This window comes from Haemorhous mexicanus, chromosome 1 (assembly GCF_027477595.1).
Source record: "Haemorhous mexicanus isolate bHaeMex1 chromosome 1, bHaeMex1.pri, whole genome shotgun sequence".
Classification (NCBI taxonomy): Eukaryota; Metazoa; Chordata; class Aves; order Passeriformes; family Fringillidae; genus Haemorhous; species Haemorhous mexicanus.
In genome coordinates, this window is record NC_082341.1 from 96,092,956 (window position 1) to 96,223,229 (window position 130,274).

A 130,274-nucleotide genomic window follows, 5' to 3' on the forward strand; every position below is an offset into this window, starting at 1 on the left:
GAACTGAATCCATGTTTTAAGGAAACCTTTCTCTCACTGTCATGCTCATATTTGCCTAATTTTTAAGCAGGAAAACATTTCTTTTGAAAAAAATGAAATTTGTCGTAGTCCCAACCTCTCCAAATTTGTCCTAGAGGAACAGCTACATGCACCCTGATACAGGAGATCAGCAGCCAATAATTGTGGAGTGAAAGTGTCTTTTCACTGCCTCATCTTGAAAGGTCTTGGGGACACATGGATTTGCAACTCTAAGGAGTCTCTCCAATCTTAGCCATTTATGAGGGACTTTAGGTATCTCCATTTTAGTACCTCTGCCCTCAAATTAAATCATGTGTATTGAGCAGCCTAACACAAGTAGCAGAGCTCTGCATGGTGTGCTGACTCTTTTTCTAAACCAGAGCCTTTGGCATGTGAGGTCTCATTCAGCCAACAACACAGCAGAGGTCAATGATTCAAAAGTGTCCTCTCTAAAACAAGAAGGACCCATTTTACTGGCAAATCACCAGCAGCAAGAGATTAAGCTAAGACTGCAAATAATGAAATCATGACAAAAGCATGGGTTTTCTCCCCTTGATCCCGTTATTATGTTTCCTGGTATAAAAACTATAACCTGCCTCCTTCCAGCATTATCCTTATTTTTAGAAGAGCTAGAGTTCTGCCCTGAATTTTGAGAGGATGACTTTGCAGTAAAGAGCCAAGAGGTTTATGCAGACCTCTTGTGGCTCACTGGAAAGGTCAGGAGGAGAGGTCTGCGTAAACCCATGAAGCTCAGGGTGGTATGCCAGCAAGCTGGAGCTGAGAAGTACATGCTGAGGTAGTCCTGTAAACATACCCGTAAAGCAAAACAAAACAGGAGCAGAGGGAGAGTCACTTTGTTGAAAGAAGTGTAAGTGAAAATATTTTGCCAAACTGTGTGGGACTGCCAAACCCACAAATGATTTGACAGTCCCTCCCACTGTAGGGCTTGGAAAATGTATTCTGAGTTAAGAGCTACATGTGCTCCTAGAAGCCCATAGTTTAGCCTAAAAATCAGTCTGATTAATCCACACACAGGCTAGGTGGGAGCAACAGAATAGAGATGGGAAAAAAAAGAAACTAATTAAGGCAAAATACACTTGGGACTTCTGTGGTGGTGGAGATACTGGGCGCTATTAACAGTCAGCGAGATTGATACTGGGGGCGCCTTTAGAAAAGTCAGCAGATAATAAGAAACAGCATTAAGAACAAATTGAGGTGGATAAAATTTACTGCTGTCTCCACTGAGACTGTAAATGGAAAACTTGGAGAGAGCTGGTGAAAATGCTAAAAGAGGCCAAACAAACAAATTCCACTAGCACCAGCAGAGTGGTTTTAAATCATGTCCTTTAATAATCTACCATTCGCATTACTGTAACATGTCATTGCATTATTCTGGTCTGCAAACAATTGTTGAGTTCCCAACTTCTGCTGCTGGAAAAAATGATGACCTGGGGGAAGGAATTTTTGTAGTAAATACCTCAGCATGAATAATAAGATGAGGTTATTTAAGCGACTGCTCCTTGAAAAATTAGCCTAACTTCCTAATAACTGTACTACATAGCTTAAAGAAATCTAATTTTATCTCTGCCTCCCACACAGTAAATCTCCCTATCACATTCTTTCCTTGCTTCATTGCTATTTCTTTGCTTAATAATCACCTACATAAAAGACTGGGGATAATATTAATAATGGGCAAATTAGATACACAGAAAAACAATGTTTTCTGTACTTTCAGAGATCCCCAGCATGACTGTCATTAAAACAAAGCCAAGGCTTGAGGAGGGAGCACTGAATTGTAGGCAGGCAGCAGTGGAACAGGGCAAGGACTCTGGCTAACTTAGTGTTGAGCAGACAACATTAGTCAGCGTTGCAATGCTGAAATATTTAACAACGGGAGCGGCACTCCCCTTCAGCATTTTTCTCCCATAAACTAATTAGGCTATAATATTATGAGCACTTCCTTTGAGGCTAGGCTTTCCTCTTAGCATGACTCTTGGCAGGCTGGGCAAAGCTGGGTTATCGCTGTGATGAAAAAACCGGCACTACATTTTGCCTCAGTCTCCTTTATTATTTTTTTCAAAGTTCTATACAAAGCCACTCACATGCCCAATGGCTCAATCTCACTTCCAATTAAGTCAATGATAAAACTCACATTGACTTAAATGGAAGCAGGTTTGCATCCCAAAGGCTAACAGTCAAGGCTTTTAACAGTCAGACTACTAATGGGGAAAGTAGAAAGAGTTAGAAAATGTCATCATCTCTTTTCTTAGGAGCAGTAATTCAAAGTGAATAGAGTAGGCATGTTCGATTCGAAATTATTTTCAGGGAGAAAAAATACGTGGTGAGTCTATTTATAATGCAGTGATTCAGCTCTTCTTATAATACTTGGGGATGGTTCTGTGGCAGAGAAGAAGGCAGCACATAAGAATTATTGACTCTCCCTTGAAATAGTTTGCAAGGACTTTCTTAGCCCTTACTATATTCAGCCCTTACTATATCACCTAGCCTGTGGACTGCTAATAAAAGGTTTTGGCCAATTAACTTGGTTATATTGGAGTTCACTGTTGAAAAAAGAGCAAAAGACCTGGAGCGCCTCAAATGCTTCTTCAGCACTGGCTTCTGCTATGGACAGAAACCATATGAGGCCAGGGAAAACAATAATTTTGCTTTTCTTTTTATAACACTGGCAAAATTAAGCAAAAGGAAGATATTAGATTAACAATGGCTACATTAATGTCAATTTTCTTGCTTGAACAAACATTTTTTTGGAGCAGGAAAGGTAATCCATAAGTAAAAAAGCCTTTGAAGACAGCCAGGCAGAGACATCCAGCATTTAAATTTCCCACGAATCTTTCAAAGGCAGATAATTCCACTCAACTTCCCCAGCCTCAGTGTGATTCCCAATCCTCACAGAGGGCACAGGCACCCACACAGAAGTAGGGTGATACCAATTTCTCATGCCTTCTCCCTTCTCCCTATCCTGCAGAGGACGAGGGATGCAGGGGTCTGAGCGACTAAGCTGCAGTCCCCAGCACACAGGGGCTTCTGCTGGCAGGGAGTGACAAGGGAGGACATTGCCACCAGGTCAGTGTGCTGCAGTGAGTCAGTCCCCGATGGAGACTCAGCTCAATTCCAGCATGCATGCAGCTGGACAGCTGCCACAGGAACCCTGCAGCTCCCTGCCTGGCACTGCCCCAGTACACACAATGGAGGCATTCTGGGGAGGATGACACCATGGAAAGTTTGGAACCTTCTGCCAGCTGGATTTGGTGTTTCTTTAGGACACCCATGACAGCCAGCTGTATCTGCACACTGTGTGTTAGAACAGGGAAGCCTGGCCTGGCCTGCCCTGCCACAGTGTTGAAAGTATTTTCTCATTATTCTGGGTATTGTTTGTTTGTCAGCTGCTGGATGTGTTCCACCTGTAGTTATGTCTTTCATCTCAGTGCCTCTTCTACTCCTTGCTTTTCCCCTGCCAGCAAAGTAGAAGGAAATGTGTTTGCCTTTTGCAATGTTTGTTATCAAATTCAAACAGAAAACACTGAACTGTAGCACTGCCTGAATAACCTGGTGTGATACACCCACGCAGGGGGGAGAGGTAAAGAGAACAGCGTTTGTGAATGACATTCAGGTTCAGCTTGCAGGTTTGCAACTCTTCTGAAAAACTGAAATGACTCCTGCAGCAAAGACAGTGAGCAAAGTTTCATGACCCATTCCTTTACAGGGAAACCAGGTGGCTCAGCAGAATTTGATGGAGTTGCTCTGGAGGAACACAAGGGAAACATACCTCTCTGACATCGGCTCCCAAACATTTGCACCTCTTCTCTCCTCAGCCCATGATCTGGAGAGTACACCTGCACACACCCACACATACTCTGTTTTTGTCTCCTTTTCTGCACCACTCTCCATTTCAAACCTTTCTTCATTGTCATGGCTTCAAAATTCAAAATAGTCCCAGCCTCCTTCTGCAAATAAAGCAGAGATTGTGGCTTTGCATTTCCATGCCAAATGTTGAAGGCCAATGGCATTCCAAACATCCATAAAGTTGAGATAGTAGGTCAGTACAAGTACACTCTGCAAAATCTGGCAGAGGAGGAAGTGCGGTCCTGCAGGATGAGGGTTTGGATCTCCTCCTCTTCCTATGTCCCTCCCTCAGCCCCTGACTCTTTCTCCTTCCCTCCCAGCCCCCTTAGAGCAGAATGACTGACACGGTGGCCTTTGCCCACTCACATGCTGCCTAATAGGATACCCTAATTCCAGCCTGATTCCATTCTGCTCCAGCTACACCACACAGCCTACAGACCCCCTCTGGGTCCATACAGCTCAGAGCTCTTCCCAGCACAGTGATGGTGAGGAAAATGTACCAATGGTATTGTGTAGAAAATCCCAATTCTCTCTTCTGCTGCTGGCTCCACCAGCATTTTCTTTCTCTTTGGAGAGCAGAATCAAGGGAGAAAAGCATCAAAAGTGCAGTGAGGCCAGACAGGAGCCTGTGCTTGAGGTGAGAGCACCCAGTAATTGGCACAGCCTGGTACTAAGTGCATGAAGATCAGCAATGCTGCTACAGTGCCACTGTGCCAGCCAGGAGGAGGATGTATGAGGGTTCAGGACATGGCTTGTACTGCCACAAAAGCCACTCTGCTTTAAAAAGTTAGGCAACTTGGAAGAATGTCCTCTCAGAGCTAACTGGCTTTGCCGGCCAGGGTGAAGAGGGAAAAAAACCACCCTCCTCGTTTTCCTGCGGCCACAGGCACCAGTCACTCATCCCATCACTCCCACTGGGATTCTGTCAGCCCTCTGTTGGATTTACAGGTTTGCTCTGGCAGATCTTGCCTTGCTGCCTTCCTTTGCCTGCAGGGAGGAGGCACGTACCCGCAAGTGGCCTGCCTTGCCTGGCCTGGCCCCATTCAAGGAGCACCACATGATTGCCATGCATTTTTGGCAAGGCTTAATTTACAGGGACAATCTCTTTTCTGACTACTGCAAGCTCACCCAAGGCTCTTAATGGATGTTTCCCTGAATCATGACTACTGGTAAACATTCTTCATTAAAGTACAAAATTAATCTCCGCTGAATATATGCGATGCAGCCTGAAGCCCACCTCAATCTCCATTAGCTGCGTCGTTCTTGCAGCAGAGAGAAATAAGATTTATTTTAGTCAGTAAAGTGAACAAACACCACCTGTGAACCACTCAGGAAGCTGACCTGAGCTAGAAGGTGACATTTTTACTGTTCCTTTTTGACTATAACGAAGGCTAATGGTGCATGGATTATTATGTTTCCAGCAAAGCCACCTTTTTCAGTTGAAAATGAGGTTTTTGTCAATTAAATTCTCAGTGCATCAAAGACACATAGACCATACATATGATAATGCAATTGAAAAACACTGAAAGGACCTTTAAAGAATGGCACTGTAAATGACAGATAATATTTTTCTGTGGTTTGAGTAATTGCCACTTTTGTTCTCACGCTCTATATAGTGATCACAGACTGATTCAGCCTGCAAATATAAACAGGTTCCTTTGCTTTCCAGGAAAGTCACTGGTTGAAGTAACTTATACAGTGCCACTTCTTTACAGATAAACAGGCTAAGTCGGTTCCTTATCCTGTCAGTATGGAGCTCTGACAATCACTAAGTTCCATGTTTTGAAGACAGCTGGAGAAACTCTTTCAGTGAACTGCATGGGACTTTTAAAGCATAAGTAGAGCTCAAATGAAGACAAGGGTGGCTCTTTATTGCACGTCTTTTTCACAGTAAATGCAACTCTTTCAAAGTCCAGAGCCTGTAAGAGCACAGGCCTTTTCCATGTTTGTTGCCAAACAGGTTTCTGCCAGCGAAGTCAAACACGTATGTGCCAAGGAGACAATGCCTTCCCCCTTTGTCCTTCAGGATATACTGTGCTGGATTTCCTGCACACGGATGACAGTTAAAAATATAGTCTAAAATTTTGTACTAGACCTTGCATTCTGCTCTTCCCTCTGTCCTGGGACTGTCTGAGGGTGTCTGAGCCTTAAGAGAGCTTAATGACTTCAGCACTCATTAAATCAGAATATTCTGAGAGTATTCAGAGAAGGAGGAAGAGGAGAACAGGAAGCAGAGAACAGATGAAATCACAAAAGGTTCAGGCATGGATAGGATAGGATAGGATAGGATAGGATAGGATAGGATAGGATAGGATAGGATAGGATAGGATAGGATAGGATAGGATAGGATAAAATAAACCTTTAGATTTTATGTTCCTCACTCGGTCTCCTTCTCTCTCACTGCCTAAGAACAGAAGATGAAATCAGAGGCATATGGGGAGAACTGGGATGATCCTGTTGATTTGTGCTGATCTGTGCAAGAATTCAGACCAGATAGAAATCAAGTGCAGAGATTCAAAACCCAAAAGATGAGAGGAGAGGAGAGGAGAGGAGAGGAGAGGAGAGGAGAGGAGAGGAGAGGAGAGGAGAGGAGAGGAGAGGAGAGGAGAGGAGAGGAGAGGAGAGGAGAGGAGAGGAGAGGAGAGGAGAGGAGAGGAGAGGAGAGGAGAGGAGAGGAGAGGAGAGGAGAGGAGAGGAGAGGAGAGGAGAGGAGAGGAGAGGAGAGGAGAGGAGAGGAGAGGAGAGGAGAGGAGAGGAGAGGAGAGGAGAGGAGAGGAGAGGAGAGGAGAGGAGAGGAGAGGAGAGGAGAGGAGAGGAGAGGAGAGGAGAGGAGAGGAGAGGAGAGGAGAGGAGAGGAGAGGAGAGGAGAGGAGAGGAGAGGAGAGGAGAGGAGAGGAGAGGAGAGGAGAGGAGAGGAGAGGAGAGGAGAGGAGAGGAGAGGAGAGGAGAGGAGAGGAGAGGAGAGGCTTTTAAAAGAGGCTCTTTAGGTCTGTGCAGGACTAACAAATCTTGTGAAGCAGATAAATTACAGACAGTAAGATTAATGCTGTAGTGATTATTGCAGTCAAAGGCACCTAACTCCTTCAGATTCCCCGGAAAATCCCTGCACTGCTGCATGTTTCACTAATGGAACTGAATATGGGCTCTGACTAGTACAGGAAGAAATAGCTCCCACCATTTTCATGCTTTATCCATGGTTTCCATAGCAGATTTGGCAACACCTCAAAGCTTCCTCAGCCCTATACCTATTATCAGTTACGTTATGTTACAGTGCTGCATTTTAATTGCTGGTTTTTCTGAGACAGAGGGAGCTGAATCTAAATATATCTCAAGCGCCAGCAGTGATATTTAGCACAGCTACTGTAATCAAGCATTCAGCCACCGCCAACAAATAAAACTTCTCACTTGAGCAAATAGGTTCTCTGAAAAACACCTGAATGTTAGACAAAATTTCTTTTTCTGTTATTTTAATATCATTAGGAGGCTTCAGTTTTCTTGACTGGCAGGGTGTGCATGTAAACTGCCAAGAAATAACCCATTTTTGATCACAGCTCTTTTCCTTTTCTGAATGCAGACACTGACAGCTCTAACAAAGATGCTCAGCTAGGAAGCTTTTTCTGCAGTAAAAGAAATGAAATATTGCTGAGTTAAACCCACTAATTACATTTTATAATAACAATACTTCCTGGGGGAAAAAAATTAAACTATACTTAACTGCTGGGTTTTTTCTTTAAACTAGGGGTTTGGCTACAATCTGATGGCTAACTACTTGTAAAACTCTACTCAGCTGGTACAGTCTAGCTGGCAGACTCCAGAGCAAAAAACTACACCTCTCCCACAGTATAGGCATATTTTTCTGTCAAACCATTTGCTTTGTAATTCAAGTGCAAAACATAATGTATGCAATAGGAAGCAATGTATTTGAATAAAGATCACCGAAAAAAACCTGAAGTACATCCTTCATTTTGAGTATTTTAAGAAGCTCTTGGAATTTTTGCAAGCCCATTTGGGATATTTTAGAAAGGAAAAAAAAAACACTAGGTAAAGTGCTGAGGCTGTAGTAAACTTTGCAATTGCAGAAATTTACACCCAGAGTTCTGTTCTTCTATCCCAGTGCATGAGTTCCTGCTCTCTCCTGAAGTGTTGACACCTCCAAGGCCTTCCACTGGGACTGGAAAGTTTTTCTCACCCCTTTTACCCTCAGAAGTTTTCCAAACAGGACTTGCATTTGAGAATACTGAAAGATGGAGCTCCTCTACCAAAATTTTTCAATTTTATCAGGTTTTATCCTTCAGGACTGAAAGAAGTGCTGGAGACAGAGACACCCATACACCGAGATGCAGCAACTGGGCTTTTCAATGCAGTGGGAATCAGTGGGATAATAGATGGCATTGGACTATCAGTCTCTTGTGGGCTATTTTGCTAATTTATTCTGCTGACTTGCACCAAAGGTCAGGAGATCATATAGACGGCATTGAAAAGTCAGACAGTGACTCAGGAGGCTACTTTCTTAATGAAAGCACTGTCTCTTGTTTAAATCATAACAACACAAACTGTGCAGGAAGCACTGAGCCTGATCAGAGACATGGAGATGACAATATTTATTTACACTTCTAAAAAGTACCTTTTTTTTTCCCCTGGGAAATAGTAATCCAAAATGGAAAACAAAAATAGAGTATTTGCCTGGTAAGGCAGTCTTCAAAAACTCTATCTTGTGATGACCCAAGATTTACCTCCTGTTATGCTTAACTCCTTGATCAGAGCTTTGTTTTGTGTGTCTTGCCACTAAAATCAGTCAACAGAGAATGGGGCAAAGTCTGAGTGATCAGAGACAGTCTGGAAATATATTCTAAATTATTCAGCTTTTACACCAAAATCTAAATGTGTCTATTGACACATGAGGAGATATGTCTTTGCAGCTTCCTAAAAGATGTCAAAATGGAAGGACTGGAACACGAATATTTTCAATCACCCTTATTATGTTATTTTAATAACTCAAAATACAAATCCATAATCTTCTTCTGAGTATTTCAGTATTTCAATATATTTTTAATCCATATATTTAAAACATTATATCCCAGTGTGTCCAATATAATGCAGCTTTAAAAAGGAAGATTTCAGTTGAGTACACTTTATTGCATGGGACAAAAGGGCATGCAATGTTTTAACAAGTGGCAAAGGTAAGCCAAAACAAAGAAATTGTGTTGCAGCTCCTACCCAAAATGAGGCACACTCTGAAGTCAGCTGCTGAAAAAAGTGAAAAATTTGTCTTAGTGAGAAACAAAAAAGTTCAGTGCTAATCATAGGCATGCACTCTGCTTAAAATATGTGAGAATACTTATTCTAGCTCTACTTCTACGGAAAGCTCATACCTACAACAGCTGAAGTACAGAAGCAAAACAGCTGAGTTTCAAAAGGACATATCATGAGATAATTGCAAACTGTTTAGTGTTAGTCAAATTTGCAGAAAAAGCCTCCCAAAAAATAGCAATGTCAGTGGCATTGCAAGTACAGTAACTTTTACTACCTGATTCAGAACTTTCAATCTGCATTCAAGATCAGAGAGAAATCTGACATCTCCTCTGGATCTAGGAGAAAGCTTCAAAGGTTAATGCCAAGGATAACATTCCTGTGTCTGCTTCTTTAGATGCTCAGTGAAGTCCCACGCCTGTACCCGTCTCTCACTTTCTCTTTACATCTCTTTCACGTTGGTTTCTTCTCCTTATCTCAGACTCTGCTGAAAAGATGTGCCCCTCTGGCTGCAACACAAGACACGAGGGTTCAGAAAAGCTCCCATGTCCTGTGTTGTAGCCGGAGGTCTCACAATAGTTTAGAGCAAACCCTCTGGTGTGCAGGTTCCTTTCGCAGCCAAAGCTCTTTTCCTGCACTTTTGAATTCAACCTATGTGTCAATCTGTGAAAGAAAAGTGGAGAAGAATGGAAATCAGGTGCACAGATAACACCGTGTGCTGTTGGTACTGTTAACACAGCAAATGGAAAAGCACCCGAGCAGCTGCCAACCTGAGGCAGAAAAGCCAAGTTCTGACCTGAAATCTAAAGCTGCCATTTAGTTGACCTCAGCAAAGACACACCAGCTCACAGCAGTTGGAAACAGCCCTAATGACTTTGCAGCACGATCTTCAGATCTTGATGGCTGAAAGTATTTCTGTGGCAACTTTGCCAGCACCTGTTCTTTCAACAGCAGATAAAGCTAAGCAAATAATTAGCAACTAATCATGTAGAAACAAATGCTGCCTTTTGTTTCTTGTTTGCAAATTGCCCTTACACAGATCACAACATTTCCAAATTTGTTATGCAGAATTATTTATGAATGCCTTCATAATTAATAATTCCAGGTCCGCAGATCACTCATAAGGAGTTGTGAACATTTGTAAATCACACTGCATTTCTAAATTATATAAGCCATGTAAACCTTATTCCTGATGAGGTTAGTTGTCTAATTAACTAACTGACATTGTGGATATGCAGCTCAAGAAACCACTTTTGGTGAATATTCAAACTTATGAATTTAAAGGGTAGGCATTTCTGAAAGCAGTTTCTGCTAATAAAGTTCAGTACCAAATATCCACAGAAAACAGCCCCTTGAAATGGTTCTAAGAGTTAAATTGAAATTCACTTGTGAATCCAAGTGGATATTCACAGGACAGCATATTTTTTTACTGTTTGCTCAACTCAAGTCATAAATTAATGCTAACGAAAATATTCAGAGCTGTTGTTGAATTTGTTATGAGCACAGTATTTATTTCTATGCGTTCTTTTCCCCGTGGACTTACATTTTGTTCCCAACTGAAATGGTTTGAAAAGTAGAGCTTAAAAATCCCTTCACATACTTATGAATATATCTATATCTATCTATATCTTTATCTATATATCTATATCTATCTATCTATCTATATATATATATATATATATAGTGTCAATCCAGTACAATGTTTTGCTATGCATTCCAATAAAGATCAGCCCTTTGAAGCCAGGTGCACAAGACAACATTATTGCTATCTCAGTTCAAAAAACCTTTGGCAGATTTATTGCTTTTTTGTGTCTGACTCTCCACATATTACTTTTATGCTGTTGCTACTTTAATTGGTACTTTTGCTTCTCCAGACAAACTCGAAGTAGCGGGCGAGGAAATGAAGTGTACTTGGCTGCTATTTTTATGAAGATGACCGACTGTATGCCTGTTCAGGCACTCTGTTGATAAGTACTCACATTAACAGAATTAAGCAAATTACATAAGCTGTTTGCTCTAAAATGTCAAACTTCAGTTTGAAAGATTTTATTTTTTTTTTAAGCTTTCCTATCTACTTCAAATAAAAGTATAAAAGTCACAGCTATCAGTTTGTTCATTCCCAGATTTATCTGGCATGGAATAAAGTACAGTTCAACTGGTCAGACCTCAGATTAGGCAAAGGACAAAGATATGAATTAAAAGGTCTTTCCCTAGGAGGGCATGAAAAGGAATGCCACCAGTATTTTTGACAGTAACATGACTCTTAATGTTGCCTAATGATGAGTGCAACAGTTTTTAGCTATTAGTCTGCAACTTGAAGAATCCCCAAATCTTTTCATGCATGCATTCTAAGATTTTTTGCTACAAATGATATAGTTTATCTAGAAATTAGTTATTTCCAGCCATTTGCCTTTCATATCTCAGCTGCATAGTAAAAAAATACCCAACCACTTTTACATTCAGTGTGAAAAAAAAAATCATGTTAACCAAGCTCCATCTGTCTTACCAATTCCCTAAACTGTGCCTATATAGGCACTAAAAGGAAATCAAAACACAGAGTACTAGAAACTTGGGACCCAGAATTAATCTGCTTTTTACAGAAAAAGTATGTTCAGATAAAACTAAATGATTCACGCTATTCCATTTCTACAGCAAGGAAATTCAAGGTTAGAGCTGAAATTGCATCCTTAAAGATTTGCTGATGCCCTGTGGAAAAAGTCTGAAAATATTCTGAGTTAGAGAAGATTCCGCTTAATTATTCTGCACTTCCTCCTTTTGTGTTTCCTTGCTTTTGTTCACTGAAGGCATTTCTGAGAGAAGTTGGTCTGAGCCCACAAGGCTCTGTGGAAGGATCTCATTGTCTGCTTCATGTGACACCTCAGACAGGAAGCAGGATGTATTAGCAAGCAACCTGCTGTACACAGAGCATCCTATTACCTGTTTTATACCGCCAACAAGGGTAAGTTGATTTATGGATAAACGGGAAATCTGCTCATTCCTCAGGGTCCATTTCCCTAGTCTGACAGGGCAATCATCTTTCACTCCACGGCTATAAACTTTGAGTCATGATGAATACTGACGGAATGGAGGCAGAGATTTGCAAATCACCTCTTGCCTGGTGTTTCACTCCCCTCTTCCCCAGTGTGAGAGGAAGTTGGAAGCTGCAGTGAATGATCATTGAAATCTGGCCTCTCAGCTAAGCTGGCCAGTGCAATCCTCATAGTAAGTCATTCTAGAGCCATCGCTGGCAGATATCATTAGCCAGACAGTCATTACTTCTGTGGTTTGCATAAGGAGCAAGAAGATAATGTGTTCATATGACCCCAGAGGTGCCCAAGGGGTTCTTTCCCCAGGATGAGGAGATGCCACTCCATACCTGGTCATCAAATCAAACCCCTAAACTGGAGGTCTGAGAGGAATTCTGACTTCCACCACCATGTCCATACATAAAATTTGGTGGTGTGGCTGGACCCAAAGCGAGAAGAGAATTATTTTCCACTTTCAGAAACACATTACAGGAATACTGAAGCCACAGAATACGAATTTGAACTCAAGCCAGGGTGATTTTTCCTCATCTTCAAGCCATTAAATATAAACCAGCACTTTCCTTTGGATCTGATACTTTCTTCTCTGCCCATTTCTATCATCAGTTAAGAGAGAAATGTCTTGCCACTGTTTAAATATTTTTTTTTTCCAGCCTCCATGCTTTGTAACAATTTTTGAGTTTGTGACAAATACCCTTTAGTTCTAATTAAATTTCACATCTCTTTCACACCAATTCACGCTTTTCTTTGGAGAGGACATTTTTGCTGGGGCACACTAAAAATTTTGGTAATTTTATAGCAAAACAGATGTGAGTATGTGTTACAATTTATCTAACCACTGTGAATTAATTTGCTGTTTAAAGTGACACTGTGCTAATTACATATCAGCACATTAATGTAGCTGCAGGCTGTAATCATTTCCCTTTGAATGAACAGTACATGCTTCCAGCAAAGTCCTCAAGAACTGTTTTGGAATTCAAGAAAGCAATAAGCAATTCTCTTATGCTGCTTCTTCAGTATAAAGCAAAGAACTGGCTAACTTTTTTTTTTAAGTAGATCAATCTCTATTTATTAGCAGTAAAACGATTTGGACAAGCTCTGTCCTTTCATTAACACAAACCCTTGTGCTACTCAATAGGTACACGTCACCTCAGGCAGAATTTGGCCCTCGGTGATCTTAAGTGCTCCATTAGCCTCATCTTCTTCTGATCTGTATCCACAGGGGGTTTCCCCTCATTCCTGACTCCAAAGTCTATAAGCATGCAGCTTGGGACAAGGCCTCTGTGGGTCATGCAGCAGTTCTGAGTTGACATCATCATACAGAAGCATTTATCAGTGATGACTGTTAAACTTAAACTAGCATAATTTGAGAGAGTAAAAGAAAGGAATTTTCTTTTAAATGTGGAAAGCTTTATATGATATTTTCTGAATTAAAGACCACAATTTAAAATAATCCTGTAAACTGAAAATCCATATCTGATGTGGCTGAAGAGGGACTTCAAAACCTAACTGTCTTAAATATAGATTTTAAATCAATATGAGTAGTTTTGGAGCATTACTGTTCAAGGATTTTGTGCCACTGCTGTTAAAGTATTATTAATTCATGCTCTTATCTTTTTCATTTCATAAAGTGTAGGAGGGGTTTTTTTCCTGCAAGTCTATTAATGTAGGAACTATAATCCATCTTTTTCTATTTTGCCTTGGTATTGTCTCCCCAGATCAAAGTTAGATTATAACACAGAGTGAATTCCATAAATTATTTTGAATTATTTTAGAGAAAAAGAACGAAAGGGGGAAAAAAAAACCAGGTTAAAGTCAGAAACACATCACATATAACACAATTTACCAAGAAGCAGTCAAGGCTGCTTGAGATAATCTGCTAAAACTCAGCAATAAAAAGTTTGTTTAATTTCTAAAGATGGCAGATGACATAAAAAAATAGGCTGATGCAAAAATAAAGCCTCCAGAGTCTGGCAGCTCTGTTTGGATGTCAATAAAAGATAATGTAACCTGTCAAATTTGCAAGCATGTTTTATCCAACCATCATATTCTACCCTCACCACTCAAGTATTAACTTCCAAGAAACATCCGCATCTGCCTGATTATCCTAAAGTAATTCTGATGAAGAGAGCAGGCTGCAAATTAAAAGTGTCTTCCTCTGACTAGTTTTCTCTATCTCCCCTCTCCTTACTTTTTAATCCTTCATTTTTTACAGCTCAGCTAATTTTTTCTTGAAAGGTTAAGGAGTTAGCAATTATTTCAATGGCTCTTGCAGCTTTAAGCCAAGTGTCTCATCTGGCCTTTATTTTAAGGAGCTTCCCTTCCTTCTTCATACTCAATGTCTCTCAGTAAGCATTGAGATTACTCCAGAGTTGTGTAACTTAGAGCTACTCTGCCTGTTCCTATCAGAGCATACAAACTGTGGTGTGGAGATAGCCTGTTGTGCTTCACACTCCATTGAGCTGGGGTTGCACCACCAGGCAAAATTTGAAGGGCTTGTTCTTGTTTTATGCTGATTTAGACTTATTCTCTCTTGAGATTTTTGGTTTTTTATCCCTATATCTGCTATGAATTGTCCAAACATTTTAATTTGTCTACTATTAGCCAGCCTTGACTTTCTTTTACCATCAGTTCATACATTGTGACTTTGCAAAGTTTCAGAGCTGCTTAACTTTTTCCACTATACATGTTCAGTTCTAGAAGGAGGCTGAAAAAAAGGCACAATCTCAACAAATCAAGGATTTATTTTGAGACTTCTGCTTCCAGTCCTCATCACTGAACTGACAAAGTTCATATCATATCCCCACGATATCTCCTCATGTTGTTATGCTTGATAGATTCAATCAGCCTGACCACTGTGTTTCTGGAGAATCTGTCCAAATTCTGCATCAATCCCCAAAGAAAGCCTGCAAGTCTAAAGCTCTGTTGCTTGTTTTCCAGCTGCACAGCAAACATGCATAAAATATATGAATCAATTACGATCACAGCTATTTCAAGAGCTCAGAAGGATGGAGCACTGGGTCAAGATGAAAATGTTTCACCTTGAATCATGTGCCATGATTCTCTGGCATCAGCTCTTAGCAAACCCACCCCAGTGCAAGCATTACCTCCTTAGGCAGAGCTAGTTTATGCTGTGAGGGGGCTGCAGTTCATTCTCTAGAAGCTTGGGGAGCACAGAGAAAACTCATCTCCACAGACAAAACCAAAATGGAGTCAGGCATTAATTCCTAAAGAAAAAGTCTGTTTTTCCCAAATCAAGGAAGAGAGAGTGAAGCTGGCCCAGCACTTCCACTCAACGCAGAAGAAAACCCACTTTCACCCCAGGATTGGCATCAGTTTGGGAGGAAGGCCATTGGAACAAGCTCTGTCTTGTCAGGCAGAGCTGTCCTCCCACAGCCTGCACAGCCATGCTCTCCGTACTGGATATCCACTGGCACGTGCTGCACACCCTGCAGTAGGGATGCTGGGGCTTGCACAGTTCAGGCTCCTTTGCCTCCCTGTCCCTGTGGGGTAAGGATGTACAAGGAGACCGTCAGGGTCATTATGACAGGCCATAATTTTTTTTCCACTTCTTATTCAGCTGTGATTTGAGCTGTCCTTTTCCCATAGAAATGAGCTTGTGTAACAGCATTTGTGTCCTGCTTGTGAGTACTTAACATCATCTTTTCACTGCTTTTCAGGCACCAATTTACAGCGCAAAGTCAGGCAGTTATTAGAACAGACCTAATTAATTTAATGGAATAGCACCAAGGGAAGGCATGTGGACTGATACAAAAGTTTCATCTAGTGGGACCCTTCACAGATACAGTGACTCTCAGGCCATTGTCTCCATGGGCTGGAAACAGTGCCACTGAATATTGCCTCCTGGAGAACTGAGCAGCTATTGCAGGTATTTTACATCTGGAAGCTCTGCCACTCCCTCTGGAAGCTCTGCCACTCCCTGGCTTATTTGCAGCTATATGGAAAGTGTGGGCCAGAATTAACAGTGAAAACAAGATTTTAAAGGTGGAACTGAATGGGCACCTGCTGATATATGTAAAACACCTTGGCAGGTTTAGAGCTGGTGTCCAGAGGGCACCAGAAAATGGGGTTGGACAAAGTGTGACTGGCGTGTCACACTGACACAGAAACGAGCCTCCCAGACACCACCAGGCACGCACAGCACTTGCCACATAGCTCCTCCCAGCCAGCCCACGGAACGCCTGTAACTTAAACCTTGCAGAAACTGATTTCCATATTTACTGTTTAAGCCACCATCAGTGTTGTCTGAGGTATGTAAAAAAACATGCCAGAGAATGGAGCTGATGATGGATTCAGAGATGATCTAAATTTGCCAGTCTGTAGGTGGTTTTGTCCACTGCTACTTCCTTCCAGTACCAAGAAGTGACTATTGCTTCCAGAATTAAACACTCTATACGAAGAAATTTTTCCCACAGCACAACTGACAGAAATTTGAAATGAAATTATAATAATGTACAGTCCACTTGCTGTCTAACGTGTGTGTGGGATTGAATAGTACTTTGCAATACATTCCCTTCTTACTGAATTACTCTAACTTCAAACTGAATTAAAGCACTTAGCTGTCACTTAGTTGTCACTACATCATTGAACTTTGATAGCTGGATGCATTCCAAAAGCTGTGACTGCAGTTGCTTTTCTTGCAGAAATTCACAAATAAGGGGAAAAGAAAAGATTTATTAAAAGAGAAAAAAAAAAAAAAAAGCTTATTCCTCTGCTTCATTCACCAGTCTGGAAAGTACAACTAGGATGTGAAGCATGTATCAGGTGGAAACACCCCACCCAGGCGAGGGTCTACAGTGGATGCGTTCCCAGTCTCTTCCCCTGCAGTAGCAGAGCTACAGCTCTGGCTGAAGCTGTGTGTTTAGCTGTGCAGCAATCGATACACTCAAGGACAACATCCCCACTGGTAACTTCTGCAAAACCATGTGGATACTTGCTACTGAATTCAGTGCAACAGCTTCTCACACTCCCAGCTTGTGTCCCTCTCCCATTAGTACCAGTTATGCTGAATTGTGTGGGAACACACCAAACTATGGATTATAAATATTTATACTAAATTATTGCACTATACAAATATTGCACCCAGAATCCTACTTCCAGGGCACTTGTTAGTACCAGCTTAGCTGCTGCTTAGGCAACATAGGTTGTAGCTGTGCTGGTACTGAGTCATGCACTCAGGCACAACCATTTACTTAAGTATCTCCACTCCAGTATTTGCTTTTGAATGGGTCCCACTGTACCACATTGGTGAAGGAGCAAACTCAGTAAGAAACTGCACTGGGCAGGTCTGGTGCCTTGTCTGCACAGCACAGACTTCCTGCTCTTGTTGCATTTGCCTGGTGGTGAAAGAGGTAGGCAGACAGACTGCCTGATGAAACTGGCTACCAGGGAATCATCCTGGCTGTTCTTTCCACGCCTTTGATTACTCTTTAATTCAGGGAAAATTTTGTGTAAAATCCTTCTGACTCTGAACAAGCATATGTATGTCCATTCCAGTTCTTACAAACATGAAAGACTATAAAAGATTATGTTACCATCCTGTCCACAAATGCCCTTCTGCTACCCAGCCTCCACAGAGAACAAATGCTTTCACTTACGGAAGGAATAACACACAAGGCATTTTTTGAAGTTCAGACTACTGAAGTACAGTTTTTGAGCATTTCATATACTTCAATGACTATTCTTGCAGCTAACTGGAAAAGAAAAAGGACAGACGCCCAAAAATAGTAAGTAACTAGTCTGAGGTCAAACACACTGTGACTACAGTGTCTGGCAAGGGTAGGATCAAAGCTTAAATATTCTCAAAACACAACGTGTCTGCTGTACAAGGGTGAGCCTGAAAGCACATCAGCTGCTACAGCTGAGGAACACCCTCCAGAGCATGTGCCCTGGCAAGACCAGCACATCGGTGCCTGGCTTTCACAGCCTGCTCACACACATCCTCCACTGCCTGCCTCCAGGGCAGCTGCTGCAAGGACGTGAGGGAGGAGGCAAAGCACTTCACCCTTGCACCTGCTCTGGACACAACTCCTTCAAAGGGCTCTACATTTATCCAAGACAATGGACTTGAATATGATTTAATGCTTTCTCTGTTTCCTCGGGGGCAAAGGTGCTTTAGGAAAATCGCAAATTTTGGGCGACTTCAGAGCCTCACATTAAACACTGGAAATGAAATGAAGAGATAATAGAACAGAAGGTTCCCAGAGATAGCTGTGGGGGTAAAAATGGGAGGAGGGAAACAGAAAACAAAAGAATCAAGCGTCTATAAATTAATTACAGGAGTAATTTGGTAGTATAGCCTTTGGTTACTCCAGATGCCAATAGCCCTTCTGCAATGTTGTTCATGAAAAGCAGCATACAAAAAGTACTTTGGCTGGATTTTGTATTTAATTAAAATGGCTTAGATTGATCAGTAAAACACATTTACACAGAGTGCATGTGCCATCTGGGTAAAGTGTCTCTAAGTAAATCTAGATTAGAGTTTGTGGTCTGATTTTAATTCAAGTGAATCATCTATAAATTAATTTAAATACAATAAATGGTGACTAGAGCATGCTAAAGATACTTGGTCCAGTGTGAGTTGAGCTTCAGAAAAGATGTGTCCAGTGATAGCAAACACAGCTGAGATGAATGCCAAGGGACATCAGGGAAGTTTTTGGTGGGACACGACATAAACTTGGAATGCTGAACAGTTTCTAAGGTCAGTCGGGTGAGAGGAGAGAGCTGAAGAAGGTCCAAAGGCATGCACATATGACAGACAGTGAGAGTCACTGGCAGTTTTCAGTGAGATGTTTGCAGCAGTCTGGACTCTCTGTGTGTGGGAAGCAGCACGAGAAGACCAGAGCAGGTTGAGGTACATATGGTACAGGAGGGGAATGTGGTGCTGAGTGCTGATCCTTGTGATGGAGCTGGTGGGGACCTAAGCTGCCTTCATTTTTGCCAGCACTCCAGTGCTAAAATCCACTGAGCACCAGCCCCCTGTCAGCTTCAGCAAAAGAATAAGTGCTTCAACAATGTATCAAATGGTATTACTGCTGTCATCTGTCAATCCACCCAGAGAATTCTTCATCTTCAGCTTGGAAAACGCTGATTAACAGAGGTAGGAGAAGGTGGAGGTCTGGGAAATTTGTAAAAGAATATATTTGTATATGCAAAAAAAAAAAAAAAAAAAGGAATACTAGTATTCAGTAAATTAATTTTCTGAGATTCTTAAGGAGAAGTTTATTTCTCCTTAAGAGGACACAGACAGATAGAATACAGACAGATTACCTTTGTAGTCCTGCATAAAAGAATTCAGGTAAAGGAAAAAATAACTATTGAATAAAAACCTTTTCGGGTGTTCAAATGTTCAAAAAATTCTCATCTGGTAAACACTGTTTTTGTAGCTCAACTCTAGGTCAAAAAAAAAAAAAAAAGAAAGAAAAGCAATCTCTATCACTCCAAATTATGCTCATTTACAAAACATATACAGAGAACATGCTCTACAACAAATCTCTGAGTCTTGTTATAAGCTAGGAGGCATCAAAATCCATAGTAACAGCATTTATAAGAGAAAGATCAATATGGCATCTGGTATTTCAAAGGCAGAAAATGATTCTATTAAATTTCTACTGGTAGAAAATGCACTAACAAAATATCTAAAACCCACGGTGGGTTTTAGCCTCTCACACCTGGATAAATCATAGGAAAACCATCAAAAATTCTTTGTAAAAGATAGAGTAGGACCTGCTTTACCTGCTTCAGATTGAAACAGCAGCTCTCCAAGACAATATTGTGGCTCAAGACATCACTGACATCCTCCAATATGCATCTTATCAGAGCATCACTGTTTTTACTGGGATGTGAGGGTAAAGCTTAAGATTTGGGGGGTTTTGCCTTGGGTGCCACTGTTGTAATATTGTCTCTCTGTGTGTAACTAATTCAGTTGTGCTGCTGGAAAAACAATATAAATAGTGACAAAGAGTGAAATACTCTGATTTTGATTCCCATTTTAGATACATAAAAGCAAAACCTAAGAAAGACTACAGGGGGTTAGACCAAAGGTCTGTCCACTCCAGCAGAGTATCCTGTTTTTACAGAACTGACATTAAGAGGTGTCTGAGCACAGTTTTCGCTCCTGGGACTGTTGACAATGTCTTGTTCTGGTGTTTCAATTAAAAAAACTGCACAAAGTATGGCCATAAGTGGATGGTAATGGAATCATAAGAACAGGACAACCATATGTTAAAACTTCCTAATAATCTCTCTGCCTTTAATGATTTTAGCTCGGGACCTTATTTCTCTGAATGTGGGCTTCAAGTATTTTGCAATGTGGATTTATTTTCATGAGCTTCAGTCATCCCTTGTAAATTTTTAGAATCTACCATGTCCTTTGGTGAGGACTGTCACAAGTGATCTACCTGTCATGGGAAGATGGGAACGAGAGAGCCCTAGCCAGTGGGAAGTTTCAGTGTCAGCCCACTGGCTGTCAGTGTTGTCATGTGCTCTGCTGGGGACTCACAAATGGATCTACAGAGCAAAATAGTTCTGAAGTGTGATGATGAAGTAGATGTTGATGGATATCTGCAGGGGGGAGTCCCTCAGCATGAGAGACATCAGAGGAGAAAGCATGAGGGGGGCTGCTTGGGTGGCGTGTAGGAAGGACCAACCTAATGGGTTGCCTGGGGGAAACGGTGCTCACGGCAGCCTCAGATTTTGCTGTGAACATAGTACTGAAGAAGAGCTCAGAAGAGCAATATAGAGTCACACTCTATTTAAAATGCAACACAAGACAGATACCAATAGGCCGGGAAGAAGTCTAGAAAGTTGTATCTTTGCTCCTTAACCTTTATATAAGTGATCAATCATGCAGTTCATTCATTCTCCATGTGGAATGACTGCATTCCGAGAGGAGGTTAGACTAAAGCACCTGCTCCCCTCTTCCCTTTGGAACCTGTGTGATGGCCCATTTTGCTGCAATCACTGACCCTTTTTTCAGTCAAACACAAGTACGACTATTCACGAGACCTGGAAATAGCTTCAGCTTAGAGTAACACTCAGTGCTGAAGACAGTGACAATTAAATCAAGCTAGAGACTGGATTTTTAGATGCATCTGAGATAAAAGCATAGCAACTGGTACAGGGCCTTAGGAATTTTTACATTGGTAGTAATTAATACCAGTCATTAACCTGGGAGCTACAAGGGCTGGTGGTGTCTGAAGGCCTCCAGTGGTTGCTAATAAATCTAGGCTTTTATAAAAGGAACAGAGCAGTTATGGATAAAAGCAGTAGGATGGATGTGACAACCAGCAATTTTAACTTATCACCTTGTAGCTTTATTTTTGAAAGCTTTTACTTCCCACTGATTGCAGGCTTCCAATTTTGTGTTGTCATGTAATAAATTACAAAAATTATCTTTTTTTTTTTTTTTTTGGAATAGTTCTTCATAGACAAAGTGTAGAAAAAGCTTCTTTTCCCAACAAAATGAGTTAAGTATTGCTGCCATGGTGATTATAAGAAAAAATCAGCACCAAAAAGTAGCCGAGAAATCTAGATACAAATTTAAAATTCTCAGAAGCCAGGGTGTTTTGGTTTAGTCTTTTCTAACAGGAAGATTTTGCTGTGTGCATGAGGGGAATGGGGGTCATTTTGAAAAGCAGATCTTTAACCCTTTTCCTGAAAGCAGAGGACTGTCTAACTTAATGCTATGTCTGTAGGAGACCTGAAGAATATCATAGCAGGGAAATGAACATCCACCTCTCATCAGGGGTGTGAAGGAGAAGGTATCATCATCCCTGAGGTGGTTGTAAGGGTGGCACCACTGTGCTGATCACTTAAAAGCTGTCCTGTTTGATCAGGAACTGCCTTATTTAGCACTAGGGTAGTCTTGACTCTAACATTTATTAACATTCACTGCCGCATTTACTGCTCACTGAATTCAAATTCTAAATATGTATTCTAGACCAAAAGGTCTACTTGTCTCCTTTGTTGACAGTTCATATGCTGTGATCATAACCAACACAAAATGTCAGTAATGGATGCAAAGAGAAATTGTGAAGCTAGTAAATATGTTTTCAATATTTAAGTAATTATCTCCTATGTATTACCCACAAGAAGAGGACAAAGGTGTTGTTGGTTAATTAGAGACCTAAGAGAACAAAGAAATAAAAAAATACTTTACTCAAACCTGCAATTTTTTGAGAGCAGAGGTAAAACCAAAAATAGGCTGTAAGCACCTGACTAAAAGGTAAAGTCTTTGTATCAGAAAAGGGTACTGAAATCAAAGATGCAAAGGTTTTGCCATTGATGTCCCCCTATGGCTGGCCTGCGAAGGGAGTAGAGGGACAGCTCAGAGATCTCTTCCAGGGACACAGAGCTGGTCAATTCCAACAGCTCTGTTCCCTATCAGGTGCGGCATTTGAGATAGGTCACATTTTACAGTCAGTGACATTAAACCATTTCACAGTGATCCATACGCTATAAGTTATATTACTCAGAATATTTTAATCACCTAAAGTTCCGGGTCCTCAAAGCACATATTAATTAATGCCTTTTTTAATTAGTTCTGCCTCAGAGAGAGGAAGAAGACAAAACTGTGCAGTCTTATTAGCACTACACTCCAGATCTGTAATTAAATCCAGAGCACACAAAATAATAAGCATAAGGACTTAAAGCAGTGGAATATTGGTCACCACCAATATTCCAGCAGCCTTCCACTGTTATAATTTTTTTTTCCTTAACATTACACTGCTTTCTTCCAGTTTCCACAGGGGAAAAGGCCCATTGCTCCTCATGGGCCAAACTCAGCTCTCTTCTTGCAGTAACAACATCATCTTTTGTGGAATTATTCTATATTCCATTGTACCCGGAAGAATAAACTATTATTATGAGGAATTTTTTTTTTGGCTATCAGCCACTGTGTATCTGTCTGCAGGCACAGAAACCTCTGTTTTGCTGCCTTCAAGCATTTTGCCTCTTTCACTGTCCAAGAATTGCTGAAGATGCTTTATTTTAAATTTCACAGCTGCTGGATTCTGAAAGGGAAAAAATGGGTTCTTCTTATTTTCTGTCTCTTCACGATAAATTAACTGAGGGCTGAATGGGCAAGTCAGTGTTCAAAGGTCATGCAGCCAATCAGTGGAAAAGCATCAATACAACACCCAGCACTACCAATCTCTAGCCTCCTAGCCTTGCCAAATGACCAAGCTAGGAAATTCCAATTACTGCTATTCAAGCATCTTCTTATGTGCATTAAAGACACTAAAGACAAATAAAACTCCAATAAACTGACATTCTAAGTCTCTCAAAGTCAGTAATGGTATTCCTGTTGACTCCAAGTCTTTTAGGATAAGACCTTCAGAGCCTAATTACAATACTGGGGGGGAAAAAATCTAGCTCTGTACTGGTACTATCATATAGCATTAGTTTCCAACTTTGTTTTGCTTGCAGCTCCTTAAAATTCACCCAATAGGCTTGATTTTGTTAGCAAAGTTCTACAGACACCCTAAGAGTGGTTCTCACACTCTCAGATAGGTATGGGTCATGCATTGGAAACATCTACTAAGGGGAAGCAAATGACATTCATGTAAAAAATCCCCAAACCTTACCAGTAACTAAATAGAAGAAAGTTTTGTTTTCTTTTTCTTATTTCGTAGTAATTAATAATATTTTTTTACTTTAAATTGCAATAAATCCCTTCAATTTCACTCCTCCTGCTTCATTCCATGGAATTTCTCCAAAGAAATAATGAAGTCGAATGGATACGCTTGCAGAAATTGCTATTACTTTATCAATGCCTGAGCCAACAAAAGAATTTTTCATGCACCCGCACAAAAGAGAAGGAACTGAACAGCTTTCAAGAAATGTGCTATATTTCAATACGTCCTGGTGACAGGCAGAAGTATATCTACAATTCTGAAAGGAGTAGAGATGGAAGAATGGGTGGAGAGGGAAATTTTTACATTCATGCTTCTTTGTAATGAATTCACCAATATTAGAACAAATAATGCTGCCTTGCTCCAGGAATAATTCTTGGCCAATAAATTTTGCATCTAATTCTAAAATATCATTTTACTAATTTTTTAAATGCAAACCAATGTTAATGTTTCAGTATATTTTACACTTAAATGTAATATTTCACTTTATTATTTCCTTATTCACATTAGTTCTTATTTTGATTTACTCTATTCTAATTTATTTTGCAATTTTAAGCAATTTTTGGATATATTTAGTGTTTCATGGATATTTAGTGTTTCATTTAGTGTTTCATGTTGTTTGGTTTCATTTAGTGTTTCAATTCTGATGGTTTTGTTAACTGAACACGACAGCATATTAAGTGGATTGTAGCAGGTTTCCATCTACTCCTCAGCATAAAACTGTAGAGACATTAATGTATGCCCAAATTAGACCAAAGCAGCAAGTGAGTTTAGACTGGTTTAACCTTCCCCAAAGTTTTAGAGGAGCTCATTAATGTTGCTCTGCACAGCATCTATAGTCTTATACTGAAGACATGATGCAATATTGCTTTGATACTTTCTCGCCAAGCTCCCAACACCTTGCAAGCAATTGACTTTTTATGCCCTGTTATTCTTACAGTTACCAGGTTTTTTCATCACAATTCTTAACTTTGATTCCACCTGTAAAGGCTCCTGAAGTCCCCCTTATATTCTGCAGGTTTATTAGAAGGACCAAGAAGGAAGGGGGAAACAAAAGGCCAGGGTGTCATTACCCTTATTCATCCCTATGAATAATGCTTTGCTCCATAAATAATGCACTGAACTCACAGCATATGGTACAGGTGTTTGTTTGCCAGAGTTTATAATATATTCATAATATATTCATGAATATTTGGGAACTGGGAGAAGACTTGCTTTTCATTTGAAGATGAACATAACAAAAGTCAACCAACATTTTATGAAAACTGTTTACAATGAAAAAATACGCAGTTACATTAGTGCTTCAGTAGCTCCAGCCTCAGGACTCAGCTTGAGACAAAATCTCATCTCAGAATGCCTTGAATTTGGACAGATGCAAAACTTAACAGGTTCATGGAGACATCTTTAAATAGAGCATAACAGAGTGTTCAGTTTACTGGGGGCAAATGTTACAGACAAATTTCATTGAAAATCTACTTCCTTTTTTTGCCCAGCTTCTGCTTTCTTGTTAATGCATATCCATGAATAATTTGTGAAAGCCTAACGAAGATTTTAAAGAGAGAATCAAAGAGAAAACAAAACAAAACAAACAGGATCAATTCCCTCTGCAGAGCATTTGCAGAAAGACATCAGACTAGATACTTTTCAGTTAGAGAAGAGTAGGGGAATGGACACAAAGACTGGCTTTCCACATAAAGCTGACAGTTGTTTTGGAAATATAGAAAAAAAAAAGAAGTAATTATTTTTCCTCTCTGCCTCACTTTCTTTCTTCTTTTTATTCCTTAAGGAATTTACATTTTTTTTTAACCATGAACTCAAGTGCATTTGGGTAACTTCAATAAATTAAGCAACAGCTGTTCCTTTTAGAATTCCAGTTGCAAAAATTTATTAATTAACTACTAAATATTTCATCAATAAATTTACTTCCTGAATGTGCGCCTGCTGGAATGCAAAATGCTGGACCCACTTTTTTAGTTTTCTACACTCAGATGTTAGAGCCAGAAATGGAAAACAAATGAAACATGGCAGATGGGTAGTCTGCTGCTGCAAAGAAGTCTCTGGAGCTGTAAAAGGTAATTCAGTCCAGCTTCTGTAAACTATACTTCAGTCAAGATGACTAATAGGAATAATCATGAAATCAGAAATATAAAAGAAAATATAACTTCCTGCAATAAAATGAGAAAGGCATTCAAAGATAGAGACAAACTGGGAGGTTGACTTTGCAACACCTTGTGGTAATGAGCAGTGATCAAGATTACAAAGAGATTTGTGCCTGAAAGCTGGTCTGCTCCTTTCAAGCATAGCAGTTGATCTAATAAAAGATAGTATCTCCTCTAAAACCTTGCCTCTCTTAGATTTTTGATCAATTCTTATTAGAAAAAAATAGTGCTATTTCATTTTTCATTGGGGATTTTAAAGAGCTTTACAAAGAGGTTTATAGGTATCACTGGGATTCTTGATGCATGAAGTACAATGGACTACATCCTCAGTGGCATCCTTAGTGCTTTGACACTCCATATCCTGACTTAGACACTGATGTGCCGTTAGATGGGGCAGCCAGGTGCCTCAGCACAGAACACCTGGAAGGCTGACCTGATGAAGCTGGTTGAGTGATGCAGCTGAAGATGGAGGTGCCCTTCCTTCCCCCCCCCCCGCCCCAACACAGGTGCTAGCCTGAGCTGGGACTTGCACAATTCACCATTATGTACCGCCTCCTAAAGACGGATACTTGAGCCATCCCTTACTCACAAAATACAGACAACATCCTCTCCAAATATAATGGAGCTCCCACTTGGAATATCAAGTTCCAGTTTCAAACACTTTAAACATCTGAAAATGTTTGGCCCCTTCTCCTCTCTCTCTTGGTACAGTTCATTCATTCTCCTCCTGCCATCCCCCAATCCAATGAACATTTAATAACCCAATTGAAATTGGAACAGCTTGAAACAAGGGAAGGACAGTCCTGACTACCTGTCCCATGACCCTTTCTCAAAGCTTACTCTGAGTTTGTTGTTTAAGGTGCTTCCCCAAAGAGGCAGAAAATGCAAATTCATATCTACTTAGGCAGAGGTGGGACTTGAAGTGGGAAGAAGTGGGATCTCCCAGTTCAGATGAATGCCACTAGACCAGAACTGAGTGTGCCAGCACCATAACACAGAATCTTGCATCCATTTCTAAGTTTGAAATCCTGACAGGTCTAAGGTGCAAGACATGCCGAAGTGCTCAGCAGTCTCCAGGCTGGAGACACACTGGGCGTGTCAAGGATATAAGACACATCAGGAACACCTTAACATTAGATGTTTACCCGATAGCCAGAGACAAGTGGTTCTGCCTATATGTGGTCCCAAGCCCTCTGTATTTTCTTTCCTTGGAAATAAATACCTTTGCACTTCAGGAATGCCCAAGCACCACCACCTTCCAAACCTAAAACACAGAGCAGCAGACTATGAACAGAAGAGATATCTAGTACAATAATTCCAGCTTTTTTAATTAATAGCTGATCTGCTCAATGAGAGCTTGGACACTGTAGAAAGGGAGTGAAACCTGCTGATGGCATGAAGGTGTGCTAGGACCAAGAAAATGTGGACAAAGCTCTCCATACCTGGGGTCAAACTTTCTAAGCTGTCTCAGTTAAATTCTGTTTTTTTCATATGGCAGTTTCACATGTGCACATTATCTGTGCAGCTAAGCACAGCTGGGAATGACTTCATTTGAATCCATTCCCATTCAAACTGCAGGCACAAACCCTGTGAAGACCATGAATTACACCCCAGACTTCACACAAATTTCTCTGTGTGAGTAATCTTACATTGATACAAAAGCAGGCTTTTAATGTCCTTTGCCAGACAGCTACTGAAATTTCATGGGTGTATGAGACGGACACATTTCGTGACCCTTTTACTAATTATTGTGCCATTACAACCCTCGGTGCTTTCTACATTTGCTGACCTCAGACTAAACTTACATAGCTCTCTTCACATGATTTCAGACTGAGTATGACTTTGTCTCATATCCATTTTCACTTAACTCTGATCTGTCCCTTTTATGAAATTCTGAGTTGGTTTTCATAGAAGTCTTATCTGAAATCAAAGCTCTGTTTCTATGTAATGCTTTGGGATACAGCCTTATCTCAAGCCATTATTAAAAACAGAAAGCTCTTTTATTGAGGTATATTTTTGACCTCTGCTCTTCTCTATTTGGAACAAAACATTGAGCCTCATGGCCAAGAATAGAAGCAGCATCATTCAGTTCTCAATTCTATACCTTAACTTCTAGATGATACTTCCTGTGAGTATATAAAATTACATGTAAATGAAAAATCTCATTATGTTTGCTTACACTAACGATGTGTTATTATTATTTTTTATATCCTGCCTTTTCTTGACCTCCCTAGTCCTCTAGGGCTTAGCAGATTTTCAAGATCCATTACAACAGTGGAAGAAGGTTTATGTGACTACTTGTCACTCAGCCTCTACGTTAAAGGTTCCCATAAAACAGCTGGGGACATTTATTACACCATAGTCAGCACTGTTTGAGCAAAGCACTCCATGACTCTGTGTGAACAAAATTTCTGACAATGCAGATATTTTAGGAAACAAGCAGAAAAATTTTGAGGATATTTACCACCAGCCAGGCACTTGTATTATCCAAGAGTTCAGCACTTTCAATAAGTGATGAAATATCCAAAAGTACTTTTTTTGCAACCACATGTATAGAATGAGATGCATTCCAATTAAACAGAGGACACTATATTTGTATAAAAATAGTGTTAGGACAGCCTCAATCCCAGCCCATCATAATTACAGTAAAAGAAAAACAACATGCAGTTCTGTAGATAAAGTTACCAGGTAACAGGATAAAGAGGTATTGTTAGTATATAGTGCTCTGCCAAGAAATTATGACTAACAAGAAATTAAGAAACAAGTAGGATTTCATAAAATTTTCAATAAAAGTGGCTATATTGCACATCAATCAATTGCAAAAGCTTTTAATAGTAAAAACAATGACTTTTTTGTGACTCTGGCTTATTATGTAGGTTGTGAGATGTTTTCTACCTTCCTTCTTGCAGAATGAAGGTAGAAAAAACTTTCTATGCTCTACAAAGCTTGGGTTCTATTTAAAATATTTTTCAACCAGAAATGGAGTATCTGAGGAAGAGCAATTGTAATAAGTCTCATTATCTTCTGAAAAACTGAGGCATCACAGACAATGTATTTGTCCAACAATATGTTGGACAAATATGTTCATGTTCTTTTGATCAGCAGTAATATTAGTCAGCTAAGCTCCAAATTTGAACAGCACTTTAGTACCCAGCTTTTCACTGAGTTGGCAAACAGTCACAGCGAATGAAGTACTCACTGCACTGAGAGATGGTCAAAATTGGAATTTCTGTTCTGCAGAAAACTCTGACCCTTCAAAATATGATGATGCTCTAAATCAGAAAGAATGTCACTACTTCAGAATTTCCCATTAAACAACTGGCTTGAAGAAAAGAGATTCCGGAATCCAAAACAAAAGCATTTTGGTAATGACAAAAGAATTTCTTTTGATATGATTAATGGTTTTAGTTTGATATGGTAAAAAGCTTTGCATCAATTGTATCTAAATGCCGTCTAAACCATTTGGATTACATTTGACGTCATCAAAGTAACATGGTTAACATTAATACACAATGTAGAAGGACAAAATAAAAAGCTGAAATTAGTAAACCTGAAGATTTTTATGGAACTGAAATAATTATTTCTGACAGTTCTCCATGGATATCTTCACTGTATCTGTTATAAAATCTTAACATATGACTACCCTTCATTCACCATTAATAAACAGAACAATCCTCCCTTTTCTTGCCCCAAAAAAACTCGATTAAAAAATATTATTAGATATGGCCTTTCTGAAGCGAGTGGGAGTTCTGGCACTGACATCAATTAAGTCAAAACTTTTTTCACTGATTTCAGAAGGACTACTTGTGTACTTGAAAACATGTGAACATAAATCCTGTATTGATCTGGAACCTTAACAACAAAACTTCAAAGGAAATGATCCCATCTAAATCCCAGCTGAGAGCATAGGGCAAGACTCTTAAATATAGTGCATAGACTCTCAAAAAAGCAAAAGCATTGTCTAGCCAGATTCTGAGACCATTTTCCATTAATTTACATCATGTGGAACAACAGCAAAAATAGATTATTTCAAAATCAGTATGACCAGTCCACCAATTTTAAAGTGTCTTCAACCACAGGAAAAGACTGGCACTATTTTTATCATACACTTAGAAAAAAAAATCATTACTGTTACTGCATTATTAAAATCTGCATACTTATAAATAAGGTAGTGATTTCCAACATGAAGAAGACACTGTTCTCAACAGTCAATATAATAAAACTAAATCATGTGGTAAGACAAACAAGAGATTTCACCAAATGTGGGCAAATATGCCTCAGGCACCATCTATTATGTGCACATCTGCCCACAGAGCAGATTGCTATCATCTAGCGTTATCAAAAGGCTCCATGTATTTCTCAGGAAACAAGCACAAACACTCTCAATAAATCATGGTGCTAAATACATGTTCCTCTGTCAGTAAGACATTGTCTTCCACCTCGGTTGTGCCTGAGAGAAAATGTTTCTTTTTTTGTGTGTGAATTCAGATAAAAAGAAGAGTGAGTCTCTTCTTCCCTCCTGCCTAATCGCTTGAGCATGTGCTTTACTGCAGACTTGAAAGGCCTTGTGGGGCCCTTTTGTCACGGTACAGGCAGGACCTCATTGCCAAGCCCATCTACTTTGCCTGCCCCTTTTCTGATGGTACCTAGGAGACAAATTTCTTTGGATGTCCGCTAGCCTGGATATAAACATGAAGCAAAGATCCTTACATATCCTTGTAAAGATCCTTACATAATTTTTGACCAGTATAGTCTAAAGAATATCCCCACTGCTGCAGCTGGTGAAAGACTAACAACCATCTTCATCTACCCCCAAAATCAGCTGGTGCAAAGTAAAAGGTGTCTTAATTTCCAACAATAGAGAAGCATATTTAAGGGAAAGTAGAAAACAATATTTCAAGCAGAAATCATGCAACAAAAGTGATTGCCAAATGGCATTGAAAATTTCAGAATGATCACTTAAAAGTCTCTTTGTTTTCTTTAAATGAATGTTTATTTTTGGTACATTAACTCAGTATTTTTGGTATCAGTAGGTGGAATGCATACTTTAATGTAAACTTCATAAGAATATTAGCCAGAGCTTTGCAACTTCATTCATCTAAACAGATGACTGTATTTAATAGTGCAGTATAACCTCGCTCAGTTTTCAAAATAAATATGCAAAGGGAGTGGACTACTCTGAGAATAATCAATGTGATAGGGAGGGGTCTTGATGTCATTATTTGAAACTAACTAAACCAAATTTGTTACATTAAGTAACCTGGGAAACCAAATGGAATTTGAACCCTTCTTCCAGGTACAGCAATATAGTTGGAAACAAAGATGCGCCACGAAGCAGATTACCCAAAGAAAGTAGTTCTGTCAACCCTATTAAAGCCGGCCAGAGCGACTGAACTGTGTTCCCAGACCAAATGCACCACAGAGATGGAAAAGGAGCAGTGATCTCCCAAGTACCAATGTCTTTAGTACAAGTCCCAATCATTACTATGGAAGAACATACGTGGATCCCATTGCAAGCAGTCATTAGAACTATGGCAGCCAGAAACAAGACAAAACAGAGATGGGGAGCAAGTGGGCATCCACTGAAACCTGAGGCTAAGGACCACCTCTCTGGGTTGACAGATGTGATATGCACCATTTTGACAATGCAATTCCACTGATTCTCTAATCCCCATTTAAGTATTTTTGGATATTGTTAGCGAGTTTTCCATGTTTCAAATGATCAAGGAATGCTCAAGCACCTTGCTCTATCAATGCAAACTTTGACCCATGTTTATTAATTATGTCTATCAACAGCAAAAGCATGTAAGGTGTTTAACAAAGAGGAGAAATAATGGCTTGGTAGAATGTGCAAAAGGTTCACTAGAAACCCGTGGCTAATGGCCAGAAGTCAACTTTACCACAAGCATTAAACTAAAGTTAGTGCAAGAATGATTCCAGGCCAATTAAGGTTCAGTAAAAATTCAGCATCTGTGGGTTCCTAATGGTTTTTATTAAACTAGAATGAAAGCTTTATGCACATAATTCTGTACCATTTTTTTCCTTTATGCTTAAAATAAGAAGCTTCTCCCTACAGGTCTCCCAAGGTCTGAATCTTTCACTACATTTATAAAATAAGAAGCTTCTCCCTAAAGGTCTCCCAAGGTCTGAATCTTTCACTACATTTAATCACTTTTGTTATCTTTCCTTCTTCTTGGCAGCAATTTTGCCTTAGTACTCCTGGGACTGGTGTTGCATTACAGATTCATCAATGATTTGCTGCTTACTCTACATTATCTCACAAGTGCTGAGGCAAACAGTTCCTTGCCAGGATCAAATGATCCTCTATATTTGCCTGCAGTTTAAAATCTTGTTAATGTTGACACTCCTGACGAAAGCTCCACATTGACACTGGAATGTGTGAAACCTGCAGGCTTCGGTGACTGCCACATAAACAGGTAGCCAGGGCACAAAGTTTTTTCTAGGTCCTCTATTTGCCCACAGGGACATAATCAACTTAAGCAACATCCTCACCAGAAACAACATCAAATAGAACAACTAACACAGCCTGTCTGTCTGGAGGTGATGCTGCTGATGGGTGACAGAGAGACTGCTTGCTAAACCAGCGTGTCTGAGGATTTTGCTGTAAAGTCAATTAACTTTAATGGTGAGACTCCAAATTGCTTCAATGATCTTTGGACCAAGCTCAATAAGAACTAATTAGGTCTCCATTCCAAAGGTTAGCTGTCAGAATTATTAATGGATTTTTGTTTATTTGTTTTTGTATTGGACAAGAGGGTCTTTTTAAGTTATTTAGAGGAACTGACATGATTCAGAAAGTCTTAAATTAAAATACAGTATTTAAAAAACTAATTATTAAAAAAATAATTTCATGTAAACAGACAAGTAAAAAAAATTTACACCCTGCGCAAATGTGGCCCACTTCATAGGGACAAAGGAAACACAAACTACATTTAGTGACACCTGTAATTTAGTTCTGTGGTATTTACTAGACTCCACAGCCTTACCAAACTTTCCATGTGTTTAACATGAGTACTGCTAGGTTTACTGTCTATAGCTTCCAGTTCTGACAACAAAGTCTAGGACCAGGGCTGGACTTTTCAGAACTTATCTCACTCCCTCTATGGAAAACTCTTGACACAGGAGAAGATTGTATGTCTGAAAAACTTACCACAGGAGAGAACATACTTGAAGAAAGACTGTGATGAAGGTTCCTCATGTGGGAGTGATACCACAGCAAATGCCTGTGCAGTCTTGGCACTTTCTATGATTTATTTATTCTGTCAGCAGATCATCACCTGCAAATCAAATTAAGAAATACTCAAAATCTGAAAGTCACAAATTAGACGAAAGTCATTTATGTCATGATTTTCCTCCTACTTTTCCTTCCTTTCTTTTCCTGGAAACTGCAAGAAATACTTGAAGTTCAAAGTACAATAAATATAATTTAATTAAATTGCATTTATAGCATACAAGACAAGAAACAGAGATGTAGTTCTTCAGTATGAATTGGTCAGAAAACAAAATGATTTTACTTGAAATGCAGCGCTCAAAAAAAGACCTAAATTCAGTCTTTGGATACTGGAGTCCAATTCTCTCTGGCACTAACAAAATGTCATGTCATTTTCTGGAAGAACAAGGTCTGCACTTTTGCTGCTGAGCTCTGAAAACCTGATTATAGCAGGAGAGCAGAGTCTGTCTTCGTGGTATGGTGGAGGGGATGACAGAAAAGTCATAGTTCACCCCCTCACATGGTGCATACAAAAGCAGAGACCCAAAAAACTCTTCCTGGAGACAGGGACTGCCCTTCATTTTCCTGAGAGGGACTAACCTCCCTGAAATACAAGGGAGTAAAGGAGGAGGGTTGCTCCCCTCTCCTCCATCTCCCATCCACCTTGCAGTCACAAAAGGAATACGTTCAAATGAATTCTGGCACCAAGGTTTTCCACAGGCTTCCCCACCTGCCCTTTGCCAGAGGCCTTGTCAGCTGAAGCGTGTGCCTGCTCTGGACCTGCTCCAAGTCAAGGTCACTCACTGTCTTAAAGCAGATGAGACACCAGGATACAATTATGATGTGCTGAAGGTTACTGGATGGAAGTCAGGGTGGGCACAGGAATATGCACATACATCACTTGTTCTGTGCTTGGACACAAACCCTTGGCAACCAGGTTTGGTCTGATGGGATGGGCTGAGGGCTGGGCTGCAGTTCACAGCCTCTTGCAGAGATTTAGGCTGACTGCGTAGCTCTGGTGTTTAGAAGCAGTGACACTTGACTTGAGCTGAAGGCAATGAAGATGTGGGTAAACAGCTTTTCTGAAAATCAGTTTCTCAACAGTCACAGAGTCATAGAACCACAGAATGGTTTGGGTTGGAAGGGACCTTAAAAATCATCAAGTTTCAATCCCTCTGACATGGGCAGAGACATCTTCCAATAGACTAGGCTTCTCTAAGGCCCCATCTAACCTGGCTTTGAACTTTTCCAGGAATGGGGCATTCAAAACTTCTCTGGGCAAGGTCTTGTAATAGCACAGAGTAACAGTTACTCAGATTTCGAATTACCAGACAGACAATAAAAATATTTTGGATTAATATGAAGAAAAACTGGAAGAGCTTAGATGCACTATATCTCTGTGCCAAGTCCAGACTAAAGTCTCAATTAGGATGTGTAAGCATCTTTGCAACCTGTGTGAAAAATAACAACAAAACTGGCATTAAACTATGCCCAGTCAATCAGAATGATCCATAATGTAGAAGTTTTTAACAAGCTGCTGCCCAACATTTTTGACATGTTTCAAAACAAGCCATCCTGATCAGCCCTGTAGAGGCGAGTGCTTCTAAACCTAATGATTCTCCAAAGAGGAGAAGGCATAAAGATTTAGCAACTGAGTGGACATGAGTTGCTAAATTCATGTTTAGCAACTCATGTGTACTGCCATGAGCTGATGCCAGCTTGGAAATGACAAATTATTTGTCAATAGAGAAGCTTTCTTTTTGTATTCTTTTTTGCCAATGAAGTGAAAACAGAGCATTGATTAAGCAATCCAAGCTGAGAAAACACCATCCAAATTGGATGAGAGCTTTCAGACCAGCAGCTTCAGACCAGGTTTCAAGGCTTTGAAATACAACTTCTGCTTGTTGCTTGATGCTTAAAGATACCTATCCTGGAGCCACAGACAGTAATTGATGTCAAGCTGACACTGTAGTTCACAGATGAATTTCAGTTGTATGGGCCATGCCACATGCACAACGCTTGTGTGAAAAAATGCTTTCTGTCTCAAATGCTATGAACTGAGAGAGAGGATTAATAGAGACATCAACAAAAAAGTTCTCTGCACAAATAGAGTATGGCTGAAGAATACCAATAGCCCAGCATGCTCCTGACTCAAAATCACCCTTCTCTTCCACCTGACAGATGAAATCATTTGTACAAAAATTCAGACTGAGCCTTTCACTCACAGTATTAAGTTTCTGCACAGCTAAAATTCTAAACTTATATCCTGTGGAATAATTTTACCAAAGTCACCATATGTATTCAACAGTAAATAAAAACTAGCTGTCTAGAGGCAATTAAAAATATTTTCAGTTCTTTTCCTCTTGTAGAGAAGAATTCAATTTTCTAGGGGAGCTTTAAATACAAGCTTTGGCACTCACAGATATTAAAGTTTGAGTGACTCATATTCTCATTCCCTTGGGTAGCTACATTACTAGACTGTATTTCCCTCAATTCATCACAGAATAGGCTATGTCCACAGCCATAAAGCAAAGATAGAGGCATGTCATGGAGCACTAAGTCCAAACAGGAAAACAGGCCCCTAAGTAGAACAGGAGCAATAAGTATCTAAATTGTCATACTCAGAAGGCACTGTGGAGACTTATTTAAATTAAAATATGTAATAAATGTTTAAGTTGACTGTTTGGTGTCTGGGGAGGAGGGGTTATTAAAATAAACCTGCAAAAAAATGTCTTTTCACTAAAAATATTCTAACATAGCCATAGAAAACTGCTGCAATGAAAAATTTTCACCTTAATCAGGTCAGTTTTTCTGGACAACTGCTGGGTAAATAGCTATGCCATTCTATTTGTATTGCAGCTCATGCTCCAGAGCTCGGAAAAATCAACATAGGCATATAAGCCAACTCAAAAATGTGTTTTATTTTTAACAGACGAACATTGAAAGAAATGATATGAGGTTTTTTTCTCAACTAGCGATCTGTATATTTTACACATCCAAAAATTAAACCAGCTATTTTTGTGTCTCTGGATTTTAAATCAACACCCATCATTTTACAGCCTGTTAACAAATGGATTGTCCCTGATATAGCAGAATTACTTTCCCGAAAAGTTCATGCAGGACTACAAATCCTAAGGCTAAGATCCTTTTTTTCTGAAAATATTGTTCAGAAAACAAGCACAGATACAGGAAGGAGCAAATTTCCCTTTCCATGAATTATCAGCCCTATTTAACCTATTATTTCCACATTCTTGATTGAAAAGTTTCCAATTGTTTGAATACCTTCTTCTTCCCTGAAAAACAAAACAAAAAAAAACCCCAAAACAAAACAAAAACCCCAAAACAAAACAAAAAACAAACCTCAAAACACTAAGAATTAGAGAACAAAGATTTGTGTTGATGGTTTTAGAAAAGTAACTGAGGAGAAAACATTATCAGTGATAAAATCATTTGTATTTTTTTGTTGCTGTTGAAATGAATCACTGAGCACAAGATTTGTTGGGTGAGTAACTGCAACACTGGTGCTAGGAGAGACCTTCTTGTAGGACTTTTTGCAACACTGTGGTGATACCTGAAATTCTATTGTCTGAGTACCATCTTGATCAGATTTTCCTTGAAATTCCTTAATATAACATTATGCAAGCACTTCTACGGGATTTGTTGTGCTTCTTTTTGTAAATCATAGAATCATAGAATGAATCATAGAATGGTCTGTGTTGGAAGGGATCTTAAAGATCATCTAGTCCCAACCCCCCCTTGCCCTGGACAGGAACACCTCTCACTAGACAAGGCTACTGAACACTGCCATGTTTGTAGTGCCCTGCCCTGTTCCAGTGTCTCACCACCCTGACAGTAAGGAATTTCTTCATAATTACAGTTATGCAAAAAACTATTTCTTTCTAAATAGATTACATAGTTTCACTGCCTGAGAGGGAAGTAATAGTCCTGTATATACATGAAATGACACACTTCAAAGCAGAATTCTGCTTCCATTTTTTTCTGTGACCCAGGATCCTGCTTTGATGAGAAGATGATATATCACGTAAGTACTGCAACACATTCAGATTCCTCACTAACCTCTCCTGAATCTTTCTGACACACACTCACAAGGGACATTCCAGCTGACTTTTATCGGTCAAACTTAGATTCACTGATGCTGCTGAAGTAAATGGATGTAGTTACATATGAAAAGGATTTGAAGAAGGTTTTTTTTTTAAATTCTCACAGCAAAAAGTTACACTACTCAAAGTAGTTGTGTCCATTAAAAAAACCCTCTTTTTTTTCATTAACTCATTATTTTAAATATATTTAATAATTTATTTGTAGTGGAAAAAGGATTTATAAGTAGGAATCACAGGAGAGTCATAATTCAGGTCACATTTGTGCAGCTCACCAGCTAATCTGAAAATCTAAATCTTCTGAGACTTTCTGATATCTTCTCAGAACTGTGTATCATATTACTTATGAATAGACTCAATGCAAAAGAAAGCTTTTAAAATACCAAAAAATATTTTCTGCATTGTCATCTACTTCTTTGTTCAGCCTGTTCATCTCTTTTGTTCAATATTTGCAAATTAACAGACAAATTGGGTTTTTGACCCATCCACTACCTCCTCCCTGTAACAGATTAATGGCTAATGCATAATCCCTCTGGATTGGCTACAAAATGCAATGGCTGCAGTGGAGAACATACCACACTTTCTACTTTTACCAATTGCTTTGTGTATGGCAACAGATTATTAAAGTGAAACAGCAGGATGATAAATGAAATTTTGTCTCCTTTTATTCTCAGTATCCTACTGAAATTTCCTACTCCTACTAACAGCTGTAGTAGATGAAAATAGGAAAAACTATTCCTGCAGCTGAGAGATTGAGAAATCAAATGGACTGGGTGCAGCTACTGGTTGTGCCCCAGATGAGTGACACTGGCTTCTTTGCCACCTTTCACAGTAACCATGAAAATGATGCTTGCTTCCTTTGGTGCTGAATGTATTTTACATATTTCAGTTGCAAGCTCTTTGGGGCACAGTCAGCTGCTAAATATGCTTTTCTACTGTTAGTGCAACACAGCCATGACACATCTTGAGACTTAAAAAAAATCCAAGCAATAAGTAGTTACCAAAGATTTTTTTCATGCAACAATTTAGTTCTGTGAAAGACCATTTTCCCAAGCTCTCAGAACAGTACTTGCACATTTGCAAATCACCAGCATGCCGAAAGAAAATCTAATAATACTTAAAAGACAGAAATAGCACATCAGTTGATTGGCAAAAAGGCTATTAGAGAGATACTGGGCACCTGAACAAATCCCTGCATTCTTCAGTTTCCAAGTAGTTTCATCTTCCAAAACATTTTGCATTCCTTTTGATACTGCATGTGTATCTCTTAAACAGCTTTTACAGCACAGCTAAAAAAGCCACCGCTGTGAAAAAATGCTGTACCTGGTGAAAGTATTTCAAGGAATGTAGACCCTAATCTGCAACCCCTTTCTCTCACAAATAACATTCATAGCTTTGATTCTGACATGAGTAGGATTATTCATATAAGAGAGAAGAAAGGTAGGCATGGGAACTTAAGAATTGCACTAACATAGTAAAGCATTGTAAGATGACAATAAAAATGGCATTTAACCTCTCTCGAGTTATGCCTATTCTGTAGTACAGAAATAAGACAGCAAATTGAACAAGTAGCTTTTACAAAACTGCAGCCAGAAACCAAAAAAAAAAAAAAAAGGAGGTACTGGAAACAAGCAGAGTTCACACAATGCCAAAAGTACTGTCCACAAGCTAGAAACTTCTGAGAAATCAGGAAGTACAAAGATAAAGTCTGAACTCCCGTGAACTTAACTGACTTCTGTCCTGCAAAGAATATTAAAGAACATAGTAAAAGGCTCTTTGGTAGTATAAATAGGGGAAAAAAAACCCACAAGGAAAAATGCTGTGCCACTGGGGAGGAAGGATGGAGAAGAGATTAAAGACAACACAAGGAAGGCCTCAACTAAGTATATTCCCCCAGTTTTCAATCAGAACTTTTTAGGTTAAATTTACAGACAAAGATAAGGTGAATAATAATAATGTGGATATGCAAATAAAAACTACCACAACTAGCAAAAAATTCAATTCAAATAGTTAAATGCTTGAAGTCTGATTAATCACCATCTCACACTTCTAAAAATTCCTCTCATATGTAATGCTGGTCCAGTGACAAATATTTTTAATAGCACCATCTAGTTGGGATTGAAACTGAAAAATAGTAGATACGATTTCCTTACTTACAAAAATTCTGTGAAAAAAATAAGAGGAGATGGCAGTTGGGAAATAACAAGCTATTTCATTTGACCTCATTAGTATGAAAGGCTTTAAAATACATTTTGAGAGAGACAATATATAAAGACATGGAGGTAAATGAAAAATGGGATAAAGTGCAACAGCAATTTAGCAAGAGGACACCATACAAATTATCCATATAGTTTTCTTAGATGAGGTAAAAGATTTTGTGAAAAAATTAAGTGTAATAGGTCTCATCTTTCAGGACTTTAGTAATACATTTGACATCATGTTATATGCTATTAAGGAATCTGAGGACTACGACGTTTTGCATACTTAAAAAACAGCTAAAGGAGAAGTAACAGCAAGTAGGGGCCATTAAGAAGGGATGTATTGAATCAATTAAGATTAGCAGTGGGTCTTCAGGATCCATTCTGGAGCTACTGTTGTCCTTCCATAGCTCTTGACTACTGTGACCAAGGTAGAAGAGCACCAGCACATTCTAATGCCAGTAGAGTAGTGAAGCGATACAAGTGGAGTAGCTTGAAGATGTGAGCCAAAGAAACAGGGTAGGCAACAAGGCCCTGGGCAGAAAATGAAAATCTAACCTGGGAGATGACCCAGTAAGGACAAATGAGGACTGGAGCTGTCAATGAGAGAGTGAGAAAACAGGTAACCTGATGAAAAAGTCAAGTGAGGCCAAATAACATGAGAATGGGGATTTCCAGTAGAACCTGGGAGACAAGGAGATTTCCCATCCAAAGACACTAACAGAGCTGAGCTGTTTAGCACAGCAAGAGAAGAGCTAACTAAGCACATAACTGCTCCCTAGAAATGCCTTGAGGAAGATACTTCCAAGTAGAAGGTAGTATTATCTAATTAAAGGAGCAACAAGAGCAATGCAAGGGAAGGCAGTGTGCATGCCACACACTCGTCTAGGCTGTACAGAATGGAAGCAGCTATGAGTTTCTCAAACAAACTTCCAAATAGGAGAGTGGGGGCAAAATTACAGCCTTGGAGTTAGAGGTTAATACACAGCTGGAAGTACCACATGCTGTAACACCCTCTACAACTGCCTGGACCCACTGCTTGCATCCTCCAGTCACAGAGTGTCCTTTAACTCTTCCATCATTAGTGTGGCACTGATATTATCACTGCTTTTATGTTACTGGTTTCATTTTTGGGGATATATCCAACATACCATTCCTTTTTTCACATATACTTTTCATTAAAAAATCCATGTAAAACTAATTAAACAGATAAAGGCTTTTGCGATAATGCAGGCTACTTGCAAGTGAAAATAAATAGAAGAAGGTAGACCCCAAGATTATTTGAATAGCTAGGGCCCACACAAAAATGATGTTAATAATAATTAAGTATTTTGTTAAATAATTAATAAGAATTATTTTGTGAAATAATTCAGGGCAAACTGCAGAATTGTTTTTAAATTATTATCTGCTTAGAAAAACATGTCAGATGGGTGTTCTAAAGAGAAATTTAACAGAAATTGTATTTTTAGAACTTGTGCAGAGATGCATTTCTCCTGAAGAGAGTGAAAATTTGGCACTTCGTATCAGCAGAGATGATCTGGCCCAAACATTCTTGTTTGCAGATGATGACTACTATATTATTCACTTTGTCTTGGCACAGTCAGTCAATTGAGGGAGTGCAGCAGAATAAAAAGGCCTTTTCTCTATTTTCTGATAACATTTTTAGCACATTTAAGGAGAAATCTGAAGAATCATAGTGATTTCTACACCCTAGAAAATGTGTTGAGCAGAGAGAAAAGGACAGCGAGGACATCAGTAGTTTCAAAATACAAAACAAAACACAGAAAAATGTCTCCAAAAAGGGAATGTGAAGTAATAACCCTTAAAATACATTATAAAAATGTATTTGAAATAACCTTTCCAGGAAATAGCATCTGTTTATACCCATTAAGTTTACACTTACTTGAAAACAAATCAGTGGATACTATACTAGGGATGAATCTAATCCTTGTATCCAAAATAATAAATTCAAGGGATTAGCCAGGACAACAGCATTTTTATCTAACAGAATTCATTTGTATCCATCCTCACATTACCAGAAAAGTAGCTCTCTCCTAATTAGCAGATCTTGAACATTAACCTTTTGTCTTGACTGCAATCACTTCGATTAGTGGTAATGTTCAGCCTCCTCAAAACTTCTTCTTTCATAAATTGACTATTCCCATGGTAACAGCTGCTACTTTCATTCTACAAACACCAAGAAAATGTGATTTCCCTTATATCTGTTGGCCAGGCTGGGGGTGCAACTTTGGCCTTTGTCAATGCTTTTTTCAGATAAAACTGTTTATTCCAGAAGAAGAGGAAACAGGTGCAAGCACAATTCAGGAAACCGTTGTTGACTAATCCACGAAGCAGGTTTGGCAATGCTTTGAAAGGAAGCTGTCAGACAGCCTACCTGCAATGCCAATATGTTCTGTGGCTGCATGAGGGAAGGACAAGCACATTCAACAGCAGACACCAAACTTAAATCAATATTTTCCATGGGCTGTTGTTTGGATGGCATTTTTTTTTCCTTTTTGCTTGTTTCTTTGGTGGCTCCACAAACAGTAGCAAGATATCAGCCTAATACCCCCGCATGAATAGCTGAGAAATGTAAATCAAGGATTTTCATTCAAAGAACATTGAACTTTAGCCAAAAAGAACATCAATTCATTGCTGAGACGCTGACACAGCTTTGATGTTTGGTGTCTTCATCTTTACTGCTCACACGGGTCTATAAACAAAGTCCTAATCTCAGCTGAAGTGAGTTCCCAAAGAAGCATCAACTTCGGTGGGACCAGCAAACATTCACAATAAAGGTACTTTTTCCCCAGCAAGTAATGAGAAATTTTTCTGAAAGTTTATCAAATCTGAGGCTTTTTCCAGAAAACCCATCTGTTGCATATGAACTCATCTGATACCTTTACCTTCTTTGAAACTGATGGTTTCCAAGTCAATCTGTCAGGGTGAGAATGGATAAAATGAGATTCACATGTACTTCTCCAGCAATTCACTGAAATAAACAAGTTTTCCCTTAGTCACAAATGTAAGATTCTGTCAGAAAATAGAACTGCAATTTTCCAAACTTAGAACTGCATGTTCAGTTTCTTAAATTGGTCTATAAAATGCATTTTTAATTTTTTAATGAAATTTTTAGCATTCACATAAAGGACTGGCAGACAGCAAAGAGACTGAAAAATTAAACACAACTCTAGAAGCCTTTATTTTTTCCTTCTCCTTAATTCTTCATTAACACTCTCAGCACCAGACCAGGTGATTGCTTTCCTAGCCTTACATACTTTTCATTCCAGGCATAACCAACCCCTGTTGTTAGACACTTTGAAAATCTCAACACCTTTTGGCATCAGGTCTACTTTTTTAGCCAAAACTATCAAATGTTTGAGGACAGAAAAATCATGGATCTGCTTTTATGAAAGTGAACAGTGGCTGAAATTGTGCAACCCACATAAACTCTGCTCATTCCAGCAGGTGTTAAGATTGCTTGGAAATGGGCTAATTTCTCACCCTCATGTCTGAGCATTTATCAGGCTTCTACATCTGCAGGTTTTGTTGCCATCAGAAGGTACCAAACCCAATTCCAACGGTAAAGGCCACAGCTTCTCCCACTGTAGCCAAAAAGGAAAATGTCACTAGGAATGAATAGGAGGCTGTAAACATATTACAAGCACTAAGCCGCTGTATTTATATTTACACGAGTATTACACTGCAAGCCATTCAGACTAAAAACCTCACTCTGACACAGGATCATAATCTAAAAGTGGCCAAATTAAATCTCTCATTTCTGGGCACACACAGGGGAAGTCTGCATTTGAGCTGGTACCCAGCATGTCAAGCTCATGTTTATTTTCACTCCAGCTCCAAAAAAATATTGGTGAATAATCCAGAGCTGCTCATCCAGGAAAGATTCCAAAGGCTTGCCAAGTTCCAGACTACAGTCCATGGAAAAAACCAAGTGCACAGATTTGTTGGCAAGAGATGTCTCTATCCATGGTCAATTTGCATGTGTTCTAGAGTGGTTCTCAAAAATGGAACAACCTTGGGAAAAGAAGTACGAAGGAATTAATTGAAACCGAACTATGAACGCTACAAATACCCCTCAACTTTAATGCAAAGGAACACCAAAAAATAACTCAAGGTAAGCAAAGAGACCAAAAGTATTTAAAGTAACCAAAAAAGTAACCAAAAAATTACTGCAGATCAATGCGAAGGAGGAAACGGTTGGCAGGAAGGGTTGCCTGTAGGACTGGCAATATCATGGTAACAAAATCATTTTAGAGGGCAACTCGTGTTCTGATGCCACAGCCCAGCTCTGCAGTCGTGCTACAGGCTCCAGGATTTTTAAGGTATTACACCTACATCCCACAATACTAGTCCACACAATGTTTGGTGCCTTCCTCTGCAGTCTGGCCCATCTTCCTCCAGGGAGAGGGAGGTGACTGTACCTGCATTGGCCCTGGAGTCTGGAGAGGCAGAGGAAGCAAGCAGTGCTCATTTTCCATTTTCCTCAAGGTTTGTTCTTTCTCTGCAGCAAAGCACCAGAGCAGAGCAGCTGGACCTGTATGCTTTACAAGGATTTGTGGATCGTAGGGAGTTCAAGGACTGGATAGCCCCAAGCTGGAAAGTCCCATACTACAGAAAGATAGATAGGAGGGGATCCCGGCTACAGGGCTTTCCAAACTAAATCCTTAGAGGGTAAGTCCTGGCTTCTCTCCCACCACCCCTGCAACAACATCAGCTCAGATCTCACAGGACGCAGGCTAGGGAGGCAACCACTGTCCTGACCCACAAATCCTATAAAACTCACTCACTCTTTGGCTCAGGAATATTAATACAATTGCCATATTTGTTGTCTTTACTTAAAAAAAATAAATCAGTAATATGGGGGATTCAGTATGTTGGTTTGTCTTCCCACTTCTTTTAAGTGTCTCCAGCTCCTGCAAAGCAGTGCATCACAGGCCCTTCTGACCTCATGCCAGGGAAAGATAAAGAGCATCCCTGCATCGCTCTTTGAGTTTTGAGGTTTTTTGCATGCTTTCACCATCTATTAATGAAACTTGTCCCACACCAATTGGTGAGCTAATTGCTGTCGAAGCAGATGGTAAGACACGCCTGAAAAAAAAAATATTTGGCAATTTTATTTCATGTGAGGGGAATGTAAGAGGAAAATTATGTATTTTCCATTTCCTGACAGCTGAAACAAAAGTTAAAGCAAGCTTTTATGATCAGCAGAATTTGAGAACAATTACCCAGCTCCAGTGGATGCATACCTTGCATCTAGCTCCATCTAATTCCCTCTTCTGTGGTTTATTTGCCTCGTGGGCATGCCACGTGCTGGGGGCTCATTGACTGACAGCATGATATCGAATCTGCTCCAGGCACCGGTGCTCAGAGAGCAGCATTGTGAAGTAATTCAAGATACCAAAACCAGGAGCAAAGTCACAAGGTACTCATGATAAGGAGGTAACATTTTTTTCTATATTCCCCGCAGTTATCTTGGAGGGATGCTGAGTAACATCCTCAGCGGGAAACTGCTCCTCAGTGCTGACTTCCCAGTGTTGGCCACCTTATATATTCAAACAGAGATATAAATAGCACAGCATTATAAAAATTATCAACAGCACCAGAGGTCTGTGTGAGGATCAGACCTCAAAACCTGACACCATGGAAGAGATGCTGCATTGGAGCTATTTAGGCAGAAGGCTCTGCGCATTTGGAGAAGGGAAAAGAGCTTGCCAGTTGGCATTCCAGCAGTTAGTTGCTGGCCAAGATTTTCAAGGTTGAACTTTATACCCGTAGCTTCACAAAGGTCACACTTAGCAAACTGTTGGGGCTTAACAGAGCAAGGATGCTTTTGGCTCTTATTCCAAGGGCCTTTCCTTGATATTAATATTGATGACAGTGGAACAAACATCTCAATTGCTGCACAGAAAGGCCAATGCACAAATGTGCTATACTCAACATATGGAAGAAGTCTGAAGCCTTTCAAACCACTTAATGAGAAAGCTGTGGATATCAACAGCAGAAGGAAAAATCTAAAATGGGAGGAAGAAGCCTGTATCCTACCATGCTAATTTATATTGTTAGAGAGGAAAGTACGCGACAATATTAACTATGCTGAGGATTTTCAAAAGTTGCATTTATTCCTGGTTTTATTTCTAAAATAGTGTTTCAATGAATATGCATCATGCTGGGTTTGCGGCACTGGTAGTGTGCTGATCACCATGGCACCTGAGCACTCAAGCCAATGATTAACCAGCGGAGCAAATGAAACAGAAGCTGAGAGCCAAAATGCACAGTGACAAGCTCTTCACAGACCTTATGTATGCCACAGCATCTCTGTCTAGAATTCCTTTACGCTTTCCACTATCTTCCCGGCTCTTATGATAACGAGATCTTTTTTCTAAACAGTGCTAAGGGATATAGAGATCTCAGACTGGCTCAGGAGAAAGGAAGAGATTAAAAAACCCAACAAACAAACCAGAAAAACCAATACATAAATATTTTCATCAGGAAAACATTACTTAATCACACAGTAAGGAAAAAAATAATTTTCATTTCTATAAATTGACTATGAATTGACAAACTTTGTTATGTCTGCCCAGCTATCAACCTAGTCTTTAAAACTACTGTCCTGAAGAAGGAAAACAAGCCTTTGCTCGCTCAGGAAATGACCTTTGATGGGACCGATGCAGATTATACTTGAACACCACTGTTAGCTTCATCTAATAATAATGAAAAGAATACATAAAAACATAAGGCTATGTGCCTTCTTGAAAAACACCAGAGATTGCATCAGCCCCTCTCCACACTCCAAATAAGCAACAAGTTAACACAACTCTGATGATGTTTGTTTAACATATGTGTCTACAACTAGTGTGAGCTTTTTATGGCTTGGGATGTTTAAGCAGAGGCCTCTGGATTGAAAAAAAAGAAATCTTCTGCTGAATTACCTACCCCTTGCTGTTTTGTTTTCTGCACAAAGTCTCTGAGGGGCACAGGAAAGCCAAGGGCCTTGCATGCAGGCCAACTTGACAAAGGTTAAATCCTTTCACTACTGCAGAATTGTGCAGCTATAATACAACCCTCACTGAAGAAGTTTCCTGTTTTCCATCACTAATCAAGGCAATGATACTGCATTCTAATTAAATTGATGTCACGTGGAGTTTTTCCTCTTTACTGTAGCTGCTTCACACTTAGGAGGTAGTTACATCCAGTTTATCCTTTAAAAGAGGAGTAGGTTTTGGGGACAAGGCCCCATTACCAGCAATGAAAACCCAAGTGCTCACTTCCTAGTGCAGTTACAATATGTTGTGCCTCGGCAGCACCAGCAGCAGTTTTGAAGCAGATACGAACGAAGCACTGCACCATCCACCAATATTTGACTGTGAAACTCTGGATTAAAGCTCACTCTAAGCATCAGCCTGATTCTTTTACCCCTCCTGTGTCTAAATCATATCCATCACTGTCATCTCTAAAGATTCAGATCCTCTGTGCACTTCATCAGGCATTATAATCGAAGCTAATGAAAGACGTGTTTGTTTAGCTGTTGTAAATGGCTTTGAAGATCTTGGTTTCAGCCAGGGTGATGAATTAAGGATGTCAGCTGGGCAAACAGTATAATTTGGAATGAATTTAGCTAAAATGGATTACTGAAAAAACAATATGGATTTTTTAAATTAATATTATTTCACATAGTTTAGCAGTAAATATTTAACTCCTTCTTACCATCTGAGTCACCAGGCATAGAACTGGAAGAATCAGCAATGACACCAGCCTCTCAAACCCAAGACCAACTTAGGACACTATAAACAGGTGTGAAAAGCCACTTTTCAGCTGCAGCAGGGAGTACAGCCCTCAGTTTATCCCTCAGCTGACTACATTTCTGCCTAATAGCAATTCTGCAAAGCAGCCTGAACACGGTAATTAAAGCATTTTACAACAAAACTCAGAAAGCAACAACTGCAAAGAACTATTCCATAACACCATTATTTATTAGAAGTACCTGGATTTTATTTTCCCTGGTGCATTTTCAAATGAATAAAAATAATAATTTAAGGGGAAAGAAAATTATCTCTAAATAGTAGTGGGGTTTTTTTCCCTCTCCCAGGTAATTTGGAGTCAGAAGGAATCCAAAATAACAGCATGATTGTTGAAAATTACAGGGTAAGGTTGGAAACCTCTAGAGGTCATCTAGTCCAGCCTCACGCTCAAACTAGTGCCACCTTAGAACAGATCATTCAGACTTAGAAGGGAAAGGAAATAATTTAAAGCAAAAAAGAAAGGAAAAATTAAGTCTTCCTCTACCCCCTTTTGCACCAGAAGGAAAAAAAAAAAAAATGCAAGGAAATATTGTCTTGAAACATGTAGTTCTTCTGAGTTGTTTGTAAGTATGACCAACCTGGAAAATAGATTAAAGCTGCCACCTTTGGTTGACCTAGTTCCCTTTCTGCCTCGATGCAGGGAACATTTAGCACAACGTGTGGCAAGCTCCGACTCAGTTGCCAGCACTGCTCTGCCACACTGCTGGCCAGAAAAGGCTGGGAACGCTGCATGTTCAGCTCCAGCGACAGGGAAAATGCTCCATATCGTTCATTAGCAGTCTGCTCCAAGTTAATTAAGGAATGGAGCTGACAGCTGCTGAAGCAGGTTACACCCCATCTTCTCCTGAGAAAGGAAGGCCTCCAGGGCAGGGCCTGGACTCCACAGCAAAGAAGAATAGGGTGGGGGAACCTTGCAAGATCTCAGCGAAACCCAGATGACTCATCAGAAAGTAAAACGTTTCTATTTTGGCAAGAGGCTGAAATAGCAGCCCTGGGTTGTGCTGCAGCGCAGCAATAAATGACCCTAAGTGCCCGGGACAAACTCCTGGGCACACTGATATTCCTAACAGCAGGGGCTAGTTCACATCTCATTAAGCAAAGGGGTTTACATGACAATTAACACATTAATTAGCAGCATCTTTTTCACAGGTGAAACTTTGGCTTGAGATTTCAACATTTTTAGACAACTGTTCTGTGAGTGAAAATTAAGGAATGGTTTATTATGACTCAAGGTAACAAGGACTTACAGGCAGAACTGGCATAGGAGTATGTTTGTTTGTGTACTGGACACTGCAACCTGGCAATGGCCTTTCCCATAACCTGCATGGAAGAAGAGCCTCCTGGTACAATCTGCACCCTGCCACTCAAAGCCTAACCCTTGGCATGAGCAAGGTGCCAGGCTGGCCACTTCATGAGCTGACCATAAACAAGCCTAATGTACCACAAAGTCACACAGGGAAAAAGCAAGGCCTGGACTTCAGGAGCAGCAGCTCCCATTCCTACGCCCCAGCCGCTGACCTGTGTGGCTTCCCACCACAAAAATCCCTTTGACTGTATTTGTAGAGACATAAACCACACAGCAACCCTGCTAATTTCACTGAAAATAGGTATCAGTTATAAGGGAATGTTTACTGCCCTACAGCTTCTCATCCTAGATACAGAGTTAATAGTTTCTACCAGAGACCACTTTAAAGAAGAGTTGGCACTATTAAGCTGCATGAATATTTCTCTCTGAGGTTTCTGTTCAATACCATCTTTAATTTCTGTTATGTTTTGAGATAATGGATTTACAAGTATTCCAGAAGATGCAGAGTACTGGAAATTGAATGAAAGGAAGAAAAAATTGGAAACTGGAACTTGTAGCTTTCAAGATCAGGTGGATTCTGATAGTCATTGGGTTAATTCCCTATCAAATGGATGTTGCCAACCCACAGGATGTAGTGGCATGCTTTGTATACGTTATCTTTCACCTCCCTCACGTACATACGGCAAGGAAGCTGTGTTCTAAACAATGTATAAACTAACAAAAAACACACTAATCTTTTACATGCTTTGGCACTCAAAGCACAGGTAAATCACTGTGTCATAGCCTCACCTATGACACCACTTACAAAATAAATCCAAGCTCAGGAGGAACACCAGATAACTTGTCCTTTAAATTCCTTTTAAAAGCTGATGGTTTGTTTCAGAATATTATTTATTTATTTTATTTATCAGCCTGCCTTGTTTCAAATGGGTACTGTCTGACTGACCTCTAGATATCCTTGCATTTGCTCTGTGATATCCCCAGAATGTCAATGCTTTGATTCTTCATCTTTCATTTCCCAAAAATTTCTCATTGGTCACTTCTGGTAGTGGTGGCAGCTGAAGTGGAAGTTTATCTTCTGATAATCTGTACTGCTTTAATGGTTCCCGGCATCCTGAGGATATTTTCCAAGTGTTATGGTGACACCAGCTGAGATCTTGGCAATGGAAAAGTGTTTCACATGTTTATTTTCTAACTTAGTCTTTTGTATTTTTTTTCTGCTTTCCCAGCCCTCTTCCACCCCCTTGATTTCTATGGCTTTACACCTTTTGTTATTACTGTGTTCTTAGTTTTCACTTCTCAATATCTTTCTGATTAAAAAGCCTTTGAGAAGCCTGAGGGCATTCCCACTATACATCCAAAAATCTTTTAATAAATTTCTCCAAACCTTCAGATCACATTTGTCTAAAAGCTGAGGAAAAAAACCCTCTAAAAGGAGCAACAATAGTCACATTTTTAATATATTTCTCTGTAAACTAGAGTCTAGGAACTATAGCACACAAACCTTGTTAAATGATGAGCATGTTTCAAACAGTTCTTATACAAAATATGACACATAAAACAGGTCACTGGTTTTAGCATGTCTTCAAAATAACATATGCTTGGAAATGCTTATCCTTGTAGCATCACTATTCTCTTTTTTCAGTGAGAAAATGATTCATGCAGAAGCATGCCTGCAAAAGCAAAATTCTCATATAATTTCTATCACTCACTCAGTGTGTTCATGACTTTTATACAGCTGACTGAACATTTATTATCTCACGTGAAAGAGAAGCTGTGAGTTTGCTCACCTTTGTCACCTGCAGGATCTTTGAAATGCCTCCTCTCCTGTTTCTTCCAAAGAGTACGTTTCCGCATCTCCCAGTCCATTCCCGAGTCCACTGAACACGCAGACATCAATAAGTTCTGGCTAAGTTATCCTACGTAACTCTGAAGAAAAAAGGACAGACTTGGAGGTGCTGCAGAAGGTCTTCTCTACTCTCTGAAAATTTTGTTTTCTTGGTGGTCTGTCACAGTCAGGTCTCCGGTAGTAAACTGAACAACCTATCCTCCTGGCTCTTCTTTTCTTCTTTTTCTTTTCTGTAAACACATAATCAGGGCTTCAAATCCTTTAGGCATCACAAACTGTATTTCTCTATTGCCCTCTACTGACTGCGGGCTCACGCCGCCTTCCCGGAGAAGCGGCGAGCAACAGATACGCGGTACGCGCTCCCCGCTGCCCTCCCCCGGATCGATAATGATACACGATGACCAAAAGTCAACACAAATCATTCTATTTTTTCCTTTGTTACAATACACCGGGCAAGATTTACAGCCTGTTGGCCAGCCGTGGTAGCTACAAAACGCTAAACAACAGAAGCGGGAAGCGGTTTGTAACATGGCTCTGCTAACGTGGGCTTTTTTTCGGTGAACAAAAGCCAGGAAAAAGTAGAGACGAACGCGTTCTGCCTTGAAATGCAGATGAATTCATCCCACTGATGCCATAAATACTGTGCCGGGGATATGAGGGCTGTCTGGTTTTAAGGATTTGGTCCTGCCAGCACTGGATGCACAGAAATACTGTCTTTTGATGGGAGATCTGCAGGAAGGGGCTGGTAGAGAGGCATGAATTTGAGGCCATGGTTTTGGCCATTTCACCTTTGTCTCTAGTGCTTTGTTTAGCACGTTCAGCACCTCACCTAATACGGGAAAGCCTCATGTGACAGGACCCGGGACGAGGCACATCACCCTGAGTGTGGATGGCACTGGGAGTGGCTGTCTGCCCTGCTTTTTGGACGAAGATGATCTATAATGCAAGGAGAATCCAGCCAACTAAGATTACAAAAAAAAAAAAAAAAAAAAAAAGGAATGGCCCAGTGTTGTCTCAGGAGCAGAAGGAGAAAAACATGTACAAGCATTTCAGGCAGACTGGAAGACACTGAGGGAGAAAAGAGCAGGGATGTAAAGAGTGTAAAAGTGAAGGTGTGTGGGGGGGCGAATAGAAATGAATCTTTTGCATTGTGTTAGCCGCTGCCTAATAAGTACAGCACACGCTGGTTAATCAGGTCGCTCAGGCACTTGTTCTCACAAGAAAAAGTGAATCCATGGTGCTGGTGCAGATGCTCTGGCCCACCTGCACCACTCCAGGGGCAGGGAGGAGTCAGGTTCCAGCTCCAGGCAAAAGAAGAAATCCCAAGCACATTTCCCTTTATCTAGGCAGCAGCTGGGAAAGCACTTTCTTGCCTCACCATTCTTCCTCCACAACCAACTTCCCTAGGAAACAAACGCGCTTAAAAAATTATAGACACAGATCCACACCTCAAAAAAAGTGTTGGAATTATTTTTGCTTACTTGTGTTCAAGAAGCACCTTCATTTTCCCTCGCCAGTAGTAATAAATGGGAATATTTCATTTGCCAAAAAATCTGTTGACACTGGTTGTGTTTTGAATGGATATTACATGACATCTCTGCTCTTCCACTCAGAAAAGGTAGGAGTTCACTCAAAAATTAGGATCAGAAAAGCCAGCAAGAAAGATACAAAAATAAAACATTGAAAGGTTAATTGAAAAAATTAGTTTCATTTAAAAATGAGGCAGCAGATGCCCTAATTGTATTTATTATAAACATTTCATTAATAAGTCCAGATTTATTGACTGTGCCATAAAGCTGTCTTAAAGGAAGTCTTGAAATTTCTTTTTTCTTTTGCTTTTCTATTTTTAAAGCCCTTGGCTACTCCATGTCAGAAAATAAGAAAGAATTATATTTATTCAAATTCCTTGATAGACTATCGAAGCCTGCTCAGCGGAATACCTCTCCTAAATGAACACCATTACCAATAGATCAAAAGATAAAAACGTCTAGCAAATGAGAGGGGCTGAGGGAATTAATAAAACACACATCAAACGGTGAAAAGCTGAGGGTTTCGTTTTGGGGCTTTTTTGGAGGGTTGTGGGGGAGGTTTTGTTTTTGGTTTTTTTTTTTTTTTTGGTTTTTTTTTTTTTTTGTGGTTTTGGTAGAGGGGTTTTGTGGGTTTTTCTTTTTTGTTTGTTTGTTTGTTTGTTTAATGGGAGCACATTTGCAGAGCGATAAAGTCTGCAGTCGCCAAAATCCACGGAAAAGGCATCTCCAATAGAGAGCCTGACAGATGAAGTTCAGCACTGCTGAGTATCAGGCGGATTTCTGGAGCTGCTGCTGCAGATCTTTCACCTGACAAGCCCTCACAGAGAAACGTGTGGGGTTTGGAGGTTGTTTTCTTTTTTCTCCCACAGAATCACAAAATTGTTACAGTTCGAAAGGACCTCTGTAAGTCATCCATCCAGGGTCCCCTGGAGCAGGTGACACAGGAACGCATCCAGGTGGGATTGGAATGTCTCCAGAGGAGATTCCACGACCTCTCTGAGCCAGCATAAGCGCTCTGCCGCCCTCAGCGTAAAGCACCTCTTCCTCACGGTATTTTTTTCCCCTAAGGTAAAAGTTTCCTTTCCTACCGGAGATACTTTCACACGGCCGGGGACACAAGCGCTCCCCGCGGCGGGTGCCGGGCTCCGAGCGGGCTCGGGGCGGGCTCGGCTCCCCCGGCCCCTCGGCCCGAGCTCCGCTGCCCGGCAGCGCCAGCCCCGGCCCTGCCCCTCGCCCCGGGCCCGCCCCAGCCCGGTACCCCGGTGCTGCGGCCGCGGTGCCGCCGGGGCTCGGCCAAGCGCTGCACATCGCCCGCCTTCCCTTCCCTTCCTTTCCCTTCCCTCCCCATCCTTCCGGCGGGGCGGGCGCTGGGCGCCATGGGGCGGCGGCGGCTGCTGGCGGCGGCGGAGCAGCTGGCGGGGTCCTGCCCGGGACAGGCGCGATTCCTGCTGTAAGGAACGGCGGCGGGGCCGGGCCGGGCGGTGCGGGAGCCCGGCGGTGACGCGCGGGATGTCCCCGCCCGTGCCGGCGGCCGTGCCCTGACGCTTTCCCTCTCTCCCGCGCAGGTGGATGCTCCGCAACTCCCGAGGCGAGTGAGGGGCCCCGGGCGCAGGCGGTGGAGCCGGGGCCGGAGGAGGGGGCTCGGAGCCGGGCGCCCCGTGAGCCCGGCGCACTCCAGCGGAGGCTTTGCCGTGGGAGAGCAGCACAAGGACAGGAGCGTGGGAATGAATGCCGGCTCGTCCTTTTCCTCCCTTTTCCCCTCGCCCCTGCGCTGCCCCCGCAGGGCCGTGTCTGGGGGCTGCCGGCAGCGGTGGCGAGCTCGCCAGGAAGCGGGGCCAGGTGTCCCTGGGGGGTTCAGGGAGAGGCGCCCGAGTCCAGCCCCGGCAGCAGGAGATAATGAGGCGGATGCCAGGAGCGAGCCTCTTGTTGCGTCTGAAATTTATCGCTAAGCGTTTCTTCCTTCTAGCCTGAGATCGTGTCATCTTCTCACACTTAAAATGGGCAAAGAGCTTTCCGAGGCTTTGGTGTCCCTCCCTAATCTGGTAGAAGATTGTGCCTACATGGCAGAATTGCGAGCCTTGTTTGCTAAAGAATTTTAGGAAGGAATTGCATTTTTTCAAGAAAACCTACAGTCACATATCGTGTAAACTTGTGCCATGCATTAACTTAGTCTGAATTATGCTCAGCTGAGCACATTCTGGTGCTCAGCTTCCTCTTGTGTTCTAGTGGTACCTTAAACACAGAAACATATACCCAGGTAAATGTTAAAATTGAAACACACCATTTTAAGTTTGCTTATAAAACATACTTTTTTCACCCTTTTGCCTTTATTTATCTGTAGGTAATGAACGTGGATTAGAAAGGGTATGTCCTTACTGCTTCCAGTTCCTGCTTCCTGACAGCTACCGAGTGCGCCTCAAACCAAAGATGAAAGTGACTCCACAGATAGAGAAGGTTCTTAAACGAGAGGCAAAGAATCATAAGCTTAACATGAAACAGACAAAGCTTTTGAGAAAGTACAGGGAGTCAAGAAGCATTCTGGTAAGGACAGCTATTTGAAACTGACATGTACATGATATTTCCCTAAATTTCATGTCCCTGTTTCAGTGGCAAAAAAAAAGATACAGAAACCTTTCTCTTATAAGAGGAGCCCACACATTTATTTTTCATGAGCATAAGACTCTTTCTTTCTTTTTGGAATAACTTCTATGCATAAATGACATTTTTAAAATCTACCTTCCACAATACATAGATCATGAACACAAGACCAGTAAGCTTTTCTGTCAGAAAAATACCATGTGATCCCACATGTTAGAGAAGCTACACAAACATCTCATGTATTGCCTTTGTTTCAGTTTATCACTTGTTGAGCAAATATGTTTTGACATAAGCTTTACTTCATGTATTTCACTAGCCTCTCATGGCTACATCAGATTACTATTGCCATCTGTATTAATAGAATTTTTTACATTTGTCTGAATATTACTGTTTATAGAAACTCTTTTAAAACTAAACTATAGAGGTAATTTCAATAAGGTGATGTTTTTCTTGAGGCCTTAGTTTTTTTTTCCTAAAAGTACTCAGGAATGTGACATTTAATTACTATTGGAAGAATAAGAGTAAACATTTAATCTTGTGTTGCCAAGGTATGTAGTGTTTTTAAAACAGGTTATGTGAATGGTTGTTGTAATACATGAAACAGCACCCTATTGTGCCCAGCAGTTGCTGGCACACTTGGAATTTTCTTGGATAAGAGTCTTGTGGTTATAGGACTAAATTTTGTGAAACCAAAAATTGCTAAAGAGTCAATTAAAAATTTTAAACTGGGGAATATATCACCAAGGTTTTTGGCTGTCAGGGCAAAATAAGATGCTTCATAAAGGCACCCTCCCCAAATTGTAGATCCAAGTTGAGTTTCAGAAAGGATATCTGAAAAGTTTCTTCACCCAGAGGGTGGTTGGGCACTGGAACAGGCTCCCCAGGGAAGGGGTGATGTAGTATTGTTCACAAGGGTCCCAGGATGAGGGAAGAGATGAGAAAGTTGACTCCATGTATCAGAAAGCTTGATTTATTATTTTATGATAGATACTATATTAAAACTATACTAAAAGAATAGAAGCAAGGATTTCCTCAGAAGGCTAAGCTAAGAATAGAAAAGGAATGAATAACAAAGGCTTGTCTGTGACCGAGACAGTCTGCATAGGTGATCTGTAATTGGCCGTTAATTAAAAATAACCAGATGAGACCAATCACACATTCCCCCTGTTGCATTCCACAGCAGCAGATAAGAATTGTTTACAGTTTTTTCCTGAGGTCTCTCAGCTTCTCAGGAGGGAAAAATCCTAAGGAAAGGATTTTTCGTAAAACATGTCAGTGACAGGGTGACAGTACCAAGGCTGACAGGAATGTAAGAAGCATTGGGACAACATTCTCAGGCACATGCTGTGATTCTGCATGTCCCGTGCTGGGCCAGGAGCTGAAATGTGATGATGCATGTGGGTCCCTTCCAACTCAAGATGTTCTGTGATTCTTCAAGCTGAAATGTTTGCTTTATTTTTCTGGTGTTGCAAATATTGAGGGTACATTAAGAACTGTCCCTTTAAGCAACTGATAAACAGAGCAGTGTCCTATGAAATGATGATTGGCTCTTAGACTTACTGTGTAGCTGGAGAGTGTTTGTTAGGGACACACTGTGCATTCATATGAGTAGTTTAAAATTCAGTTTAAATAGGTCCAGTTTAAAGTCGGGGTAATTTTTTGATCTTGGTATGTAATTACAGTCTGCTGTACTTGTGTTTTGTTCAGTTTAAATTTGTCCTGTGGATTATGATTTAAGTGTTTCTTGTCTTAAGTCTTTAAAAATGCTGTCAGCAACTGGCAGCTTTCAAAATTAGCAATGTAGATCCCTGTAATCTAATACCTGAGACTTGTGCAAATGAAAATTCCAGTGTGGTTGGAAATTAATGCAAGCAATAATGTGACAGGTTGAACATCTGAGAACTTTCTTAGCAAGTAGAACTTGATTTTAGATTGCTTCTGGCATAAAAAGGCATATAACACAAGGACTGTTTCAAGGCTTTAAACATTTTTGGAGTTAACTGCTGATCCATTTCAGGGAATGGAAATTAGCTGTGAAGTGCTATGATTAATCCAGTAATTCCTGCATTGTAAAGTGGTCACCTCTATTTATATTCCACGCAGTGCTAAGTCTCCATGAAATGCTGAGTTTGTTTCCCACCTGAGTTTCATTTAGAAGAACTAAAAATACATCAATACCTGAGCACTAAAATAGTTAATGCTATTTCATTTTTTCTTTTTTTTTTTTTTTTTTAGTTTGTTAGGCTGACAAAATATAATGTCTAGAAGAAGTCAAAACACTTAACTAAAAATGTTTCATTTCAGCATCTCTAAATCTAATTTTTAATAAACTATCTGAATTTACACACTTTGAAATGAAGAATGATTTGGTGTAGATGTTTTCAAAACTGCTTAGACATTTTTGTGACAGTCTTTTGAGTATGTTATTTTTAACCAGAAGCATCATGTAACTGTTTTTCTGTCAGTCTAATTGGTGCCTCAAAAAGCTGTCTGGCTGTGTTACTTTCATATATCTTAGTATGAGTAGTTGCCATGGCAGTAAGGGATATCAGGAATGCCTGACAGCCTCTGACTGGGTGATGTGATCAGTTCTGATGCACCTCTCAGCCTGGTGTGCTGCTGAAGTTCCCTGCAGCCAAGAGGTACACAGAGAGAAGAGAAAGTGCCCTTTGTTTAGGACATCCTCCTTATTGTAGTAAGTACTTTTGCCCTAATACAAAGCCTTGTCTTTGTTCACTGAGACTTGCTGGTTTTAGTAAAATGGATGACTGGGTTTGAGAGTTTAGTACTTTAAATATTTTATCCCAAGATTCCCTGAAAAGTGTGCAATATAACTTCATTGGGGGTAGAATATGCTAATAACTAGATGACACAGAATGTCATATTTTTTAGCCAAATTCCCAATGTGTAAGAGTACTCCAGTATACTCAGTGTGTCTTGTACACTCAAAATATGATTTGCCCAGTTCAGGTGCTGTTTCATGTCTTGACAGGCTTGTTCTCTCTATATCACTGTACAATACTACATTCAGCAGTATGGGTCCTCTGAAATTAGTTTGTAGGGAATTGGAGTAATTTCTACATAAACCCAAAGGATGTATTTGGCTTAAGAAGCCTGAGTTAAAATATGAGTTACAAAGTGTATCTTTGTACTTTTTAGTATCTCATGTTTCACTTAAGCAAATATTTAATTTGTGTCATGGTATTTGGAGAACAGTTTGGATAATTCTTCTAATGGCTTTATAACATAAAGGTGGAAAGACTGAAAGATAGCTTGATACTTCCTTTCTTCTCTCCATAGCTCGTTACTTGCAAATCTTGCAACAAAACAACAAGATATTATGGTAAAAGCAGGGATTTTCTGGCAGCCAAAGCACAAAATTGTGGCACTCCAGGTACCAAATCTAGTCTGAAGACACCAGATGTAAAAATTCAGTCTGCAAAGAAAATGACACCTGTAAGCTGCAGTAGGTTGGGATCTAAAGGGAACAGCCCCTCATCACTTTCCAGGTACCTGTTTCTTTCCTATTTGAAGCAGCCCTTTGCCAAGTAGAGTGTATTAAATCTTGTTGATTTTAGCTCAGTCATTTAATAAAGTTTAAATTGATAACTTAGTGTATTTCTCAGTTGGTACAGTTGAGGAGATCAATTTTAACTTTTCAACCTTTAAAATCAAAGATTCTCATGAAAAGCCACTGTGTGCAAAGAATACCCAGTTACATTTGTGTCTTTAATGCAAAATGTCTGTTCTAAAATTTGCATGACAGAGTAATACTTCTGACTGCTCACTTTCACATAAAAATACACTATTTCTCTTGGATATTTTCCACTCAAATTATATATGTGTGCTTTCACAGTTACTTTATGTTAATTCTGATTTATCTCCTTTAAGACATTTGAATCTTTTGTTTTTCAGGACACGTGAATCTGGACAGACAACAACCAACTCTGCTTCCAAGACTCCCCGAAATTCCAAATTTCACTTTTCTAAGCTAAAACGGATGCTTGACCTAGAAGAAAAAGAGAAGAACCAGAAGGCAGATTTCAAAACCTTCTTGACTTTACTTTAGTTATATATTATTTTAAACTAATAAAGATTACAGCAATAAATACTGCTCCAGTTTTAGTAAATCATCAAAGTGATTTCTTTAAAATTTAAGCTAACATCCTTGTTGAAGCATAGACCATGTTTTGTAGAAGGAAGGTCTGTTTCTAAGGGGAGTGATGGTCTGCCAGAGGGGGATGTAAAGATAGCCAGTTTAATATCCTTGGGAGTCTTGAACATGTTTGCAGTTTCTGATGCTCCAAGAATTAAAAGCCAGGATTTATCCTTTGAGGAAGCTGATGATGGCCCCATCAGGACCATTTAATTGTCAACATTAAAGATTTTCAATTTATGTTTGGCACAGAGATGAGAAAGTATGAAGTCACTGTTCAGGACTGAGGTTATAGCCTGTACTGCATACAGTCTGCAGTGAAAGTTCTGCAACTTGTGCTTCACATTTCCCCCTGAAAAACAGAGCCAGGTAGCATTTACTTTCTTGGACGTAAAGGTCTGTATTTTCCTTTTCTTTTGCTAGTTTAATAGTTTACTTGAAGTGCCTTCAGACTCAGTGAACACTGCTTAAGAAATAGGACCCGCAAATATCTTGGTGCACTGGGAAGCAGTCCAGGGCAGGGGAGAAGAGTTTGTTGTAAACTACTTTTGAGTCTCAGAGACTGGCATGTATTCTTTTTATATCTCCTGTACACTTGCGCAATAACTGAAGGATTCACTACTCATTGTCTCTTATGTTCGTGTAGGATAAAATGAACTGCCACTTTTTAAATCAAAATACAAACCTTGGAATGTTGCCTTTCCAGTGCAGAACTTGGCATTAATTGACCTGTTGCTGTACTTAAAATCCAATCCGCTGGAAAAAATACTTCATTTTGTTGATGGAAAATGTTCATTGCACAGAAGTATTTGAAAATACAAATTTTGCAATAAATTTTCTTATTAAAAGTACACACATTAGGTACTGCTGTGCTTCCCATGAGGCCAATGTGAAACCAGCACAGGCATCTGCTGTGTTTTAAGGTGCCCCAATGTTAATGTGTTTGTTAGATCAGAGCACATTTCCCCCTTGTCCCTGTTTACAGTGCTTCTTACACAACACCTTGCTGTCTCAAGAGTGCATTCTTTTTGCGTAAAACTACAGAGAAGGGATAAAAGACATGAAGGGGGGAGCACAAGCAGTGTGCAGAGAAAGCTAATGGGTGATGTATCCATGGATCACAGGAGAGTTTGTCTAAACTGTGCATTTCCAAAAATGTTTGTGGTTGGTAGGCAGTGAGCTACAGGCATTCTGCACACCAAGAGTGTTACCTTTGCAGCACACTATTTGTTAACACAGATAGAGTCTTGTCATGCTCCAAACAACATCTTTTTTTCTTTGGAATTACCAGAGTTGTCAGCTATGTCTAGATGTGTTGTTAAAAGGGATTGTTATTGTGAGCTGTTAGACTTTATTCTGGGAACAAAGGGAAAGAAGTCATTCAGTATGTGCCTTTTCTTGTTTTACAAGTGTGCTTCAAAATGCTAGGTAGAAATAATCTCCAGTGCTTTTATATTACTCCTAAGCCTTTTTAATAGAGTGTTTTTTTCTGTTAATTGACTTTCACACAATTGGTGTATTGAAAGACACACATATGCATAAACATATCTCTATACATAATATATATAGGTATATACACACTCACATCAGAGGCTTACATGCCAGCACATACTACACACATACATGCAAGTCCTGCACTCTTCCCTTCAGGACACATTACCTTCCTGTACTTGATGAAACACTGAAGGCTGTTGGCTGTGAGAGACTTGCTGAGCTCCCCTCCAAACCACTGCCAGGCCACATTACTGGCTTGTGTTTGAAGAGCTGGAAGAACAACTCGAGAGAGGAAATGTCTTCACTGATTTCTGAGAGACTTTGTAAAATAAGAGCAAGAAGGTCTCCATTAAGCATACAGCCCTGCAAAGAGGCATTGAAGAGTGGGAGTTATTTCCCAGCTCACACTAATTCTACTGGGCAATGGTATCTGTATCACTGGCAGTACTTGTACCACATTGAAAATGTTACAAAAGTGTGTCTGAAAATAACCAGCACAACTAAATTTACAGTTCTAGAGATAGAACTTCAGACCCTTTAACACACTGCTTTCTCACACTGCTTTTGTCACACAAAATACAGTAATAAAGTAGGAGTTTGAGGAGTAATAAACCTCAAAATTAGTATCAAGCATTTCCTCAGTATCATCACTGAGATGAGATCTTGGCTGACTCCTGAGTATAGGGAGCAGCTGACATTAAAGCCATTTCCCACCATGACACTGAGAAGGCAAGAAGGGAACAATAATTTTCAAAGATGTTTTTACAACAATGTTTTATTAAATATGAAAGAGCGTACATACAGGTGTAATTCTGAGGACATAAATTACACAAGGATTACAGGTTCTGTCAGAAAAGCACAATAATGAAACATTTTTACATTTCAAACTTTTCTTGTTAGCTTTAACAAATAAGTCTATTTCTGTTGCAAACAAGTAATGAGTGCTATTGAACTTTTTCAAATTCCCACAAAAACATCATGCTTAGTAGGATACTTCAACTATTGTAAATATGAAGTCAGAATTAGATTCCTAAATAACACGATGGAAGAGATTTACTACTTAATCAAGATAAATGACACACTGAAATAGGAGCCGAGACAAAATTGGTCATTCATTAGAAAAAAATTCCACTTCAGACACTATGTTTGAGTCTGCTTTCTTTACTTGCAGGAATAATCACTGTGATTAAATATAATGAGCAGAACTGGCCTAAAAATTTGTAAATGTAACCATCAAATTTTAGATGTGCTGGTTTTCACTGATTTTCCCACTGAAAAAAACCCCACATCCTCAGTTCTATTTCCTTAGGTTTCAAAAGGCTCTTCTGCAGAGGGCCAACCAAGCCTACGTATGATTTCCACGTCCTCCATGGTCATCTGCACTGCTGGCTACTGCATCCTACATATGTGTTTAGAGTCATCATCAAAGTACCAGACTGAGTTACCACTGAGATGTGAGAGCAGAACTAGTCTGTGCAAGTCCTAACACAATGGTTTTTTTTAAACTTCAGGTAAGCAGGAATGTAATTTCATCATAATGAAAGCTCTCAATTTGACACTCAGAAGACTACTTGGATAAAATACATAATAAGCATGTGGTTTGGGTTGTGTTGCTAGGGATTAACAGAGGTGCTTTAATATATTAATACAAACATTCACAGAGTGAATCAGACAAGCTAGTATTACTGCAGACTGTAGTCTAATTTCCAAAAGAAGTCGTGAAACATAATTTCTAAGAATGGCAACTTTTGTAACTAAGGACTTCACATTTATTTTTAAAACCACAAAAGTGGGGTAGTATTCCTGATATCTTTCAAAACATTCTGCAAAAAACACAGTTTGAGCCTGCAAACACTAGAATATACATACAAGCAGTCCCAGTGACCTCCAAGGTAAGCATTCTCATATGGCAAACTGCTGCAGGAATATCTTTGCTTTTTTTCAGAGAATGCTTAATAAAAGTGCAATATAGTGAAGCAAATAATCTAATTATTATGCCTTTATTATTAGATGAAAAATATTCAGATATTTTATAACTGTGCCTTTTGTAGGGCAGCATTCTGGATTGCCTAAAGCCAGACCACATTAGAAGAGGTAGGCAGCGTATGCCCACAAATTTTCTTTCCCAGGATGGCAACACCCTAAAGCAGTTCTGTGGTACAACCCCACCTACAGATAAAACATTGTGCTGCCCAGTCTCACACTTATTTCTGTTCTGACAGAAGTTGACATGTGGCTTGCTTTACCTTTCCACCCAGGCATGTTCTCCCTTTTGTCTGTTCGGCACCCTTCCCCACCCAGCCTGTTTTCTTCCTGAGATGTCTCAAGTACGTACATTAAGCTTTGGAACCTGAGAATTTGGAGGTATTTTTTGACACTAAGGGGCTGCATCTGTACTGTACCATGCTATCTCCTGCTATACTACTACAGTTACAGTATAAATCTCCTAACTACTTGATACCCAGTGCCTTTCCCACCTAAATAAAAAAACCCCAGCGTACCATTCAGCCATTGATATATGACACTTGCTCTAAAAGTGACCTTTGCCTTTCACAAGCCCTCTTTTCCAAACAGATATTGAGGGATCATTTCCAAAACCCCAGCTAGGAAAAACTCCTTGAAGTAAACAATTTCACACTAAAATAAGGAAAAATATATCTAAAAAATAACACTCCCCCAAAATTAAAACTTATATACAGCAAGAAAAAGGTGAGGTTTTTTCCTCACTCTTTTATCAGTTCTACATTACCTATAGATAAGCAATGTTATCACTAGGAGTTATGAATAGGAAAAATAAATCCAGTGAAGTAAATATCATGTTTTTTTTAAAACCTTTGAGAGATCAAGAAAATTCAGCAGTCAACTTTATTATTGTAACTAATTTCAACTCAGGCAGCAAAAGACTGTTTAAGCTTAATTCCCTATGATTCTGAGTATCCAATATAGATCTTTCAGCGCAGTCTAATAAGCCTTGTCACTGCACTTATAATCACCTCTGGGCACAAATTAAGTTTTCTATGGATGGAATTCAACCATGAACTCACTATTTATGCCTCTTGTTTTATGATTTGTTTTAGAATTCCTAATAGATTAAGCTGGTTTAATATTTACCACAAATTTGGTGCTATTCTTTAGCAAAACTGAGCTTTAACTGCAACTGCAATGCACATACATGTGTGTAAGAATTTATGTGATGAGTCTAACATACTAGAACAGAAATATTTAAAACATTAAAATTGTATCAGAACATTTTCTTATCAAGAATCTACACTGAAAAGATGTCAGTAAGGGTTATTTAATTTTGCATATTACACTTAAACTAAAGAAACTAAATCCTCTGGGTTCAATATAGTCAGGTTTTTTTTCCTATGGAATGGAAAATTGCCACTCAAAACTATGAAATTTTTGGACCTGTAGTGAGCTCTGATAACTATTTTGCGCACTCCTATTTATCAGTCAGAATTTTTTAGGAAATCAGTATTCTACATTGTGTGCTATGGACTGCTATGTCAATAGCTTGTATTTCTGTCTTTTCAGGCTTTTTCCCTACTTAACTGAGGTCTAATTCATGGCAACTTCTGGGAGAAAAGGTAACTGGATCGAGATGCCTATGTCCATGTGTATCTATTTTAAAGAGAGTGGATATTCTCCATTCACATCCTACAACTATTCTAGTGATTAGCCCTGTAGAAGCCAATAACAAGTGACAGATAACAACCTCAAACAATTTCACTCCAGGACTATTTTGAATTGTTGTGGGTTTTGAAAAGAAAGAACAGCTTTTTGTGAAAAATTTCATTTCATGTGAGGTGTATTAAACTTGTAAATTGTGAACTGAACTGGTACAAAACAATGCCTGACAAGTGCAAAATCATGAACAAAATGCAATCATAAAACAGTCCGATGATATATCCAACTCAAAACACTTGCAGCCCAGGTTTCTAGGTCATCAAAATACCAAAGGTACAGATAGGTATTTTTTAAAATCACTCAATGATTACAGGGCTCATTCTGGTGAATTGAAAAGCTGTAACTTTCTGGCAATGTGCTAAATGTCTATCTGTATCTTTAAGTTTTTAAGTGAACTTAAAAGCTGATGCATAGTATGGAAATAAGGATTCTTCACAAATTCAGCTGTTCCCAGACAAATACCACATTTATGCCATGCCACAGAGTTTTTTAACTGGGCAATAGTTTTCTGCTGTTTAAGTTATACACAGGCCTGAACAGTCTCCTCCTGTTGTATAAGAAAAAGACAATCGAGATTTAGAAATATTTGCTGGAGCAGGTGAAGGTGGGGAGGTTGTAGCCCATGCTGGCCTCCAGGGTTTCTCAGTGGAAGAGGATGTACAGTACAGCTGTATCACCATTTTGTTGCATGTACGGATGGTACATTGTCAAATTTTAATAATGGGCACTTAGCAACTGAGACAGTTTAGAGAATGACCTTTCAATTTAATTAAAACTGTAAAATGGCTTCACATTTCTGGGATTAACCTTTTTAGATGGAAACAGATGTTCCAGAACGGGATTAGATTGCAAATGAATGGTCCCTCGATTTAGAAACTAAGCAGCTGTAAAAAGCTACAATTTCAAAACATAATTAAACTGGTCAATTTTATAGTTTCTACAGGCTGACTGCTAAATGATACAAAAATATTGTAGTATTTTGAGTCCTTTGAAGATCTGCTCAGTGTAACATGATTAATATCTTCCAATAGAAAAGTGGTTGTTAGCATTTACTTCAAAAAAACCCATATTGTTTTGGGAGTGGGTAATTTAAATGTAATGGACAGTAAGATCACTTTTAACTTTTAACTTTGCATTAAATTACATTGGCCTTCTTGTAAACATAAGCCTGTGATTTTCACATCTCACTCTCTCACTAGCAACGGAAATGTCTCAAGTTAGAATTATGTTTGGATTATATATTGATATACATTAAATACAGGGTACATAAGAAAAATCTTAGCATGTTTTTTTACAGGGCACCCAACTAAAATCTTTACAAAAGATAAATAGTCATTCTTCCATGTAACAGACAGAGATGCCACTTTTATAAATGTACCCTTATGTTCACTCACCCATAAAATAGTAAACAAATCAACTTTTTAAACCATTTTTTATAAATTATTAAAGTATTTTTACTGACACTCTGCAACAATATACAAAAATAATACTACAAGAGTACCGATCGGTCTGGCCTACCCCTCATTCCACAGAAAAGCAGAGGTTATGGGGGGATGTTTGGTAATCAATCATCGCTGTAGATGTCTCCTGCAAACGGTAGGTGTACGTGGCTGCCCGTGACGTTGGGAAGTCGAGAGAGATCAGGCAGGTTCTGGATGCGCGACCTGAGCTCTTTCCGTACTTGGGACACTCTGGCTAACTTGCGTTTGTACTCCTGTAATGCAGAAGAATCCAATATGAGGTTTTATTGCCGTTACCATCCCTACTACTTACTGCACCTGTGATTTTCCAAACTAAGTATTCCTTCTGCAAGTTAGGTAAATAGCCTTCAACAGGTGAGAACCCAGAGATCTGGGTATTTAGGCACAGGTATCAGCTCTAGCATTTTCCCAGCAATGGACTTCAAAAGCATAGCCATGGGATTATTTAGCTTTAAATTCTAAGAACATAAATGCAAAACAAGGAAGACAATCCCAGCTAACACAACCACAGGCTTTTCTCCATGTAACTAGGAAAACAGGATTATTCTTAAAACTTAATTAAGGATAGTTATTACACATATTCAACTATCAATAACAAAGGCTGGACGGATAAACTTACTGATGACAAAGAAGTTACTTTCAGCTGAAATAATAAAAACCAACCAAATACCCCCTGACTAGTTCTAATGGGTCCCACCAAGCTGATAAATGACAAGTATTTTGTATTAACTTTTATAATAAAAACCTTATTTCCTCAGTACATTTATGGATTTAACCCTGGGTTTCCAGAAACTTCTTGAATTGGGAATTTAGGATTTCATATTGTGTTGGAATACAGCTCAAACCACTCACAATTGATATATTTAATGACTATGAGGCCCTTTTCATTTGAAAAAACATTATATAAAGTTCAACATTGTAAATCAGTGCACTAGAATATAGTCAGTGGTCACCTCTTAAGAACACGAGACATAATGGAGAAGAATACCAGCTTTTATAAAATGAAAACAGTTATTCCAAAATATAAGAAGATTAATGTATATAATTCACAGGAATATTTGAATTTCAAATACTTGGAAACTGTGGAAAGCAGAAGAAACTAAGGACTACCAGACAAAGCAGTGCTTCATGAAAAAATACCACAATTCACAACACATCAAATGCAGATGCTTTCTAGTGTGGCTGCAGGTTTTGCTGCAGCCTGAGAATGGCTGGAAGTAACAACGCAGAGGTAATCCACAACTTGGATAATCAGCCCATGGAAAACCAAGATCTCATAACTATAACCATTTTTAAATAACAGTGGGGGAAAATTCTACATGATCCAGCAACAGTAACAAATATAAACACTTGATAATTCCAGCAAGTATGAAAACACTGTACAAATGTCTATAAAAGGTAAGAATCGAGCTGTTTCTTTACAAGCTCTAAACATAATTTTAAATATGTTACTATATTGTTAATAACATGGAGTAATAAGGAAGAATAATGAAAATACCTTTTGGTAGTAGAACCAATGCAGTAGAAAAATGTAGTAAAGAATGTTAGATAATTGGGACATGATCAAATTATTGGACAAGGTCCAACACAAATTTAAAAAGTTTGCAACTACATGACCTTCTTATCAAAGGGAGAAGAGAACCAGGAGATACCTTAAATTCTTAATAAGAATCATTATGAGTAGCTAAAAAATTATCAAATCTTTACATAGGAGAAAGAAAAAGTGTCCCTGAATTAGGATCATCGATTTCTTGGTATAATTTATATTTCAAATTCAAATATTACATGCAGATTCTAATGAGATACTAAACACAGTGAAAATACTACAGATGCCCAGTCAGTAGAACTGTAAACACTTGGTAACAGTACACAGGGTAAAGCAGCATTTATTTTAGGATACAGGTGGCCAAAGAAGTCTTACAACTTCTTTGAGTCCCTTGGTCCTGTGAAAACTTGCTCCCAGTTGTCCAAAATGTTCTCTTTGGTGCAAGTGACTTCTGGACATGGCTGTGGAAATGAAGGTCTGTATCCTGACACTGTATCCCTATACTAATGCCCAAAGACCACAAATACTTCACTGTTTCATACCTGATTTTACAGCAGCATCCAGAGGCCTCACTGAGCAGACTCTGTGCAAGTAGTCTTTTTCCAGCATGTAAAAGGCCAGTCTCAGGCATTCTCACTATGCATTTTTGTCCAGGGTGCAGAGACTCCTGACTATTATTTTAGGGAATAGATTTTAATGCAAGAGGACAAGACTAGCTTCAGGTTTCATTGTTTACTAAAACTACCATTTTGGGGCTATACAGAATAGTAGTCAACTAGAATCCCTATTTTCAGAAGCAGGATGCCTGGAGATTGCTCACTGGGCGATGAGGATTTTGAGGAAGCTAGGTGATCTTGTGTCCACTGTGAAAGATGTACTGCTACACAGAAGAGGATGAGCAGAATTGTAAGCAGAATCAATATACTCAAGAGGCCTAAAAATCATAAAATATATTAACTATAAAATCCCTCCTGCAGATAATTCTTGTAAAGAGCTGAATCCTGCCCAAGTTCATTCTCTATCAATGAGGAATGTAAAGCCACAAATTGGTATCCCTTCACAAGCTTGAAGCCTGAAGTTAGGCAAATAGACACAGTCACTTAGCAACAGACCCAGCAGATATAATCTTGCTAGACTTTACTCCAAAACCTGAAAGGTGCCTTATATTAGATTGTCAGTTCCTTGACTCCCTTGAAGTTCCCTTTAGCTGATAATAAATCATTTCCATAACAACATTGCATTTCTGACATCCAGCGTTTTCCATATAAATCTGCCTGGGACTTGTTGCCTAGTGACTATCAGCTTGATCAATACTACTAACAGTAGGTTCCTTTTCCTCACTAAGGAAAATGTTCTCATAAATTGTGTCTCCCACATAACACAGTCATCTTCCTCTCACCAACATCTCTGGTGTAATGCACTCTAGGGAGACAAAATTAGTTCCTTAAGCCTTCTCAGAAATGTGAAACTCAGAAAATTTGCTCAAAGTTTTTACTGCAAAACTAGAGTAAAAAAAAAAAAGTAAGGTTTTATAGTTGATTCTATTATTGATGCAGTATAAATTACAGAATGCAATTTTAATCCAATTTTGGTAATCCAAAGTATATGTGAGATCTGAAACTACAGGTTAGATGCTCACAGCAATCCTCCTCCACAAAGAGAAAAATTATTCACCTACCCAGAGCACCTAATTTCCCATGACACTCCTGAAACTATTCTAGAAATCACCGTAGATGTCCAGTTTTTATGACTGGTGAACAGGTCCAAAAGAGGACTGATTTTCAAGTACAGTGACTCAGCAGTTTTAGAGGTATTTGCAAGGCAGCTGCTGTTCACAGTTTGATTCTATTTAAAATCACTAGTCTCTTCTGAAAGGTTGGCTTGTGTATTTTTACAACTGTTATTATAGTCCTGGCATGACCTAAGTAGTCCTGGGCTGCTGGAATACAAGCATTAAGTACTCATTATCAACAACACTCACTGTATGTACAGCCTTTACTGTTTTATCATAATAGCATGCACATGTACCTACAACCTTTTTCCTCAGTGTGTATGTTGGGAGTGTGACAATGAAAGCAGAGAAGTGGGAACTGGGATATCTAGGTGTTATTTCTAATATCGTTACTCCATTAGAAATGCTGGACGTTATACAACCAAGTAACAATTTAATCCTGTTTTTGACACTTCTAACTGTGGAAATCCTCATGGAGAATTTCAATTTGATTGCCACTATGCTGATTTTAAGATAAACTTCAAATTAACCCTGTACAAATGAGGCAAGATTTGCGATATTTATTTCAGAGCGTCAAGGACAGGCAGAAGTATGATGCTTTATTTTGTTACACTGAGCTTAATTTGCATTTCTTCCTACCTATGGAGAACCTTACTTTTAAGATATATGGGCAACCTGATGTTTGGAATTAAGGCCTCTTCAATTTCTCCAGTGGCTTAAGCTAACACTACTTTCAGGCAATATTTGTTTTTACTTCCAGTCATAAAAGCAGGTTTATGACGTAATTAGAACTTATTTTGCTCATTAGAGTCCCACCAGTTATTACAATTTCCATTATTTGACAGTGTCTATGGATGATTTGTGAAAGCAATGCTAATAACATATGGATTCAGAATCTAGATTAATAGTGATTCTCTATCAAAAAGTACCAGGCAAAAAAGCCAAATAATTTTTGAAAAGACATTACAGACATCATAAATAATAAAAATGTGGGCAGGTCAAACAAGCTGTGCACTGCAGAGAATATATTCCTTTCCAAATAAAATAGATCTTTATAAAGATGTTCTGCAATAGGAAGGGGCTACAGATAAAAAACTTCATGGATATGCTTTCCCTTTATAACACTGATATGTCTTTGAACCTTCATCTGATCCCTGAGGCTATGGGACGCAACAAAATACCATGTGGTAGAACATGTGTAGCAAAGTAAGATTAAAAGGTTTGCAGGAAAGAGAAGTATTTAATCTGCACCCTCGTTAGCTACAGAGAGGTAAGGTGGAAATAAATACTTCAATACAGAAAAACAAAACCCAGACGTTTAAAAGGCTTTAAAGGTGCTGAGGGCATGTGTGTACACCAGTATCCATGGCCTGTATGAACACAGTATTTAAAACTGAGATCTCTGACTTTCTAGGTCCATTCCAACCTTCAGTTTCAGGTGCAGATGTCGGAGCTGCACCACAGAGCAAAGGTTTCTCCTGTCCTGTGTCCAACAGTGCAGAAACTACTAGAACTCTTCAAAGGTTCAGATGAAAGCAAATGTCACATGATGGCCTGATATCTAGATTCTGAAGTTCAGAATCACATTATTTATAGACTCTTACCTTGCTAGATTCTATCTCACCCAGTTTGGGTATTTTTCTGCAAGGAAGACTGACAACTAGACTTAGAGGACTCAGGTAAGCCTCACTATCACCTTGGAAAACAGATCAGCAGGGTTAAATTTTGCACTGCCTTAAAAATCTGGCATGGCTCACATTTGTCACCAGTACAATTAGAAGCTCAACCTATTTACCAGTGTTTAGGATAAATGAAACCCTGAAATAACTTCTAAAGACTGAACCAATATCCACAAGCTTCACACACAAGGTAGAAGAACTAAGGACAGTTATGACAAGCTTAGAAAGGATGGACTTGGCTAACCTTCCATTGCACATTGCCTATTTCCTAGAAAATATATTTCTGGAAGCAAGCTTCAACTTTTTAAATATGTTAATATCTAACTGTTTTGCATTTGATGTTGCCAGGTTTTGAACTAAGTAAATAGCACTGAAGCAATGAGCAACTTTGTGTTGACTGCTTTGTTTATTTTGTTTTGTTCTATGCACTGCCTCATGCATTACTCACTGTACACATTATTCTGTGCAGAGATTTACTAATAGTCTCAGGTTTTTAATGGCAAGCTTCACCATTACAAAGTACAATTTATTCTTCAGACACCTTCTTTAAACTGACAGATGAAAATGAAATGTATCCTCTAATTCCAGGTATCTCATTTTTTCTTAGTACTTAAAATTTCCAACAAATTAACACTTCAAAGAAATTTCCGAAGTTAAAGTATTACAGACTCCTCAGCTTGTCTGCAAGTGAAGAAATAGGAAGCAATCAACTGAGAAGTTTGAAACCCACAAACTAAATTAGTGACCATCTGGGGAAAGCTTGATTATGTGACTTTGCCTACCATCAACTGTTATGCTGTGGTACAGCACACACTGAAATACACTGCAGACCTTCAAACCACAAATTCCTGTCTGGAACAGCAGCAGATAGAAACAAAGCATTTTATCAGGACACTTCCCATCTGAAGTGTGACTATCACAAATCACTTCTCAGTGGCCACAAATTACTTTTCCTATTTCTTGAAATGCAATGTTTGTCCAGCTCCTTCCAGCCTAAAACAGTATCTCAAATCTCATTCACTGCAGCCTTGATTCCTGGTCTCCATCTCCATTCCTGGAACATTGCTCCTAGAACCAACCTTTGTCCAGGAAGGATGTTCAATGTCTCTCAGACTCCTATCACAGCTCTATTCTGACACAATACAAACACTCGCAACTGGTTTTTGCCTATCTCTTCCCATTTCTAGCTTTTCAGATTCTGATCTAAATTTCTCCCTCTTCAGTCCTGGTCTCCATTTATCAGTCTCTCTACAGTTCTGGTTACGCCTGTTTCTTCCCAGTCCTGTACTTGGCCTGTCGCTATCCTCCACCTTTATAATATCTTCATCAGATCTATTACCTCACATCAGTTTTTGTTTCCATTGTCTTAGCCGAAATGAATTCCAGTTTATTTCAGTCCTACATGGTATTACACCCTTCTGGCTGGTCACTCCCTTCTCAGCCAGCTAATCTCCTCTTCCATTTTTTACTGTAATGTCTAGTCCTGGATCCCTTCTTAATCTTCACAGCTTCTGGTGCCAAATTCCATATGAGTTTATCCAAGTTCTGCATTCAAACCTATTGGTTCCCATCTCCCCATTATTTAGACACATGGGAGCCAGGGACAACCCATCCATGGAAGAAGTTTGCACATCACAGACAGCAAAGGGGCCAAGCAGCACATGGCCAGCATAGAGAACAACTGTACATGGTTGCAATTGCAGAAGTCTTCTTTAGCCCAGGCTGGAAAACTCTCTGGCAGACATCTTCACAGAAGTTAGTAATGTTTTAAATAATCTCTGATGAGCATAATAAAAGGTTTTTTCCAAAGGCCTCTAATTTCATTAAATTCATTTTCATTAGCATATTAAAATGCATGTCCCCTCAGATAAAAGGATTTCCCCATTTCATAATAATATGAGAAAAAACACAAATTAATTAACTCAAGGCTAATTTTTAAGACCATTTTATTATAAACTTGTCTTTAGCCTTTCTGTTGAAGATTATGTTGCCAAAAAAGTCGCTCAATGTTTGGAAAAGTAGAAGAAAACAAAATGGGACTTGCAAGCCTTCAGGGAGGTGATGGAGTCACCATTCCTGGAGCTGTTCAAGAGGCACTTGGATCTGGTAGTGGGTGATGTGGTTTAGGGGTTACAGTGGAAGAGCTGAGTGACAGTTGGACTGGATTAGCTTGAAGTTCTCTTTGAATCTTGATGATTCTATGAGTAAACCTAATTAGCAGGGATATTACTAGGCTGTCTTGCTTTATATTTATCTCCCCTCAATCATAAAAGGTCCAGGGTGATGAATATTAATTCAAAAAATATATAACTATATAAAGACACCGATTTAATTAGTCAATCTCTACAGGACTATGATTTAATTTAAAGCATTCCAGGATGGCAGATATGAACAGCAGCTGAAATGAAAGATGCCTGCCTAAGGTTACACTTGGTCTACTTGTGTTTTATTATCTGAGACAGCATTTATTTAGCCATTATAATAAATTCAAAGCTACACACTTCCAAGAGATGCTTAAATTAAACTGAATTCTTAAGTTTCAAACACTGGCTGACAGAATGAAGCTTTGGAAAACTTCTGATGATAAGTAATCAAGTACTTCAGAACAATTCTGAGCAATTTTTCTCAAATACTCAAGTTGCTACTCGGCACAGGCACACAAGGAATAAAGCAGAACAGTTTTGAAAATAAGAAAAAAATTAAATGGCTGGAGGCTTATAGATAGCTTCTTGAAGTTTCACCTATTCATGGAAGATCTACATGAAATCCAAATTAAAGGGCATCAGTGTTTAATTTTAGAAAAATTTAAAATGAGTGAAGAATTTTGATGGTCTATTAGAAAAGCATGCCTTAAACAATGCATTTAAGAACAGCTGTGCAAAGACTTCAGGCTCAAATATTTACTGTACCTAAGAGATAAACTATAAAAATTTGGATGTGTCAGATGCACATTCCTCAGTTCATGCATCCCTTCCCTGTAGGTCATTCCAACAGTCTCAGTTTCAACTTCAGATTTCACATGTGCAACTCTCATAAGTGTTGAACCGCAAAAACGTGGACTGTGTAGTTCATTATTTAGCAGACACAAATGGACATCTTAAAGCATGAAACTGCTGTAAAGCTAAGACTACTTGTACTTATTTTGAAGATGACAGGGAATCTGAGAATGAAAATGAACACTGCAGGTCACTAGGAGGGATTTATCTATTGCTAGCCAGGTCACAACTCTCTCAGATCTTTATCAAAGACAGATCTACGTAATGTAGAAGTATAAAACCTAGTTTTATTGTAGCAAGGCGAAGCACTAGTAGCAGTCTAATCCAAGCAGCATAGAACTTAAAGCAGGGTAACACATATAGCTGTTGCAGCTGCAGTACAGAACCACTCAGTGTTAACCTGTGGGCAAGAAAGAAAATAAGAAAGCATTCTAGTGACCTGAGACTGGGTATTAGCTTTATTTAGGGTGAAATAAATAAAGGCAGTGAAGATAGAGGACCCCAAATTTCTGCTACAGGTGAACCCACACTGGTGACCTTGTTCATTTAAATAATCTATCAGTGTAAGGTCTATCTGTGCAAAACTGGTCTTGGACATTTTGAAGAAGTATTTCCAACTACCTTTTTTTTTAATAATTCATGTCCATCTTTTCTAAGTTCATAAAATATTCCTATCCAACTCAAACTAAGAGCTGTGAAAGAGCCACCTTAAATTTCAAAACAGTCTTACTTTAAAAGCATGTGATTTTTAAAGATTTTTAATGATAGTTCTCAAAGGAAGTCAAAAAATGCTATGGGCCATGCAATATGTGTTTGTTTCCAACATTCTAATGAATTTTATCAGCTAGACAGTTTCATATTACACTTGTCAACTCATTCTCACAGCTTCATTAAGTAGGTTGAACCATCCATTTTAGATACCTGGATTCTCAAGAGGAGCATTAAGTTACAGCTCAAAGATTAGCATTCCCAGGCCTGATTTGCTTAATGGCAGTTGTATATGCTTAGTGTCAATTGATAACTGAAACTAAAGTTTACATGACTAATTAGAGCAATTCTGTAAGACAAATTGTTGATATGCCGCGTGGTGATTTCTGTGTTTTTCTCTCATTTTGTGTGAAATAGACATTTCAGATGCTGTGTTCAGCAATGGGGATGGGAGCATAAGAAAGGTAAAGCAGCAAAGGAGAACCACACAGCAGCAATAGATATTCTGATTTACTTGCGTCTCAAACACCCTGCAGAAGTATCTCCAGTGAAAACTCTACTATGCATGAAGCAAGCCAACAATTGCACCTCTTCCATGACCAAAAAGAATCATAATCTAAATTTTCAAAAAAAGCATGTAGATACAAGTTCTATAATTTAAAAAATTGTAGAAAAAAGTGCTTTTCAAGAAAGTGCTTACCCTCAAGCTTTAAAATATTATTAAAAATATTATAAATAAATAAAATTACTAGATAAAACTGCCTTAGAAAAGTTATACCAATAGAGAGCACAGAACAATTCCAAGAAAAATTCATAATGAAAAAGTCCCTTATCAATCAACCAATTTCAGGCAGCAAATTTGGCACACCCACATGTTTTTTACATTTTAAAAACCCAATTCCAAATTGCTCAAATTTTTACCCAATTCCAAATTGCTCAAATAGCTGGTTTTATTTTATAACAAAAAAGGTGTAAAAAGCAGTTGTCAGGGAAGAAATTATGAGAAATCAGAGGGAAAAAAAGGTCTAGAGAGAGAGCAGAAGACAGAACAAGTAAATAACATTACAAAGAACACGGAAATATATTTACAGTGTTTTTTGCAACTCTTCTTTCCCATCATGAACTACATTGTTCCCAAAAGCCTACAAATTACAATAACCTGACTAATGCACATCTTTCTGTGATCTACTGATAAAACATGTATCCCAGGTTAGCAACCACAGAATTACAGAATTTTGGTGAGTTGGGAGGGACCCACAGGGAACACTGAGTCCAACTCCTGCCCAGGACCATCCCCAAGAGTCACACCATTGTGCCTGAAAGCATTGTCCAAACACTTCTTGAACTTGTCATGCTTAGTGTTACAACATTATTTCAATCTAAAATATCTTAGCTCTTTAAAGCACCTTTCTTTCATTCAAGCCACCTATAGTTCACTAAAATGATCTTTAAAATCATTATCCTAGTTTATATAGAACTCTAGGAGTATCTGTGGGGGTTTCCATTCTGTATGTCTGTATTCCTGTCCAGTTGTGGATGAAATGACCTTGGAAGATCAGGTCATGAGGCAAACTTAGTAAGTAAAATGTTGTTACAGTAATTTACTACTAAGATATTTGCAAACAAAATCATGAGTAATTCAGTAAACTTGTTACTGGGAGGAAAAAAAACAAATGATGCAAGCAATTCCTTCAGTCTTCATGTTTACATAGTGTCAAAAGAAATAGAATTATACAAAGCAGTAAATCACTTAAATTCCCTTTTTTGCCATGTGCTTCTTGCATGATAAAATGCAAGTCACTTAGGTATATTTTCACTAAGTTCATTACCCTGAGTTTCTTGCATGACAGACACTTCAATCTTCTCTCTTATTCACACTAAATCTGCTCTCACAAACTTGATACTGCTGTAAATTTGCACCAAGGGTTCTAGAGAAAACCTCAGGCTCTACTTCCAGTTGCACAGCCTAAAATAAGAACTTGCACAACCTCTCTTTTTAAAAGTTGTTTTTCTTGACAATGTCTTAGAAAAGCAGGGTTTTAGCAGATTTGCTGTCCAAATTAACGTCCAAAGTAAAGACATGTCTAATTTCACTGGTGAGCTGCTTCAAATTCTCTCAGAAAACAAGACCTGAAGTAGCAATGGAAACAGCACTCTTGCTTGCAGATAAGGGCTTACCATGGTAGCAAACGGAATTGAATACAAATCCATAATACATGGCTAGTATAGCAATTTAAGAACTTTTTTATTAATTGTCTATCCCTACTTGCTCTTAAAACCTTTAAGGCTGGTCTCTCCACTGACTCATGTTTCCAGATCTCTTGTAAATGGGAAGTCTGAAAGAAAAATAAAAATAAAGTACACCCAGCATGTGATGACAAGGGAAACAAAACCAGCAGGTCTGAACCTGCAGCTGATGTTTAGGCAAGAGCTGGACTGACTGGCTGGCACAGCAAAATCTGCCTGTCAAGACCTGTTTAAGATTTCTGTGTGCTGGAGATGATCTGTGGCAGGCTAGAGAGTGTGGTCATGAAGAACTACGGAAATGCCATCTGGGTATATGTTCCCAGCCTATGTTGTCATTAAATAGAGGGACTGAGTATTAGGCCTGGGTGTGCCACTTTTCTATTACTCTGCAATGCAAGGTCATGGGAAAAGGCAACCTTTCTCCACGTAGGGTGGGAAACATAACAAAATTATTTACTATTTGGCCATGACTTACAATAAAATGTAAAGATTTGCACACAAGATACCATCTTAAAGAATAATCATACAAGTCACCATGCATTTCAAATTTTTACCATTTTTTTAAAAGGGCTTGCCCTATAAAGTGAAAGGTAGTTTCTCTACTGACACCCCTCAAACCCAGGCTAGCCAGGCACCACAGGCTGACAGGCTCAACAGCCCAAATGAGTCCCTCAGTGACCCCCAGCCATCTCTAGCTGGTTTTTGATGGTGCAATAGCATAGCAGAGGAACCCATGCTGAAAGGGCAAGTAACTGCTGATGGAGCAGAAAGAACACGTCTGTTCCCCACTTCCACAGCTAAAAAAAACCAAAATCACCTTTTTGCCACTTTTCAGGGAAAGTGACTTGCTCATAGCTATCTAATCAAGAGGAGTCAAGACCACAGGATCAAATAAAAACAGCAAAAAACCTCTCCCCACAGTAATTCATGTGTAGGTGGAAAGCTGCAACTGTGTAGGGCATATTTCATTATGTTTCCAAATGAACTGAAGTTTGAAGGAGAAAGTTCATTGTGCAACATGTTAAAAGCTGTCTGACATAATATAAAAGCATGCTAGCTACTGCAATGTTATAAGAAAAAAACATTGGTAATCACACGTGTGCCATGAAAAAGTGAGCAACATGCTTTAACAAGTATGTCTGTATGCAACAGCAGAAAACTTCTCTGCCATTAAACATTTTGAGGGACATGAAGAATGTGTCTCCTGAGGAAATTATTTCAGTGAGACTCTGGACTTCGCAGCATTCTCAGAATTGCACAGTATTCCTCCCTCCTACCGCAGTACTAAGAGCCTGCCTGCTGACCCTCACAACAGTTTGTCTTTGGTGGTATGTTTTCCACCAGTAGTTTTGTTTTCACTGAAGCTCTAATGAAATTCAGTATTTTCCAGCAACCTCCTCTTACTGAAATTTGGGCACTGGCTCGCATGCAGAAAATAAATATGTTCTAAGTCTTAAATCACATAAAACATTTATGACTTCTTAAATTCAAAATATATATTCTTAAATAGTAAGCCTTTATCAATTACATTGAAAGATGCAAATCTGGAGTTCGTACTCACCATTTCAATAACTGAAGATTGTAAAACCTACATTATGAACATCAGCCTTTATTACTCTTGGTATATTTAAGTGTACCTTCTGTAAAGTCTCTTGCTATTTTAGATATAAACCTAACTGGATGTTAGCTATTCAGATTCAAGAAGACAATGAATACTTTCAGGTAAATCCCAACCCGAAGTTCAAGTGACCAAGATTATTCTACAGCCCACACACGGATTTACCCTCAGAAGCCTAAGAATTATTCCTTACTATTTAACAGAAACACAAGGTTGAAACCTACAGCTGCCATTGAGCACATACAATTTTTCTAATCATGCTGCAAAAGAACCTCAATTTTCCACTGACTACAGCAGCTGCTATTGAGCATGGCTTCAAGGATTTGGGGCTAGGACAGTTGCTGACTTATATATGCACACACAGAGTGCAGAGGACACTAATAGAATATGTGAGATGCTCCTAGTCAGCAGTGAGAGGAATCCTCTCTATCTTAAACTGTTAGAGTTGAAAAAAAATTATGCTAATAATTTTGTGGTTTACCTATGGATCAACACAACCATTTTCAACTGGCTTAAAAGCAGTTGCATGATCCAATATTAATAACACTGATTAGCCAAATAATAAAGCAGCATACTTTTGGGACTCAAGGACTAAGTACAAAGCATAACTCTACTGGTGTGTGGATTGGGAAAAAAAAGTAAGACCTCGGTGTTCCAGAAAAGTGGATTCTTCTCTTTGCACAAAGCAGAAGACACTAATCAGCCAGAAGGTAAAAAAGATTTGAGGTGCTCTTTTCTAGAAATGCTGAGAACATGGATACAAAACAGCTGCAGATTACATTTTCAATGACATTAGGATGACTTCCCCTTACAGGCACTACAGTAAGGGAATGCATTAACAATCCATATAAATTACAGGTGAGAAGCTAGCTAGGAAGCCAAAGGAGAAGTGTTTTAAACACTGTCTGGAGGATAGCCTAGCCATTTTAAATTTCTTCCTGCTGTGTTCTAAGACAGCACTATTGTACAAGAAGAAATCCAGAAAACCAGGAATTACTGGTTCTTAAGAATGTGTTGTCTGAAAAAGTTCAAGCAGGTTCTCAAAACCAAACCTATGTGTAGTGACTGTACTTTCTGCTTTGGGTTTGCACCTGCATCACTGCTTTATTCCACAATTTTTCAGCCTTAGTATAAAACATCTGTGAGATAACACTGATTGAGCAAGAATCCTTGATTTCTTCCACATATAATATTATTACAAATAGGGACCTTCCATTTCTACATTTTCAGATAAGCTAAGTGTAGTAGTTGTGTTATCACCAAGAAAGCAAACAACAGGTATACACACACACAGAATTTAAAGCTCTCTACAAAAGCTGCATCTAATATCATCCTATGACACGTTTCTCTACTGGAAATGGCACTCTATTCACTACATGACCTGTGACAGCAAACACAAGAAATGTGTGGCTTTCAAGATGGCATGCTAAATTGTTTTGTTTAAACAATCAGTGTATAAAATACGAATTACAGTGGTACAGCTCCTAGATTTAAATCCTAGATGTAAAACTATTGACTGTTTAATGTACCACCATTTAAAAAAAAACCAGCAGCAACAAAAATTTGTCACAGCAGAACTCGTGTCAGTGGAAGACAGAAAATGAGGAAAGAGGAAACCATGATCTACTGCCACTTATTCAGCATCTCTCACACTGGTTACTATGGAATCATAGATGAGTAAGACTAAACAGATATGACTGGAAGCTATGTGCTGAGTATCAGTTTAACAAAAACCCTGATTTCCTCTGGATGACAAATACTCTGAAACAAAGTTGATGATGGCACAGCTCACCAAATTTATCTATCAAATATGCTGGCCTTTTGAGCTACAGCTACCACCTTCTGCCCATGGTCCACTAGAGCTGAAGGATGTCAATTATCTCCACCAGAAAACAGGTAACTTAGTATAAGAAATTTTAAATTCTTTACATGTTCTAGAAACATAAACTTGGCTTCGCCTTTATACTCTGAAATCTTGGGCAATGAAGAGCACCAGCTTTCACTGTTGAGTCTAGATGTGTAGGACAGTAAAGACAAGGTGGAGGGATGCAGAGAACAAGGAGATTCTCTATGAATGCAATGTTCTCAGTGGTCTCTGGTTTGGTGCCCATGGTTTGAGGACAATGCAGAATAAATGATAGTGCACAAAAGAAGAAATAAAGTGATGGGTCATTACAACTAGCAAATAGGGATGTGATGCAGAAAATTACTGATTTTCATATCTACTGCCTTTGCAGAATCTGTACTCCTACTCTGGTAGCTACTAGCAACCTAGAAATAAATTACATCAGAACTTCGTGTGTTTGAAACACTGCCAAGTGTAACACTCGGGGGAGTTACACCATCTGCTGTCTCCAGCCTTTCTACCTTCTTCAGGATCAAAGGGCTGACATTTACTGAGAACATGACAGTTCTGAGGCTTGTCTTTAAAGAAGTTATAAGGAGCTCAGTGTTCCACATAAAATCTGAGAACTGTTTAAAGGCATAAATAACTGTGGTAAAAACAAACAATGACACCCCTCTAGCTCCTTTGTTGTCCAACGAAGTATTTGGGCTGGAGTAAAATGAACCTTTATACTGACTGATGAAAAACTAAGGAAGAAATACATAATTAGGAATGCAAAGTGGTCATGACAACCTAACATTTGAGGAAATAGAGCCCATTAAGCATGTACTTAACTTGTAAGACCACCGTCAGATGTCAATCTTGGTTCTCCAGGCCTCTTCACATTTTACTGCTACTTTTGACCTATTCTTCAAGTTCTATTTTAAGAATTGACCTTAAAATAATGGTCTTTTGAAGGGTGGAACTCAAGGCTCTATGCTATCTCCAACTTTGAATTCTGTTCTTCAAATCTGTCTTTCAATGTACTAAGCAGCCACTATACATTTTCTACCCTAAATTCTGCTAGCAGCCAAGCTTTAAAACTGTTGCATGTGCTGACTACAAAACCAATTCTCCACATCTCTACAGGGCAACATAAAAAATTAGGTTTGGATGCATGGGGAGGAAAAAAAACAAAATACTAAAATGCAGAGGGAAATGTCTAACTTTTGTGAAGATCAAAAGACTCACAAAATAGTTTGCAATACTTCAGGATTTGTGCTAGATAATCTGATGAAACAGTGATGAATATACCAGCCCTCTGGTGCACAACTACAGTAACATCTACAATTCTTTGAGAAAGCATGTGGCATTTCTCCTACTTCTCTCACCCCCATTTAAAAATTATGTGTATACTAAGGAACATAAACTTAACTATGGAGAGAGCGCATCGCTTCTGCACTGAGAAATAAGCCTGATGCAGGGACAGAAGGCCTGGGGCACATAGTGTTCTCAACAGTCCCTTATCTCATCAGAGTCCTTATTTCCTCCACTAACCAAAACGTAACAAACTGGTCTCTGCCTAAAACTTTGCAATGTGTTCCTCTCCTACCTATGGCCCTCAAAAATACCATCCTCACTACACTGACCTAAAGTGCATCCTTTCCAGTTTGGTAGTGTTGAAGTGCAGAAAAAGAAGAAACCAAAATTCCTTTTTGATATTAACAAAATGTTCCAAGTGTTTAAAGTATGTACTATCTCACTTCAAATTCTGAATATCTTACTCAATTTCAAAAAGTTGTAAATGGCAGTTTTTTCTTCTCTTTGTGATGAAGGGGTGTACTCTACTAGATAATAGGGTTATCATCCTAGTGTGCATAAGGCTGGGGGGTTTTATAATCAATTTGAATTCATAATATATTTCTAAATTACCAACTCAGAATATAAGAGGCTGTTGTGATGCCAGCTTCACAGATGAAGGAAATTAAATAAAGATGCTTTTGTGAAAAAAAGAAATGCAATACTGAATCAGGAAAGAAAATAAAACAGCTAGTGGTATTGGGAGAGAACACCGCAAATACTGGTTCCTTAGATTACTTACTTTCAGAGAAACATTGTTTCAATGTTATTATTTCAGACAACTATTTTAACACCCACAGTAGCGCCAAATGTTCTAACTCCATCCCAGTTAGTCCAATTCTCCATCCCACAGTAGCTCCCAGCCAGTGTGCGCCCTCCAACTCTGCCCTTTCCACCCCAATATCCCTTGATGTCTTCTACATCACCTAACTATTGTTGTGGCAAAGATCAGTGGAAGTTATGGCTGGTTCCATGTTCCGTAGGCTGACTACAATAGTCCTCTGGGCCTCTCTTCTCTTTACATATTCACAGAAGTAATTTTGTCAAACTTTTAAAGAGCTAAATAATTAGGATTATTTCCCTGCCAAAAGAAATAATTTATATGACTGGCAGCATTAATTGCAACAGTCAAGTCTCACAGAAAATTGGACAATACCTGTAAGGCTTATGTAACTGCAACTCACTTTCCTCTTCTCTCTATCACTGCCAGCAGTAACTGAGAAATACTACTAAAATGTTTTGCCCTCTCTAATAAAGTCAACTTTATGCACTTTTTATGTCAGAGATAAATCTTCATACTATATAAATAAAATGAAATTACAAGACAACATGAAGTTCATTTACAGGATTTATACATCATCCTGAGTTGTTTCTCTGCATTCTGCTCCTCCGTATTTCAACCAATTTTAGTCCACAGCATTTCAAACTTTGGCAGTGGAAAAACTTTACCAACTACATATTACGTTAATACAATATTCTTTACTTTTGGCAGAACTGAAAAATATCACAACTGCTTCAGTCAAATGCAAGTCATTGTACTGTGGCTAATCCTTTAGTTTAGAATAAAGTTTTAAGGCAAGTGTAAGAACCACCTTACACACTTATCAGGTGGTGGTGAGTACTCTGTGACGACTTTAATTTCCTCCTGGCTAAGAAATATTCTCAGCAAGAACAACAGCTGTGGGATAGGTTGTTTTGTCACTACTGCTAAAACAGCATCAACTGCTCTTACATCACACTGCCCAGAATAACTAATACAGCTCCAAAGGATTCAAAGAAAGCTGGTGTTTCAACACTGTCCTCAGCCTCAACTCACACTTCCAAGTTGTTCTCTCCACTCCACAGACACACATACCATACCCCAATCAATGAGAGGAATCCAGGTATGAAAAAAATAACCCAAATTCTTAACGCATTTTGAAATAAGGTGCCAGGGGAAAAACTAAACTACAGTTGCTACTACCTGAAAGGAAACATTACCCAAAGTTCTGTATTTCACCAATGAGCTGTAACAGAAAGACACAGTTTTTAAAAACTGGATTTTTCAGCACAGTTCAGCTAAGAATTATGTCACGTAAGAGTTTTCATCTTTTCTCTTGACCTACTGCACCGTGAAGTGGCCTATAACTCTCTAAGCTTTTTAGGAATGAGGATAAGCTGTTTTGTTTTTTTTTTAAAGTCTGGATATTACGAAGTAAATTCCGCAGGTTTACTATATGAAGACATTACTGTAACTGTGGTGGTTTGGTCGTTTTGATTTGTAAAATTCAGTTTCACTGTGAGTCCTACTGAAGAATATTTCTGTTCTCTACATTTAGCCTTAGCTGAAGAGATGGACACTGCCTGCAACATCACAATAAACCCTGTGACTAGTTTAGTAGCACCATTACAGAAGATCATAATGAATTTAAACTAGGAAAACAGAATAGCTTTGGCTCTTGATTAAAGCCGTTCAACTACTAAGTCCTTCATTTTGATTCAAGAGCTCAATTCTGACAAAAAAAAATTATTAAAACTAAAAATTACTCTGATCAGTCATGAAAGATTCATATGTATTCTTGAATGTTCTTATTATTTCCAGTGATATTTAACACATAACTGATGGGCTTAGTAGTAGACAAATTTCAATTAAAGCTCTGGTCGTAAAGAAAAAAATAAATTACAAAACCATACAAAAACCCCAAAAAGTAACAAAAAAAGCCAAACAAACAAAAAGCCCACACGGAAAAGTGCACTGTTCTCATACACTACAAAATGTCGATTCAAAACTAGTATTTCACTCTTGATAATGCTTTTTTAAATGCAAACAGGTTTTTGCCATTAAGATGGCAGCTATAATTCTTAATCACTTTGCACAAGTTAATATTTCTTACTTTCCCCTATGCTGACTTTAAATACAACATGAAATGCCATACATTATTTTATTAATAGGCTCTAACAGTATTTGCCACCTCAGACCACTATGTAAGATGATGAATTATTTTCCTATGTAAATGTGAAAACACTGAGACATCAGCATGCTGCCAAAGATCTACAGTAACTGGATGCATATTTTCTTTAAATGCCATCTCACAGCTACTTGCTGTCCACCTGAAGACTTTCCTTGCTGTGTACATTCAAATTCTCCAAAAGGTATCCGCTCTGTTCACAACAGTACGAGTGCCACTATGTTCTACATTGGATTTTACACAAACTTCTTCTTCTATGTAACACTGGAATGGTTTTATGTGAAAACATCAGAAGCCTGCTGTAGAATAAAATCTGTTTTGTGTTGTTTCAGTAAGGCTGAAAAAAAAGCAAGCTGATGTTCTAGCCATTTCTCTTCCTTATTCTGTTAGATATTTCTACAAGTAGTTCACATCAGCCCTTCCAATCAACCAGGCCAAACATTATTAAAAATGCAGCAAAAAAATGTAACTACTGTTATAGGTCACAGTGAAGTGTAACTTGAGCATGGCCCTTCTTTTTAACTTCACATAGAAGCTCGTTAGCCAAAAAAACCCCTTATTTATAATACAGTTTCTAGATCTTAGTGATAGCAGAAAAATTAAAATAAATAAAAAAACAAACTGTAAAAGTTGGAAAGCAACTTTTGAGTATCAGCCCAACAACACAGGTTTTAGTGTGGGCACTATTTACAGAGAACTCTGAGGAGCACTGCTGTTGAGTAAACTGCAATTATCTTCAAATTCACACGGGCTTATTTTCCTATTAAATGAAACTACCAGAAGACATTAGCTAAAGCAACATATTTTGATTCAGCTTTTTCATACAAGTCATCTCAAATTGTGAAGCAGAGCTTTCCTCCCTTCCTCCTTCCCTTCCCTCTCCTTTTTCAGCCTTAACATCAAGGGTTTTTTGAAACTAGATTATGAATGTTTCCTTAGTAACTCCCATGCAGAAAGACTGATGTTTAGTTTGTCTAGAATGACTACCTACCATTCAGTGTGGTCATATGTTCCTATTTAGAATTTATAGCTGCTTCAACAAATAATTCCAAAAGCTTCTAATTGTGGGAGGGATACAAGCAGGGTTTACAGTTCTGCTGACTTTGTATTCAAAATACAGATTAAAAAAAAAAAAAACTTTAAATTTAGTGAGCCCAGCAACACAAAGATCAGATTTTTAACAAAAATATTTAAACAATAACAGTATTACTGTTGGAAATTAAAGGTTGCAGAAAAGATAGATCGAACTTGAAAAACCTCACTGCTACTACTGACATAAAGAGGCACTACAATATCAGTATTTCCTACATAATTTTCTTATATCCAGGTTTTCTTTTTAGTCCATCAAACTCCTGATCAAAGCAAAGGAAATATCTACTGCAGAATGCACTACAGAAGTCATTTGCTAATCTACAGCTATCCTTCAAAAAACCTAAGTCAGAGCACTGATTATTCCCTTTACAATTTCCCATCATCTCAGATGTTTGCACAAGGTTTTACATACCTGCAAAACTTGTTCTTCTGAGGATGACACAAATAGATCCATTCATTTTGGTTAACAGTATGAAGTTTTTGGCTGGCAATAGCCAGGAACATTCTGGCTAGAAGTCTCACAAACAACAGCAAGTACTACCTAGGCAAGTCCAGTATCTTCTCTCAGTATTTTTATAATGAATTCAAAACACACTTCAAAGGTAATAAAGTTCCTGGTATCTTGTGGTATCTCATACATACATACTCTTCCCCCCCGCCCCTTTCAATAAAAACTAACAGGTAAGTTGCAGAATGAAAGCCAAAAAATCTCACCCTTAACAAATAATAGTGAAATAGATAAAAAAAAAAAAACACCTGTAACATTTTTATTACCTTGTTTCAAAACCAGAATATCTTGAATGACAAACAATGCTTTAAAATGTGGTGAACTGAAGCAAAAGGTTATCTTTATTTAACAAGGATGAGTGAAGTACAACCTACAACCTGCTCAATGTTAGAAAAGCCAGGATTCATATGCAAATATCTGATAAGTCAATTTAAAAGGAGGAAGGCTTTAAGTGTTTCTGCTGCTTTGAATGACAACATTGAGCTGTGAAGTCTAATCTTTCAGGTACAAACTGAGTAACTCTACACCACGGGATCTGATGCTGCAGTCGTTAAGTCACTTTATGAAAGAAGTATATTTATTGCTCAAGTACAGAGACATTGTAAGTTTGTTATGAAAATGGGTCAAATTAGCATTATTCTCGCAGAATGGGTATAACACAAGGGAACAAAATGCACTGATCATTTGACTTTGCTTTGTTGTGTTTGACATAAGGGCTGCTGTTCTCCACTAGTCTTGCAAATTACTTCTACAAAACTCTACAAGTTTATCTTCTGTCACTAAAAAAAGTGCTTACGGAAAGTAAGAAACCACATCTGAAAGGTAGGTCAGCAACTTGTAAGAACACCTAGCAAGCCTACTTCCACTGCAGGTAAGATATGCAACCTATGTCTTATTTTAAACATGCCCTCACCTTAACTTCTAACTAAATAAACCTTAAGGAGAAATCAGGGAGAAATTTCTATTTCAGTGAGCACTTAATTCTCCCCAGTCACCTTTGGGTTGATAATTCAAACTACTGATCTTACTGAAATTTAGTTTTGGTTTTTACAAAACACAACCCCAGTGCTGGTATTCAGTAAAAGATTTGCACTGTGAAACTCTAATAAAGCATTTACACTACACAAACCCTCTCAAATGGCAGTTCAAATGGCCAACCTATAAGCAAGGGATTTCAACCAATCTACACAAATACCTAAGCATAGTGGCCTGTTCCTGAATTACATTTCATTTCGTACACAGCAAGATAGGGAGAGCCAGAACATAAAGAATATGCCCATTAGAGATCTTTACCTTACATTTCTTTCCTGATGGCGAAGAGTTACACACATTTCTCTGAAAACCAGTGCAAGTTACTTGGAACTGGGCCACTAGAGAAAGAAAGTAATTTCGGCAAAGGCTTTCCCCCCTTTATTATAAAAAGAAGAGATCCATAGTCACGTTCTCCTCAGCCCAAGAATATCTGCCTCGACTCAAAAGACCTCCTTCAGTAGAAATCATATATTCCCTGAACTAGAAGTTCTGCCAAGTCAGCTTAAACTTTCGAAGCTGCTATCTTGAACAAAAATGAATACAATGTTTCACCATGCCAAGAGATCACACAATATGGTCTGTTTGTACCACTATCAGGTACTATTTGTTACCAAGCATGTATCAGATCTTAAAACAGTCTTAGTGGGTTACTGACCACTTCCTGATACCTTCCAGTTACCAGTTCTGTAATCACTGCACTGTTAACTGCTCAGCTCCAAATATAGAATAACTTGAGTTACTGTGCTATGCCACATTTATGGAATTGTAGATCACCTCCAATGCTGCAAACTCCACCCCGTAACAAAAGGCAATGTAGGGCTCATTCTACAAATCAATCTTCAACCAAAACTCAGTAAAATAATTTAGGTGCTCAGCTGCAAGGATATGAAAAATTAATTCAAATTAAAAGAAGTGGACTTGAAAAATATGAAGTATAATGGCATAAGCTACCCTAAATACTCTGTCACTGAGGAAAAAAAGCTGACATATTACCATACAAAGGATGAAAAAGGGGTTTAAAGAAAAAAAAATAAAAGCTAGGAAGGAAAGCACAACACCCTGTGACAATATGAAGGCTATGGTGAAGGGCAACAGTAGACAATAGTACCAACCCAGTTTGGTATCGCAGAATGAAACTTAAGGATAAGAGGCCTGTTATACCACTGTCAGTCCTAAACTGTTTGCTTAATATTTTTTTCTACATTTAAAACCATTACGTGTGAACTGAGCAGGAAAAAAAAAAAAAAACAGTCTTTCAAATCCAGAGCTAAAGTCAAGGCTGACTGCTTGCTGTTTATCTGTAAAATTCCAAGACAAAATTAAAACCTTTAGGAAGATAAATCAAGCTATATGGAGCCAAAAAAGCTCAATCATGAAATAAATGTGCATTGAACATACCATATTCTCTCAACATGCTAAGAAACCACAATTAAAACCAGATGTGTGAGTGTAAGAATATGAATACTGCTTACAGACCTGTAGAAAATCAGAAATGCAAGACAGCAGCATTTAATGTTTTAATTAAATGCAAGCTGCTAAATGACAGCAGGCTTTCCAGAGTAGCACTTCCCTCACAAAATTTTGAATCTAGTGACAAGATATTCCCAGATTTAAAGTGGTAAACTGATAAAAGTATGCAAGAAACTGCATATTGACTACATGCCAAGTGTAGCAATACTACCTCTTTCCATAAGGTCAAAATGAAGGTGAGATGGTGTCTTGTTATCCCCTACTTACACCTGTTCATGAGTCACATAAGATGTCCGACTATCGAACCTTTTATCTGAAATTTAGGAAGAGACTAATCACTCTATAATCCGAGAGACTGTGGGAGGGAGAAGTAAACGCAAAGAAACATGAGAGAACAATAAATCAAGCACTTCTTTTGTTCATGTCACTTTTAAGGCCATACTAATTCTAGAATAACAGGACAGTCTTATCAAAAGGACATGAGCCAAACTGATACCCAGATCTGGGTATCAATTTACGTACCCAATTCCTTGTTCCTGTATAACATAAAAATCTCATTTTATCCTTCAGTGACACCAAGAGACCAACCACTATTTTTGTTCAAAAACTAGGGGATGGGCAGGGAGCTAGGAGGGAGATACAACACGGAGGGAGAGAGGGGAAAAGTCAACCAAAGTAGCAGAAAACAGGAATCGTATTAGTCAAAGGCTTCAGAAAAAAAAGTGTTCCACAAAAATATTTCTGTAAAAAAATTCCCCTTTCTCTAACAGACAGAATCCTATCTAGCTAGAAATCCTAGCGGGAGCCACAGTACACTGAAACTTGAACATTTATACTGCTTTAAAACTACCAAAAGTGAAGGGAACAGACTCCTTAGCATGATCCTAAATTTGAGGGGGGTTATAAAGGGGCCTAAGTGGAATTATAAAGCACACCTTCTCTGTTACCTAAAAAAATAAAAATTTTTCTATTATGCTTGGAAAGGAGAAGTCCTACATTCATCACTTTTCATTTCTGATCATGTAAACCCAACAGTGTAAGTTAAAAAGCAAAAGGCTGAAAAAGTCTTGTTTTCACTTTTTCGTTTTGGAAATGGCAGCTTCAATGCAAGCAACCCCCAAGCTTCTGCATTGGGAATTTTGAATTATTTCACTGAAAGAATGTGAGAGTTTTAGGAAAACCATGTGAAAATTTCAGTCTTCAGGAAAAAGAAATGACACTGGATAAATACTTATCCATCTCAGGCATAAACTCAGTAATGCTTGTGAGAATACAGATGAAAATAGCAGAGATTTGGTAGGAGTATTTACAGAATTCTTTCTCTTCAAGTTTTCAAAAACAACAGACAATACAAGATTTTGATTCTTAAATTTATTTTTAGCAGGACTTGTTTACTAATGGATGGTGACATCTTTAGAAGATAGGTCCATGTCCACCACCTGCAACAGAAGCTAGACAGACGTTAAAGAAAACAATTTAAGAGTTAAAGATTACACTACTTACCCCAAACATACTTAGGAAAGCCACCTACCAAGCAGTAAAGTTAGCTTTTGATGCAGACATGACACTATTTACTTGTTATCAAAATTTCCTGTCAAGATTTAGCACATACATTACCTTGATTTTGATGGGAATCACATACTTCTGCTTCAGAAATAACTATTAGAGAGACTCTTATTCTTAAAAAATTAAGAAAGATGGAATGATTGGTTATGCAAAATTACTTACCAGTAAATTATCTTTAGAAGATAAAAGATCTGCAAATTTAGGTCTAAAGCTTCTATCTAATGCTGAAAGCCACTGATAATTCTTTGGGAATTCCAATTCAAATTGTTAAACAAGGTTAACAGCAGGTAACATTTCAAGACTCAACTAAGAATACATCCACACTTGTTCCTTACTATACCTGTTTGGTATGGTAAGGAATCAGTAAGGTAGGATCTCAGCATTATACTCACAGATTGGTGATAGTAATTCAGGAAGAAATAAAGACTTTCTGTTACAACTGAGAGATCATGTTATACTCGGGAAAGTATCAATAGCCAGAAGTCTAACACAAGAAACAAGCTTGTCTGAATAAATTAATTTCACAAGAAATAAAACTTCAACAGCAAAACCTAGAGACAGACAGTTTAGGGAAATACATTCTCAAAGAATTATGTGACAGGCCCTCTCCAAGTGATATTTCAAATGAGAAGCCAAGAAGCAAGGTTCAATTTGAGCCATGGAATTTCCCAAATCTGTAAGAACAGGGAGTCCTTGCTGCATCTCCATTTCTTAATCACTAAAATAAATGCTGCATGTGCTAAGTCAGCAAGCCCTACAGACAATATCACTAAGACATCCTAATCTTACATTTTAAAACTCCAGAATGTTTATCAGCCTCTACTTCCCAAACAACAAAGCACTACTGATAGTGAGCATGAAGTCACTTTACTCATCACTACTTTAGAAACTTCATTTTAAGGTTCTTGTTTTTTGAAATCTCTTGGCTCAAAGGCCTTTATTAGTAACTGGATTAACACCATCCTGGCTTATAGTTGTGTATTAGGAAAACATATTTATGCCACACTAATCAGCCTAAAAACATTCTTACAGTGTAATTCAATATCCTAGGACTTCACCAGTTTAAAACCAGCTGCTACAGACACTGAGGACTGTCTCCTTCTTTTTAAAGAAAGGCCTCAAACTAGTCCAAAAATGAAACTCTGCTATATTAGAATTAAATTCTTTAGCAGTCTAAATAATTCAGCCAAGAAACCATGTGAACGACCATAACAGCCCAGTAATATGCAATTGCTTTCTCTCAGATTTATGAATTCTCTGATCCAGTAATACTGGGAAATGACACTGGTTTGTATTTATTGAAAACAACCAACAAGGGTGGAAACTGTTCACAGCTGTGCTACTATTTTTAATTTCTTTTCAATTGAGCTCTATTGTTTTACAGAAGGGTAAATCTGTCTGAAGGACTAAGTCACTGCCTTTTAAGCAACTCACTATCCTGGCAGTCTACCACACCTACACAGGATATAACTGCTGGTAAGGAGCTACATAAACCAGTCAGTGCCTCTAGACAACCAGCCTTTCAATGAAATTGTGGGAATTTGTGCTTCAAACCCATTACACAGGCAGAGGGAAGGTAGGGCATGTGATGAAAAGCTTAAGGCTTCCTGTTCTTTAATCTTCCAGGTTCCATTATGCAGTTGGATCAGTTGCTACTGAAATCAGCACTACTGTGCATGCCATCTATCTTACATGAAGCTGGTTGACATTCTTCCCACAGGATAAACACAGTAAGGTTGATAGGAAGAACCTTCATCAACTGCTTTTCTGTGAGGCACAGAGGAAAGGAAGTAAGTCAGGAAATAAGAGTAGGCCAGGAATGACACAACTGATCTGAATGATGACTTCAAATACATTACGAACAGCATTTTCCAGAAAAAAAAAGCACAACAAAATCTGAATCCAGGTTATGAAGCTAAAGGTAAAGAAACCAGTAGTGAAAGAAAATGCTCTTGACAGGCATATATGATGAAACCTGAAGAGTAATTAATGCTGGGACCATATATGCATATGCTGCAGTTACAGGGCATCATGATTGTTCAGACATCTCCCCTTGCAAAATGATGCAGCTTCAATTCCATTATTGTAATACCCAAGTTAGCACTGGGAAGCCATTGACATGAAATTATGGACATATTCTAAATATGTGGAATGTTCAACAGGAGGCTTTACAGTAGTGCATGGTAGGAAAGAAAAACAGATGATTGGTAATAGCAAAGAACAGAGTAATTTAAGGGATCATGTGCTAATAATGAGCTGCTCACCCTGAATCATTCTTTCATTATGATCTGTCTGGTCATGCTGGTGCTAGTGCTGATAACCAGCTGTGTTAGAGGCTATAGAAGCTATAAGTACATTTCCCTGAGTTTAATGGATGCTTGAGTCAGATTAAAAAGTGGTGATGAAACCTGGAATTAAACTCTTATCCTTCAGCAAATACATAACTAAGACTTACAACAACGAATGAAAATGGCACTACAAAGAATTAAGTTTGTAACACCACTGATAAGACTTTCTATCTGCACTACTAAGACATAACAGTGGCAATAAAATATTTATCTTTGGAGAGAAAAGTTGTTCAGGCTAACTAAAAAACATTTGCAAGAACAAGCTTTAGTGAAGAAGAGACTAAAACAAAATATTACGCACTTCCAGCTTATGTTCTTTCTCTGCAAGGAACTCTTTTTGACATCGGAGAAAGTCTGATAACATTCGAGTTAGCTGTTTTCTATCATCTATTTCAGCTGCCAACCTGCCATTGTAATCCGCCAGCAACATACATGCATCATCTACCATTTTGGAAAGTTGCTCTCCAGATTCCTTATCTAAAAAGCAAGCAGAGAAAAACAGGTAAAGTGTGACTCCATTATGTACCATTATGTTCTTAGAAGAGCATTTTGGTTACCAGGCACCCAACCCTCACCTGTTATTCTGTCTAATAGGGACACATCCTGGACCTCTATAGGCAAGGAAGCTATTCTCTGGTGAACTGCTGCATCCCCAGAGGCAGCATTTTCTAGTTCTTGTAATGCTCTAATGAGATCTGTGGTCTGAAAAAAGCATGCAAGATCGAGAACTAGTTTAAATAAACAGATCCTAGACAAAACAGAAGAATTTTACAACAAGCTTATGGTACTGATTTGATGGTAATTTTAGCAGCATTTACACCATCACCTTTAGAGTCAAACAAAACAAAACCAAACCTTTAATCTCAGCACAATGTTGCAGTGTTTCTAGTTTTAAAGGTCACCTTTCTACAAGAGCTTTTTCATTTAAATTCTTGGTATAGGAATGCTTATAAACCTTTTCTTCTTGACAGTAGTGATTATTTTACAGTACCTTTCATCTTATTATACATTTTTTAAAATTACTTGTTGTTTTGCTTCACTATTGCAAAAGACTGTATCAATGCACTTCTTCTGGAAGTAGGGCTGATGTTCACAGAAGCCCAGATATCTGCTACAGAGAAACATACTAAATTGGGATGACTTGAGGACAATTGCTCTTTGCTATAACAAAAATCCTTTTGAGATAGGGCAATACTGCAACAAAAACCCACAAGAATTAGAAGAGCTGTAACAGTGCAAGGTAGACAAGAACTCTTCACAGCCACTGTGAGTGAAACTTAGGGAAGTATTTTATCAATAAATCCATAACAATCTTACACTCTAATATATGTGTTACTACTACCCTGAAAGCTGAATGGGAATTCAATACAATGTAGAAACTACTGCTGAAATCCTGATATGAACAAAGCTGGACATACAGTTCATACATCTGAGTTTAGTGTCAAATACATAAAGTTACAGCATACCCCATTGAAAAACTAGTAAAAGTTTCGGGTGTAGCCACCCTTGCCCAGAAACAGTTCTTCACCGAAAAACAGAGACCATTAAAAAAAAAAGAGTAACCCAAAAATTCTATATGAAACCATATGTAAATAGAGAATTTTATAAACATGCTGTTACCTGAGGAGGCTCAGTGGGAGAACTTCGAGGTGAACAGTTATTTTCATCAACCTTGATCTGCTCATATGTACGCTTCCTCACCTTTCTGTCTCCATCTAAATGAAAACAAACACAGCAGTCAGGGAAGTACTATTTCAAACAGGAGACAGAACCTTCGCACACTCACAAAATACTTACACAAAGCTTGCCTAAGTTGTTCTAATACATCATTTTCATAAACAGACCTTTCTTCCCAGATAGACAGCACTCGGCCAAGGTGTTTCTTACAACTCTCATCAGACTCACTGTTACAAAGAAAAAAGAAAATATCAGCACCAGGCAGAAGTATAGCACTGCTTTATAATCATTTTTCACAGAAAGACCTTCACAGATCTTAGCAATATCCAAGCATCGGAAGTCAAATAACCTCAGAAAATAACAAATTCACATTTTAAAGAAAGCAAAGACCAGTTCAATGTGCCCGAGCAAGAAGATCGGAAAAAAAAAATAAAAAGGCCTACACCCAACTCTTTTGTTTCTTCAACCCATAAATCTGCAAACACTTAGATTTATGTTGCTTCAACAGCTGTGTATCATTGTGAAGATAATCCTGTATCAAGACTCTAGCTTCCTCATGCAATGACATTAGAGGCTGCTGGGGAAAAACAAATCATGCAACACCCAGTAATGAAAAATGCCAAACTGTTGAAGCACATAAACACAGACAGTAAGCAAGTCTTAGTTTCTTCTTGGAAGGCTGTTAGCCTTCCAAGGCAAAAAGGGACCGAATGCTGATGAATTTACTATCAAACTTCATCCAACTGTAGTAAGACTATCCAAGATCCCAAGAACACTGAATAAATGAAACTAAAAAGATTTCAAGTACAGAAATATCACAGGAAGACTAGATGAGCCAGAAGACATCAATTGATGACTTCTCTAAAAGACCCTCAAATGCAGTGTGAAAGACACTGCACATACAAGTTTACTGTACCTTGAAACATGCTTAAAAGCCTCCACTATTACAGGAGCAAAGTCTTTTGTAAATTCTGGTCCTTTCCTTTTGCTGTTCTGTATGACGTCATTGGCCAAGTACAGGAATGTCAGCTTCCTATTCGGTTTTGCTAATAGAAATAAAAATTTAAAATAATTAGAAATTTTATTTCCTTCAACTAATACCTATATATCCAGGCTTATACTGTATACAAACACCCAGTCCCTCACACCCAAGTGTGTTTTTCCCGTTTTCATTACTGCTTACACCATTTCACATTTTCAGTATTTTCATGTGAAAGATTTTAGTCACTCATTGGGTTTTCACTCCCTTCTGCTCTCTTTGTTCAAGTTCTTCTTCCTTCATAGTATGACATAACTTCCACTTAGTGCTATCGCAAAAAAACAAACAGAAAAAATCTCCAGATATTCCAAAGTGTTCTTCATCCCCAAACCATTTTCAGGTGTTTTCCTGAGCCTTTTATGATTCCTGTTTGGCGGCCTTAATGGATTTCTTCCAAGTACTTCAGCTTTCTTCTAAGCCTACTTAAATTTCTTACACTCATGTATATTCTGACGAGGCACTTCACAGATCCACAATCATTCATGTGAAGAACCTCCTCCTTTTCAGTCTGAATTTCACTCAGTCTTACATAACCACTCCCCATTCTTACATTTCAGCAAACTGAACAGTCAATCCCCTAGTCAGTGTCCCTGTATCACTGTGATACTCCCCCTCCTCACCTCTGAATTGTTAAAACACTCATGTGCCAGCAGTTGGAATAGCACAAAAATTTTTTCAAAAACCACTTTCAAGCTCCTGTGGTGTATCTCTTCTCCAAGCACCTTAAGTAGCTCCCCGCCCGCTCTCTCTTAATGTGCAAGCTTCTAATTTACAAGCTGCTTCTCAAAATCTATTCCATGTTTTCTCAGTGCTCCTACCTGGATATTTTCATTTATACTTCACATAATTTTCATTGCTCTGCAAGTTTACTGGAGCTGAAACTCTTACTGTAACATTTCTACCCTTGGTTAACACCAGAATACCATTACCACCACATAATCTCAATATGTACATTCTGATTTTAAAAAGAGGTTTCTCTTGAAAGACAAGTTTTTTCTGCTCTCTCAAGGAAAGCAGCACTGTGGTAATGACAATCCAGGATTTCTTATAATTTATGCAAGCAAATGTGATTTGATTTTGTTACTTTCTACTCCATCCTCTCAAAAATGCAGAACTACCACCCTCACATATAAAGAGAAAATTCAATGTTTATATGCTTTCACTCTAGGGAAATGCTTTTGAGAATAAATTTTGAACTACAGAAAGACTCCTCTGAAGGATTTCTCCTTGAAGTACTGAATTCTTTCCAGTCTCTTGAACAGACATAACTAACAAGTTGGGAGTTCTGGATTGACTGGGGAAAAAACCCTCTGTTAAACGTAAAAATACACTTCGCTTATAGTCAAGGTAAACTAGAGAGTAAGAAACAACAATAACAAAAAAAATTAGCTTGGAAATGCTGGACACAAGGTGGACTCAACAGAGTCTGCTCCAAACAGTGAAGTCACCACATGCAAGCACATAGGAAATTAATCTTTTTCAGTCAAAATCTGGCTAATCTATAATGTAGGTTTTATAAACTTGTGCTGCTCCATTTCCATATTAAAATCTGACTGATGATAAAACAACACATCTCCTATGTTTCACATAAATCAGAGTTCTGACACCTAGCAAATTTTGAATTATTCAGAGAATGTCCGAAAGCACATGTTGTTTCCTAGGCATGATCAAAAAGTAACTGAAGTTTACCAAAGATGGCCCTGCCCCCTCTCTCAGTTCTTAAATAACTGGGAATTAGGATTCAAAATCTAATGAAGCAGGCTGTTCCCCACCCTATATCCTCTGGAACTTCATGCAGGATAGGCCCTTATCTATCCATTTCATCAGAAAAAAAACCCCATCATTTTTTAATCCTCAGTGATGTAACCCATTTGTGAGAGACCCTAACTTTCTTCTTTCCAATAAACAGCCAAATCAACTGGGCTGGCAAAGACACCAGATGGATACACAGTGACATGAAATCAGGTAATGTTGACTCTCACAAAGCCTAGACTTTATCTATTCACTGCAGTAAAAGATTGATGCATCACATTTGGTAAAAGCATCCTAAACTGCAGAAAGTCACTTTCAGGCTTATTTCCCCGAGTATTACCTTTTCAGCTTCCTACTACAATTCAACATAAACAAAGCTGTGCAGAATGAACAAAACTCACAGATTCTTGTCCACTACTAAGCTATCTGTGCCTTTGGTTGAGAATTTTAGTGTTCTACCCTTATTATTCACAAGGAAAATTGTGAAGTAAAATTTAATTCCTCTTGCTGCACAAAATTCCAAAGGTAAAAATTATGCATAGTCTTGAGAAGTGCTCCCTCTCCCTTCAAGACTTACATACTGGTCTACTGGCACTCTGCCTTACACATGAGACTGAAGCGCAACATAACCTCTGGCAACCTGACCTGAAAACATTATATTGCTAGAATGACTATAAATTGACTAGTGATGTCTGAAACACAAATTAAATTCAGGATCAAACAGATCTGTTTTGGAGAAAGAACTATGTTAGAACATCTCTCTTCAGTAGCAGTGAAACTAACTTTCCAGCCTGGGGCACTGATGAACCTCAGAACATCAAAAAGGATCAAGACAATTTTTGAAGGTCCTCAACACATGGCAAGACTAATAGCAAAAGCATTCTAGCTGTCAAAAGAAAATGAAGAGAGAAAACCTGTAAGAACCTAGCCTGAAGAAGGATCTGCAAGGCACACACTGCCACAATGTACAGTGTTAGATGTAGCCGTCTCTGTACGCTCTGCAAACACAAAACTGCCAAGAAATCATCCGTGTTGGATTTAGTCATCTCTTCAGAAGTTCTGTGCAGTGTTCACATAACTCCTCTGCTTGTTGCAGCTAAATTCACCATTTAGCCACCAAAGTAGCTCCCTGAAGCATTGGATTCTGAAGTATTTTAGTATGTCAACAGTGCTGGTTGGTATAAGAGCCATATTATGCATATTACTCTTAAAGCATCTTCAATGAGACTACATGGGAATGGCACCTTGCAATTAAACTATGTCTGTACCAAAAATGTATCTGACATGTTTAAATGCCAGTGAATATTCTTCAGATAATAATGATATTTTGCCAACAATTAGCATACTGAGACAACTGCAGTGGAGACAACATTATCAAGTCTTAGTTTTTGGCAATGCATTCTTCTCAGTAATGCGTTCTTGTTAACCCTGCCTAGGTATGCCTGATTCTCTAACAGTTCAGTACTAATGCCTGACATTATCTGCTTTAATTCAGAAGACTTAGAGAACCCCTAACACTAATGAGCCACCACTTTAGCGCAAGTAATTAGCATTTTACCCTGAAAGGCAATAAATCAGTAATTTTCACCAAGTTTAGCCCAGGCAATCAATGTCTGCACAATCACCTGTATTTGTCTTCTCCAGGTTTACCTCCTGCATTTAAAAATTGACCTCCCATGAAGATAGCTAGAAACACACCCATTAGTTTCATGCTGTTTTACACCTAGCGCTAAGACATATTTGCTGTTGTAGATATAATAGAAGAAAATACAGAAAAGCACACAAGAATAAGAGATTTCACTTACATCCAACTACAAGTGTAAAGACTGACTGAGCATCCGAAAATGTTACATGAGGTTGTGGCTTTCTACAGGCCAGCTCTGCTGTGTCCACTAACCTTGAAAGAAAATACCACTTAACAAAAGGGTTTGAAACAATAAGCATCAGTATGTTAAAATCTCACAAAAGTTATCAGCCCTAAACATTTCATTAGCATACTTAAGTTCTCTAGTATGGATTCAAATAAAGACTTTGCTAAAATGCTTTTGAATTACTTTTGTCTATAAACATGCGGAAGAGTTTATGAGTGCCACCCCTCCTCCCAAAATCTCTGGGACACTTTCTCACAGCATGCTTCACACCTTTGCAAGAGGAGCTCATGACATCTCTGTAAATACCTGACAACCTTTCAAGCTTTTTATTACAAGACCAAACATTGTTAAGTCAAGCAGCACTGAAACTTGAGTGCAAGATCCCTGATCCTTCACACTGCAGAGTGCTAACCTGGGTTTTTACACAAGCTGATTAAGCAGAGTATCTTTGGTAACAGGACTCTAAAAAGCCACTTGAGAGACTGCCACCAGAAAAGACAGTTTAAAAACAACATAATCAATAAAAGGCATGTTGTACAACAAGCCTTTAACCTTAAAATTCATTAACCTTACTAAGCATTCCACCATGTGCAGTCACCTGGTGAATTTTACCAAGGTTTGATAATTGCCATGTTTTCTCTTCAAAGAGGGAAATGGGACTGCCCACCGAATGTGTTCAAGGTTTGAGGGTCCAAGTATTTTGACTGGGTTCGGAGACTAGTAACAAAGGGAACACAACACACAGCCACTGCTGGGAATAAGGCCACTAGCATCAAATTACCACAGGAATGCCAGAAAGCTAGTCACAGACCAAGGAAACCATTCCAACATACACTGCAGAAGCTTCCCACTGCACTTAGTGCATCCTGAACTACCTGAACATACGCAACAAACCAATTCCTTTCATTGCCTTACCTGGCTGGTAAAATGCCAAGATGGATATGAATCAACTGCAACAACAGCTCCAGCATAGTAAAAAGACCCTACACTTAAGTATTCAGAACCAGAATGGTAAAAGACATGCAGGTTTGACACTACACAACCCAAATACAGTTGTTTTATTTAAAATACTCTTATATTGCCACTCTGCTGCTCCCAACTGCAGATCATTTTGTAAATCATGTACACAGCAAATAAGTTTTCCTAACTAGACTCAACAATACTCATTCATCTGAAGTTTTGCCAGTTTGTTGCTCTCCAAACCTTTTGGCATGGATGGGAAGATTGATGGGGGCATAACCAGTGAAATCCAAAAGCCATAGCTTTGCTTCTTTTAAATAAAAGAAACAAAAATTATTTATTCTCTCACACTGTTCAAGGGCACTATACCACCACTAAGTAAAATAATTTTACAATCACCAGAAAAGAAAGATTCCTTCTCCTGCAGAAAAAAACTACACTACATGGTACAGAAAATAATTGCTTTAAACCAGCAACTTGTTTTCTGTGATCCACTTCCCATCTTCAAGGCAATATATTGCAACCGCTTTTGGCTGTAACTGTGCTCCAGAACAGCTAAGTATTAGAGTAGTTCAGATGCAGTACAACTTTCAAATCTGCTTTAAGTGTTGCTAGGCCTTCTCAATTTACTTACTAAAATCCTCTATCTTCCAAATTTCAGCAGCTGCCACAACAGCCAGTAGCTTCAGAAAAACATATTTCATCAATGCCAACAGCTATACTGGATGAGGACCCAAGCTCCAGCATATGTCCCAGTAGCAGAAGCTGTAGACAAACCATAAATAAGCAAAAAAGATGTAGTTTCTTATATCACTGAAAGACTTCTACACCAGAAAAAGCAACAAAAAAAAAGTGCATAATAAACTGGAACAGCAGGTGAACTGGCAGAGTCAAGCACTACAAATACATCTCCGAATAGCAGCCCCGACGTACCTACACAAATGTGGCTCTCCTAAATGCAATACACAATGGCTCTACTGACCTAGATAAGGTGCGCAGGGAAGACAGTGATCAGTGTGGCACGGCTGGGGTAACAGACGACAGCCTAAACAAAAGGTCAAGTGATTAAGGAGGATGGGGGATGATCACCATCAGTTTCTGTTACTGACTTATCATTGAGATGCTGTGTCGGGCCCTGAAGAAACAGATACTTGAATCTGAAATTAGGTTTAAAGATACAATACAACAGTGTCCCGTGAAGAACCAAGACTTGGACATGATGATCCCTGTGGATCCCTTCCAACTCAGAATATTCTGTGCTTACTAAAATATCACTATGAAATAAATACTTAACAAGTGACAGAGCTGAACCTGGAAAAGCTAAGAGAAAATTAGATGACAGGAAAAGATTCTTGTGGACAACTAACTGGAACTCAAAATAACAAGTCCCATACTACAAACTTTTAGCAATTTTGGGTTTTCTCCTTTTTAAAAGGAGACATTTTAACCAAGTACAGCAAACTGCACATTGAGCCTACTGAACAGGCAGTTACTCTTCACCCTTGAAGGCAGATGCTTTGAATTACAGAACTGAAATTTTTCATTTCAAAAAATGAACTAACATGTAGCAAACCTTTACAGTTGCAGAGCATCCTGAAACTGGGGAGCAAGAGATGTATGCAAGCGAACATACCTGACTTGCAATCAACAAAAAAATAATTCCCAAGAGACTCTATCTCAGAAGAGCCCATTCAAAGGTGTTCTTCCTAAGGGGTTTCCCAGCAGCCATTCAGTGACTGCAGGCTTATGCAACAAATTTGTATGTTATGTCACTACTCAGTTTAAAAAGAAACCCTGTAAGTCATTCCCTTTATGGATACACAAAACTACACAGGGTCAAATGGGCCCACCAGTTCCCTCTTTAAAATGACTGAGGTAATCACAAGTTAATTAATTATTACTACTTAACCACTTAAATACTGAATAAGCTTATAACTCCCAAGTAATTAACTATTTAAGAGTTACATTTCATAGCTCTGAAATCTAGCTGAAGCAGGATCATTTCCCTCAGTACACGCTTTGCAAGAAAACCTGAGGCACAGTACATGAAGGCATACTGAACTGATGATCCATAGGGATGCCAGAATATGGGACCTGACCACTGCCAATTAATCCAAGTAAACAGAAAGGCACTAACATATTATGCTGTCTAAATTATATGCAGATTTGAAAAGCTAATCTTTTCATGTCTACTCCAATGTGGCATAAAGAAAAAAAGATTATTTTAAATATAAAAGAATCAGAACCAAACATTTAGGAAAGAAAGATCTCTGATCTTAGGACTTGTCTTTATGAAGAGCTAGAGACATGTTCAGAAAGGCTCATGAAAGCTCATCTGACACAAATGATCTTTTACCAAAACTGAAAGCATCCAGAAAAAACCATAATGTCATTGTACTGTGTTCAACCCAACTAGTTATACAATGTTCCTGAAAAGCAGTAGGCTAGAAGGAAGGTCTGGAGAGGGGGGTGACAATAAAAAAGGGGATACAATTAAAGGAAATAGAATCTAGAAATGCAAGGTTCCATCTTCAGTTCCAGGACATTACTGGCTAGCAATAACAGCTGACAACGTCAATAATTTTGATATCCATATTCCCCAAACAGAGGTAATTTTCCTCTTAGGTAGAAGAGAAATCATGTTTCTATGGTTTGAATGACAGGCAAGTCAGGAGCCTTAAACTTACTCTAGTTATGGCCTCATTGCCAATATCCTACTTTGTGGTGTTTTATGCACTCGCTTCACCACAGGACAGTTGTTTTCTCCTCTCATCCTTCCCATGCTGTCTGCTTAGAGGACTACTTCCACCTTTGGGGATTAGGCAACATCTTACAAATCTGTGCAGCAATTAGCCAGCAGTTAGTATCAGGTAAATGCAAGCTAACATTTATGAAGCTCAGATATTTTAAGAGATAGAAAATGAAAATACATCCTATATATATTAACTATGGCAGCCTCAAATGAAGCTTCCTATCTTCCAAAATTAAACACTTCACACAGGCCTAAAAGTCCAGAAGGGTCAGGACCTTGAAAGCAACTAAGCTACTGCTAGCACAGGTAGAGTTTCACACATGCTTTCCACAGACCTTTGAAGGTCGGCATCCAAAGAGAGGTCACAGCAAAATCTTACTCTGAAGCAGCAAAAGCAGGACAACAACTTCACAAACAAAGCAAACCCAATTATGGCAGCTACTCTCACCAAAAGCTCGAAAGAAGGTTGTTATCCTTGCCTCTCAATGCCAGGTTCAGACACATAGCCCAGGTTTCAAAGATTTCATTTCTCCAGTGAGTCACCCAGCACAAAAGGAAAATTAAAGTTAAGGACTGCCCATTAATATCACAGATTACTATGAACTAATATTGTGCATGACAATTAAGATGAGCAACCAAACCCTGTGTCTATTTCAATTAGTTTAAGATACCTTCCTGGTATCATTCAAAACCTCTAACATTCATTTTTCTTGATTAGAAGGCCCAGAAATGTGAAAAGTTTCAGACACAGGTGGGAGATCCATTCATTTGCTCCTGGAACAAAAAAAGCAAGCCTGCAACTAACACAATGAAAATGTGCTTGTGTCCTAAAATGGAATATTGTCACCAAGTCAGTCTTTCTTCAGTCAATACAAAAAAGAATTTAACTCATGCCTCAAAGTTCAAAAGATAACAAATCCTAGAAAAAAAGTATTTTAAACAAAACCACAGTAGCCATATTACACGGAACTCAGTGGTTCCTTCCTCTTTCATAAGTCCTGTCATGGCTTAGTACTGTTTTTCTGCTCAATCTGAAAGATTGAGACTTCTATTTTTCCCATTAAAGATCCACATATTAGTGAGGCTCCAAAGGAAGCTACTGTAAAACAGCATCATTTTGTAGATCAAAGCAGAGCTCCAGTAAGTGAGTTTTCTTTTTCTTAAATGAACCAACTTAAGATCAAGTTATTATCCAGTCAGGTCAAATGCCATTTTTCCCTTTCACTCCCTGAACCACTGCCTATAGCTGCAAGTTCTTTCCAGTTAAATGGAAAGCCACATTAGCATTTAAGTCTGCACACTGATCACAGCTAAAGAAACTCACGTTTTTATTATGTTAACATTGGTATTAACCATCTGGCAAAACCAGGAAGTAAAAACCACTCTGGATACATTACACTGCTCTTCCCTCAGTGTATTCCCATCCTCATCTGCCCTTCAAGAATCGTTTCTGGCAATAAAACCTGAGCAAACATGGAATTCAAATAGTATTACAGCTAACCATCACTACAGACGATGAAAATTAATACGCAAAAAGGCTCTGTCTTGAAAAAGCTGTAATTAATATTAACAACAAAAAGCCCTAAAACCCTGGCTCGCCGGATTCCTTCCGGTTTCCCACTTTCCTTTCTCCTTAAAAAACGGGAGATAAAACACAAGGGGCAGGCTCCTCAGAGACATCTCTCTATGTGGAGACGGAAAAATAGGAAAGAAAAGAAAGGAGCGAGAGGAATGGAAGAAAAAAAAGGGAGAAAAAGCACCTGCCAGCCCACGGTCATCAAGAAACGGAGACCAGACGTTTAACGCTGGCCCCAACAGTTCCGCTCTCCCCAGGCGCTCAGGCCTATCCTCGCTCTCTCCCCGCCCGCTTCCCCAGCCCCGCAGGCCGCGCAGCCCCGCCGCCCTCCCTCCGTCCCCCCCTCCGTACCCTGGGCAGCCGCACTCCGGAGCGGGGGCCGCCGCCGCCTCCTTCCCGGACCCGCGGCCCCGGGGCGCCTCCGGCGGGCCCTGCCCGGCCTCCGACTCACCTTTGCGCAGCTCCCGCTCCCACACGCTGACGATGAGCGCCGAGTGCTTGCGGTGGTGGATAAGCCACAGGCTCAGGGTTTGCACGCTCTGCTGCGAGTTGCTCAGCTCCGACAGCTTCCGCTCCAGCGCCGCCTCCGAGAACGCCGACATCGCTGCACCGCGTTGGGCTCCGCCGCTGCGTCCCGTCCCGGCCGGGCCGCGCTCAGTCCCCGCCTCTCGGCCCCGACGAGGGAGGAGCCGACGGGCGATTCCCAGCCCTTCCCGCCTTGGCGGCAGCGCCCGGCGCCAACAAAATGGCGGCGGCCGAGGCCCGTGGAGAGCCGCGCGGCCCCGCCCCCTGCCCCGCCTGCCCTCACTTCCGGCCGAGCGCGAGCTCGCGCTGGGGCGGGGCGGGGCGGGGCGGGGCGGGGCGGGGCGGGGCGGGGCGGGGCGGGGCGGGGCGGGGCGGCGCGGCTCGGGAGTGGGATCCCTCAGGGGTGGAGTCGCTCGCGGGCGGGATCGGTCCGTCAGCGACCTGCCCTGGAAAATAACATAAAAACGCAAGTGTAAATTTGCCCCCAGAAGGTAAGGCAGGCCTCTCGGTTTCTTTCACCCAGCAGGTTAAGAATAACAGAATCGTTTTGGTTGGAAAGGAGCTCTGGAGATCATCCAGTCAAAACCCCCTGCCAAGGCAGGGTCACCTGGAGCAAGTTAGACAGGAATGTGTCCATGTGCGTTTGGAATGTCTTCAGAAAAGAAGACTAAATTAATTCCCTGGGCAGCCTGTTCCAGTGCTCTGCCGCCCTCACCATAAAGCAGTTCTTCCTCATGTTGTGGTGGAACTTTGTGTGTTTTAGTTTGTGGTCACTGCTTCTTGTCCTGTCACTGGGAGACACCAAAAAGAGTTTGAGACCATCCTCTTGGTACCTGCTTTTGAGATATTTGTCTGTATTGATGAGATCCCCTCTCAGTCTTCTTTCATTCAGACTAAACATCCACAGCTGCCTCAATCTCTCTTCATAAGGGAGATGCTCGAGACCCCAAATCATCTTCGTGGCTTCCACAGGACCATCTCCAGCTCCTCATCTTCCTTGTGCTGAGGAGCCCAGAAGTGTACACAGCACTCCAGATGTTCCCTCACTAGAGTGCCAGGATCCCCTCCCGCCCTCCACCTGCTGGCAGTGCTCTTCCCAATGCACCACAGGATGCCACTGGCCCTCTGGTGCCGGCTTATGGTCCTCCTGTCACCCACCAAGATTCCCAAGCCCTTCCCAGCAGAGCTGCTCTCCGCTGCTGGTACTTGGGGTTCTTCCTCCATAGGCACTTACTTACTTACCATACACTTGTGTGTATGGTATTTCACATCTGCAGGTAGACACGTAGTCCACAAAGGTGTCTGGCCACATTTCTAAAAGTTGTCTCTTTTATTTTTGATTTCTGGCATTAGCAGTATCATGTGATAGAATTCCATTGTTCACTGACAAGATTGTGTGCAAAAATGCTTCATCATTGTTTTTGCTCCTTAAAGCTTCATTGCATTCTTGCTACTTCTGCTACTTTGGAAATAGTGAATTAAAATTATTGTCTGCTTACCTTTACATTCTTTTCTAGATTTTCTATTGTATCATCTTCAGTCATTTTTCAAGGATTCTCCAAACAGGGAAGGTACTCTGTGCTATTTAACATGAGTAGCATTCCTGATCTTGATGTGAGCATTTCTAGCCTTCCCTGCTGTCCATCTGAAAATCACTTGACATAATTTCTTACTTTCAACAATGCCAAGTGGCTGACAATTTCAGAGAGCTATCTGCCTTAATTCCTAAGGTCTATGCTGAATCCTATTTCTGTAGCTAATAATTATGACTGCAGTTGTCACTATTTTTCATTTTTCTATAAAATTGCATGTGTATCAATTAGAAAAATATGCATATACTTTACTCTTAGGACATCCTGACAATGGCTAACTATCCATCCTTAAAATGGAACATTCCTATGACCTTTTACACATCCAGTTTGTCCTCATCAAACAGCAGAACGCTAGTTATGAACAAAAATATTTGTGGAGTATTTTAAAGAATAACAGAGTGGGTCAGGTTGAAAGAACCACAGTGGATCATCTGGTCCAACCTCCATGCTTAAGCACGGTTATCCCTGAAACATGACACAGGATTGTGTCTGGGCAGTTCTTGAGTATTTCCACTGAGGCAGACTCCACACCCTCTCTGGGCACTCTGTTCCAGTGCTCGGTCACCTGCACAGTAAACTTCTTCCTCATATCCAGGTGTAGCTTTCTGGGCATCAGTTTCTACCTATTTGCTCTTATCCTGTTGCTCAGCACCACTGAGCAGAGCCTGGATCTGCCTTTTTGACAACCTCCCTTTGGATACTTACAGATATTGATGAGGTGCCCTCTCAGTTTTCTGTTCTTGAGGCTGAGCAGGCCAAGTTCTCTCCACCTTTCCTCATAAGAGAGATGTTCTAGTCCCTTAATGACCTTTGTTGTCCTCTGCTGGACCTGCTCCAGGAGCTCTGTGTCTCCCTGGTACTGAGGAGCCCAGAACTGGGCACAGCACTCCAGACGTGGCCTCACCAGGGCTGAGTAGAGGGGAACAATCACCTCCCTTGACCTGCTGGCAATGGTCTTCCTAATGAATCCCAGGACACCACTGGCCTCTTGGCTACAAGAGCCCTGTTGGCTCATGGTCACCTTCTTGTTCACCAGGACCTCCAGGTCCTTCTCAGAGCTATTTTCCAACAGCTCAGCCCTCAGTCTGTCCTGGTGCCTGGGGTTATTCCTCCCCAGGTGCAGGACCCTGCATTTGCCTTTGTTGAATTTCAAAATGTTCCTCTCTGCCCATCTCTCCTGTCAAAGTCCTTCTGAGGAGCTGCACAGCACTCTGGGGTATTGGCTACTCATTACAGCTTTTTTTTTTTTTTTTTTTAATTTCATAAAGGTTTATCCCTATTTCATACCTGACATTCAGAGAAGGTGTCCCAGTGGATTGTTTTTGGGCAATTTTTCTAATATTTGTTCTCAGTGAAATCTTCCCTTTAAACATAAAACTTTGGTGAGGGTGAGGTGGGAGTGTTAGGAGGTTTTCATGTGAATTCTATTTACAAAATCATCCATAGAATGAGTGATTTGGGGGGGGAACTAGAAAGGATTTTGCAAAAATGCTTTTGACAGAGAAATTTTAATAAGTTGCACAGATCCCTACAGAGTTATCCACTGCCTTTTGATCACCATGAATGAAAGAATCTGTAACATACTGCTATTTTTGCTATGTACAGCAGAGGACACTCTGGCATTAAATGGAACTGACCAGTGAAGTAAAATTAAGACAGAGCTAGAGAGCAAACATGGATGCACCCTTTAAAAAACTGAAATATGAATGTTAATCTAGTAACCAACACCCAAATAGCATTTCTTGGAGTCATATATATTCTATTGTTACCAGGAGAAACTTTTGAGCAACTATGGAAAAAGAACTATTTCTTTCACACCTAAGACTAGAAAGTATGCAGCAACAAACAGGAAAATTTACGTGGTAAATCAAATTTTAAAAAAGGAAGAAAAGAAGGAAATTGGTAGAGAATTTTAATAATGTTTGTAAAAATGTTGATTATTCCTTCCTAGATAATCAGAACATTTTACAAAAAAAAAAAAAAATCCTCTGAGACTGGTATTTTTTTTAATAAATATATTTGAATACTGAGAGATTTATCTTCTGTGTTATATACTGTATAATGAACTACACTGCAAAATAGAGATTTCACTTTTCCCATACATTTTTGTAACACATTTTAAAATTATAATAACGCGTATTTACATCAGTAAGCTAATTTAAAAGCTATGCATTATCAGATCAGTGAACAGAAATCTGCCACGAGACTTCCTCAAAGCAAAGTGACTCTCTGACAGGAAGCGTGCACAATGGAAGGTTCATTTGTTGCAGAGCTTGGAAAACCTCAGCTTTCATTTAGAAACAGGTCATACATTATTCACCTGCCTTTAAAATTTCACCCACACCCACAGGGGCGGAGCTGTCAACAGATGTCAAGTTTTCTCCAGCCCATTCCTGAGTTCAGACTGCAATAGCATCTTCCCCCTGAATTCCTAAGAACTAAGTTCTGTACTGCTTCCCTTCTGTCCGCTGTGTTCTCCTGCTCTGGGAGAAAGGAGCCACATGCAAGTGTAAGACAATAACTGCAAATAAATTACTCAGTTGATGTTTTTGTAGAACATGGGACGCTCTAGGTAGCTCAGAGATGTAATTATAGCCACCAAGAGGTTGTACAGTACTCTTACTTTATATGAAGGTTTCAGGTTTTTTGTTTTCTGTCCTTAGTATTATTCTATGCTTCACTGGAGTTTTTTAGGAACCTTTATTTTACACTACTACACAGAGCAGTAAAACAATCTGTGTATATACTGGTTTCCTAAATATTGCTCATCAGCTATGTGGGATTTGAGTTAAAACCAGCTCTTGCACCAGAACAGATCAAATCTTTCTCTGTATGAGTTCAGCCTTTTCTCATTTTAAACTTTGTTTTGTATCTCTTTCTCAAATAGTCTCACCCAGGAGATGCAATAATATTAAAGGAAAAGTGAGATTTCTCTAGTTGTATTTCCTGTCTGAGAATTTATATTAGTCAGCACAACAATCACTACCTGGATCTCAAAAATGCAACACTGGCAGAGCAGTTCTTTTTTAATCTTCCAAGTGTCTGGTCCATCAAATGTAACCATTTCTGAAGTTTCATATTCAAAAATATTTTTCCATCTTTCACAATATGTTTGTGCATCTCACAGCCCAGTGATGTATAAATGTTCCTACTTCCTTACCCCAATAAGAAGATGAAAAATGGAGATACGCAGAAACAGGATCCTGAAGTATAGCTGTAAAGTGACTCTTGAGTGAGTGATGATAATTCATCTGAGTAATTTATTCAGAAACACTAAGCCCCATTTTTTTTACCTGAATAACAAGAGGATATATCCCTGACAGAAATTAAAAATAAATACATCAATTTATTAAAAAAAAAACAAAAAAACAAACACCAGAACTGCCCAAAAACAAACATTAAGAAATCCTGCAGGAGGAGAACAAAAGAAAGCTTAAATGGAAGGAGGAAGCCTTCTGAAGTAGCTTAAAGGAGCTGCCTACTGAAGCCAAAAACCCCAGGGTGATTAATTGTGCTTTTACATGGGTTCCTGCCACTAAGCACTTCACCTTTTAATGTAATTCATTAAGGGCAGGAATTATTTGCTATTTAGGAGATTAACAAAAACCACTCTCTGAGATATGTATATATGATCCAGCAAAGCATGCCCATATATTATGGGGTAAGATAGATTGAACAATCTGAAAAAATATATCCAGCATTTCTATGATTTCTTTGGCCCTCTGTGGAAATGTAAAAATGTTTGTGGGAAGCTTCCTTTTTTCCCAAAGTTAGGCATTCAGCCAGACAGTTATGTGCATCTGGCTTCTTCATCATTATGCAATTAAGTGAAGTCATACTATGTAAACATCCACTGTGATAAATATATGGATGCAATCAAGTCCCACTTCTTTTGTAGTAGAGAGTGCTGTAACCAAGCAGGAAAGTACTCCAGGGTATGTATTAACTCAGGTTTGCAGAAAGGCACAAAACATTAGACTGAGTAATTTTAAACATCTGAAAAATATGTTAATGGATCATTAATATGTGCCCTAGAGTGCATATAACTCTTAGTCACAGCATAAAAGTAAAAAAACCCACATTCTTAACAATAAATAATGGTATCTTTCAAGGAAAAGGAAAACACTGCAATATATTTACATACTATGTGAAGAACCAACTTGAAATTACAAAAAGTGCAAATTTAAAAATGACTTTAAAATATAGGAGATGGCTGATTAACCTTTGTGATTCAGTGGAGGACCCGATGTTCCAGAAACTGTTCTGCTGTAGGAAGCAGACACTGTGTTTTTGTTACTGTGTACTCAGCTCATAGTAGTGGAGGTGGTTGCTACCAGCATACTGAGCTCTACTACCACAAGCACAGCCAGAGGGCTGAGGAAAGCACTTACTCACCTTTACTCCACACTCATTCAACCACATCTGGAATAGTGCATTCAGTTTTGGCCTTCCCTAATATTGGAAAAATATTTATAAGCTTGACTAAGTTCAGCTGAAGGCCACCAAGATGGTCAGATGGTTGGAACACAGAAACCAGATGGGGAGACCATGGAAATTTGGCTCGTTGTAACCTAGAAAAGTGAATGGTTTGGTGCAATCTAATGGCAGCTTTCCAGTACCTACAAAGAGGTAAACTGAGAAAATGGAGTGATTCATGGACCTGCATGATGAGAGGCTGACAAACAACGATGAGAAACTGAAATAGAAGTTCCAACTAGATAGAAGGAAAAAGTTCTTTCACCACAGTCAAACAATGGAGCAGGTTGCCTAAAAAAGTTTTGCATCCTTGAGTGTTTTCAAGACTAGACTGTATAAAATTCTTACCACTGTGGTCTAATCATGTGGTGGTACCTGCTTTGAGCAGGGGGACGGTGGAGTAATGCTCCAGGTAATGTTTGTACACTACACTATTCACATTTGTGGCATACTTGTACAGCTTGGTTTGTACTTGTACGAGTTCAAGTTTAAGCTTGATGGGCTTCCATCAGTTGGATCCACATAGTGCAATAGGCTGTGCAGCTGCACAACATTACTGTCCTGTCATGCAGAGCCTAACCACAGGTTAACTTGAATGCCAGTGTCACCCTTCAGGACAGAGGGTGCTTGTTGTCTTCTGGTGTGTGCTTATGCTCAAATTCCTACTGCTCAGTGAGCAGGCAGGGTAGGATGGAAAGGTCTGCCATTAAAATTGTTACTACACAGACATCAGCTGTATCTTCTACATGTTAGCCATCAGTTATATTGTCAAAAACATCAATTACTTAAGTAGACATAGTTTTCTCAAATGCACAGGCATCCATATATAAAAGCCATGTATTTTTTCATGCATACTTGCTCTTTCCTCTTCCTTAAACTGAAAAGACACCTGAGCATTGCCAGAGTGCTAGTGGCTGTTCCCAATGGAGGTTTATTTGTTCACCCTAAAACTGTACTTTTGAGTCCAGTTTTTGAGAAAATAACAATAAACTAAGTGAGTTTATGAAGAAAGAAAGATTGTGCAGGCAGTAGGAGCTTTTAGCTTGCTCTTGCAGCACCTTCAGGAACATGACTCAGGCACAGTAATTTTTCCAGTCATTGTTAATAACATGGTACTTGGTCTCTGTGCCATTGTCTTGCCATATCTGACTCAAAACCAAGTCAGAGCTGGTGATGGATAAGCAGCTGTGTGCAGGAGTCAGCTGTAAATGCAATGGAAAGTCCATGTTTCTTCAGACGTCTGTGGTTTATAAAGTGGTGACCAGACACGCTGTCACTGTCTGGTAGTGGTCCAAGGCCACCATACGCTTTTTTGCTAGGTGACTCCCCTGACCTGTCACATCTGGCACTGCTGCCTAATTAGAGTAAAAGCCCCTCATTTCTATGGAAATGAGATTCTAATTTCTCTTGGCAAATGGGGAGCAGTGGACAGGAAAGTTTGGAAGGTGGATAAGGATGCTGTAGCTGAGAGAGCTGTAGCAGTGCTGGGAAAATGTGGCTGCCCACAGTCATTGCCTGGTGTTTCCGACTTCCGCTGTCGCATACTTACAACTGTGACCTTTGTCACAATACCTACAACTTTATGTCCCCCAAAAGCATAATTTTTAAATGAACATGCTTGCAAGGTGTTTGCTATTGTCCCAGAAAGGAGAATCTGATCTTTTCCTGTGCAGTCCTCCCGCACTCAGAGTGGCTATTTGCTTTGCTTTTGTTTCAACTTGAACTGGGCACAGTGTGAGGGGAAGAAGGCTCATTGCCTTCCCAGTACTCTGGTGTCCTCAGAGTACTGTAAGGAGGGCAGGTCTCACCAGACTTGGCTCAATTGCATCTCTACTGCTTGTAGCATAGGACTTATTTGTGAGTAAGGCACTTCCACAAGTTCAAGAAGCCAAATGGTATCACCCCAGAGCTTTTCTGAGTACACATCAATATTTACAGTGTGTGGACAATCAGGGCATCAGTCCTCAAAGAAAAACCAATGATGTAGCCAGACAGCACAGACACAGACATGGCAAAATATCTGATATGTTATAGCATCACTGCCTTTCACTGAGAGGCCGCACCTGCAAGCTCTGTGTTCCTTATTGAAGCACAGATTTATTGCACATATTTTTGTCATCAATGTCTATTTGTCTGGGGTTATGCCATGCAGAGTTTTGGAATTACCAATCCCTATAGTGTTGCAAGTGCAATCAAATGCATTTTTCTAAGTTGCAGTGTTAATGTAGCTACTGGTGTTTTTCTTGGAAACTAGGTGTCACTAGTGGTTTAGAAATAGCAGATACAGTTTCATTCCTATGTGCTTATTTTTCCTGCAACTCATTTATAACCTCTCAGCCTTTCCCTATGCACATCCAAAAGAGCACGGAGCTGCCTTCTCTATAACTGAAGATTGAAATTAGATCCTTCTGTAGCTTTCTTCTCATCAAGGCAAAGAAAGATAGGTCTTTTGTCTCTGTATCTCATCTTAATCATCCTGGTGTACCTTTGTGAAACTCACACAGTTTTTTCCTTTTCTCTTGCTACTGTGGGACTCAGAGCCAGACAGATCCAGGCATGATCTCCCATGTGCCAAGCAGAAGGCCCTTCCCTTGGCCTGGCCATGGTGCATTAATACTGCTGAGTATGGGATGCTCTTCCATCCTCACTGTTTGTGCCTCTTCCACTGCTCTGCCTCTAGGACTCAAAAAGTCCTGTCCTGCACAGCTTCTCCTCAGCCAGTGCTGCACAGCACCAGGAGTCTGCAGCACCTGCATTGCAGAGCTCCAGGATTTCTGGCATCAAATGGCTGCCCTACCCCACAGAGTGCTTTTCCCCATCTCACTGTCCAGCCACCAGTGTGCTGTTAACTGCAAACTTGCTGGGGGTATGTGCCATCTCCTTGCCCAGGTCATTCACAGGCATTGACCATTTTGATACTGGTTTTGACCTCAGGTACCTACAGTGGGGCATAGCAACTGAACATCAGTTGAATTCAACATCAGTTGAATTTTGTACCATTGATCACAATATTCCATTTTTCACCACTCAGTAGCCAGCTTCTCTAGTCCTAGATCTCACTGACTCCCTAAAAAGATACTGTGGGATGCTGTCTGCTAGGTCTTCATGTTCCTGGATGCATTTTCCAGGAGTATTTGCTCCCTAAACTTCCTGGAGCCTGAGTTAGGCTGACTAGCAGGTAGCCCATGGTTTCCCCATTCTTACCAATCTCGAAGGGATACTAATCCCTATCATCTCATGGTAATTCCAGCCAAGATTGTCATCGAATAGCACATGTTAAACCACCACTATCCATGAGTACGAAATCCAGCAGAGGCACCTCCAGTGCTTGATACAAGCTGTATTAAAGAATTGCATCTAAATTCCATAAATTTCCTGAATTCTTGCACCCTGTTGTGTTGACCTTACAGTGGATACCCAAAAATAACAGTATTCTACAGTGCTGAAAATAAAAAGTGTGATATAATACATTCTTATTTTTAAGATGGGTTATCAAAGAATGCTTGAAAATCAGAGTGGAAGGAATCCAAGACCTGCGTAGTCCTTTTAAGTAAGGAACTTTTATGTAACCATTATGTACTAGAATTCCTTCACCAAGTTTCATTGTATAGGCAGAAATTCATTTTTTTAACACTCCTCAAAGAAAATATACAGATTCAATAAAATGTTCATATCAATGCTATGGTCTGGAGAATTCTTCTGTATGATCATGGGATGGGTGCACATGCATGATTCAGACTGTAAAGATACACACAAGCTGCTTTTCTTTGCAGAAAGGAACTCCACTGCTTTGAAATGCCCAAAGTAAACTTCTGTACCTCACAACAACTTCTACTATCACCCAGCCATAGTAATACCCTGCGGCTCAGGCAGAAAATGGCAAAAGGATGTCCCCCAAGGGAAACTTTATATCAGTGATGTAAATTTAGCAATTCAGCAGTTCCTGAAGTTATCAACTCAACAATTCAGAACTTATCACCGTCCTGTGTCTGTTCAGAGGTGAGATAAAAAAAAAGCATTTATAAATAATGTAGAAGCAATTCCTTATTGTATAGTTCTTGTATACTGCCTGGTATGTTCAATCAGACCTATTTAGCTGTGATCAAAGTCACTGTTGTTTCATGCATAAATGAATGAAACAACCCAGCCGTGACCTAGGAATCACTCAAAGCATTTTAAGAAAGAAGAATGATCGGTTGTATGTTTGAACACAGTCCTCATGGCACAGGTAGATGAGATTTCCTGCAAATAAATACATATCCTTATAACATGAAACAATACTTTAGAGTGATATTGTTTTCAAAACACAAAAATTAATGACATAAATCAAATAATTTCTTCATGTTGATACAGATATTGTTTTGCTTGTACTCAACAGACTGTATTTGCAGCATATCCTCCCACCCTGTATATTCCATGAAGGTCAAAAAAGTTGTCTGGGCATCATGAGTATGAAAAAGAGTCAGAAGAACTTGGCAGGACAGGGAGGTCTTGGTTGCCAGACCTGCCTTAAGTGCTGCTTTTAAAAGGAAGGAGCTGGAGTTCTGTCAGTTCCGTTGGTCTCGTAAGGTACCAGGACTATGCCAACAGACTTCATATGATATCATCAAGAAATTTTACTCACCCCAAAAGTCAGTGATTACTTCCAATTAGTATATGATTTGTACTGAAAATTGCCTGCAGTCCCACCCTCCCAATGACTACGGACTTGTGTTTTGTTTGTTTTTAATCTGAAGTTTGCTGTGTGAACAGCTAACCACACACCATAGACAACTGTCCTGAATTAAATTCTACTGTTCCTGTATGGCAAGAACCTCATATCACCTCAGGCATTCCTCCCAGGTTTCACTGCATAGCTGCCAAATTGCCAATGCTTTGATGTGTCTGTCTTTGCTTCGGCTATCATGGCATTTATTCCTTGCCATTCTCCACCTGTCTTTAAGTCTCAAGACTTAAAAGGGCCAGCTAAAAATTCTTAGGGGTCATTTCCCATTCAGCATGAAAAGTAACAGAAAATCACTCCTGCCCTCACTATCCTCAAATTTTGACCTCATAGAACAGAAAGTTTACCAGCTAAAGACCAATTTGCTGCTTTGACTGGGAGTCACTCAAACACTGAAACATGACTTGAAGGTCTGTTTTTCACCCTAACACACAGGAATTAGATAACAGTTAAAAAAGGATGGAAATTTTGCAGATCTACGTGATGTTCAGATGCATAGCCCAAATGATTTCAGTCTTAGTATGTCTTGAGGGTTGGTAAAAAACTGAAAAGAGTATTTTGCCACAAATATCTTGTGTCAGAATGAGGAACACTCACACTCTAAGTGAAATTTTAATCCATTCTCAGCATGGCAAGGCCAGACTGTGGTCTCTAGTCCTTTTTCCTCCCTTTTTTAAACTCATAAACTCATGATCTGAGTTTCTTGTCTAAAGCAAAGTTGATTCTCATCTTTCTTGCTCTGGTACCAATATACCATCAGTGACCTCAGCAGAGCACCATCAGTGTAAAGCAGTCCTACAGCTGTGTTGTGAGTTCTCCTCCAGTTTGCATGGCCCAGGCCTCTCTCACTTGGTATCAGTGTGCAGCCACTGGCGAGCTTAAATGCGTATCCTTGCCCACCAGATTTAAGGTGAAATGGAATTCAGCCAATGTTGCTGGAGCTTTCCCTATGCTCAAGGTTGTTATTCTGATCTGGATGTGGGTAGACACCTGATGCTGTGCACACTGCAGCCCAATGAACTACACATTCAGGTACTCTGGGTCCTGCTCTGTTTTTTGCTGATGGCTGTACTTGCCAAGGGATCTTTTCAAATAGGCCCTAACTGATTTGAGTGGCTGTATTTTGTATTTTGCTATTGCATTGTGCATAATCTAGGAAAGACTTTCCAGAGGTTCAAATAACATACAACTAACATCCACTGATTTTTTACATTTACCTTTGTTTTTGATGGTAAGCAAATATCAGTTTAAAATATATTCGCTGGTAGCCTTAGTATTGCAGTATATATATTGTCACTAAAATTGCTAGCAATGTATTTCTTCCAGTATGCTGTGCAAAGATCCACTTAGTTTCATGTTTTCTGTTTGGACTGTAAAATTTATCTGATGGAGCACAAGAAACCAGAAGAAACAACAGTCAACATGCCACTAACTGTATCAGTGCCACAGAAGAGATTTTAAATGTCAACTTTGAAATTAAAACTGACATATTGGTAGCTGCCAGTGTAAGAATTTCTGGGGAAAAAAGTAGCGTGTGAAACAAAAAAAAAAGTTGCACAGAACTGGTATCATCTTAAAAATGAAAAGAACAAGAGCAAAATACATGCCAGCCAAAACAAGATTATTATTTTGCAATTGTTTTCCCAGCTGATAAAAATAAAATCTGCTTTCCTGTTAGGCTTTCAACAGTCTCCAGGATATATATTCCTATTTCTACTCTTATTTTTTTAACAAATGTTTTGTACTCTCTCTGTGTGTGTGTGTGTGTGTGTATGGTAAATGAGATGTTCTGATGATACATCTCAGCTTAATGCTTTGTGTGCAATCAAATGTTACCCAGATAGAACCTCTGACTGCAGCTCCCATATATCATTTGATAAGTTAGATGCAGCCACTGGATTTTATTTTCTTAAGGAGTGCTGCATGGAAAGTTGATGGCTATTGCAGGACTGGTTGGTATTTAACTTTGTTCTGCCAATACTGATTCGTAGGTTGTAATTTTTTGCTTACAATTAGCCTCCAAGAGGTAGGCTAGTGAAAGGTAGAAGTTTGATTTGAAAACTCAATGGTAAAAGCCTAATTTGAAGGCTGTGTGATAAGGCTATCAGTTTATTCTTTCAAAAGGAACCGCCCAGATATCATAAAGCTGCAGTGAGATAGCCATGTTAGCAGAGATCATGACCAGTAAATAATAAAGTTCCTTTTCTGCCATGAACACCACCTGTCAGCAGACTTGGTGGCAAGTGACTGCTGAAAAGAACAGCAAAAATGTGATTTTCAAAAAATTTTTTTAATGTTTATGTTTTGGGCTAAGTGCAAATATAAAGCTAAACCGGTTTTGTTCTTTCCACCAACCATGGGGCTACAAACCAGACCTTCCTTCTGCCTAGCAGTGCAGTGGGATTGTTGTGGTTTGGGATCAGAGGATCAGATCTACTGGCTGGGCATTGGGAGAGCACCTCAGGTCCTGCCCTGCCACTTCCAACCTTACACACTTGCCTCATGAGATAGCTTTGCTCCTGCCAGAGGCAGATTCTCCCTGGCAGGAAGATGGCCTCCTTAGACAGAACTGTGTGAAGTTTACTTTTCTTTCCCTTCTCCACCCAAGTGATTCACGTGCTTCAGTTGGCTACAGCATGGTATTTGCTCTTTGTTACAGAGAGAGCCTTCTCTTCCACCACTTCTCCAACCATTTTGTTCAAAGCTATTTCTTTCTCTCCCCAGCACAAGCTTCACTGTTTAGTTCACTCTGGTCTGGATAAAAGGTTTACCAGGAATTTTAATACGAAATGACTTTCAGAAGAAGAGCCATGTGCTGCATGCCAAGAGAACAATTAAGGAATCACTGTTAGACTGTAGCCGAGTTCGATGCCGCGAACACGGAGTGCGTTTGCTTTTGCATGTCGGCAGAACATCGTTAATCATGGTGCTTCTGGCTCCCACAGCCTTGATATTGTCCTGCTCCTCCTCTGCCTCTTCTGAGCAATCTGTTTACTAATGAGAGCTTCAGTGGCAGAGGTTTAAAGGCTGAGAGGCTGAGATCAGGACCCTGAAAAGCCACAGGCCTTTATCATCTTCTCTGGGCATTCTTTTTTGACGGTGTCTGTCTCTCCTCTCTTCTGTCAACAACTGATTGAGTTATGATTTGGGCACCTCTCTTCCAGCTGAAGTTAGGAATGATCCTCTAGGGTTTTCCCCTGATATCAGTTCTAAAAAAGAGCCAACCCAACCCTATTTCCTTGGTTGTGGTAGCTTTTACCCAGTTGGAATTTTTTTAGGGAAACAAACAAACAAAAAACCACCAAAAACAAATTGCCAAAAAGACACCCTTAAAAAAATCAAACCAAAGCAGAACTAGGAAAGCAGGGAATAAAAATCAGGGTGCAGAAGTATTTTTCTCTTTCCATTCAGTAGCAAAAATGAAAAAAAAAAGAAGAAAGGACAAAAGCTGTCTCCAAAAGTCAATTTTAAGAATATTTTCTATTAGATATTAAGAAATAGTTATCTATATAAAAGTATGGTACAAAAATATCAGTATTTTGTGTGAAACAATTTTAGAAACAACTATAATCTAGTCACAAATAGAAAATATATTTTCTTTAAATATATTAGTTTATTAGTTCTTAGTTATATTAGTTAGAAAATTGTGTGCAAATACCGTGTCATTAACAAAATATTTCTAGTCTGAAGTTATATCATTGCGTTCAATGAATTTTCTCCTTGCATTTTTTTAATGCCTTTCTAAATCCAATTTTACTTTTATGCTCACAATTATCCTGTAAAAATGAATTTCAGAGTTTAATTCTACTATGTTAAAACTTACTTCCTTTTTGAGTTGCTGATAACTTTAGTTAAACCCTCCTATTTTCTGTATTGCAATGAACCATATGTAAAGACTTCCTACTCATTCTCTTTCTCCTGTGACTCACTGAATTCCGCTATCACCACTCTGTGATCGCTTTTCAAGGCTGGCAAATCCTGTCCTAAATGCATCTGGTACAGCAGTTTTTGTCATAAAAACTAAAATGGTACTAAACCTCTGTAACATAACTAACTCACATTGCACAAACCACCTGGAAGACTAATTCTGATTCATTTACACTTGAGACCCTAAGTAATTTTAAATAAGTCGCTCCCTTACCAACTGCAGTTATTTAACCCTTCAGAATATGACCACTTCTGCTAAAAAAAAAAAAAAAAAAAAAAAAAAATTACCGATGCCAACATTACCAAAGCCTGTAGTTCATTTCTGAATAAGAGCATCATTTTAGATGCTCACACTTGCTCCTCTATTGCTGCTCATAGTACTCAGGATTGGTATGATGTACACTACAGGATATATCTGTCAGCTTGAAACCTGAAGAACAGATTGTACACAACTGCTATTTCAGATTTGTCAATGTGAGAGATATATCCTGTCCTCAACCCTAAGACTTTACACACCTGAATGGATCAAAGTGTGACACAAAGATCTTTTGCAGGAGTACCTTTTTCTTCTTCAGAAACAAATTTTGCATTAGCTTTCAGCTAAAAATCTATGATTGGGTAATGATGTTGAGTAATTGTTCTTGTAAATATCCTTAGCTGCTTGCTTGTCTTGAAAATCAGCAAGGAGAAATGTCAAGTGGAAAAAACCCACAAAATTTTAACATACTTTAAAAATTGTAGCTGTTTTAAATTACTGTGTTTTGACTGTGAGAGTTAATCCTCTCTCTCTCTCAATCACAAAATATTCCTCCTTGTGGTAGTGTAGTCAAAGTACTCTATAATTTACTCATGTGCAATCTTCATTTATTTCAGTGAGACAACGTGAAAGTGAAAAAAATCCACCTTACATGGAGGAAAATTTCTATTATATGCTCTAATTTCAGGGAATACATCCCATCTTTGTCAAAGACAGACATATGCATAGGGTAGTTACAGAATGTATTTTCTGAACCACATTACTCATATTTGAATTTGGTGTTACATGCATAGAAGACTGAGTGCCAGATCCTGCTAAGGTTGCTTATGTGAATTGTCTTATTTATTTCATGCCTTACTATGCAAGGAAAGCTGGATTTAGCCCACTGTGGTTTTTGTATACAAAGGAATTCTTATTTCTCTATTTCCCACAACCAAAAAGGAATTAATTTCTATGAGTGTGAAAGAGCAGAGAGTTTTTAGAGCTATGTCTTGCAGCTGGTGTTTCTTTGATGGTAGAAGAAAAGAAAATTCTGCACTATCTGATTCTCCCAGCACATTTAGCAGTGCTTTCAGGTAGGGTCTCCCCAGGTGATAACTGTGCTTCCCTGTGTTATGGCCCACCCCCTGTGGTGGGGTAACAATTCTTGTTAATCCCTTGGCACAGAATAGAGTGAAGCTACACATAATCACTAGTGTTTATGTATTTCTATTTCTATGTTTTATATTTATATTTATATTTATATTTATATTTATATTTATATTTATATTTTCATTATAGTTATAGTTATAGTTATATTTGTATATACACATATGGCAGATTCATTTTAGAAGAATTTGGTTGCAATGGAAAGGAGGTATGTAGCACTTTTGGGTATTATCTATAGAAATATAACTATTTAAAGTATAAGAATATCACTTAAGAAAATGTATAAGGAAAAGCCAGAAAGAGAAAGAAAGGATGAGTAGATAGGGGAAAGGAAAGCTATCACCCGGCATGGATCCAGTGGCAAGGCTTGATTGCTGCTATTTCCATGTCTGATGGTTGAATTGATGGTCGTAGACTTGATCCATTGGGGAACCAGGGAAAGCCTGTGGAACACAAAATTCAGTGGGTTAATAAAAGCTCAGGTTCAGGTGGGAACACCCAGGGACCTCACCTGGAAGGGGAGTTTAACACTTTCTTATGCAACGCTGCGGATTGTGCACAGTCCTCTGGTGGGAGGGCCCAGAAATGAATCTGGCGGCGCTTTGAGGGTCTGTGACGGTTTATGACACATTTTAATGGCATGACAGCTGCCTGTCATGCCAGCGTAGTTGAGCCAGTCATGCTCCATCAGAAGGGATGAACACCTTCAGACCTAGGGATGAATCCTCCTATATTTCCCCCAGGAGGAAGTTTGATGCCTGAGCCTTTTCAGGACAGAGGACACTGACATTCTAATAAAGAATTGTCCCACTTTGAAGGATCTGCCTTTCCCTTTCTCTGGCTCAAAAACCAACTTGTTGGTAAACAAAAGTCAGTTTGTTGTGGTCAGCCTCTGGTGGAGGGTTCACATTTCCTCTGCACCTGGGTCATTCTTATGGAGATCAGAGATTTTTCTACCACCCACCCAAAAACTCTTCTCCTCCCCTTCAGTTTGAGGGTGCAAACCTGCCTCAGGAATGCACCCTCTGCTTTTGCAAATGGCTGATTGTTTGAGCCATAAGCCTTTAATTTGTGAGTCTCTCACAGTCTTTCTTATTTTTCCTGTGCAAACCAGAATTGTCCAGTGGGTTAGAGCCGGGATGGGGCAGTGACACAGCTCCACTCTGTCACAGTCAGGGTTCTGTCACATACTGCTCACAACAGCTGTGTTCTGTACCGTGGTACTGTGGGTTGTTAGCTATTACGCTGAGCTAGGTAAGTGGGATGAATCATTGTGTTCCCAAAAACTGCTCTGGCACAAGTTGTCTTGTCACGAAATGTTGTTAAATGGACACTCAGACTGTTTGAAGCTGTCTGCCACGTTCACCAGCTCTGACTGATTTCAAAACATCACATTGATTTGCATTTACAAAGCAATTTGCAGAAGGCATTACTCAAAATAAACCGGAATTTGTCAAAGTCACTGATACGTGTAATGTTTTTTATATATTATACCATTTAAAAATAAATATGCTTTCAGCTTATCTGCCTTCCAATAGCTCCAAAGTATTATAATTATTTTTTGGATGGTTGGCCTATAAAGCAGGATAGGGTATTTTAAATAACTGTTCTCTTTAAAAGAATCACATTATTTTCATGCCTTGGCATCACTTCTCACATAGAGACGGAGCCAGGAATTTTCAGTGTGAAGGTCCAACCGATGATCTGACAGAATATTATCATGTCTTATTGGAGTCACACATGGCTTGCTGTTATAGCTCTGTATCAACAGGAATCCAAATCCTGCAAGAGATAGAAATAGGTTTATTATTCACAAGACAGAAAGAAGATTTCAAACAAAGTTATTTGCACCAAAAGCCAGACTCAGCTTGTTTTGATTTCAAGACTGTTTTGTTCACATTTTTCCATGGATATTTTTTGGTGTTACACACCATAATATTTTTTTTCTGTAGATTTCTAACAGAATAATGATAAATAACTGCAAATGTATTATTATAATTTATTTATATGCATTTTGAGTTTGTCCTATTAGTTCCATCCTTATGGAACGCTACTACCTGGTGACCCTTCTGAAATGGCAGAACTCCAAAATTGTTTTGGCAATGAAAATGCATGATTAGAGGCATTCCTGCCATCACATATACTTGTAGCTTTCTGAAATTTAGCTTGATTTAATCCTGCTGTTCATTCATCTAGAAAAGCTGGGTGTAACAACTGTAGCCTACACACATTCTTTCGATTTAATGACAAAGTTAATAGGACTTTTCATGCTTCATCCATTTCTCTGACTGTGGACAAATTAACAGTCATGCATAGTTCTATTTCTGCTTAACTTTAATATAATAAAGCTCTCTGATTCCAAGTGCATCTTGGAGTGAAATCCTTTCTCCTCTTGAGCACATAATAAAACTTCTACTGATTCCTGCAAGTTTCATAGACTTCACCTGTGTTTGTTTTATTAGGATTAAACTGTGCAATTCAGATCTGGTTCTGGATTTCAAACACTGCAAAATTTGAGAAAATCTCAATCCCAGATTTAATGATTGCCCATCTTGCATGAGCCTGTACTTATTTAAAGAAAAAAGACATTTTGGTACTGAATACAGACAGTATTAATTTTGCATTCATGTTTGTTTGGGCAGAGTTTTTTATTTTATAGGGACTATCCAGATAACTGCTGTACCTCTGTGATTTAAAGTAAGAGTGTTTTAACACATTACTAAATGCCAAAATCCTGATACAAAAGACACTGCAATAGTTCCCTGACTGTTCTCTGCTATCCTATTAACTTCTCTACACATAAGGAGGTATAAATCATTGTATTACTCATACAAGTTCGCTAACCCTTAAACACTGATGCAGTGGTTGACATGAGTTTTGCCCAGAATTGAACATTTAGTCCTGACCTGGTTCAAATAATGGAAAAATAATAATTTTGTGAAGTGTGCTGTCATTCTGCAGTTTCTTTTTTTCTAAAGACTTAAAAGTTGAGATTTTTTTTCCACCCACGTTTGTGACCTTTCAGAAGAGACTATTCAAATTCTTATTTTTTCCTGTTCCTACTTTTTTCCTTTGAGTGTAAAAAAGAACAAGGTTCAAGGTTTACTTTGGGTTGCTTTTTTTTCCCCGACTACTTTTCATCTTTGCTATTCTACAACTATTCAAAATTTCTCCAATTCTGAAGCTGTTATCAGATCATATCTCAGATATTTTTCAAAGGTATGGAACTGCTGAAAAATTTCTGGCACGAAGAAGAATATCTAAAAATAAAGGAATAGAGGGAAGATGGTAGATAACAATTTCTTATATGAACAAAAAGAGGGGAAAAACAAGGGGAAAAGAAGAGAAATTAAAAACCAAGTTTAGTTCTCTGAAGATTAGGAGAAAATGGGAAAAAAATTGAAACAAATTTTTGGTTTAAATAAAAGATTTTTTAATGAAAAGTTTGATAGCCTTGTTCTTGGTTCTGCTGGTGATGACTCAGTCTCACTAAAGAGAGCTACCAGAACCCAAACCAAAGCTGTACATCAGCTAGCTATCTTAGCTAATTTACATAAACTAAAATAAATTGCTAGAGTTTAATTTTGGGGTAAGGTTGTTTCCAGTATAACAAGGCAAATTTTGACTATTGAAAGGTAAAACATCCAGAAGTGATCATCCTGTTAGGAATCAGAAGACTTCTAACCAGACCATCTCTCCAGGTTTCCTTGTTTTTTGGAAGAGAGCCAGCTGCTCCTCGAGGCACACATTATTCTGCTTTGATCCCCACGTGGGAACACAGAGGATCTGTTTCAATATTTAATGATTGTACTAGGAACTGGGAAAACTAACATCACTTTTGAGTTCAAGTTGCCCTCTCTGTATTTTGGGTTCACTCATTGTAAGACAAGTAAGACTTAGCTGTGGTTATACCCTTTACTATGCTAAAGCAAATCTGTAAAATTCAAAATTACATTCTTATTGTTTTGCCAACATTATATATTTGTCATTAATAATAACAACAATTTTCAAGGCATTCTTGTTCAAATACTTTATGCATTCTTATCAGGTTGCATTAGAAGGATTAGGCAATGCAATAGTTACATTAGTCATTCCTCACACCTCTGTACAACGCCTTCCAGGTGTTCCTTGATATTACTTTTTCCAGATACACCTGGAATGTAATGAGGAATTGCAGCTTCTCACTCCTGTTTCAGAACATTACCTTGGAGATGAGATGGAGATTGTTTATCATTTAGACAGTGGAAGAGATGAATGATTTATGGCAGTAACTCAGCAGCAGTGGAGGTAGTACAGAGTAATGCACAGGTTGTCGTACCCGCAGAGCACACCTATTAACTGTGTAGGATAATTGCATAATACTCCAGTCACTGAATTACTTCACATTCAAATTATAATAGAAGATTTCCCAGATGTCTGTGTTTTAAAAATTATGCCCTGAGATTTAAGAGGATTTATATTTTTATGCGAGAATAAAAGGAAGCAACAGATTAATGTAGTGACAGAGAGTATTAATTTTGCAGGATACTCAGGCATGTGCACAGCATAAGTATAAATAGCTCTGTCAGAATCTTTGGGACTCAAGGATCATTACTGAATTGCTCTTACTCTGGAAAAGCATGGATGCACCTTGTAGCCATGTCATCAGAACTCAGAAGGGAGGAGGGATGGAACAAATAGTAACAAAGTATAAGCCTGCTGTACCAGTACTTGTTACTTGGGAGGAGGTATTATCAATTAATCAGTGCTGCTCAGTGACAGCAAGTAAGCTGTTCACAAGCACACACCAATCTAAATAAGATGATTTATTGTCTCAGATGCCCTCCAGAATGTAATATGAGGTGTTAATTTGTTTTACAGTAATGATAGCCATGCAATACCTACATGAATGCTGTGTGACAGAGTATTGATGGGTCATGCTGCTTTGGAACCCATAAAAGAAAGAATAGAATTGGAAATCACTAAGATTTTTGGTGAAGATCTTCTATGCCTATCTTTATTATTTACGCTCCTCTGAATTTTATTTAAATCAGAAAATAAACTCTTTCCCCAAGTTTTTAAACAAGATTGTACAGAGATCATCTTGCTTCCCAAAAATTAGCAGCAAAATTCTCTTAATTGTAGTCTGAACAAGAGCAGGTCCAAAAATGTCTGCTTCTTAAGCATCTGAGCAGAGTGTTCAGCTGTTTTTTCAGACATGGGCTTGTGACACAGCATTCGGATTCTTTTCAGCTGCCCCAGAAGCTGGCCCTGCATGTGAAATTGCTGTTTCAAAGCCACAATACCAGCAAAGAAGGGTATTAAAAGGGCTTTCAAACAAACAAGGAGAGGAGCAAAAGGTAAAATCAGATACCAGTCCCAGAGAAATAAAACTTACAATAATATCTGGATTCTACATCTGCCCAGCATATGTAATTTCTGGCAATAAGTACTGTTGGAGAAGTAAATAAAGAAGGATGACAAAAGAATCAAGCTCAACACTGTGGCTGTAAAGATCAGAGGGCCAAGTTAATAACGAAATAACATCAATGGTCAAAGACTGCTACAGATTTTCTGACTCTCTATTTTTTAGAAAAAGACTCAGTCCTGCACACGCTGCCGACAGGAAAATGGGGATACACCAAAAGCAAAATTGTGTTTTGGTCTACCAGAGCTAACGTAGTAGACATTGATATGTCAAAATTACACAGGTAACAATCTCCTTCAGTGTGCTCATCAAGTTGACATTTTAGGTTGTTCTTTTCATTCTGCAAAAGAAAAACATGCTCTCTAGACCAAAAGGTGCATGGAAGCCAGGGAATGACAAAAAAGTGTTTGTATTTAGCATGGAAATGCAGTTCTTTGTCCTAGGTGGACCATAAAACATTCAGTTTAAAAAGAAACGGAATACAGAAATGCTGTTCTCATTATATATCTTTCTAGAAAGTTCTTCTAAGGATCAGCTCAAAGATATTCTCCAATATTATTTTAAGGCTCAGAACGAGCACTATAGGGTACTACAGAACCTTTCTACGTGTTCTAATGACAGAGGGTAATTTTGGCCATTCATTACAAAGTTTTGAGTTGGGAATACAAATAATTGCTTTATCCCAGTAGAATGGGGTCTGTTATTGGGCCCAGTCCCAACTGAGAGTGCAAAAGAGAGTGCTCCAGTGTTTTCCAAGTGTCCCAAGTGAAGTCAAATAACCAGAGTAAAGATGGCTTCTTCGTCTTTATGGGAATAAACTGCAGAAAGTAGCTTCAGCATGCACTTTCTGCTCTCTGTCACAAGACAAATGGCTTTATAATTCCAGGGGAACACTACTACCTTGGAAACTGGTAGTCATACCAAGAGAAATAGCACCTGAAACATCTGCATCTCAATTGATAGAAAGGTTTATGTGCTTAGGACAGACATCCTAAATATCTGGGGGCTTCACGTGGGAGAAAGCAGTAATATGAAATTTTCCAAGCAACCTGTCCTGCTACCAAGTTGGCTGCCATATGTCATATAGCATATGGGTCTTCCTGGATTTCTTCATTTTCATAGTAACCATGAATCATTATGGCTGGTTCTGACCCCAGTAGGAGATGATGCAATGTCTGGCTCTTCTAAATTATCACCATTATTTTTGCCTCTCCACAAGACTTGTTCTCACATGATAGTTAAAGGAGTCCAGCAGGTCAAAAGTCTGTACAATGACCTTATCTAAGGACCAGAGCTGGATATAGATGAAATTTTATCTGAGAGAAGTCCCTTGTTTTGATCAGCATCATCCTTTAGATGTTGTATTTCACTAGCCCTGGAGGAAGCCAGAAGGCAATGATGGTCATATTTCAAATAAAAATAGATGTTGAGTAGTAATCTTGCCAACACTGGGCCAGCTCTGTTCCTTCTGCTTCACTGCTCTGGTTCTGCACCTGTGTGGGTACAGTCAGTGCCTTGGTGTGAGTCTTGGCTCTAGCTCACCTCACAGAGCAGGCCTGCAATGACAACCAGCCTCAGCTAACAGTCCAAATTGCCAGGTAAATCCATAGGGATGGGACAGCTTCAAGGTCAAGCCAGAAAGTCAAGTCAGTGGGTAAGGATCAGGGTAAGGGTCAGGGAAGTAAAAGAGTGGGCACTGGTGAACCAACAATGTAGCTCAGGTAGAAATCAAGAGCCTGAGCCATTTGACAAGTACCAGGTGAAGGAGGGGCAGGCTCTCACTACAGCTGCTCACAGCACTGGTTTAAGTCTGAACAGCTCTGTACTCAAAACTGGCCCTGAGCCCAGGGTGCCAAACCCCCAGGAGGAAGATGTGGACAGGTCTATGATGGTAAAACTACTGAGAGTTTGAAAGTACCAGTTGTTGAAAAGAAAGATGAGAAAAAAAGGATGTGAACTTTCTTAAAAGAACACATTTTTACTTACCTACATATTATTTTAAGCTGTCTTTCTAAATCTTGGGAATGCCTTGTAGACATCTGTTGCAAGACTGGAGAGAACAGGCTGTATTCTTCCCATTCAGTCTCACCCTAAAAAGAATTCTCCTAGTAAAGGTTTATAAGACCCATGCTCTGGGGGTCTGAGCATTTCACTACCAAATGTCTGATTACTTTTCAACTCTATGCACAAGTTGCTACCAACTTGCCTTGATATGCATCAAAGGCGTGAGTTTTCAAATACACTGAGTAATGAAGAGATTAATAGAAGTCTTAGAAGTCTCTAAAATCTAGGGATGAAGTTCACTTACACTTGCAGCTGCTCTTGTCTACCAGGGTCTTCTATGAGGCTCCATCTGTGTATGTTCTGTATTAGATTGCTGAAGATCAGCCAGTGAATTTGGGTGAAGCATCCAACAGTTTCATCTTCAGAAATGAGACACACAGTGCATAAAAAGGATGCCAAATAATCATAGACACTCTTTCCCTGTTTCTAGGATGTGTTAGATTCTATGATGCCTAAATGACATAACAAGAGGTGACAGTAATGTTATTAGTCCTTATTCATCTCACCAAGCAGGGAACCCTAAAAAAAAAATCAAGCTTCAGATAGATTTTCTATCAAATATCCTCAGCAGCCCTTTGGTTTTGAAATATGTTTTCTCCTTTTTGCACTATCTTTTTCAAGACTAACAGATACTGATCACAAAAAGTCTGATGTTGTCCTAAGCTTGTAGCAGCTTTCAGAAACTCAGATTTATACTTTGACACATGAAACATGTAGAATGTGTTTCTAGCCAACATTTAGTCCTTGGCATCCTAGAAACCCTTTTTCTTTGCCTCACTGTATTCCTACCCATCAGCTTGTGCTTTCTGGGTCTTTCTGAATGCTAACACCCCAGACACCTGAGAGTACAGCCAGCATAGAACATGCTTGGAAATTTTCCACCTTTCCAACTGAGAAAGGCTCATTAAGTCTTGGAAATTAAGAAGGCAGATAAAAGGCTCATGTGATTGGTTTGGGTTTTTCTAAAGTCTTTTGGTTTTAAACTATCTGATGGATAGTTTTTAAGTGATCTGGAGAGAAAGAGATGTTAGCTACAAATTTGGGGCTAAAAAGCAGGATACAGTACTTTCTCTTATAAAGAAAATTAACTCCTTTCTATTTTAAAGAAAATGAACTCTAAGGCAAAGCAAAAAACTGTTAAGCAGGCAGAAAATGCAGAACAAAGATTGAAAATGCTTTAATTCCAACCCTTGTATTTGTGAATTTAAGTAAAGCTATGCATTATGTGTTTTAAAGTGATTTATCAAATAATAAGCCCTACAGTTTACTGCAACCTGGAATTGTTTACGGAATCTCACAAACAACAGTTCTGTGGGCAACAGCTGTGCTCAGCTGTGAGCAAAAGCTCTTCAGGCAGAAAAAGTGACATTTTGAGAAATCTCTGCATTTTCCACCCCAAGGTCTGCAAAAGAAGGTGTTAAGTCAGGACAGTCTGATGGAAGATAAAATTTATAAGTTTTCCTTAAAAAAAAAAGAAAAAAGTTTTCCCTTGAGAAACTGAGGAGCGGGGAAGGAAGAAGGTGTTAAGTGTGTGGAAATGTTTATGAAACAGCATATTCATTTCATTCTCTCTCTGTTGGAATTTCTTTCAGTCTTCATTGCACAGAGCAGCAGGAGAAGAGGAGCAAGTCCAAGTTCAAAAGAAGAAGTCAATCAACTCATCATCTACGATCCTTTCATAGTGAACAGAGAAAGGTGAAAGGTCTTCCAGAGTAAGACTGCAGAGGAGAAGCTCCTTTTATGCCCTCTGGGAACTTCTCTTTCCTCATCAACTATAGACACCTAGAAAGTCCCTAGACTACTGATTTTGGCATCTAACATCCCTGAAGCAGGGAGGTGTGGTTAAAGCCAAGAATGATTTATCTCTTGGAGACTGGGGAACAATAATGGAACTGGGTCTATTTATGGTGCCCCAGGTGGCCTCTTCCTTGCTGTGTTTCTTAGAACTGCTTTTTGTCCTCTGGAAGACAGCATTAAATTCTTCCCTTTTTTGAACTGATTGGTTGACACAGTCTGAATGGGTGCCAGAGGATGAGCCCTGCTGTCTGGCACCAGTAACTGGCTCCAACGAGAAGTCTCTCCCCATTTCTCTCATACACCAGAGAACATGAAGGAGCTTTGCCCTGCTGAACTAAGCTGTTATCCTAACTCTTATCTACAAGACCTCAAACATCAAGAAAGCAGGAGCTTGAGGTGTTTTACAGTTTCACATTGCAGTTGGAATTTGGGAATCACTTTTTAGCTCATTCGACCAAGGGCTTCTGATGACTTTGGACATTGCCATTGTCCATGTAGTCTTTTTACAAGTTTGTAGGGGAGAAAAAAAACACTTTTCATTTTGAGGAGTCTCTTTCCAATTTATTGTGGAAAAGGGGAAGTGATGGAAAGGCTCGGC

The 130,274-nt window shown here is 39.2% G+C and overlaps 2 protein-coding genes across 3 annotated transcripts; one reads left to right on the forward strand and one right to left on the reverse strand.

Annotated features, from left to right (window-relative positions):
- Positions 1 to 53,354: 53,354 nt before the first annotated feature.
- Positions 53,355 to 58,747, forward strand: C1H18orf21 (chromosome 1 C18orf21 homolog). Its single transcript, XM_059856848.1, has 5 exons — positions 53,355 to 53,490; positions 53,606 to 53,628; positions 54,382 to 54,581; positions 57,939 to 58,147; positions 58,554 to 58,747. Exons 1-5 carry the CDS (start codon positions 53,417 to 53,419, stop codon positions 58,705 to 58,707), a joined length of 660 nt encoding a protein of 219 aa, XP_059712831.1. The 5' UTR covers positions 53,355 to 53,416; the 3' UTR covers positions 58,708 to 58,747.
- Positions 58,748 to 61,045: 2,298 nt separating this feature from the next.
- On the reverse strand, positions 61,046 to 104,516 carry RPRD1A (regulation of nuclear pre-mRNA domain containing 1A). Of its 2 annotated transcripts, none has more exons than XM_059856859.1 (7): positions 104,212 to 104,516; positions 94,727 to 94,856; positions 93,931 to 94,037; positions 93,754 to 93,848; positions 92,709 to 92,835; positions 92,435 to 92,610; positions 61,046 to 65,692 (listed from the first exon to the last, which is right to left on the reverse strand). In XM_059856859.1, exons 1-7 carry the CDS (start codon positions 104,360 to 104,362, stop codon positions 65,543 to 65,545), a joined length of 936 nt encoding a protein of 311 aa, XP_059712842.1. In that variant the 5' UTR covers positions 104,363 to 104,516; the 3' UTR covers positions 61,046 to 65,542. The 2 variants fall into 2 exon arrangements, with proteins under 2 accessions (XP_059712842.1, XP_059712847.1); XM_059856864.1 differs by lacking the exon at positions 104,212 to 104,516 and adding an exon at positions 100,067 to 100,173.
- Positions 104,517 to 130,274: the final 25,758 nt, after the last annotated feature.

Excerpts from the sequence above, each read along its gene's own strand:
- C1H18orf21 (XM_059856848.1), top strand. The coding sequence starts at position 53,417 with ATGGGGCGGCGGCGGCTGCTGGCGGCGGCGGAGCAGCTGGCGGGGTCC. Across the intron at positions 53,629-54,381 it reads GATGCTCCGCAACTCCCGAG|GTAATGAACGTGGATTAGAA; the intron begins GCGAGTGAGGGG and ends ATTTATCTGTAG. Across the intron at positions 58,148-58,553 it reads AGCCCCTCATCACTTTCCAG|GACACGTGAATCTGGACAGA; the intron begins GTACCTGTTTCT and ends TTTGTTTTTCAG.
- RPRD1A (XM_059856859.1), bottom strand. The coding sequence starts at position 104,362 with ATGTCGGCGTTCTCGGAGGCGGCGCTGGAGCGGAAGCTGTCGGAGCTG. Across the intron at positions 94,857-104,211 it reads GGAGCGGGAGCTGCGCAAAG|CAAAACCGAATAGGAAGCTG; the intron begins GTGAGTCGGAGG and ends TATTTCTATTAG. Across the intron at positions 93,849-93,930 it reads ACAACTTAGGCAAGCTTTGT|ATGGAGACAGAAAGGTGAGG; the intron begins GTAAGTATTTTG and ends GTTTTCATTTAG.